Raw genomic sequence first — 144,179 nt, 5'->3', positions numbered from 1 at the left:
GTGACGGTGTTCTTACAACGTTACTAAACTCGACACATCCTTCTTCACCAGCTGATGGTCGCTTAGCTGGTCTAAAAATTCCACGCCTTCCTCTGTACACAGTGGTTCATTGCAGTCTTCACACAACCCCGCCACTGGGTTCTATATTGAGCCAGATAAATCCAATCGCCATCGTAGTTAACAGTTTACTTGTGTTCCATTTTAATATTATCATTCCATCTGCACATATGTCTACGAAGTGGTCACTTACATTCCGATTGTTCTAATAAAGTTGTTTATGAATTTATCATAGCTTGGCATGCATGCTACATGCCCCGCCCATCTGATTCTCCTTGATTCGATCGCCCTAGGCTATTTGGCAAACAGCTACAAATTCTGAGGTTCTTGTACGGTGTGCCGTACTCTTAGCCTCCTGTCAATACTGTTCTCCTCAGGCACACCCTCAGTCCGTTTCCTTCCCTTCGGAATAGTAACATACTTTGAAAACCACGGAAAACAAAATAAATTTAAACTCTTGTACTCTTTGTGAAGTTTTCATTTGAGACGAAAGATAACATATTCCGAACTGAATAGGCTAATCATATGTAAATGTATTTTTGAGTCATTTTTATGTTTAATTTCATATTCGTAATTTTACTATACACGTACGACAAATTCTCGGAAAATTCTTGTGTATTATAATAAAGTCTTCAACCTGTTATGTCATTTAGAAATATATTTAGCGACGTCTATACGGCGCCAGCCTGAAACCGCCTTTAGTGGTCAGTGTACGTGGCGGATTCACGTATCATCGAGTGACTCCAGTAAATTTTATTATTTAAATTGGCTTCAAAAATAACATTTCCTTCACACATATATTTGTTCATATGATATTTTATTTTGATTTATCTTATGCCTTTTTAATATTGTCAATAAACGATTTAGTTATTGTAGTAGTTATTATCTGTTTTAGTTCTGTTTATATGTGTTATATACGATATTGGTTAATTATGTTAATTTTTTTGTGTGAACGAAAACCTCCGTATGAGGACTGTTGAACAGGCAGTTCGATTTCAGTTTTTTTTTTTTTTTTTTTTAATTTTGTATTTTCAATAAACTTGAGAAAAACGTAAGTAATTTTTTGCGTAAACCAGCTATCAGAAAAAAATATATTAAATTTTCCTTATGAACTTTAAGTTTATAAAAAAGAAATATATTAATAATTATTTTTTTATATATCTTAATTGCGTCATGCTTGTGTTCTTCAATATAATCAATTTTATTCACCGTCTTTACACAAGCTTATATATTGTTAAAATCACATAAAATTATAACATTTCTTCATTTAATATTGTTACATTTTAAAATGACGACATGTTTCGATGTTCATTCCATCATCGTCAGGTCCATCAATTACAATTTAAAATCTGTTGCACCTGCTGCCCTGCGTATACTGATTTGTTCTACCCATTAGATTTTATTTGTTTAACCTTCAGGCTTCTTCCATTAAATTTGGAGGCTGCGTCTAGATGCCTTAAATCTGCAAAATCAATTTTTAATTTTCATATCGTGATTCTGGATACTGACATAGGAAATGGAATAATTTTAAAGAATTATTACGCAATATATCGTAATACAAGCAAAAGAAAAGTAATCACAAAATATTTAAAGTATTATAACATACCGGGTTGTGTGTGATGTGCGTGTCCGATATTACGGAATGGCAGATAGCAACTGAGTTGTGAGTATCGTGTGTGGCTATATATATTGGGTGAAAGTTGTTCAGGGGGTTGGGTCGATGGACTGTAGAATATTAAAGATCGGATTGTTTGTGTAGATGTTACTGTCGTTTAATGCAAGATTTTGTTTATGTGTTCTTTGTATATGATATTTTTCTATGGTGTCTCTATGTCGCTTGTTTTGTATTATTTTTATATATTTTTATAATATTTTTTTTTTATTTTTTTTATTTTTATAATGTCCAATGTTTGTTCTATTTTGTTGTATGTATACATTGGACATTATAAAAATAATACAAAACAAGCGACATAGAGACACCATAGAAAAATATCATATACAAAGAACACATAAACAAAATCTTGCATTAAACGACAGTAACATCTACACAAACAATCCGATCTTTAATATTCTACAGTCCATCGACCCAACCCCCTGAACAACTTTCACCCAATATATATAGCCACACACGATACTCACAACTCAGTTGCTATCTGCCATTCCGTAATATCGGACACGCACATCACACACAACCCGGTATGTTATAATACTTTAAATATTTTGTGATTACTTTTCTTTTGCTTGTATTACGATATATTGCGTAATAATTCTTTAAAATTATTCCATTTCCTATGTCAGTATCCAGAATCACGATATGAAAATTAAAAATTGATTTTGCAGATTTAAGGCATCTAGACGCAGCCTCCAAATTTAATGGAAGAAGCCTGAAGGTTAAACAAATAAAATCTAATGGGTAGAACAAATCAGTATACGCAGGGCAGCAGGTGCAACAGATTTTAAATTGTAATTGATGGACCTGACGATGATGGAATGAACATCGAAACATGTCGTCATTTTAAAATGTAACAATATTAAATGAAGAAATTTTATAATTTTATGTGATTTTAACAATATATAAGCTTGTGTAAAGACGGTGAATAAAATTGATTATATTAATAATTATATATAATAATTTTTATGTAGGGGTTCCCTGAGACATGAATATTATTTCAAGGGTTCCGCAAGGACAAAAAGGTTGAGAAACGCTGATGTAGAAGTTCGCCACATGTTCTGAGGACCGTTCTGCTTGTATGTCTTTATTACTGCGTTATAAAATTCGACCCAGTGAGAAGCTCGTTAGCCTTGTGATGGCCTCTTCTCTTGCCGATGGCTTTGATGAATCCGTCCACGCGAAATCTCGGACCATCCCTTCCACGTCCTTCCAATTCATCACGCACTTTCATCTCGTCGTTTCCAGCCAGTCACTAAAAAGACGCGATAGGCACGCGGAAGAATCTGTTTGGCTCCGACATCTTCCTTTTAAGAACCACTGCACAGGTGCAGAACGTTCCAGACTGAACACGTAGCCCGCAGTGCTGAGATTTCGGAATAACGACAATTTAAGTGATTTTTCGGCGGTGAATAAGGACAGGCCTTAAGCCACTGTTGCTCCAGACAGAAAATCCGTCTCTCGTTTTCCAGCAGAACAAACACGGTCCTCAGCGGCGACCGCCCAAGACGTTGTTCGCTGTGACAATGAGCAAAGCTCGCAGAAATTGCCTCCTGGCAGTCGGCAATGCAGCGCTCTGCTATACCCAGAACTGGTTGTAGCTAATGTTTTTCAACTACACAGCTTTGAGGAACTATTAAAAAAAAATTCCCCCCTCTCCTTAACCCGAAATTTAAGTGCAGGCCGTCCCCAGACACTGAACCCAGCTTCACAGTCTCATAACATCTTTTTAAGTTCAAGATCCGCTTTAATATTATCCTCTCATCAGTACGATGTAAAGTTGGAGTAAGCACTGAGCTTCAAGGCGTACATGACAGGTATTAAGTTTGTATTAAAAGCAGTACGTTGTAGTGTTTCGGGTATGGAATAACCTGCGTTCTTCAGGGTGGGGCCCAGTTCTGATATTTCCTCGTAATTTGTACATCCATCCATTTCGTACAGTGTTTTTTTTGTATTTTACTGGAATCACGAAACTGTATAAGATTTGATTAATGAAGTTTTACGTTGCAAATATTTTATAATAGGCCGTTGCATGAGTATCTCGTCGTTTCTGAAATACACAGTTAGGCCTACAAGCATTTTAAGGCAAAAATTAAGCCTCAGTCCCCATGAAAAGGCCGGAGAAAGCTGATCCAGGTTACTGCAACAGAATTCTTGAATATTTACGGATTTATTAACTACCCATCGCCCTGATGATGGAGGCAGCAAGGACCTCTGAAACGTCAGTGAACTTCTACCAGACTACATGCTATAATCATGAAGAGAGTTATCTTCGGATTTAAAGCAGTGAAAACCTCGAATTCTGTAATTTTGACTCAGAAATATTGTCTTACCAGATTTCAAGTGTTCCTGTCGTTACTAAAGTAAAGAATTTTGCAGACGGTGTGACGCCACGCCCACATCCCAGGTCCTAGACCCACGACGCTTGTAAACCGGCTTCATCACGGCCCAAGAGAGTATTATTTTTTATCTGTTAAAAAAGGTAATTCTGAATTTAGACAAATGTCAGAATGGACACAGTCCAAGAGCTGAGTCCTGTTGTCACTCTTTTGCGAAATAATGTCATCTGTGTTTCAATTTGGGGGATGTTTTGCTCATTGACGTAACTGTAACATTGTACTGGAAGTGAGATTTACAGAAGAGTAGTGGAATCTGAAAAAGTTCCTGTTATCTCAATCGAAAACTTAGACTTCTTGATTGTAATGATCGTTAATTAATTTTTACTTCATAATCTCAAATATTTTTCTGTGTGTGTGTGTGTGTGTGGCGAAGATGCTGGAGACCACGTGACGTAATTCTGCATTCAAAATATCCTGTTCATTTAATCGATCTTCACCCATTGTACTCCGTAAATAGACTTCACCGCTACGTAATGTCGCATATGATCTGTCCCTTATTCGTGACACGCGTGGAAGCGAGGAGGAATTCAGAAATATATTGACGGTTTCCAGGAACTAAGCAACCCTTGCCGATGGCAGAGTTCAGACTCCGGCAGACTGCGAGCTGCAAGTCGCTGCTTGTGCGCCGTTAAACACGTCTCTGACTACCGAAGTCTTCCCTGACTGTTCGTAAACGTTTGTACTCCGGTACTGAGCTGTTTCGCCGATGACATGAAAGATTTTTATTGGCAAGATTTAAGGACTGAGTTTCGCAGCTGCTCTGTTAATTTACGCCTGACAAATACAGAACATTTCTAGGTGACTGAATAAGACTCTGATAGCGAGGGGCGAAACTTACCCTCATAATCACGTCTTAATGTTCCTTCAGAAGATCTCATTTCCTAAGCGCAAACCGTGAAGTTATAGTTTTGTTCAATTTATCTGTTCGCGGGTTAATTTGCCTGCGACTCGGCGTGTCCTGCTTTCCGATTTGCGGTACTCTGTTCTCTTTCTTCAGTGGATTTTAAAATTTTCAGTCGCTTTTTCCAACGTTTTGTCCGCTTGAACTCCAAAAAATGACTCATTTTCTAAACCAAATTTTAACCACTGATTCCCTCTCCCGCCCTCAGCGCTGACGTAAATCCGCCACTGATTTCCCTCCGTCTAAACATTCGTTTGAATTGTATCGTGTGCCAGTAAATTGTGAAGCAGCTTTTAGCGTTGGACACCCCTCACCCTTTATCCCACGCACAGAAATGAATTTACCTGAGCAGTTGACCATCAATTCTGAAGCCAGGTCGAGAAGAATGCTCGTGGTACTCGAACTGAAAAGTGTTTTATTTTAAACTTGTTCTTTTTTGGATGGTAATAAAAATACAAAATGCCGTTGGCGTTTGTGCGAATTCAGAAAATCCTACGTAGCTTTATCTCTGAATATCTGTACGTTCATCTCTGTTCTGTCTCACCCGAGCGGAAGAATTTAATTATTGTATTTTTCTTTCTGCGTAAAATTCCTAGAACGTTGCAAGGATGTTCGTGAAATGGATCATTGTAAATCGTTGGATCCACAGTAGAGAGGCATAATTCGAAAAAAAATTACAGCCAAAGAAATGTTTCTGCTTATATTTCAAGCTATTAATACTTGTGATTTATCTATGACTAACACTTCAGACGTGTGTTTAAAATTCTGTAATTAGATATGTATGTGTGACTTAAAAATCGATAAATATGATTTGTGAAGATTCTCCAACAATTCTTGTAACTTTCCTGAAAACTTGTCTTTTAGGAATTAAACCCGTTTACCCTTGCACAAGACGAAACCAGTCCAACGATTTCTATAACCAGATTACAGTCCGCAGCTGACTGATTCCTCCTAGCATTTTCAAAATATAGTCTACTGCAGTGGTATTCAACCTGGGGTACGTGAATTTTAAAAAAAAATATTATTTTATGATAAACACTGAATAATCAGTAATGTAATTTATTTAATTTATTTTAGATGTAGATTATATACTATGCATAACTTGAAATATACACCAACAACTTTGGGGGTACAAATTTGAAGAGAAATTATATCTGGGGGTACGCGAACAAAAAAGGTTGAATACCACTGGTCTACTGCATGCGGTTTCATTCATAAGAGTTGGTCAGTTTCCAATTTTCTACCATGCGTCATGCAACACTCCTCATCGGAGGCGCTGACCGTACGCACCTCGACTCGCTCTTCCTTCAGGTCTACCTTGAGGGCGAGCTGTTCCCTCAGGACGACGTCCGGGTAGTGCGTCTTGTCGAACGTCGCCTCCAGCTGCTCCAACTGCTCCTCCGTGAAGATGGTTCGATGTCGTCGTTTCCTCTTAGGCGGTGGCGCCGAGTGGTGGTGATGGTGCAGGCCGTGGTGGTGGTGGTGATGTCCAGGGTTGCTCGACACCGCGACGCTCATGGACGCTGCCGCCGCGGCAGCAGCTGCGCTGACGGCAGCCGCCGCGTGACTCATGTAGCCGGCGGCCGGGTAGAAGTTGGGGTAGGCCACGGCTGCGACACAGTGGAACAAGCTCATCAGACGGCAAGGCTCCGTGGCTTCGAGACCAAGAGTTCCGCACTTACACGGCGCACTGTTGCAACGACATCCGAGACTCGTTTCATAGCTTCCAAATCACGTAATCGTGTCTTGTTTTTAGTTATTAATTATTAAGATAGTGTAATTGCGTCATATTGTGAATATTATAACAATTATTTATTTTAATCCGTCTTATCACAATATTTAAAATTTCTTATAATTAAGATACTAAAATATCATTGATGTTCCATATCGGTTGATCGATTTACATTTCGGAACATTTACACAACATGTTTCGGTTTTTATAAAACCATCATCAGGTGTAAAATATATCTAAGAGCTTAAAACTCAATTATGATTTCTGTAGTTTTTTTCTTTTGGTGATGTTTCATTACGTTTGTTTTTCCATTTTTGGGCGAAGGTGTTGTTTTTCATAAATGTTATTAGATGTACATATCGGCCTGTAAGTAAATGATTGAAAGAAACACTAAAGAATTTGAAAGAATTTATAAAAGAATTTAGAGAATAAAATGCAAAATATATAAATTATAGTTAGAAAGTATCAATAAAATAGAAATAAAAATAAAACATACCAAAGATGTAGGAGTGAGTGTCCCGATATGTCCATTTTCATACGCGTGACTTTTTTTTAAAGAAAATTAACTGGAAAATTTGGCTTTGACAAGTCCTAATAATAGTCGCGGTTCCCCTAACCCCAAGTTTCCCATAATTTTTTGGTCTTGCTAACCGCGGTGCTTTTCAAGAACGTAACCCCAGAGTTTGTCGAGGGATTTATTGATACACAAGACAAGACACAACTATACTGAACAGCACAGATTCCTTGTGATTCTGTACTGATTCATCTACATCTTAATTTGAGAGCAACTTTAATAAACACAAGTGAATAGTCGCTCAACTGTTCAAGATATTTCCTCTTATTTAAATCCATTAGTCCACTGAGTTTATCAGCTTCTTAAGAAGGACAGGGCTTCTAAGGATACCGAGAACACGTCCAGCGTTGTTCAGCTTTCAGCCAAAATTGTGCTGTATCTATTACTCGTCTCCTCCCGTGCGTGCTACATTCTCGGTCTGCCCTATGATTCTATATGTATTACACGCGATTTTCCCAAGGCCCGGTTACTTCTTCTCTCGCAGGTAGAAATATTATTTTAAGGACGCCGTTCTTGCCCATCCATTAATGCCAGTGACCTAGTTTCACACCCATGCAAAAACAGGTATAATTATGTATGTTAAAATATAAGTATGATAAAAGTTTGATTTTTGGAATGTTTCAATTTTTTTTTTGTATTTTTTTAAAGACGAAACATTCTGATCTGCTAAGTGGCCTATTGCTTATTTATTACACTTGAAAGTAAATCTAATCCCACTTCAAGTGCACACTTCATAAGACCTGAAATGTTTCCTTTACTTTGTAAATTTTTATCACGATTAAGAAGCATTTTTGGTCAGAGTCGTAGATATTAATACGACGTATATTTATTCTTATTGCAAATGTTGTACTGGGATATTTTAAAAAAATATATTTATTTCCGTGTGAGCTTTATGTAAATTGAGTATCGTATAAGTACAATGAAAAACAAAATTAAATTCTGTTTTTCAGCTTGAAGTCTAGATTTGCAGTACAAAGTTTTTTTTATCAAAATGCGTTCGTTAGTTTCAGAGATAATACCTGCGCTACAAATCGCGACATCCTCATCATGCGTTCTTTTAATGCGTTCGAACGTGCTTAAAATACTGTCGTATCGAACTGTAATCTGTAGAAATGCTTTTCGGTGACGGAGGGCTCAGACACAAAGCAGGAAGTCTGTTGTCGGCCTCACATTTGCACCCGGATGAACTTCGTGACATCATGAGACCGAACTTAATGCTCTTACAGACCCCGAGGTCTTGGACATTATTTTCTTCTGTTCGAGGCGCCTCGCCCCCAACCACCCTCTGCATAAAGCAAGGGGATTTGCATGAGTGTGTGTGTGTTATGAACGTCTGGATGTCGAGTACAGTCTCGTACATTCGCGCTTAACACAACTACATTCTTTCGTATCTTTTATCTAGGGATTTACGTGTGTGTCCACTGAAAAATTGACTTCGTAATAATAATTGAATGGCTTTCAACACAGAGTTTAGTTATACAAGTATGGGGCTTGTTCAAATGAAATCCGTTTGGGGATTGTTCTGGGCGAAGGAGTTGAGCCAGATAAAGTTGTCCCCCTCAGCGTCTAGGCAGGCACCCCACTGACGTACTAGTCGACAGATCTCGGCAAAGACCACCCTGTCTTTCTACTAGAAACACTGACTACTCGACAGCGGTCACGACGTCCTTGTCGTATCCGATTCTACGGCCGTTCAGCCCTCGTTGGCGTAGGCGTGGTGACAGGCTGTGTGACCTTCCACCTTCCAGCATGACCTGCCCTTGGAGGCGTCAGCTTTGTTCACACTATCACCGTGCACTGATCTTGATGACAAGATCCTTGAGTGACAGCATCAGCCATCCATTGATGCTGAAGCAGGCAGTCCTGTTTCGAAGGATTCTGCACTTGGAACGTCAGTTTGCTTAAATGTGTCTGTTTTGTGGTGAATCTCGTGGCAGTCTTCTGCTGAATGTCGTCTGGTTCCTTGGGGCCTTCAGCAATGCATACAGTTTAAAGCGACAGGTTGTACAAACTGAAGAAGATCAGGTTATGTAAAGTCGAATAAGTGAAATATTTTTTTTAAAAAAAAATCAATTTAAGTAAGTTATGTTAAATCAGGAAGAATGCGTTTCTGTGTGTCAGCACTGAAAATTTAAGCGAATCCTCAATCCTGTTTGTGTTTTGACCGTCACTGAAATACCACGACATATTTCCTTTCTCTCAAGTGGGCATTTGTCTGTCAGCGAGCCTCCGCCCGCGGAATCCGTCAGCTGAATAACAAAAGTAGACGCACACTTTACGTCGTGCTTAGTGCAGAGGATTAGAGAGCTTACCTGGGCATTTTACTTTTCCTTGTAAAAACACAACGTGGTAATTTTCTTTGTCGTTCTTGTCCAGCTTAAAGGATAAACAAAACTTCAAGTCGCCCCCACGTTTCGGGGCCTGCAATTGTGGCTTTCTGACTTCCCGGATCTAGAACGGGACTCGCATTGACTAACAGCTCACGTGACGTTTCAATGAACTGAGTTCTCTAGTAATAAGATTAATAATGCAGGGAGCTGTTCTTCAGCACTTAAGAGGCCTGTGCGTGACTGAGCCACTGTCACCGGTGAGGCATGGAAGCCTCGAAAATTCGGAAGTGCAAATGTGGCTCTCGGTCTTTGTTGGAGACCTCGAGAGTAATCGGTAACTTTAATTTAAAGACGAAGGATTTGAGGTTCTCACAGGGGTGAGTCCGAAGATGGCTGTCTTCTGGGTTATTGCACTGTGTAGTCTGGTAGAAGCTTACGAACGTTTCAGATGAGATCATCGCCCTGACGATGGAGGCAGCAAGGAAATCTGAAACGTTGGTAAACATCGACCAGACTACACAGCGCAACAACCCAGAAGACAGAAATCTTCATACTCTGATGACGGAGGCAGTATGACCTCCGAAACGTTGGTTAACATCGACCAGACTACACAGCGCAACAACCCAGAAGACAGAAATCTTCATACTCTGATGATGGAGGCAGTATGACCTCTGAAACGTTGGTTAACATCGACCAGACTACACGGCGCAACAACCCAGAAGACAGAAATCTTCATACTCTGATGACGGAGGCAGTATGACCTCCGAAACGTTGGCAAACATCGACCAGACTACACAGCGCAACAACCCAGAAGACAGAAATCTTCATACTCATCGCCCTGATGACGGAGGCAGTATGACCTCAGAAACGTTGGTTAACATCGACCAGACTACACGGCGCAACAACCCAGAAGACAGAAATCTTCATACTCTGATGATAGAGGCAGTATGGCCTCTGAAACGTTGGTTAACATCGACCACACTACACGGCGCAACAACCCAGAAGACAGAAATCTTCATACTCTGATGACTGAGGCAGTATGACCTCTGAAACGTCGGTAAACATCGACCAGACTACACGGCGCAACAACCCAGAAGACGGAAATCTTCATACTCTGATGACTGAGGCAGTATGGCCTCTGAAACGTTGGTTAACATCGACCAGACTACACGGCGCAACAACCCAGAAGACAGAAATCTTCATACTCTGATGACGGAGGCAGTATGACCTCTGAAACGTTGGTTAACATCGACCAGACTACACGGCGCAACAACCCAGAAGACAGAAATCTTCATACTCTGATGACGGAGGCAGTATGACCCCTGAAACGTTGGTTAACATCGACCAGACTACACGGCGCAACAACCCAGAAGACAGAAATCTTCATACTCTGATGACGGAGGCAGTATGACCTCTGAAACGTTGGTTAACATCGACCAGACTACACGGCGCAACAACCCAGAAGACAGAAATCTTCATACTCTGATGACGGAGGCAGTATGACCTCCGAAACGTTGGTAAACATCGACCAGACTACACGGCGCAACAACCCAGAAGACAGGAATCTTCATACTCTGATGACGGAGGCAGTATGACCTCCGAAACGTTGGTAAACATCGACCAGACTACACAGCGCAACAACCCAGAAGACAGAAATCTTCACAAGATAATAATATCACATTCAGCTTCGTGCAAACTTCTTTTATCAGGTCCTTGTTTCCTTCTGCGATTCAAATGGCGCAAGGTGTAGAAAGGTACGGAACAAATGTCTTTATCTTCATGGTACACTCTCTTTCGCAGCTGGCAGCTAGGATTGGCATAAACACTTCAGGGTTCCGCGACTGACGACAGAAACGAGGTTTCTGGATGACTTGGTCCGCGTAGTTTCAAGTGACGTATGTTCTTTAGGAAATGGCACGCCAAGACAAACAGCGGACCCTACTTTTAGTTGAAAATCGCTGAAGTTTAACGGTTTAGCAATTGAGCTTATAAATTATGAAGCTCCGGCCTGCAATCGTTTAATTTAACTTTTAAATTTTCAAAGTCCTCCAGAGTAGAAATAACTTACCGAAGGGTAAAATATATTCTCGAGAGATGAAAAAATTTTAAGAAATAATTCACATCTCGCAAGGCATGAGACGAGTTACGGCGATGAATTTTTAGGTGGAAAGTTTAAAGTTTCGTCAGGCCGGAAGGAGAATTTGAATGAGCTACAGTCGACACGGTGTTGGTTCGCTGTCGAATATTAAATTTCCTTCTGTAAAAATCGGCAATCCCACCCGCAGCTGCGGAAAAAATCGCATAACGCCGCGGCCCGAAGGAAATGTGAATAAATTTTTCCGCTCCCGTGCACCGCGGGTTGCAGCTCCGTGCCTGTGCAGGAGAAAGACTTGCTACAAGATTTTTTTTTTTTTAAATAAAACCCTCACATTTATAAGTCGTATTCCTTTGGGATCGAGGGATTTTCATGTTCTCACCCCTCCGAATCCATGTAAGCTGTTTCCAGATTTTTAATGCCTGCTGTCAGAGTCTTTGAAAAAAGCTGTTTGCGTTGTACAGTCAAAATCATACATAACAGAGCTACTTAAAACACTTTGATAAGGCTACTTACAGAATAAGGGCTGTTACACGAAATCTGCGCATTTCTCTCCTGAGCTTCATTTTTCTGATAAAGAAATCAGATGAGCAGCGAGGCGCGCTAGTCAATTATTATGCGAAAGTATTTTTCGCAATTGCTTGAACCCCCGCAGTACAAGGCAATTAGAGGAATTTAGGAAGAATAACATCGGAGTACGTACCAAGCGAATATCACAGGGAGAAGTGAGAGACATCTCGGGGTGAGAAAGAACATTACTTTGTTTTAAGGCTCCCAGGTTTTGCCCGCTCGTCCTTCTTACAACCGATAACGTAGTACCCTACGTTAAGGAGTAGGCTCAGACAGATGGCGGATTTTTCATTTTGACAGGCAATTTGGAAAGAGAAATAATTTGGTTATTACGTAAGAAATAGCCAATTTTGATGTAGCCTATTAACATCGCGAGGGGTCGGTGCTTGAGAAGCGAGCGGCACTTGGCTTATCTCTTAACATATTACGCTGTGCGTGCCTCAAAGAAAACACGCCTCATCACCGTTACAAATTTGAGTGCAGAAATGTAATGGTCTTCAGGAAATTTCTAACTTTTCCTCTGACAACCGAACGGAACTTAGAAGTAGACCACGTGACCGACATGAGGATGCGTGACTGTACAAGCTGTTGGTGGTACAGCGTGAGGAAAACCATGACCGAGGTTTGAATGCACATTAAAATTGTTGCCGCCTAAGACAATTTTCTGATTATTTTTTCAGTAATTCTGATAATTTTGTTTTAAAATTTCAATGTGTAATTTTTGATTATGCAGTGTAATGTACAGGCCGTGTGGAATTTTATAATTTTTTCTTTCTTAAACTTCATTTACACTAGTTTCGAGTCGCTTCAATGCAAGAAATGTGCGAGCATGATTTTAACTCCACTTATCACTCACTTCGTGAACGTTTCAGTATCTGATGTGTAGCCTTTTCCAAATTTGTTGCAGTCTGCGACAGAGAACTTAAATTTTCGTGGCTATCAGCCGTCAGTATTTAGCAACTTCAGTCTTTGCGAGTCGTAAAATGTCTTGCAATTTTGCAACAGAAGAAACATCGTCCCTGACGAGTCCATTTGCCACAGAACAAAAGATTTCAAGGTTTTTGTTTTCTTTTGTGCAATGCATAACTGCATCGAACCTGGTTCTTCGACGTGTAACTACTGGAGCCGGAGAGATTGATGTGTCTGGAGATTTGCATTTAAATGACCCTGTTCCAACTGGCGATTTCACAAAGATTTTCTTCGGGTACGCTCGTTTTTCAAAACCCTGATAACAACTTTCAATGGTTATTTTGGTCATGGACACCCACATATTTTCTGAAGTCTGAAGTTTCCTGGACGATGGAGCGTTATAATCCGTAAAAGTATTATTTTCTACTTGTCCATCGTCTATATTTCAATAAAATCACATTTAGGAAGCTGAATCTTTTTTCCATCTTCAGGTAAAGCAGGAGATCCAACAGATAGGGTTTTAAGTCATTTCGCTTTTACCTGAAGATGGAAGAAGGCCCAGCTTCCGAAACACTATATTTTAGAACTAACATTTTTTCCGATACAAACGATGACTGTAAAACACATTATTACCAATGATCCCATTATTTCTCGCTTATTCTAAAATATAGAATTTTGTGTTGAATTGTGCGTCGCACCTGCTCGCTTTATCTTACAATTTAGAAGGAAGCTCCTAACTTCCAGACCTATTTTAAAAATCGGTATATACGAGGACACAAATACACTGCATACGTCTGTCCCAAAATCAGAAAATTTTAGGAGGTCCTGAAGAGGAACTTGTATCAGAAAACTCGTTACTGCCTACTTGGGCGATCTCTTAAGCAGACAACGACTGCCATTTCTTTGCTTCGACTTTTAGGCTGTGAAACTTGAGACCCCCGCTGTGCGCCAACAGATTTTCCACACGCCTGACAAAAGATAACTTTCGCATTAGAAGTGAACACATCCTTCAGATAATTAACGCGCTGACGTAAGCGGGGACTGGCATTAGATTTCAAACCTAATCTCAATCAGACGATTTCCCACAGTTCAGTCAGGGAACCTCAGTGCTGCCAACAAACTTCGCGAAGACCTCTAGCTGCTAATGCTTGTCGCTCAATAATTGCTGGAAATTGCAACGGGGGATCCCTGATCCAAAATAACAAAGGGTATCGCAGACTGCGCAAACGGACGACGAAACAAACATGTATTCAGTCTCTAAGACGTATCTTATTCAATTAATTCCGTTTAGGTCTATGTGTATTTATCGGTACATAAAAATGTCATAATTCGGTCTCTTAGCGACGTAAAACTCAACACGTAAGCAACAATTTCAGTAACTTGAACGTCACATTTATATTCGAGAGCAGTAAGGATTTCTTTAACCGAGAAGTCCTTTTCCTAGTCATTGCCTTATTCACAAATCCTTGGTACTGGACTCTGTCTTCAGCCAGATGAATTGTTCTCACTTTTAAGTAGAACTTGGTTTTTATAACACTCATTTTAAAACTGTTCTTTAGTCTATGATTACATATACCAAGTGGTCATTTTCCTAAAATGTATTTTATGGTGCAGATAGAAGTTTGTATAAACCCAAAGCAATTGTAAATTAGATGTCAGACGCACGTCCTCGGGACCACAAGTAACCTTCAATAGCTTAAACGGGGGTGGAACCTTCCTCAGCCCTAATTACGACTAATAGATCTCATGCAATTACTATAGGCTACAGATTTCCCAATTGACATCTGTGCCCTTTTATTTCGTAAGGAAGGAAATCTACGTGTATTTGGCATGCAGTTTCAACTGTCGAACCAGCTGACCGATTTTAATGAAACTTGGTACGGACGTTATGCTAGTAAACGTCACTCCAGCCTTTGCGTGTTTAATATCTGACGTCCAGTAATAGAAACATGGTAGAAACGCGATCATCGCTTAGATCTGGATCTCGAAATTATGAATGGCAAAAGATATGCAACCTTTGCAACACAAACTATAAACGTCATGTCTGTAGTCTGACAAAAATAAGTAAGACGTCTGAAATTTTGGATGCAGGTAGACCGTGAACATGTGCATGAAATGCTGTTCTTTAGGAGAACACTTAAGCTTACTTAAAGGCTTAAAAGTTTGGAAATGTCGAGGTTTTCTTCGATAGACAATCTGTACGTGACTTGAGAGGGGTTCGATCTTGTGACCATCAGCGCACTAGCTCAGAACGTAACTCGTGGACTAAATTACTTTCTAAATTTGGAAGACAACATTTTAACACCACATAACTATGAAAGAAGACTTCGTGGGTTGTTTAACAGCTACTGGGAGTCGCTCTGAAGAAGGTTACAAAATGGAGCACGAAACACACTGCAAAGTGGGCCTAGGCTACAGATATAGTTGACATCATCCACATTATCAGTTGTGTAGGAAGTAGCCCTGTGTTTTTGGGGGTGTAGCCTTTTAGAAAGGGATAATTTAATATTCGTTTATTTATACTATAAAGTTTGTAATTCTTTATATCGATTTGTTCCTTTCGTTATTATTTTATTCCAATTGACATGCAATTTAATTTAATTCGAGTCAATAACTCTTGTGTTTCGTCCTTGCGTCAGTAGCATTTGTGAGATCAAAGCAAAGCGTGGCGTAGCAGGACCTGAACACGCGCTAGTCAGAGGGTCATTGGTCGATGGCGATGACATCTTCTGCTGCAGACGAGGTGTGGCCTACGCGTTTCCTTGTATTTCATTGCACTTGAAATGCAATATTCCTTTGTCAAAATTTTATTATATTATATATTTGTCACTAAGGAGACGCTACATTTTAGAAACTTTATATTTTTTTTTACAAAGACCACTGGGGTCGATTTTCATTACTCTGCCGAGGATTTAGACCAATGAAGCACTTCGCGGCATAAGATGGCTGTCTTCTGGGTTGTAGCGTTGTGTAGTCTGGTAGAAGTTTGCCGACGTTTCAGAGGGCCTTGCTGCTTCCATCATGAGGATCATCTTCCTGATGATGGAGACAGCAAAGATCTCTGAAACGTCGGCAAACTTCTACCAGAGTACACGACGCTACATCTTCGGACTCACCGCCGTGAAACAGTCTCAGGGCAGAAACGGAGAGGCCCTAAGGGATTGTAAGGGATCTGAACATCGAAATAATTTGAAGCAAGTATGGGATTTGACATAATAATATCAACAAATGTCGAATTTCTACAGTGTTTTGTGTGGAACCATTTGATTAAAGTAACATATTCATCGTCAGAATTATTTCTAGGTGTCTAATTCAACGTCGTCGATCTGATACATCTAGAACTTTATTAGCCAGCGTTTGGATAAAGGATGTTTCCTTTTATCGTGTCTCTCTCTGTAGTCATGGTTACGGACCACAGCTTATATTCAGTTTTCTGCTGAAATTTCGTCATCTATCTTCACGAAGTCGGTAGCACGTTATGTCTTAAATAATGTTGTGATTCGAGGGGCCGCTTCTCTTACGAGCAATCACCAATGATAGAGCAAAGTCACTTTCTTCGTAATAACACTGGAGTCTTTCGTGGTCTGCTGTTATCTGCTGGTCGAGAGGTACGACGTCGATTTGGTTTTGAAGGTAGCGACATCTGGGGTCAGAAATTTTAATTGTAAAGCCAAATTAATGTTCTTTTCAAACTTCAAGCTGTGGAACAGTCAGAGCTGTTGGAAAATATGAACTCGAAATAATTTTTACTGCCAAATCGTCACGTTTATGTAGCAGTTTGTACAGGAAATGAGCGTCGGACACGCGCATCGGGGAGTCGAAGCCTGGCGTTCTGGAGCCGAAGGCCTTGAAGGACCTACAGTCCTTGTTATCCCTAGGGACAGACATGCAATGCTCTTCTCGCTTATTTCACACTGATAGTTGTAGTTTTTCTCATGCATTAGATCCGACTTGAGATATTCTTAATCTTATCCTAGAAAATGGAACAGAGATTCATGAGATGATAATGTTGCGTCATATTGTGATGAATTATAATTGTTTAATTTTAACCGTCTAATCACAATAAAATATTTTATTAAATATTAAAATATTATTACTACAATTAACATTTAACATTTAAAATATTTAAAATATGTTAAAATGATAATATTTTAAATATTAAATGTTAATTGTAATAATAATATTTTAATATTTAATAAAATATTTTATTGTGATTAGACGGTTAAAATTAAACAATTGGAACAGAGATGTTTGTTTGTCTCCAATGTAAATTGGAGTTTCTATCATTTTTCTGTCAATCTGTTGAAGACTTAAGCCATTAAAACCAAAAAGGCAATTCTCAGTTTAAATCTTTCGCGTATATTCAGTTTCCTTGCTTATTAATAGCTGGATTTTTGAAACACGAAGTAATTAAGACATTTTCAATGTTGTAAGACAGTCGTTATCAATTGGAGATTATGCCTAAGGGGTCCGCGAATTGAGTAGATCCTACACTTTTATTATTTATGGTGTATTTATGCAAGTTTTAAGTGTTTCGTAATATTTCTTTTGTTTCCACGTTACAATAAAGAATGTAACAAAGACAACTATACTATATACCTACAGTTTATTCGATTTCTGTTCAACTTAACCAGAATTTTTGGGATAATTTTGGGGACGTGTCCGCGGTACCAAAGATGCTGCGAAAAGTTGCTGAAAGGGATTAGAAATACCGGAAGTTGGAGATTAAATTCGGGGAATCTCTGCTTTCATTCAGTTCTGTTCAGAATCTTTTTTTCCCGATGTGAAAATTTTAAAGTACACTAAATGTAATGTGATCTGTTATTTTTGTGAGTATGAAACTTGGTCATTTGCCACAAAGTAAGAACGTAGCATGAGGGATTTCGTGATATGTTGAGAATATTTGAAACTACGAGAGAGGAAGTTAAAAGGGACGGTAGAGATGCAGCGAACAGCTTCAAAATTTGCGATCCATCGCTCACGGACGGGACTGAAAAAGCTGAATAAACGTTAGAATTTTACGTTCATCGATATCTCTGATTTTCCGTTTTAAATTATGAAAGAATGCTCTTGTATACATATACAGGCCTTTAATTTTTATAATAAGTTACCTATTGTTTATGTTTCAGCGTTGTTATTCCAAAGTGTCCCACTGCTCCTTGTTAAAAACATATTCAGGCCTAGTGCGTATTCGGAAAGAAAAATTATGTACAAAATATTTTCTGCTTAAAATAAATAATTCTAGTGATGGTCATTTTGAGTTGTAACGTCACGTTTACTTGGTAGATACCAAAGTTTCTTAAGAACTTACTGCCTCCATCTTCAGGACCCTGAAAATGGAGGCAGTGTGTTCCGTTGAAGCATTGGTGTGTATCTAACTTCAAATTGATTCGGATTTACAGTCTAGAAGATAAACATGGACGTCTTCATCACCGTGAGAAACTGAGATCTCATCAAGGAAATCGGTTTGTAAGTGAAATAATACAAAATTAGATTAATTATTCGTTTTTTGTCCGTCTAATAACAATTATATTTAAAATTTGCAAATAAGATAATTAAAATATAATTTTATGTTCCACATCGAATAATCGATTTACATTTGGATGTGGAACATAAAATGATATTTTAATTATCTTATTTGTAAAATTTTAAATATGAATTGTGATTAGACGGAAAAAAAACCGAATAATTAATCTAATATTTGATTCACAATATGACGCAATTGTACTATCTTACAAAATTATAATTTGCAGTGCCCAACGTGAAATTCAGTGCGCCAATTGGCGTTTTATGTAGGCTGTACCCAACCCATCGTTTGTTTGTGTGTGTCATGGATGTGATTCTTCTGCATAAGAGTTTCTAATTGAGTAGGCCTATTGTTTAAATCCAGGTGTTCGTGCTAATTTGTGACCTGGTCAGTAGGCCCTACTGTTCTACGACGACAACTTAAGGCACTAAAAGACCGAGGTTTATGTACGACTACAGATTCTGGTGCCAAAGTATCGTCTAACTCGACTCATTTCATAAACTTAAATTAATAGGCCTAAATTCTGATATTCCGGGGACGTGGTCAACGTGATTAAATATCAATTTCGAAAACAAGATCCCACACGGACTTCGTTCTTTGAAAAGGATTCTGCATCGTCAGTATCAGGTCACCGCATTCAATATTTTGATTTGATCTATACATCAAGGCTGTGTTTTGTCACGTTTTGTCACGTTTTGTAACCAACTAGGCTATGTGACTCATCGGTGAAGTCACTTTATACGTAAACAAAACAACTGACTTTGTGGTGGTAACCATTCAGCCCAAAACGTTTGAATTAGGCCTACCCAGAGCAATCATTCGTCGTTGTAGTGTTCAGACCACAACATGAGTACGGACTATTGGAGCGGCCCTGTTGAAATTGTTAGTTAACACTGGGACCGCCCGAGTCTAATTCCAAAGAAAGTGTCTGAATACACGAGTAGAACCAGGAATCATATCAAATCGGCTGGAAGAAGGTTAGAAACCCCTCAGAACTATCTGAGGGGTTCCTAACCTGTGTTATGTTGCGGAAGGGACTTGCAAACTACGGTCCGCGGGCTGGAAGCAGCCCCTGCAATGGCCTTCTAATATAATAAATAACGAAGCTTTTTATTAAATTTTACTTGCTGTGTTTTGTAAAAAGTATATCGTGGTCGCCAGAGACGATGGTTGGAGGTCAACGGCGGGCCTGTTGCTAAGTTAGACTACTGGGCCCATGTCTTAATCCGAAAGAACCCGCTATAATTCGAGACAGCGCCGATTAGAGTTTAGGGCAGCCTACGACATATGAACCTAATACAAGCATAATTCTGTGTATTACGAATTTACTCGGTCAGGACGACTTTGCAGCAATTTAGAAGCCATGGATTTTCTTCCGGGGACCTCCGACCCGCGGTCTCTTAGAACCAGCGCAATTTGGTCCCCGATTAAAGCAGTTGCCTGTTCCTGGTTTAGAGATTTGTTGCAATTTAAAATGGCGATTTAATTCGTACATGTCTGGACAGTGAAATATTTGTCCTTTCAGTGTCTCATTAATTAAGGGACGCTCGGATGAGTATTTCTGAAAGTGACTGTACACATTTCGTTAATAAATCATTGTTTATCGAGAAATGTAATTATGTTCACTTTCAAAGTGTAAATTAAAGTAGTGTGTTAGTGTTTTAGCTAAAATTCTGCACTGATCTTAGTGGCAGCGTTTTGGGTATCGGATTGCAACACTCGGACGTTGTTGCCGAAACGGCGTGTACGGGCGTCTCTTAGTTACCTGGCTTTAGGGATTTCTTTGTTTCCGAAACGACTATAAACAGATCACCGACACTTCGCGTAATCACAGGTACATTCCCTGCTCATAGTTTCAATTTGCAGAAAACCGATTATCGATAATAGACGCGGCCTGCGATGAATATCGTTGACGGGATTCAGCTCGTCGAAGAGAGCGTGGCTCTTGGCGACAGGCAAAATGCACCTCGAGTCATTTAGCAGAATGTGCCAAATGCCCTACTATTAAAATAATCAACTGAAGGAGTACGAGTGGCGTAGGGCGGGCATGGAGGAAATTACGAATGGTTGAAAGGGAGGGAACCGCTCACACGACACATGTATAGTGGGATGATAATATTAAAATGGAGGAAAAGAGACTTGGACCGTCAGCTACTGTGAACCTAACCTAACCCACCTCAAGATTCCACAAAATCTGGGGAGTTTTTCAAATAACTAAGCAACTGTTAGCAAAGAGTCGGTGGTTGAGTTTGGCCTACGTCGGGCGACGCAAAATAGCCTAATGTTGATTGGTTTAAAGTCTATTCATCTGCGTAGGTTCTAATGACTATCAAATACGGAGCAGTGAATTATTTTCATTTTCCAATCGCTTGAGCTCTGTACTATCTATTATGTATTTGTGACTAGATAATTACGCGCCGTTATTAGAACACACAGAAGAAGGAGTCGATTCTCTGACTCGGAGTCGGAATTGATTTTGTTCCCTCGAAATTATTTCGTCTGTATTAAAATGTGGGTAAACAAAATGTCATAATTATTGTGTAATTATATACAAATTTTGTTCGTTCACAGAGTTCAGTTAGCTTACTAGAGCGAATTTATTTCCGTAAGTAACTTCTTCTCAGGTGGACTTTTCTCTCTTGTCTAGGCCTATTTTGAGTAAAAAATGTAAATATGTCAAGGTGGTCCAATTTTTTTTACAGAACTTTGTTTTAAGTTACGTTTCATTGCCGAAACTTCAGTCTGTCCGATGCGATTTAGTAAAAAAAGAATTTTAAAACATTAACGCGGACCCCAGTTGTTCTGGTTACAGGAGGGACAGAGGTCAATCTGCCCCGCTCGCAGTGAAAAGCAGATTTCTCCCGTCAGTTGCTCACAAAATTTAAGCTTTTTTATGGACTAATAATTGTTCGTTCCGGAGCCCGGAAAATTAAATTGTCGATGACAATTTCAATTTGAAATTAATACGCGTAAAGTCTCGTAGGATAATCGTTATTATGCCCGTTATTTTCAAGTGTTTTGTGGCCAACACAGACTTAGTGATGTCTTCTTATTGATCACGGTTGAGAGCTTTGCCTTTTTGATAAAGATATCGGCGAGTAATTCGACTCTATGAGCTTATTCCACTGGATTTGAAGCGTAAATTAGTTCTGAAAGCATGAAAATCTGTATAAAAGTCTATTTGAATCGGAAGACGTTGTTAAGGATGTCCCTTTCCTCGTGATAGCAATAAACTAATTCCGTAATAACAGGCCTAAGTTTTTAGAACGTGCCTCATTTCCATCGTACTGAGAACGGTATATTAATATTCCTACAGAAAAAGTAAATTTGGCTAGGAGAGACGGTTTTCGAAATTTCTAAAATTCGAATCACGAAGCCTGACCGTACTTGTAACTCACGCACAGTGCTGGCTAATGAGAATAGTTTTAAATACGAAATTTTGGTAATGAAAACATCTGAGTCCGTCTACTGAGAGCAGCCTACGTTCGGTTGCACTACGTCTCTACGTCCATGAAGTAAGTGACTCGTAATATGTTCCAGCGACGGGCTCTTGTGAAAACGGTCATGAACATTCGACGCCCCTTAGAAATTAAGGTTAATTATTCTACATGACCAGCCGAGCGACCGTCGTCCGCTTACCGAGGAAGTCGGCGGAAGTCGCGCCGAAACCGGATGCAGCCGCCGCGGCGAGGTGGCCGAGGTGAAGTGGATGGTGCAACACCGCGGGTGGAGACAGTAGGTGCTGCTGGAGCGACTGCTGATGCGACGGCCGGGGAGCCAGGATGCTGTCGATCGTGAAGAGGGAGGTCGAGGACGCAGGGCTGGACGACGTCGACGACGCCGACGTCCTGGAAGCGGACGACGTTGCGGGCAGTTGGTGGTGATGCTTCATTGCGGCAGGCAGGGGCTCCGTGTGCTCCGGGCTGTAGCAGGCGCCTAGAAGCATTCTGTCCGTCGGCGGCAGAAACGCGGTATCACGGTGCCCGCTTCAGGACGGGCTCGGCGTGGAACCTCCTCGTCATTCGCGCGGGTGTCACTAGGTTTTGCTAAAATGGTCACATTCTTAAGCGTGCGGGAAATACAGTGCCACTTATCTGAAGTTAACGTTGGCACATTAATCTTGGCTTAAAACTATAAAGAGATACTTGCGACGTACGAAGAACGCGCCGTTCACGCCCCGGAGCAGTTCCTTAAATCACTATAAGATACCACCCCGCACGACAATAACTCACATAACCTGTAATTCACAGGAGTCACGGATATTTATCGACTGCTTAAAAAAATACACGAAACAATTCAGGCCCTACCCTGATTCAGCTTTGCGATTTCCGGCGTTCATTTTACCTCCAAGGCGCGTTGTAATCACAATTATTTTTTAAAAAAAAAAATTTGCAAGAAATTCCGCGTGAAATTTCTTCTGTCTTTGCAAAAACAATGCCTCTGTTGCACTGTTAATCAGTCGCAAGTGTCTTCTGTCCCGGCAACTGGTGGTAATGCAGTGTCTACGTATCGCAGCGTGGTGTCAGCCAGTGCCTATTGGCTACCACCCCTCCCCCTCCCATTCTAGTTCTACCCCCTCTACGCTCACAGCGCGCGCATTTCATGACAGAATACAGTTTGGGCGGGACATCGCCCGACCCCATGGACCTCAGAGCGAGTTAACTCTCCCCCTTTCGCCTTCAGAATGTGATCACTTCACGACGTGTTGGTATGACAGAATAAGATGAATCGGGCTTATTAGCTTTCCGATCGGAATGAACTCTCACGAGGAATTAGCATCTGGGGGCCTCAACGTCTAGGTGCCACGCCCCACTCTTCGTGATTTAACTCAGGCACTTGGGCTTCATCTCTGCTGATCGCTTGTAATTTTCTTTCCGTTTCAAATTACAGGCGTCGTCTCGTCTTGCAACAAAAAAGAACAATTACCCCCTTGAAGAAGGAGGCTAGAAATTCCTCCAGAAGCTCGGCGTCATAACAGAAAATTGCCTAAATTTCTACAGGCCTGATTTCTAGCGTAACTAAGTCAAGGTCAACATGACAGGCTCGCATTCGCGAGGTCTTCGATTCAAATCTCGGTCCTCGAATCGGCATTTTGACTTCAGTCCCTCCAGACAAATTCCGGGTCCTAAATGACGTCACTTCGTTTTGTGTTATTAGACTTTTCAATGATTATCCTATCACACAAAACCATATAGCCTAATGAAAGTACTCACAAGGTAATTAAATAAATAGATTATATCAATTATTTATTTTAATCCGTCTGATCACAATATAATTTTATTTAAAATTTCTTATAATTAAGATAATAAAATATCATTCATGTTCCTTATCTTAAAAAGTAGAGTTACTAAGAAAGAAATTAAAGTTTTCAGTCGTTCGAATCGAAAATATGCCTATTGTTTACAATTGCATCGAGATTTTCTGTCAGCGTATATTTAAATATCGAAATATAAAAACAGAAAATAATCTCGTCTTCATCAGCATTTGCGATACCAGAAAAATTACACTAAGTTAGGTTTAAGAACTGTTCGGATTTTCGACACACCAGAACCGGAGCTGAGAGCCGTATCCCTGCTCCGCGATTAAAGAATTCATTACTTTTCGTTGGGGAGACAATCACAAATGAACCCACGGGGATGAAGACAGACCCCATCAGGGCGTCATGGTAGAACTCCTGACTTCTAAAACCTATCCTGGAGGTATCCGGTTCGAATCTCGTGCAGAGAAAGTGTCGTCCTCCTAAATCCTTGACCATTCACTATTAATGATCACATTTCTATGCTGCTGGACGCTGACCTCTGCACTTGAAACAGCATCGTCAAACACACGTGCATATTAATGTCTGGATGGCCGGCTAGACTCTGCTTTGAGGCTTTCGTGGTGTTTCTCAGTACCTCCAGGTAAATGCTGCGATAGTATCTTAAATTAGACCAATTCATTATTCATTAACCAGGTAGTCAGACGTACTAAACGTGAGTGTAGCTGTTTCTGTAATCCGGGAGGTTCAAACGCCCTCTTCAAATAACAGCCTCCAGGGTTCGTTTGCATTTCGTAGTCTTTTTTTGTACTAACAACATATAGGGAAGGCTTTTTTCAAATTTCTTTTTAATCTGCAGACGTTAAATGTCCCTGGAGCGGCAGTCGAATTGGTTTCGAAAGCGGAAAGCCGCCGCGGTATTTTACGAAAGCTCGGTTCCACTCTCTCTCTGTCTCTCTCCATTATTTTCCTTTAAAGCAAACTCTTGGCGAGTAACTGGATGAGGGAGAAGTCGGCGCTCTGAGGTTTGTCTTTCGAATAATGAAGCCGGTGAACACACACGCGGTGGGCAATCCCCTCCCTCGACCCCCTCACCCCCCAGCCCTGTTTTATTCTCTTTATTTACCCCCATGAACTAGAATTTGTCCAATTGCCAGGCGCGTCCGAGTTCAAGGGTTGCAAATCTCGCCTGTTGCTTCTCTGAGTTCCTTTCGATGGACAAGTGAGATTTAAGGTTCTGACGCGCGATGATTCTCGAAACTGTTCAACCTTCGTTAAACTCGACAATTAAACTTCACAAATTCCACGCAATTCTATTCATTCGTAATCATCTTGGATTATTCCATATAAAGTCCAACTACATCAGTCTTCGTGTGGATTATTCCTTCTTGGGGGTCTCATCTAGTCAAGAAATTCCACGCCTCTCACAAAGGTCTACCATCGATCTCTGTCCTGAAACAGATAAATCCAACCCACATCCTGTTAATCCTATTTATATCTAAAATCTATGCCTGTTTTACTCCGAATACTTATCAAAGTTCGCTTATTTATTTATTTAGTGTTCTGTCTGACGACAGGTCCATATGAACAGGATCCTTCGATCCTCTTCTCGGACTGGGACCTGTTCATATACGTTCTTGGCAGATGATCCAGAAGTGGTTTGCCATTGCCTTCTTCTGTGTGTGAATGGAGTAATTGTTGGGATGCCACGGAGGAAAACTCCGTGTTGCCTAGACCACGGCCTTGCCCAACACAAGTTATAAATTCGGGCACCGCCGGGAATCGAACCCGAGACCCCAGGATTACAAGGCCAGCGTTATAACCGCTAGACCACCTCATCTTATTATTATTTAGTGTTCTGTCTGACGTACGTACACTAATTTAGCTCAAAAATGAAATAAGTCACACAGAACCTTCACTAAATTATTTTTACTTACGTTTATTTTAGCTGGTTAAGAATTTCACTTCCCCCTTTTAAAATGTAAAAATTTCATCACCGTGTTCACAAAAGCCTTGAAATTGAAGAGTTTGTGCTAAATTATTAATCTGTCTCGATTCTACAAATCTTAGTAATATTTGTCTTAGCACAAATTTTAATATTATCCTTCGACCTATACACTGCAGAATCTTAACAAATTCGTCCGCTCTACTAAGAATTTGTATATAAAAATTATGGCGAGGTTTTAATTGCCGTCTTGCGTTCTGTACGTGTTGCCCATCGCATCCTGATGGTTCAATCAGCTAATGACCCCCGTATTTTTGTATGTAATTTTCCGTTATGACGCCGAAATGAAGATAAACGATACAGTTATCCTGCCATTAAGGCCGATGTGTGGTTTGGCTGGTCCACAGTCACCCCGTTTATAAAAGTACAAGAGAATTTCCATATGAATGGTTGGCTCTCATTCGCATTATATTGGGGGGGGGGGCTCGCGAGGGAGAGAGAGGGCAGAGAGACTGCCCCTCCAATGATCCTCCCTCTGGGACTGTTGAAGATCCACTAACCAATAAACGAGATTTGAATTCTAGCTCACAGTTCTATTGGCTTAGAGGCGTGGCGTAACATCAGCTGGATGTTTCATACTTACGCGACCTGTGGATACAGCAACCCATCCTGCAAGCACGCCACTTGGGTCACATAACACGGCAGGGGACAGTGTCACTGCAGCTCCAGCGCTGTTCTTCTCTCTTTCCGTGTAAATGTGGTCTTGGCGTCGTCTTGTAGGTGATTACACGTGTTACGGAGGGACGTTTTAACACCGCGTTCAGTGTAGAAATGCCCCTTAGAGGCGATGCTTTCCTCCGAAGAGTCTGTAATCACAGCGACACAAATCTGAAGATCTCAATTTACGTTTTGACAGGAGCTGAAACGTGACATCTCATAGGTCGACTCATCACTGAGTGAATTTGTTTTTGCAGAAATCTGAGTTGGACCAACACAGTGTTCAGTTAGCTAAGAGGTTACGCCCTAGGACTAAATTGTGTACATCAGAAGTAATTATTTTCAATTAAACTGTTACGTCGTTAGACACAGAAGCCTAATTGTATTGATAGCGTGGGGTTAATTTGGGCAATGACCTAGTTTTTCGTACTTTTTAATGTGAATAAGATATTTCATTGGCTACGTAGCTACTTCTATTAATATTATTCTCTGTTATCTAGACTCTAGTCTTCATAGACGACTGTTGTGGGATGTAGCCACAATGTACAGATGATTTGAAGCTGTCTCGGCTAAGTAACTCAAATTATCTCGGTTGATAGGCCGATCCAGATGGTTAAACGATGAAACCGACGTTTCAGGGACCATCTCTGTCCCCATCATCAGGGTTCAGAAAATTTTATTAAGTCCTTCTACAGAATTCGATACATTGCAAAAAGCACGGATGTCATAATGAATTTATAATGAAACATTTCTCCATTCATCTGACTTAAGTTCTGCAACCATTCCAACTTCCTTGTACCTAAAAATTCTGAACATTCTTCGTCAAAGCGTGGTTAACGTTGCTTTGACTCATAATGACAGAGACTCTGATATCATCCATGACAGGCCATTTTCCAAAGCTCCGTCGATGTCCACATTATCATCAAAGTCTCCCGAACTTCTAACATTTTTCAAGATTTTGACTGGGTCAAAATATCTGCTTCTGGGTTGTTGCTCCGTTTAGTCTGGTAGGAATTTATCGTAGTTTCTGCCCTGCGATCGCCCTGATGATGGAGGCAGCAAGGACCTCTGAAACGTTGGTAAACTTCTACCAGGTTACACGGCTCAGCAACCCAGAAGACAGCAATCTTCAGACTCACGGCCGCGAAAAGCTCAAATCCTACATTTTTGTGCGTGTCTCAGCGAGAACCTGAAATTACACCAAATTTTGTCGATGTTCGCAATAACGCTGGTGCTGATATCTGGTGGCAGTCTTTGGAAATATAGGCCTATGCATGTCAGCCATTTTGCTTAATATCGGACTTGTTCCCCATTACTTTGAAGCCCCTTTAAACTTCTAAAAATCCTTCAGGATCCCAGTTCATCTAAAGCAGTGATATTCAACTTGGGGTACGCGAAAACATCTTAAGGGGTACGCGAAATTTAAAAAAATATATTATTTTATGATAAACACTGAATAATCAGTAATGTAATTTATTTAATTTATTTTAGATGTAGATTATATACTATGTATAACTCGAATTATACACCAACAACTTTGGGGGTACAAAGTTGAAGAGAAATTATATCTGGGGGTACGCGAAGACATCTTAGGGGGTACGTGAAATTTAAAAAAAAAATTATTTTATGATAAACACTGAATAATCAGTAATGTCATTTATTTAATTTATTATAGATGTAGATTATATACTACGTATAACTTGAATTATACACCAACAACTTTGGGGGTACAAAGTTGAAGAGAAATTATATCTGGGGGTACGCGAAGACATCTTAGGGGGTACGTGAAATTTAAAAAAAAAATTATTTTATGATAAACACTGAATAATCAGTAATGTAATTTATTTAATTTATTTTAGATGTAGATTATATACTACGTATAACTTGAATTATACACCAACAACTTTGGGGATGCAAAGTTGAAGAGAAATTATATCTGGGGGTACGCGAAGACATCTTAGGGGGTACGTGAAATTTAAAAAAAAAATTATTTTATGATAAACACTGAATAATCAGTAATGTAATTTATTTAATTTATTTTAGATGTAGATTATATACTACGTATAACTTGAATTATACACCAACAACTTTGGGGATGCAAAGTTGAAGAGAAATTATATCTGGGGGTACGCGAAGACATCTTAGGGGGTACGTGAAATTTAAAAAAAAAATTATTTTATGATAAACACTGAATAATCAGTAATGTAATTTATTTAATTTATTTTAGATGTAGATTATATACTACGTATAACTTGAATTATACACCAACAACTTTGGGGATGCAAAGTTGAAGAGAAATTATATCTGGGGGTACGCGAACAAAAAAGGTTGGATACCACTGGTCTAACGTACAGTAGCTCCCCCATGTGGATAGCCGCTTTTGTCGTCATGGCTACGTTAAGATTGTAAGTCTGATCAGCATAACGTGACGGAATTAGGCGATGCATAATTATTCTAATCCAGGTTTGTTTGCCGAGTCGTTGGATTATGTCTCAGGTAGAGAGATACATACCATTACAATAGTCAGAGGCCCCACTGACCTGCGTTTGTTTGTCGTACTGACACGCCTTGCGCACTTTATATCCGTTTTCTTAGAAAACATTCCGCATTCGACGGGGCCGGTCGTGAAGGGAAGCCTCCCCTCTCCTCTTCCACACAATGGCACAACAATTATTCCGCTCCTCCGTACTTACCCTATTCTCGAGAGAGTCTACACACACTGCCTAATCACACCGCGTCACAGCAGTTTACTTTTGTGTAGGCTATGAAAGTATTTTCGACCTGAACGTCATCCTAGACCCTTACATACGAGGTGCGATCGGAAAGTTTCCATACTGCGCGTATAAAAACCCGTACACTTATCTCAGGTATTAAATTCATCCATCACCCTCGAAGTAGTGCCCCTGGGAGTGAACACAACGATCCCAGCGCCGCTGCCAAGCCTGGAAGCATCCCTGGAAATCTTTCTTTGTCAGCCTGTCAAGCACCATCTGCGATTCTGCCTGAATCTCTTGCCAAAGACTCGCCAAAACGGCTACGGAAACCTATGAAATGCTAAAGCAAGCATTTGGGGAGTCCGCAAACTTTTGTGTGGCATTCACGTTTTAAAAATGGCCGAACCTCTGTCGATGATGACGAGCGTTCTGGACGACCATCTTCGAGCACAACGCCCGAAAATGTTACGAAGATCGACGTCGTACCATCAACGACTTGTGCGACATTGTTGGGATAGGCTATGGGACCTGTCAGCTGATTCTAAAGGAAGAACTCCACATGCGACGCATCCTGTCTGAGGACCAGAAGCAGAATCGACTTCTCGTTTGTCAGGAGCTCAAAGATCTTGCAAGAACCGACCCCAACTTCCTTTCTAAGCTCCGTGTGACTTCTTCCTCTTCCCAAAGATGAAAATTCAGCTAAAGGGAAGGAGATTTGAGACGATAGAAGAGATTCAGGCAGAATCGCAGATGGTGCTTGACAGGCTGACAAAGAAAGATTTTCAGGGATGCTTCCAGGCTTGGCAGCGGCGCTGGGATCGTTGTGTTCACTCCCAGGGGAACTACTTCGAGGGTGATGGATGAATTTAATACCTGAGATAAGTGTACGGGTTTTTATAGGCGCAGTCTGGAAACCTTTCGATCGCACCTCGTATGTTCCAACTTAAGCCTGGTATTTAATTATGAAAACTACGTCAGTACGTAACAAGTTTGTGGGTCATCGCAGTCCGTCCGTAATAACATCTTTATGAAATCGGTTTTATTTAATCCTTATATTTAGGACTAATTTGTCTTTCTAGCTTCATATTTCGACAGCGTTCAGAAAATGGGAGTTTGGGTTCACGTTTATGTGATTAGGCAGTGTATTCGAGTGTGGACAGGCGGGCGGTGTATGACCACGCTTGTTTACTGAGGACTACCACCAATTGAGGTCAACAGACTGTTAAGACATCACTTAGCAGCTAACAAAAGCGTAATTTTGGCGTTCCGAACCGAAGCTCGATCTGTTTTCTGAACGCGGCCGCTGCTAGGCAATTGTTTAGCCTGGAACAGATACACATCGCTGTCTAGTAGTCAATATTCCTGCTCTGTACTCGGGATCTCCTGGGTTCTGTTCGAAGTCAAGTGACCGGGTGTCCTGACAAATATTTCGTGGTTTCCTCAGGTGGATGCTTCGATGTAAGGAACAGAGTCCTTGTTCAGAACCTATCATCATCGGTCACGAAATTCCTCGCATTTTATACAGCCCCAAAGGATCAGCTCCGTTTTTAATGAATTACGATAATTCAATCCACACACCCAAACAATATTTCCCAAAGACCCATTTTAATATTGTCCTCTCATCTACGCTTAAAGTTTTCTTGGTACCGTCAGCTGACTCAAAACTCTAATTTTCTGCGCCAGTTGCTCAGCTGAACGCAACTTATCGTTTGTTCTTTGTAGCGTGAAGTTTCTGAAATGCATTGCACTCGACTCATGAATAGGTCGGTATATTGTTCGAGTGTGTCGTTCAAGTGACATTTAGTAATGACCGACCAGCAATCCGAGACGCGTCATTGTTAGTTCACGTGTTAGCCGTCAGATCACATTGACGACAGTCAACACAGCAAAGTGTCCTGGAATGAACTGTGGTTCAAGAATTGAACACACATTTTATCCACTTTTCCATAACGAAATATGGGCTGGCTGTATCATGTTCAAGTGTCCTTCTGTGTGACTTCCCCTCCTAATAACTTCCGTTACCTAGGAGCTGCCCAGCCTGTGTAATTTTATATTTCCTGTCAGTTATAATATTATCACAATAGTCGTGCTAACTTCTGAGGTGTGAGGGCGCTGAGAGCTATTCTAAGGTCTTGAAATTTTGCGTGGTACCTTCATTGTTCTTCGTAGATATCGATCTTTTGTTAAGAATTTTCGAGTAAGAACAGGGTCTGGACGCTGTGTCCAACTAACAGATAGTCACATTGCCGATTGAGCTATCGAACCTTGGCGTTGTTTTTTTGTATTTAAGTAACTAGCCACTGTAGGATAGTATCTGATTGATTCTCATGTTTGACCTATTTAACGACGTCGTTTAAACTGCGCGAGTTTTAAGTGTTAGTACCCGGACCGAAAGCGTACTGCTTCGTGAGGTTAGGTTAGGTTAGGTTTCCACGTCAGTGTTGGCAGCCAGCACGACTCGGCTTTTCTGAATTTTCCATAGTTTTGCTGAGTCTGTCATGGCGAATACCGAGACAGTAGGTAGGCTGAGGGAATGTCCTTCCAAATCCTTGCCTACTCAAGATTTATGATCGCATTTCCATCTCATAAAAACCTGTGCAATTTAAACACCGTCGTTAAAGTAACTTGATAATAGTTCGGTCCAACACATATCTTGCAGTTGATTTAAAGTCATTAAATACCGTCTTCAACGCTGATAGTGCGTGTTTGTTGGAAACGTTTTTAGTGAACACGTACGAGTGTAATTGACTTCGAGAGTTAGCAGTTCGATATTTTCAGAGAGGGCACAACACTCGAATGACGAGAAAGGTCGATATCCCATGTTACGAGACCTATCCCATGTCTGCAAGTTTTCTTTTAATAACCTCTTTTAAGCTAATAAAAATGTATTATTATTATTATTACATATATTCACCATTTTACAAGGTATTTTTTACTTATATATTAAATGTTGTCCGTCTAATCACAATAATTCTTTTTAAATATTAAAATATTACAATAAACATGAAAAATGATGGTCTAATGTAAATCGAATATTTCGATAAAGAACATCATTTAATATTTTAAATATTTTAAATGTTAATTATTGTAATATTATATTGTAATTATTATATCATAATATGACGCAACTTTACCATCTAAGGTATTTACTTCTATGTACCTGAGACAAACCCTGCCCCTGAGTGCAGCAGCTATTTCTGACAAACATTTTGTTTTCTAACACGTGTTACATATTATTATTATTATTATTACCACTACGACTGTTGTAGTGTTCATTTTCGTCATCCACTGACAGAATCAAACAGACATTGTACTTTGTCTGTGCAGTGGCTCGTGAGTGCATTTCTCTGGCTGCGTCTTCAGCACCTGTTCAAACCTCTTGTCATTTACATAAGCGACGAGAGATTCTAGGTTTAATTAATCGTGGCTATGAGCCCGCAGGTTCTAAGAAGATTAACAACTGCTAGTAGAGCTTCTGAAATCGATACGCGACCTATCGAATCTAAAGTGGAAAGGTGTCCTCTGTAATTGAGGATGGCGTTGTTTGTTATCAGACCCCCCCTCCCCTCCCCCCCCCCCCAGCTTTTAATTATGATCCACTATATAGACAACTTCCAAGGTACAGTCGTCACAATCATACATACAACCAATCTGAGTGTACTTATTACGTTCATTCACGGATCTTCTGCGTTTAAAAAACATGATATCCCGTCGACATGCGTTCCTGAGACACCCGGTTTGTATCTCAACCAGATGTCATCTACTTTGACAAACTTCTCGTGGTTTTCCTCATTCAATTCAGAATAATGCCAGGATATTGAGCCAAATATTTATACGACGGCCAGGTTGAGGGATACTACGTCTCTAAAGCAATCAAATTCTTTTATTTTAATAAATGCCTACGTTGACGACATGACATTCGTAGCACGATCGGTAGATGCGCTGATGATGATGAAATGTTCCGAAAAGTAGGACTCTACTTTTAACGTCCGATTTTGAAGATCGTGGACACTCTGATGTTTTATTTCTGAGTCGAACTGAGAGACATAAATCTTACGAGCGACCACTGTATTTCAAAAACGGTGAAGTTCTTGTGACATCTTGTTAAAATTTTTTTAGGAATATTCATTATCTACAGGCAGAATTCATACTACGACCACAAAACGAGAAAGAATCCCGTGTATTCACGTGATCAAACGCGATGTCCCCGCGCAGAATCGTATTTCCAATTACCATCGAATCTCGTCTTCAACAAGTTCCCAGACATGGATCTAGGAGCTTAAATAATTTTCTTAGGCACAAAGTTGTGGTGGGGGGGGGGGGGGGGCATTCTAAGTTTTCTCGAGATAATGTTTGCTACATACGCCTGTCTTGCTTACACAAACTGAGACTTTTATTTGTGGGGTTTCTCGCCTCAGATTCGGTTTCTGCCCGCTAATGGGCAGTGAGTCTGTGTTTCTGGACGCCCTAGCTGATGGCAGACTGAAACACGAGGCAGTCTCTAACTCACGAGTGGGCGTCTCTTCCTTTCCGATCCAGTTCTAATTTCCCTCCTCAAAATAAAATTACTTTCGCCTTTTATCTTTACAGGCAAACATTAAGGCTTTGACCGGGATGTTCTATTGTTAAATCTTATGTGGTACCGCCTGATTCGACTTCTAATGGTTAAGTGAAGTGTTTTCTTCGCGGTACGGTCTGGATTCGTAAATATTATGAAGACGAGCTTCGGCTTCAAAGGGTTAACCAGTTGATTTTCGTAATGGTGAGGTGTAGTGTTTTCTTCGCGGTACGGTCTGGATTCGTAAATATTATGAAGACGAGCTTCGGCTTCAAAGGGTTAACCAGCTGATTTTCGTAATGGTGAGGTGAAGTGTTTTCTTCGCGGTACGGTCTGGATTCGTAAATATTATGAAGACGAGCTTCGGCTTCAAATGGTTAACCAGCTGATTTTCGTAATGGTGAGGTGAAGTGTTTTCTTCGCGGTACGGTCTGGATTCGTAAATATTATGAAGACGAGCTTCGGCTTCAAAGGGTTAATGATGACGCTCTGTAAGAATCTCTGTTTAATTAAGAGCGTCTGCTTGCAGAACTTGGATTTTGTCCTTTCAAAATTGGAACGTTCTGGCCGATTTGAAAGGGTACTGACGATGGTGTGTTACAGTTGAAATAACTTAAAAACACGGACGATGGACACAGTCTAAGAGTTTAGTGATCCCAATTGAAACATTCAGTCTACCCTCTCCTGAGATCTCTAGCACTAATTAGTGCAGTGCTCGTGTGAGTTCTTTCTCAGGAACTCTCAGTTTTTACAGACACGAGATACGGAAATTTTGAACACTAGAATCTATTACAAACTGAGAAGTTTTGAAAATGCGTCAGTCCGTACACGACAGAGGAAATTAGTTGCTTCGTGTGTCTGAAAGTTTTACTTAACAGTCTGGTCGTCAGGACAGGATTTTTCGCCTTAATTTTCCTGGAATGTGATTCCTACGGAACGGAAGCTACGTTATAAATCCATTAAAAGTTTCACTAAAGAAAAACTTCTCGCTCGATGTTTCGTATTGCGTAAACAAAATGTGGCCTTGGAAGGATTAGACAAGGTCACAGTCTGTTGACACGCAAATCTCGAATTTTCCTAGAACGACTGAGGAAAACTTGTCAGGAATTTTCGATTATATTTATTAACGATGTCTTGTCCGGACACTTCTCGTTCTCGAGTCACACATTTCCCGAATTTGTGGGCTGGCGTCACGAAATGGACGTGGCCGATTTCAATACACATGCCAGGAATCTGAGCTGTAACCGTTTCAAGCCCCTTAGTTCAGAGAGCCAGCCGCTGTGTGGCGCGGCGTACTATAAAAAAACTCCCTCTCCACTGACGCGCACGACAATAGCCGTGGGTGATGGAGCTTTTAGCGGCTGTTTCAAGTGGGGGGTGGGGGGTGGGAAAGCGGAAACCACTTCATCCCTGCAGTAATTGTTGTATCAGAATACCCGCCCCTACATAATCGTGACTCTAATTTACAATTTAATTAGTTCTAATTTGATAATGGCTACTAGATGATGACGTGTTTAAACGGAAATCGAAAAAAAATCAACACGGTTAGTTCAATTTCAAGGAGAGAGAGAGAGAGAGAGAGAGAGAGAGAGAGAGAGAGAGAGAGAAAAGAAAAAAAGAAATCGATTCTTAAAAATAATTAACCTTCAATTATGGAAGGTGATAACTCTTTTAAGATTTCAACAAATTAAAATCGTTGATTAATTTTTGAAATCTTCTTACGACGTTTCATTACACATGTGTTTATTTAACGACGTTGTCAGCAGCTCAGACCACTGCTCCGTAAATCTTTCCATCAGCCAAGTTTGTCATACACACGTGACACCACACCACAAAATTTCGCCTCTCGAAAAGGCTGGCACGAAACTATACATGGCGCCATATATACGAGTTAACACGGTCGTAGCACTGAGACACGAGCCAAGAAATCCTGTCTTATAAATCTTCAAGACTAAAATAGACAAAACTATGCCTGTTCTTGCTGTATTGTACGGGTGTAAAACTTGGTCTTTCTCATTTGGAGAAACGTTTTTGAGCACGGGATGCTGGAGAGGATATTTGAGCTATGGAGAGAATCTGAGGAAAACTGCGTAGCGGGAGCTTAATAATTTGTATTCTACGCCAGGTATTATCAGGAAGGATGAGATCGGCGAGCCATGTAGCATGTGTGAGGAATCCATGCAGTTTAATAAAGATCTTAAGTTAGTAGAGCAATTACATGATCTAGGTGTGGATGGGGAATGATATTAAAGCGGATTTAAAGAAATGAGGTGGGAGAATCTCATGAGATAACAGTCGTGGACCCTTTTGAATACGGTAATGAACCTTTGGCTTCCATAAAAGGCGATGAGTTTAATTGTGGTTGGTATAGACGTAATTTACGTAATTTATTTTCATCTTTACATGAAGCTCAAACTGAAATGTTCCCATCTCTAAAGAAAACGTACACGAAGACGTTTAACACAAACAAAACGTAACATTCGTAGCTCCAGGTAGGTTAGTTAGTTAGTTAGTTAGTTAGTTAGTTAGTTAGTTAGTTAGTTAGTTAGTTAGTTAGTTTGTTAGTTAGTTAGTTAGTTAGTTAGTTAGTTAGTTAGTTTGTTTGTTTGTTAGTTTGTTAGTTTGTTAGTTTGTTAGTTTGTTAGTTTGTTTGTTTGTTTGTTAGTTTGTTTGTTAGTTTGTTTGTTTGTTAGTTAGTTAGTTACTTAGTTAGTTAGTTAGTTATTTTGTTTGTTTCTTTGTTTCTTTGTTTCTTTGTTTCTTTGTTAGTTAGTTAGTTAGTTAGTTAGTTAGGTAGTTAGTTAGTTAGTTAGTTAGTTAGTTAGTTAGTTATGTTTGTCATACTGTAAGGTACATGAAACATTTCGCACGTTCGCGCCATCTTGTGGAAACCTGATGATTTCATGACCCTTTGCGTCACCTCATAAGCTTGAGTGTCCGCCATGTTGGTATTAACTTGCTATAAAATTAGAAGTATAATATTAAGGTGGCGCCAAATTTTCTGAAAATCTGCCGATTAGTGTAGGTGTTTTGGATTGGTTATCCTAGCCTAGTTTGTGTCCGCATTAGAGGAACATCAGTACCGGAGAAGTAATTCGCAAAGAACGCGGTTTGAAGACACGTGCGAACTCCGCTGAAACACACATTGTTTCAGTCGCTGAAGATCTGCCGGCTTTGTCTAGAAGTGCTTATGGTGAACGCAAACACACGAGCAGTGCCGATGATGCGGTCATCTGGCACTTCCGATGATTTTCCCAGGCTTCACTTCCAGACTGAACATCCATATATCACATGCGCACTTAACTTGAAGTCTGCTGCTCCAGATTGCCTGAGGAGGAGCGCTAAATGTTACTCTTTTCTTTTTATTTCAATCTAACCCCGTGTTGTAATCAATTTTAACCTATTATCCGTCCGTAGAACCAAAAAAATCTCTTATGGGAACAACGTGTCAGCGTTTTAAACAACCGGAAGATTTTCACGAAATTTGGCTGAGATTCATTTCCCTGTCTAGCGCGGCATCGGATCATTAAAATTTCGTGCATTCACCTGTTCATACCGGCTGGTTGAAGCCACTTTATATCTCACTATTTTAAAACACACACTTTCTCATTTCTAGTTCTTAGCCATTGTCGACAACAACAATTTTGAATTTACAAAAAGGAAACAAAGACAACTTTTCACAAATTAATAATGCACTTAACCAAATATTTTATTCATCCATAATAATGTATGTAACGCCACGGCAACAAAGTTTTCCTCCGTGGCATCCCAACAATTACTCCATTCACACACAGAAGAAGGCAATGGCAAACCACTTCTGGATCATCTGCCAAGAACGTATATGAACAGGTCCCAGTCCGAGAAAAGGATGGAAGGATCCTGTTCATATGGACCTGTCGTCAGACAGAACACTAAATAATAATAAGATGAGGTGGTCTAGCGGTTAGAACGCTGGCCTTGTAATCCTGGGGTCTCGGGTTCGATTCCCGGCGGTGCCCGAATTTATAACTTGTGTTGGGCAAGGCCGTGGTCTAGGCAACACGGAGTTTTCCTCTGTGGCATTCACACACAGAAGAAGGCAATGGCAAACCACTTCTGGATCATCTGCCAAGAACGTATATGAACAGGTCCCAGTCCGAGAAGAGAAAAGGATGGAAGGATCCTGTTCATATGGACCTGACCTGTCGTCAGACAGAACACTAAATAATAATAAGATGAGGTGGTCTAGCGGTTAGAACGCTGGCCTTGTAATCCTGGGGTCTCGGGTTCGATTCCCGGCGGTGCCCGAATTTATAACTTGTGTTGGGCAAGGCCGTGGTCTAGGCAACACGGAGTTTTCCTCCGTGGCATCCCAACAATTACTCCATTCACACACAGAAGAAGGCAATGGCAAACCACTTCTGGATCATCTGCCAAGAACGTATATGAACAGGTCCCAGTCCGAGAAAAGAAAAGGATGGAAGGATCCTGTTCATATGGACCTGTCGTCAGACAGAACACTAAATAAAATAAAATAAGTAAATAAAATAATATATGATTACGAAGTCAGTCCATGGATTAAGGGGACAGAAAACACGTGATCTCAGACACTGTGGAAATAGAAATGTACCTGTATGAAGTCAAATCCTATGCGTCCAGTTGGATTCAGTGGATTCAACGAATTAATAGAACAAGACTCATTCATGACAATGGATTCAACCAGTTCCATCCACGAAGAAACATCAGAACGTATTACGTAAAAATCCAACTTAAATGTAGGTTTCTCTGGCATTATTAACACAGCTATTTAAAACGTGTTAGAGCATTCTGGTCTTAACACGCGTCTACCAGAAGGAAGAATCCATGTTGCCTGCGACTGCAGCGCCTCTTAAGTATATCGGCTCTAATCGCTGCGTCTTTAAGCTCATGACATGGAAATGTCATCTAGGACTTGGCGCCACTTCGTGAGCGAAATCCACTAACCAAACACGGGAAAGAGCCGAGTGGTATCATGGATTAGGTTGGATTTTTCACCCATCCCAAAAGCACTAGATTGCTCGGTCTTCGGGGGTTTGTGTCCTTCACAAGATTTGGATTAACTTTCTTTTGATTCGACAGTGTACTTCCATCTGAAAGAAACCGATGTTTTGTTAAGGGAGTGCAAGCCACGTGAATTATTAAATCAACAGATATGCGATGGAAATATTTCAACTCCGTTAAATACACGCTTACTTTCTACCCTAATCGATTTTCTTATCGTTGCGATGGGGCGAGGCTACGTCTATGCTCATTGTCCGTCCCCCAGATGATACACGAGAGGAAATAGGGCAGAGGTTGAATGATGCAGACTGGGGCAAACCGAAGGCCTCGGAAAAGAAATCATTCCCACTTCGCTCACCATAAATTCCACGTAACCTGACCTGGGAAAAAACCCAGACCTTTGGGGCAAACCGCCTGAGCTATTTCACGGCCATAGCCTGATCGATTAATCGATGTTCAACGTTTAAGACGTAAGGAAGTAACGTTTAAGCTGAGAGAGTTCACTCAAAGTAGTGACTAGCTATGGGGGTGAGCGACCGGGGTTCTATTTCCGGAAGGTGCAGGGATTCATTTCCACATCCAGATCGACTATGAGGCCCACTCTTCGGGAATAAAATGAAGGACCTATGAGCTAAATAGTCTAAGACTGCCTGCAGTTAAATAGTTTTATTATTGATATTGTTCGCTACAAACAAGATTAAACATTCAAACCATATTAATACCACGATGAAACCAAGTTTCTACCACGTTGACAGCACCTTAAAACCACGTTCAAAGCTCGATGAAATGACGTTGAATCCACATTTGAAACAGAACCTAACCTCACATACCAACCCGACGTCTAACCTAACCTAACCTAACCTCACATAACAACCCGACGTCTAACCTAACCTAACTTAACACAACTTAATCTAACTTAATACAATCTAACCAAGCCTAATCCAGGCTAAAGGAACACGCTGAAACAATTTTGGAATCGTGTTCAGACCACGTTCAAGCCACGATGGAACTTCCTTAAGACCGCTTTGGCACAAAACAACATAATACAACCTCATCTATTCTAACCTACCATAAACCAACCTAACCTAACCCGTTGAAACCAAGTTCGAACGGTATCCAAAAGATAAAATCACGTTGAAACCACAAAAGAACGTAACTTGGCCCAAAATAGTTTGACTTAACGTGACCTAACACAACCTAATCCAAAAGAAGCCAAGTCTTTGAAACTATACGTTAAATAAATGTTCAAACTGCGCTCAGATTATTCTGAAACAACGTTTAATAATTCGCTTCAATCGCCTTGGACGTAGAGTGCATTATGTACGAACGGCCTTCAACTTCTCGGTAATTATTTTACAGATTACTAATCTTCTTGAAATTACTTGGGTGAATTTCGGTAAGATGAGCAGGTTACTGTAGCGGTAACGATCTAGACTTGTGTTCAGGAAGAACTCGGTTCGAATACCAGTTCGTCTACTGACTGTCTACCTTCAGACAAGCCACGATCATCTCCTTTTAAATCCTTACAGCATTCGTGAACATTTTCCCCTTATCATTCGACCTGTTATCTCAACAGCACAAAAATCGTCTTTAAGTAGCTGTTTGTGGTGAAGAATTGTGTTTTATTTGAGGTAGGAACTGAATGTTTAAATATTATTTATACGTGAGCTTTGCGGTTTACAGCGATAACAGCTGCTTACAGCACGCACAGCGGTAGTTTATGGAACAAACTGCTTCAGCAGTCAATGACGTATTTCGTCTGCATCTTGTATTTGCGTTTTCTGATTTGCAGAACAAACACGAAATACGAAATAAATTTATCTAAATAGCTTTTAAAATTTAAGTTCTTATTTCAAAGAAAACTACAACGCGTCTCCATCCCAAAGATCAATAGGTTAATGCTGTTTAAGTGAATATTTGAGATTTCCATATAAATACTTAAAAGTAAATTGAAAACAATGTTTGTTAACGGTCGTAAGAGAATCCGCTAGATGGGTCTCCCTGCTGCCTGAAAGATCGATAAGCGATGATGCATGTGGTTGGTATCGTGGTCGAAAGACTACGGTTGGTATTACCTGTATCTGTGGTTGCGGAGCGTTGATCTTGCTCTGTTACTAAGCAAGATGGCGGAAGCAATGCGGCAGACTGTGGCTAAAATGTTAACAGGAATAGAAAGGTAGTTTATTAATTCAAAAATATATAATTAATGTTGTGCACGTTTCGTATGATGCACAATTTATTTAATATGAATTATGCAATTCGCACTTTCTTTATCAGCAGGCGCAATTACGACCATATGTTTATAATTTGTTGTAGTATTACTTTATTAAATTTACGTTTCATGATACAAATTAATTTCATTTCAGATATAATCCAGATAATCTGCAGACTTTGGAGAGCTATGTGGAATACCAATCCAGGGAAAATACTTACGATCTTGAAGCTAACCTGGCAGTATTGAAATTGTATCAATTCAATCCTCTGCGGTACAATAGCAATATCACATGTCAGATTTTGTTAAAAGCACTCACAAATTTCCCCCATACAGACTTTGTGTTGTGTAAATGTCTTCTGAGCGAAAAACACGTAAGTTAACATTCATATAGTGTGTACCATAACAAAGTTCAAATTATGAAATGTCAGTTTCTGAATTGTTATTCTCAGCTTGCAGATCCTCAGATTGGTCATATAATGTACCTGGCAGATATTCTAGAGAGCTGTGACTTTCAGCAGTTTTGGACCCGGGTTCATTCAATGCCTGAACTGTGTTCTCAGATAACTGGTTTTCATGACTCCATCCGCAAGTTTGTGTGTCATGTTGTTGGTATCACATTTCAAACAGTGGACAGGATTGTATTGGCCAAGCTTCTTGGCGGTGTGGATGGTAAGAGAGAACAAATTTTGACTACTTAATGCAGCCAATGATTTCTGTTTGTTAACCTGTAATATTCATGTAGTGCAGCTTAAGTTTGATCCACTTGGCTGTTACATTAACTTACTACTAAACTAAACTGTTAAACTCTGGAGCTGAAATGTGGCCAGCAGCGTTGTAATACGGGGATTCAAATCCCCCATTCCTGTGCAATGAAGTAAAGCCTCTGTCCACCCACTCTGTTGTATCCCCTTAATTAATACATAGATAGTCACGTGAGTTACCAAATGGGAGCAAATTCTGGGGTGTAGACATGCAGTGACAGTAGTTATTACATTGAGTACAATTTGTTAAAGAAACATGCAGTGGGCTATTAAAAGTCTCTGACATTAATATTATAAGCCTTAATGTCAGGAGAATGGAAGAAAATCAATTGCAGTTGGTACAGACAATAAAAGTGATCTATTGAAGTTCTAGTCAAGATCCACTAGTTATCAGAAAAAGTGAAATGAGTCTTAAGCACCTTAAATCTGTACGCCTCTTTCCTTCAGAGAAATAGATAAAGCCCTTTGTTATTTAATATTAACTCACAGTCTATTGTTATTGCCCAGTATGGATCACAATGTCAAATATTATTTCATGATGCATGTAGGGATTAAGGATTGGAATGTTGGGAGTCAAATTCTTGTGTTTTTACAGATCAGACACTGAAACACTGGGTTAAAAAGTATGGTTGGAGAGAAGAAGACAATGGTATGGTATTCATTGCAAATCAAGACGAAAATATAAAGACAAAGAATATCACAGAAAAGATTGATTTTGAAAATGCTGCTGCAATAATGGCAGCATCACATTGAACTTTTGTCATTCGTGACTCCCGTTATTGTAATTTTACGTGAAACAGCAAATAAAAAAATTGATATAGAATTTGTATTTAATCTAATAAAATAAACTCCTAATAGATAATGTTAGACTACTTTATTCCCTATGTTACCTTTAATTGTAATATGTCACTTCCCACACATTACCATAACTGAATAGCAAGTGATTAGTTGGCACAGATCAGCAAATACATTTACTGTGTAAGAAGAGAACACCTCTGTTCATTTAAATGTATTTTTCCTTGTCTCCCATTTTACTGTGTTCATGTTGTTATTTTATTATATTTTGCTATAAGTTTACAATACTTAATGTAGAATGCTTTTATTATCGGATTATCACTGAACCTGCTGTTTGTGTGTGTGTATGTGTATATACTCATTTTATATTTGCAAGATATTTCTATTTTGAAAATGGCTTTCTTCTGGGTTGTTGCACTGTGTAGTCTGGTAGAACTTTACTGACATTTCATCATCGCATGTTGGAGGGAGCAAGGACCTCTGAAATGTTGGTAAACTTCTATCAGACTACATGCCCCAACAATCCAGAAGACAGCCATCTTCATCTTCAGGCTCACTGCCACAAAACCCTCAAATCCTAAATAGCATTTGAGCTACACATATTGGTAACCTGTGTTCACAGATTTCCTGTGTTGGCCGATACTGTCAGCTCCCTGCGGTGGTATGCCAGAACTACTGGTTCCCTGCTAAGAGGAATCAACTTTAGGATGGAGGCTGTGTACTGGAATAATTCAATTTAATGAACTCCACCTCCTTGAAGAGCACATATTATAAGTCACCTTTGTCCACAGGTTTGCTAGAACCACTAGCTCCCTGCTAATAAGGATCAACTTTCAGATGGAGGCAGTTGCAGAGATCTGTATTTGGATTTTGCCATTTACCTATCCGTTACGAAATTTAAACAATTTCCGGAAGTGAGTTAAACACTAACGTGTCCCACACCTACACAGTGCATTCTTCCTGAACGTTATTTTCGCTACGATCGTTTACCGTCGAGCTTCGGCCACCTTCACCGACAGACGTGGCAGGTCGGAGCCCGACCGTGCAGTCGTCGCTTCTCGGTCAAACGGGAAGAGATCCACCTGTATTTTTGAAATAACGAACCTGTTTCGACATTGGTAGACTCCTTGGACGGGTAATGGGCCCCGACACAAAACATATACCTATCAAAAAAGCACAACATACACATAAACCGCACATTCATGTCTTTTCCGATCAACGATACCAGTATTCAAGCGATCAAGGTCCACATCTTCTACCGCGCGATCACCGTTGTCACTTAATTTTGAATTTAAAAGTCAAATATTCTTTATCAACCCTACATAATAACAACAAAACATCTGGTTAAATGAACGGGTCGCTAAAGTGGCCTGCAGATAAATCTATTCCCGTAACAGTTTTGCCATTTTCTATCGGCCGTATGCAACCTCTACCGACAGAGATACAATTTAGTTGAATTATATGCTTGTAGCACATTTCTCTGATGGTAAGATGTTACTACAAACGTTGCAATTGTCGTATGAAGTCATTCCCCCCTACACTAAAAACTCTTCCTCCTACGTAAATTATCTTTGGTTTCTACCTTTTGTTTTTATCTCTTTGGGATGGCGCCACTTGAAGACAGTATAAATATGGCCGCGAGTGGTTGTGTTTTGTTGCCTGTTTTAAAGTTGAACGAAGTCGTCGTTACTTGAAGTGGTACAGTGTAATTGGACACATAAAATATAAAGTTTTTGGAATGAAAATTTAATTTTAAATATAAGTTTTTGTTATAAAATACTGATAAATACAACTGCTCAAGATGGATCAAATGCTTCCAAGTCCAGGATTTAGTATACCTAGTATAGGAACACCTCTTCATCAACCAGAGGAAGATCAACAAATTCTTCCTCATGCTCAACAGCAGCAACAACAAACTGTGCCACCACCTACATCATTACAACAGATGCCTGTTTTGTCAACACCACAGAAAACAATGCATACTTATGCCCCTTCAGGATTTACGCCACAGAGTTTAATGCAGCCTCAGACACCAGTAAGCTAATATAGTACTGATTTTGTAGTCTTATGACATCCTATTCCGCAGTTGCTGAGGATTATATAGATCTTAAGGAAGTAAAGTTAACATAGAAGGAAGGTTCTTGGCCACACTTGCCATTTTCTGAACTTCAACAAAATTCCACTTTTTCAAGGAGCTGAATACACCTCAACTGACTGTGAGGGTCTTATGATGTTGTATCCTGTGTATTTATGCACAAAATCATTTATTTGTTCTGTCACACAGACACCTTGTCTGTCTGTTATAAATAAATTTCCTTGAATGTTTTGGTTTAAATTGGCCATCATCTAATGGTTAACACACACAGTACAAAAATAATTGCATATTGAACTGAATATTTTATCTATTTTAATATATGAGGTTAGTATCCTCCCAACATTTTTAACAATATTAAAAGAAACTTTACGTATGTAAACACTTTTTATAATTATAATTAATGATTTTTACAATTATTAAAATTCTAAAACCTTTTTTTGTTTTCCTATGATCCTTCATAGTTATCAGAAATTTATTTATTTTGTTTCAGTTTTATTGATGTTTAATATAAACATTTTTTATATGTTATGTCATGACCATTTTTATTGTAACAGAATTATTTCTGCTCATCTTTATATTTATTGATTTCCTCGACAAAGTTATATATCCAGTCCAGATCAGAAACTGTGTACTTGCCTTCTGTTGATATTGTGATATAATCAATGATTATACAGTGGGTTCACAAGACAAGATGGATACATTTCATTCTGTTACATCATTAATGCCTGATGCTCCACAGATTACAGTCCTGGATGTCTGCGTACACCCTCAGGGGCTCACATATTGAGCACAGGAAGTGACATTCCCGAAACTCCTAAGCTACCCAGTGTCTGGTGGTATATCCGGTCTACCCAGCCGGGGATATAAATTCAGGGGACTGGTCCTCCAGGTTGGGGGTTGAGTGACAGGCTGACAACCTATCCCTATAAAAGAAACAATGTTAGGAAACCGCAAAATAAAAAAAAGGAAGCCAATACTTGATCTGGGTTGTAGTGTACTTGATGATTATCTGTGTATAAATGTTCTCTTCTGTATTGCAGTACACTGTTCTAAGCTCTTGGTCTGGTTCTCTGTTTTCCTAACTTCACACACAAAAAAATGTAGTTTGTTTATATCCCTTTTTATATTGTGTTGTGTTTTTTGTTATTTTTGTACTTTGTACTGGAGAATTTATTATTTCATAGTATCTGCATATAATGACCTTTCTTTTAGTCCAATCAATACAGTTAGTTAACACAGAAATTAAGGTTCATTAATGAATTAAAAATATGTGTAAAGAAGGGTTCGTGGCCTGATTTAAGGTACTATTGCAACATTTGTCTAAAGGAACTGAAAAAATACAATGATTTGATCCAGGAGCCTCCTGAATACGAATCATGAATGCTAGTACAGATTTTTATGAAACCTGTTACACAACACTTTTATGAATATTGTGATCAATCAGTTTAATTCATTTTAAGTGCCCAATTGAGTCCTTTGACAGGTTTTCACGAAACTTCATGTGGCACTGTAGTCATGCGTGAGTTTATGTTTCATATAGTTCTTTACTTTCTTTTCAGTATTACAGTTTTTTAGTTTCATTTACTTTAATTTTTAAGGCTCACATTACTTTTGCACTTATCTCACTAATTAATAGCCTGTTTTTACATGTTATATCTTGCAGTATGTGCATAAAACTCTTATGTTTTAAGAATCTGGCTTATATCATAACATCTGTTATGTGAACACAATTTAAATACCTGCTTGAATTCCTGCTGTCATCGTGTCATGTAGGTCATGCCCACTTGCTGTATAGAGTTGCAATGCATGTAACTACAGGGGACTGGCTACCCTGCTGGTGGGGGGTTCCTTGGTTTTTCTCAGTCCCTCCTGGCAAAGTCTGGGATAGTTTCTTAAACTAGGTGATGACCACATCTTACCACATCCTTTCCAAATTTATTATTTACCGTCATCCTCTCCTTCGATGCTAAATGGTCTGAGCTACTGGAAAAGCATTGTTAAATTATAAATAAACTATAGGAGCAGTTCAAATTTGACCTGATATTTTTATTTTGTATTGTAAATAATTATGTGGATCAGGAAGGAGGAGATGGGAGGATAACATTAAGATTGACCTTAGGGAGGTGGGCTGTGAGGATGAGAAATGGATGGCGTTGGCTCAAGATTGTGGCCGGTAGTGGGCTGTTATGTTGTCGACGTTGAACCTGTGGGTTCTGCTAGCAGGGAGTTAGAGTCATTTTCCAAGTAATTCTATGGGATGTGATGATTGTGCACATGAAGGAGGAGAGTACCTCAATAAAAATGCCTAATATGGAATGAGTAAGATTGTGTATTGACATGCTATGATCAGAATTCTGGGTCCAATTTGAAACATGTCAGGGGTACATTTCGTGTTGCGTGATGGAAGGACAATATTAACGTATCTAATCTAGTGGCCAAAATTCAGTTGTAGTTGTATGTTATAATAGAAACTAAGTACATAGCTATCCAGTGGATGATGTGAAACAATCAACCTACAGAGATTGGAATTGCTGTTTATGCATATTATTTCGAAAATTGTTCTTATTTTACACACAATCTTTCCTAATATGCTGGTTGGTTGCAGATTGTTGTTACAGGCTGTACAGTATCTTATTGTTGATACATACTGCTTTTATGTTTTAGCAAAACTTAATGTCTCCAATGATAACTCCAAACCAAATGTCAACACCATCCAATATGGGACCAGCGACACCGGGCCCAATGACACCCATGACACCTTCGTCAGCCGATCCTGGCATTGTTCCACAGCTTCAGTAAGTTCTGGGCCAAATCCTTGATGTATCTCAGCTGTGCCAGCTTCCGTAGAGTGATATGTGAGAATTGGCAGGCCTGTACAAATTTATTATAATTTCAGTAACCACCTCTAAAAATTACAGGTTGAAGTTTGGTTCTTCCAAGCAGTGACCATGGCCCTCCATTTTGACACAGACCAGAGAACCCCTAGGTATCTTTCATTTTATAGCTGTTATTAATTATCATATATTATGAATGTATATTCCTGTTAACCAAAAGAAATATAGTGAAAGTGTGGAATCAAATATCAAACTCAGGGCAGTTTTCAGGAAGGAAAGTAACTAACCCTGTCACACTTCTGAAAGATTAATACTGCAGAGTTTTCTTCTGCTGGAGATTCATATTTACTCCTAAACTATAAATTTGAAGAAGAAAAAAAGTCTGATTCTTTATAAAAAGCTTCAGACCTAGTACCATATTTCATCTGCTTTAAGTTTTTTTTATTCTTTTTGTACTTAAGAATGAAAATTAATTGTAAGACATTATTCTTAAGCTGTATCAGCCATAGATGCCTGGTCATTTAATTCAAAAAATGAATTTAATGAGAATGAAGAAAGATACATTTTGTGTGTGTGTGTATGGACATTTTGTTCACCTCTTGCACTGGCGAAGGTCCATCATAAAGAAACAGATCTGTACTACTAATGGTGTCGGGACTCGTTAATTTTGTTGAAAGCAAAGATATTCTCTTGGGCACTCTTCATGGATGAAACAGAGTCTGACAAACAACCACAATAACAGTGGCACAGATTTTACATTTCAGTGCCATGCACGTCACCCATGTTGAGTGGGAGTGTTACCATGTAAAGCATTGCATAGCAAATATTTCTTTCAGAGGTGCAATCCTTAGTCCCAGCTTTTATATAGAATATTTATTTCTGCTGTAACACAATAGTTGCAGTTTTGAAAATCCTGTGCTATAAAGAAATTATATTATAAACATACTTTATTTAATATAAATAAATTGCTTAAGTGCTTTTTGCTACACCATGTCTGAAGAGTGCTTTGTACCGAGTTGTGATGTGCTCATTTATATCAGAAACATATTCACATTAGGAAAAGTGTTCCATACTTCCATTGCATTATATCCAAATTAAATGATGACAGTGTGTTATAATAGAACTGACTGTTGGCAGATGCAATATGTTTGTTTTAGGAACATCGTTTCAACTGTTAACTTGGGCTGTAAACTGGATCTGAAAAAGATTGCTCTTCATGCTCGTAATGCCGAATACAATCCCAAACGTTTCGCTGCTGTCATCATGAGGATACGTGAACCTCGGACCACGGCACTCATATTCAGTTCCGGGAAAATGGTGTGCACAGGGGCTAAAAGTGAAGAAGATTCGCGACTTGCCGCAAGGAAATACGCTCGAATTATTCAGAAACTTGGGTTTCCGGTTAGTTAGAATTGAACTTTAGATAGAAGATTAATATACAAATGTAATTACCCAGATGCAGTTTTTCTTAAATATATTATTATGGACTTGAAAATGTGTTACGTTGAAGTGTATATGTTGTGGCTTAAGGTCCCATGTATTCTTTGGCCATCCAGACTTTAAATGGGAGCAGCCATTGGGTGGGTTAGGGTAATAATGAAGGTGTGGTCAGCAAGGAAGACCTACAGGTTGACCTTAATTGGCTGTGCATCATTGCTTATGTGTGCAGTTGAGCAGGTTGTGTATTGCATTAGTATCATTAAACTCCCTCAGAGTTAAAATGTGGCCAGCAGCCCTATAATGCATGCTTTGAAATCTCCGTATGATAAAGATTAACGTCGGTTCTGAACCACTGCAAGTCGCCTGGTGTACCTTACAGTCACAAAATATGTGTTATACAGAAGTAGATATTTATGCTAGATATGATATTTGGCATCAGATTATGAAATGGTTATAGTATGCTTATATTTTGGTAGTCTTGCGTTAAGGCTGTTTTTGAGATAGAGTGGATGCCAAATCCTGAATTGGGTTTGTTGGAGTTTTTATTATGTGTTATTTGCACAAATGTATAAAATGAGTGAGTGATGGGGAGCTCAGATCTGTCCATCTGCTTTTCTGATCTCCAGTTTTACTAATTCAGTTTTTATCGACTTTAGTATTGGTGGTCTACACTGAAAGTTGTTGGTCAGAATTTATTTTACTTTGTGTTCTTGCATTATAACCGCTGCTTTATAATAACTACAAATTGAACATTTATGAGTTTCTCGCAAACAGCTCACGGGACAAAATACTGATACCTGGCAATAAAATATGAACTTTATTAATATCTATAAATTTTATTTGGAATTTATTAAATGTGGTTAATATTTAATGAAGTAATGAATGTCCAAAAAGTTACATACCTTAGTCCATGTTGATAACTATTGCATGGTTGTGCTGTGTCGTATGTTTTGTGATTTGGATGGTGAAGACGTTCTGATACATTCAGTAAATCATCCTCCTGTGTAAGTGATGCATTCATCTGTTGTAGAAGTTCAAAGAGAAATTCAGTGTTAGAGATGACCCAGAAGTTGTAGACCAAATACTTCTGAGGGCATATGCGCTGCAGTGTTGGAGGAAGCCTTTGGGGCTCATTCCTCTTTTAATAAACAGTTGCTCTAGAATATTACCTGAACATGTTGGGTAATGAGTTTGTGCATGAAATCCGCATAACAGGAAGAGAGGTACGGTGCCCCACAACCTATCAAACACTAGACCGAGAGAAGAGAACCAGGGGAACGGGGACCTTGGTCTCCAGATCTCATTCCAATGGCTGGACTTATTTTTTTTGTGGATGTCTTCAAAGATATGACTGTACTCGGAAAAGATTGATGTACATGCTAGCGTCGACGTCTGTCTGCTCTGATCAACATTGGAGAACATGCATTATTATAACCAGACATGTTTTGAATGTATTGAACAGATCTTACGGTATCCTATGATGATAAATGACGTTTAGGACGCTGTACAATGAAAAATTATCTCTGATACTGTGAAGTGTTATGCCTGTAGTGTGATAGGATTTGCGTCTGCGGCGAATTAAAGACGGAGTCAGTGAGGTATGCAAAATAGCAGAGAACACAGTTGGAAACTACGTGTACTCGACCAGAGTATATTTTTACACCCTCGCTCTTTCTGGATTTTCAGGATTTATACTTTATTTATACTGAAGTACAATTATTACTTGTGTTGTTAAATGTTTCCATCCTGTGGTTACACAACTGTAAAACATAGTACTTACATGTGTTATCTTTTTCTCCTAGGCAAAATTCCTCGACTTCAAAATCCAGAATATGGTTGGAAGTTGTGATGTGAAGTTTCCTATTCGACTGGAAGGTCTTGTTCTTACGCATGGACAGTTTAGCAGGTACAGAGATGCTGCATTCTTTATTGTTGTTGTTTGTGTGCACAGTTAAATGAACCATACAGATGGGCCTATGTTCAAACCTCAGGTGGCTTGAATTTATAATGGCTGCCAGCAAAGCAGCGGCGAATACGTAAAAAAAAGCCGATTCTTGATCTCATCTCCTTGGAGTAATGAAATATAAAGTGTACTTTCAAGCCATGCGGCTGAACGCAAAACAATTGTTGCAACGTACTGTTGTGAGCAAAGCACAGACTCACAGTTACTACACATCCGTTGTTTATTCACACTGTTCGTAAGATGTCTACTTGAATTTGAACACAGGACTTGTTTCTGTGAGTAGTTATGATAATAGGCACTTTTGCGTCATTCAACACACAGGAATGGAGCCACCTGACCTGCTTGAAACTTTATGCATCGCACAAAACTTTATGGCATCCATAATTTAGCCCTTATGGATTATATTAATTTTCTTTTATATTTTTATCTTGTAAATTCTTTGCCATAAAGACAGACAACTGCGATATATTTGTATGAAGAGTGTTAGGTAATTGTTATTATTATAGAAATGTGTTCTAAGAATCTTTTCATAACAAGGGTGTCATTGCAAAATCCTTTTAATGCAGATGTAAAAATGTCTACTAATTTTTATGTGACAAACCTGCCATGTATTATTGTATATTCATTATACAAGATTTCAGTTAAGGAAGAAAATTTATGGCACCAGGTATAAAGCGATTGCTCTGCTGGTTGACCTCCTGATTCTGTACGCAAGTTAGTTTTAGGGAGGTAGCAAGTCACGTGGTCCACATCTGTGTTTTTCTTAGTCTTCATTTCTTTTTTGTTTCATCTGTTTTAGGGTTTTAGCGGTGAAATGCGCTGATGAAACAGCGTACTACCTTCCATAACTTTTTTGATCTACATAGATTGGATTTTATTGACTCATTTGGATGTTCTGAAGCTTCCTTTTCTTATGACATGATATTTAGAAACAAGTAGTGCAATTAAAATTCAACTACTTTTTTTCAGCTATGAACCAGAACTGTTTCCCGGTTTAATATATCGGATGGTTAAGCCAAGAATTGTGTTGTTGATATTTGTATCAGGAAAAGTTGTGCTAACAGGTATGTTGCATAATTATTTTATTATTTGTCTATTCACAATAATTATATCCTGCACAGCCTTGCAGTTTTACTTCGAGTTAATCGGTACATAACAGTCGACGAAATATAGGAAATATTACCGTCAACAGAGCCTTCATTTTATTTTAATTATATTCGTGTTTTTGCCTTACATTGTCATCACCAGATGCAGCCCTTAGTAGTGAATGGCCTTGTAACTCAGCTACAGCATACGTTGTTTTGTTAACCAGAGTCAAAGTGCCTGTGCACAAATACGCGTCCACCATCTACAACACACTGCCAGCTCCAGGCAAATCCAAATTCCCGAGTACTCAAGCCTGACAATTGATAGAAACATGAAACTATTGGGAGGTGTCCACATTTTGATCACCAAACCATTATTCCATAAATAATACAAAAACCAACAGCAATCTACTAGCTACTGTGCTAATACAACGTAAAGTAAAGTTTGTCCCGCTACGTGCCGTACAGGCGCTTGGGGTGAGTGGAGGTATAGCTCCCCTCTTTCTTGACCCCGGCACGGTCAGCATCACGCCCCGGCCGGGTTAACCCCCGGGAAAGGACCCCGGTACCCACTGTAGAAGAGACTGGGTTGGCCCCAGAGCCGGTCTGGACGCAGAGGCTAGAGGAAAAATCCTCCGCCCCTGTCGGCGATCGAACCCCGGTCATCCAGCCCGTAGCTAGTCGCTATACTGACTGAGCTATCCCGGCTCATGTGCTAATACGACACATGCCGTAAACTACAGATCTAGTATAAAAAGTGCAACCTTTTTGTCCCGTTCACAATCAAGGCACTTTCACTTACTTTTCTGTAAAGATCTGTTGTCATTCGTTTCAGACTCCCAAAGATTTGGTTCTGAAGGATATTTTTACATCGCGTTCTGTGAATAATTTTAGTTTTTGTGACGGATGCATATTTGTAAAGTTGTTCTTGAATTCAGTTTGATTGATACTGTGTAGAGTGTTTTGGATTCTGCATTTACAGATATTGTGTATGTGTTTGTGTATTTAATCTTATAATTTGTGTCTGCCATTTTACGTTCACACGGATTGCAAGAACTGTTGTGCTCGAGTGTGCGAAGGTAAATGCTGAAATAGAGTGTATCAAGGGCCTTTGCTGTTACTGATGCTTTGTAAATAGTCATTAGTAAAATGTGACATCAGAGTTGATGATACTTTATCTTATGCAACCAGGGGGGCTATGAAATACTTTGCTCAGGTCTGTAATACATAAAGGTTTTAGTTGCATTTTGAATATAAGTAATGTGTAAATGCAATGCACTGCTAGAATCAGCTTATTCACATGTAATTTTTCTTTGTAAGTTGGCATTTTTATGCATACATATTAACGTTTTACATTTCAATTTCAGGAGCCAAAGTAAGACAAGAAATTTATGAAGCTTTTGATAATATATACCCAATCTTGAAGAGCTTCAAGAAGCAGTGAGTTCTGCCGTTTTATTCGTGTTTTGTATCTTGCTAGAAAACCGTTATATAAAAGACAGTTTGTGCTGAAACCACAGAGATATTCATTATTATTGGTTATTTCAAAATTTGTAAAGATTGATTTCTTCTGGAATGCATTACAACTGGCTGATGTTTCCTATTCACTTTAGTGAGACCACAGGAGAAGAGTTTTCCTACTGACAATTCAAATATAGTAATATGCATAAAATACGAGGTGCGATCAGAAAGTTTCCAGACTGTGTCAGTAGAGGGCGAACCGGATGTAGTACGAGCTTCTGCCGTTGGTGGGTGCGGCCTACATTCATAGTGAATCAGTGTGCCAGCCGGCATCATCGAATTAGCATTTGTTTCTTAGTTACGGGCGTTTTGGTAGTGCATTACACCGACCCTCCTGCGATTTCGGAATGGCGGATTTTCATGAACAAATCAAATTTTGCCAAAGACTCGCCAAAACGGCTACGGAAACCTATGAAATGCTAAAGCAAGCATTTGGGGAGTCCGCAATGGGTCGTGCACAAACTTTTGTGTGGCATTCACGTTTTAAAAATGGCCGAACCTCTGTCGATGATGACGAGCGTTCTGGACGACCATCTTCGAGCACAACGCCCGAAAATGTTACGAAGATCGACGTCGTACCATCAACGACTTGTGCAACATTGTTGGGATAGGCTATGGGACCTGTCAGCTGATTCTAAAGGAAGAACTCCACATGCGACGCATCATGACAACGCGCCAGCGCACACCGCCCTCAAAGTTCGGCAGTTTTTGGCCTCAAACACCATGGCCGTCATCCCGCACCCTCCTTATTCGCCGTGTGACTTCTTCCTCTTCCCAAAGATGAAAATTCAGCTAAAGGGAAGGAGATTTGAGACGATAGAAGAGATTCAGGCAGAATCGCAGATGGTGCTTGACAGGCTGACAAAGAAAGATTTCCAGAGATGCTTCCAGGCTTGGCAGCGGCGCTGCGATCGTTGTGTTCACTCCCAGGGGAACTACTTTGAGGGAGATGGATGAATTTAATACCTGAGATAAGTGTACGGGTTTTTATAGGCGCAGTCTGGAAACTTTCCGATCGCACCTCGTAAGATCAGTCAGTTATTTTAGTTATCGTCATCATCACTAATATACAGGATATTTTAGTAAGAAGTTTACAAAATGAGAGTGTGAATTCTATGGCTTAACACTGAAATAAAATGTTCCTGTATACGAGGAGGGCAGCATGCTTCCGAATGGCATACGGCCCTTTGAATATAAAATGTGGACAACAGTGGCAATCAAGTATTATGCGTATCAAATTATTGGACATAACAAAAGATATTTGAACTAATTTTCATGACATTCTACACAAGCATTGAACTCGATGTACGTAATACTGGCTGCGTATATAAATATCAGACATGTTCCTGACCTGCTGACAGGCATTTTGTGATCTTCTGCAGAATTCTAATTTATAAAATTAAATGAGAATGGCGTCTGAGACTGTGGTGGCCGTGAAATTAGACCACTGCGTGTTTTCCGCCATTGTGAGTACATTAAAATTTGGGAAGTTCCATGATTCTGATGTGCAGTGGTGCTCCATCACGCTGTGTTCATGTGTTTTGCCATAAATGGTCTAATGAAGAACAATACTGCTAACTCCTGTTATAAAAGTAGTAACTACTGATTGTCATTCATCTGTGCTGATGTGGGCGAGTGAGATGGTCACTGATAATTCCAGTTCACAAAAAGAAAACTAGATTATTGGCGCATTTATTCGGAAGGAAAGTACAAACCCGCTCGCTCAGTTCAGTATTGCTGGGTTCTAAGTATACAATTGATATTTGCACAGAATTTGCGTTGCAGGCTAGAGTGACACATGATCAGCTGTATAAGGTGTAAGCTGCAATGTACAGGTGATAGTTAAGCATGAATAAAATAAATACTAAGTATCTAACACTTTATAGAAATATAATGTTGGCATGCCTCAATAAAACTTACACACAGACATTACACAATTTGAAAAAAAAAATATTGTTTTTGTACTACAAGAGAACAGTTCTTATAACTATTACTACAGGTTTCTACAATATTGAGCAATTATCATCTTCGTGGTAAAACATTTTGAATGACAGAATAAAAAAACTAGTACCACTTAAGATGATACAACTTCAAATGAATTACCAATAATTCGATGAAGGAATGCATATCATCAAGTTATGAATAAACCACTGTAAAACCTAGACAAAAATTATTCGTAAAATGTGAACCAAATCTTTATTACAGAAGAATAATTCTTAAAATCACTGTCAGAAGGATATAAAAGCAAGTTTAAATAGTGAAGCCATTTAGAATGGGATCATAAAAAATATAAAAATTGAGCTGATACTGCTTCAAAGCAAGTGCAAGCAAGTATATGGTGCACTGCAATAAAGATACCTTTATGGTCTTAAAACCTCGCACACTGTGCATTGTACTGATATATAAAATCATGCACACAAACAAAACTGTTTACAAGATTTTATATACCTTTATGGGTGTAAATATCTCAATTTAAATTTTTGTATCTTAATTTACGTAAGCAACCTTGCCTGAATATAAGTCGCACTATAACAGCCCTGACTTGAAACACAGTCATTGAAAATAATGCGTAAACAATTACCAAGGAACGATGAAAAATGTGAAAACTGCAGCCCCGCTACGATTTCTTGATTTAATCTGGAGGATGAGCATAATGGCCTTTGTGATGGGCCTGTTCTCCTAGTGCCGTGCACATGCATTATATTATGAAGACACGGCACAAATTGATACATATGCAAGGATAAAATTCTGAACATACTCAAAAATAACACGCACTTCAATTTAAATTGACCTTATTTATAACACTGTGACAAATTGTGTATAATGCTTATTTAATGAGCTCAAACACTGGACAAATTTCACCATAATTTGACATGGGTAAATCTCCTTTAGCAAAAATATGGAACTTGTCTATACTTGGAGAGTCACATGAACAAAATATTAAAACATTCTTCAGAACTGTCAAATTGTCAGAGTCCGTGGGTTAGACCAGGACATTATATTTAATTATGAACTACAACACATCTGAAATTCTGGATGATGTGCAGCCCTTGGTTGGAGATTTAATTTCTTTGGTAACTTATACAGTTATTTAATGCTTCAGATTGATGTAACATATTTATGAGACGTACTGATGGAGTTAGCTTTCCAGTCTGTGGTTTTGATTCAGGGAAACTAATCATGCAAAAAAAAAATTAAGAAACATTTGAATTAAAAGATCTGTAACGAAATCATACTGACAAATGAAAGTTGCTGTTTCAGAACCTTAACGATATTTCTGAAGTGCCTTCACCTTTGGGCTGCTAACAGGGGACTTCCTAATGGGACTATGATCAACATTTTCCTTGCCCCTTGTGCTGGACTGATTGTGCTGCTGAAGAACAGTCTTGCGAACCGAAGTAGACCGCGGCTCGTCTTTCAGCTTATCAATGAGTCTCTTCTGGGTCCGCACCTGACTATCCAGTTTATCATTTTCCTAAGCAGAAAATTCACACTTGTCAGCAGATTCTAAAATGTACCTCAAACACCTGTGCTTAACAAGTATAGAGACTGCATGGTGGTTTAAAGCAGTGGATTTCAACCTTTTTGTTTGCGTACCCCCAGATATAATTTCTCTTCAACTTTGTACCCCCAAAGTTGTTGGTGTATAATTCAAGTTATACTTAGTATATAATCTACATCTAAAATAAATTAAATAAATTACATTACTGATTATTCAGTGTTTATCATAAAATAATTTTTTTTTTTAAATTTCATGTACCCCCTAAGATGTCTTCGCGTACCCCAGGTTGAATACCACTGGTTTAAAGCATTCACTTGGGAAAGATGGATAAAAATTAGGCACACCTTACACAGTATTTTTGTTTGTTCCCACTAATATAAGATACTTCAGTGTTCACATCACTTTAAACAGTGTTCAGTGTTATGTCCAAATAATGTAAATATCCTCTAGTGTAGTATACAATGCTGTCATTGCTACTAAATAGCTTGTGCAAACATGAAAAATCTTTGTTTACAGTATCTCATCACACAATGCATGCAGCCTCAATTTTGTCATGAAATTGAAAGCATAATTCCCTGTATAATTCACAAATGCCATCATCACAATTGAATGACCAAAAAAAAAACATTCTTCGCCAGAGTCTGAAAGGAAAAGTAGCAAATATAAACCCTGAAACAAACAATACCTGAAAATTAAAGTATACAAAACAATAATATTGCCTGTTGTTTTGTATGGGTGCGAAACATGGTCTCTCACTCAGAGGGAGGAACACAGATTGCAGGTGTTTGAGGAGGATATTTGGGCCTAAGAGGGAAGACGATGGGGCATGGAGAAAACTGCATAATGACGAACCTCCCCCAGTATTGTCAGGGTGATTAAGTCGAGAAGAATGAGATGGGTGGGGCATGTAGCGCGCATGGATGGGACAAGAGGTGTGCACCGGGTACTGGTTGGGAAGCCTGAGGGAAAGAGACCGCTGGGGAGACCTAGACGTAGATGGGAGGATAATCTCAGGCGGGATCTATGGTTGATAGAAGTCGAAGGAGACTGGATTTTGTTGGCCCAGGACAGGGTCCGGTGGAGGGCTTTGGTTAATTCGGTGATGAACCTTCGGGTTCGGTAAGCCATCTAGTTAGTTAGTTAGAAACAAACAGTAAGACATTGTACTTGACAGTAATCATTCTGTTGTTGCTATACACCTTATGATCTGTAGACATACAACACGCATGACCATTGAATTAATAAACACGTGATAAATTTTAATTTTGGAGGGACGAGAAGACAAAGGGGATGCTGTCTTTTGTTCCGAATTAGCCCCATAGTTTTTCACAGAAACTTCATTTTGAATATGGCAAGTAAACAAATATATTTTCCATGACACCAGTTTCATAAATCATCAAATATAGCATGTACTGAAGTATTTGAGCGTGAAACATGCAATTGAATTATTTACAATACATGTCAGAAATAGTTATGAAGCATTGTTACGGTCAGCATAAGTTTCGAGTCCAGCGTACAAAAGCTTAGTTACGAAGGCTTGCCAAGGTGAGAGAATAAAATGGAGTCCTAGGTATCTCAACACACATGAATGAATCATTGTTGTGCTGTCTTAAAACACCAAGGAAGGAGCAGACAGCATAATGACAAGGACAAGCGATTACACTTTGTGACCATTTTACAAACACCTTTTTCACATAATGGCTACATGTTGGCCATGCAAGAAACTATATATACAATTATAGCAATGCAACATGATCCCACCTTCTTCAATTCATTTATCTCATCCTTCAGTTTGATCATATGTTTTATCTTCTGCTTGTGGTTCTGATGTCCAAGAATCTCTGCATAACGGAGACCCAGCTCTCTCATTTCACTCTCTGCAACTTCCTTTTGTAGTTCTAACGCCTGCCGTTCAGCATCAAATGCTTCCAGCTGCTCTCTGAATGGACCGATGAGCAGCTCCATTTCCTTGTAGCATTTTTCCCAATCTTTTGCTTTATTGAGTAAACTGAAAGATAAACTAATTTCATGTTCAATGCTGCTAATTAGTTTAAACCTTTGCCTCACCACATGAATTTAATGACACCTGGTGCTACCAGACAATTCAATTTGCATACTCTTTATATATTACACTAGTGAAAAAGGTGTGTTGAAATTTAATGAAGAATGATTTTCAAAGCTTCATCCCTCACATACCATGTCTTTCTACCTTTTCCTTCATCACTTCTGTACCTTTATTGACATCCATCTTCTCCTATATTCCTTTCACATCCCTTTCAACTTAAAACAGCAATAAAAATATTAGCAATGTTGAATAATGTCACTTAAGATTAAAATTCTAAATGCTGACTAATGGTAGCATCACTTGCATAACAGAACATTTTGGCATTCAGCTCCATTACTGAGAATGTCTAGACCTCTAAGCGCAACCTAACATACGTAAAAGCGAACATCAAACAGATTTTCATATATTAAGCACAGAATGGAACATTTAATTTTACTCAGGCTCACAAAAAGTTAAACTGCAAAAAAAAAAAAACAAGTTCGGTGATGTATAATGGACATTTTACAGTTTACGTAGGATTTAAGGTTCTCTGTGGTTTCTCACTGTGTGGTTTATTAAAGCAGTGAAGTGTTTTAACTAACGCCAGAGTAAGGAAAGATTCTGTAAAAAGAAATTATTTTCTGGACCCCCCACCAATTTACTACGTTATGTAAATATGTCCCACTTTAACAAATACAACTGTAAAGGAATTATACTTTAAAGCAATAAAATTCTATCCCAGTATGAAAAAACTCAGTATAACAAAATTTGTAAAAATAAAATTATTAAAAAATATGATGCACACTTAAATAAATCCACCGTGGTATAGGCGAGATGAGGAGAAAGATAATTTAGTTGAGTAAATGTATGTTCATTACAGATAACTGCAAGAATAAACACAATGGTGACAGTCACGGCCACGGTATATTGTGGGAGAAATCCCATGGATAAAACCCTAAGATAAAAACCCATTCCGCTCCTCAACTGCAAACCAAGAGCGTCAGGTAAGCAATGCATTTCATCCTGATGAAGAGGAATAGCCTCATTTAAGGCGCGTTTATAATGGCCGATCGCATGACTTTAGCCGCACGACAACAATTGGAAATTGAACCCATGTTTTGACGCGATCAATCGGCGAGCGTTTGGAATAAACTTAAGCTGCCATTTCCTTAAGCATCAACATGACAGTTATCTAATGAATCTCTACCCCATTATGTGCTGCTTTTCATGTACACGTTTGTGCCAGACATGAAAACAGATGGAATTGCACATCGAGTTTAATAAATCAGATTTCATAAAAAAATAATAATTACCTCTGATAATCTTTTTCCTTCTCTGCTAGTTTCAACATCAATTCTGAATCCAGTTCTGCTTGCAGAGATGTTTTGAGTTCCTTTAATTGTGAGCATAATTCTTCGATTTTCTGATTATGATCTGCAATCTTCTCCTCTTTCTTTGTATTCTCAGAAACCAATTCTGTAATCCTGTCTGTAGCGCTTTTGATTTCACACTTTTTTCTACAAATATCAATGTTTTTCTGGTCTATGTCAAATTCTTTTGTTTTTATATCAGTCATCTGTGTCTGAATTATATGCATCAATTCTGATTTGTAATGTTCAAAGTTTTCCTTCAATACTGACAAAAGATCGGAACTTGACTCTGAGTTAAAATTCATGAGTGTTGTAGGTTCTTCAATCTCACCATGTAACTTCAAAATCTTCTCTCTTTCAGCCATAAGTTCCGAGGTAAGATTACAGATTGCTTTATCTTGATTTGCCTTCGCAGTAGCAAGTCCTGCAATATGATCAGATGCCTTTTGTGAGAAATCCTTCTGATATTCTAATTCTGCAGTCAGTGCCTGGACCTGATGCTGATAGATAGCATTCGAAGCTTCCAGAGTTGCTATTTGCTGTGTTGCTATCTTCGCACAATCCCGTTGATGATCTAGCTTCTCGGTAAGAGCCTCTATTTCACGCTCATGTACGGTATTTGTTTCTTCTATGGCAGACAATGTTTCAGTTAGTTCAAATATTCTTGCAGATAATTTCTTGGTTTTATGTCGGTATTCTAAAATCTCCTCTTCTTTTGCAGCGATGTTTTTATCTGCCTTTTCTTTAAAATCCTCTAACTTGCAGAGAAGATCTTTGTGGGTATTTTCTATCTGCTTAACAGTATCTGTTTCAAGTTGACTCATGCTCTGTCTGCTGTCTTCCAGTTTCTGAGTCAGTATGTTCACTTGTTCCTCAAGAGCCGCCTTCTGAGCCTGAACTTGATGAGTGGCATTTGTTAATTGTTCCACATCATGTTCACTCTCCAGCAGCCTCATCTGGAGAGCTTCCAGGGAGGCCTGGATGTTACTTATTCCTATTTTTAACTTCTTGCATTGTTTTTTTGTCACTTCATGTTCATTTCGAGCTTGATTTAAATCTGCTTCGTAAGATTCCCTGGCAGTGTTAAGTTCTGTAACAAGAGTATCAATTTTGTCTTGCATATCAACAACTGTCAATTGGTTCTCCATATTTGAGATTCTCAATTCATCGCGATGGTGTGTCATATGTCGCAACTCCTCCTCCGCTTGCATCGCCTTCTGCGCGTATACGTTCATTTGAAGCTCCGCGTCTTTCAGTTTCACGTCGACTCTTGTCCTACAGTCATTTATCTTCTCTGCAGTTTCCACTTCAAACTCTCTCATCCTCTTCTCTGCAGCAATTTGCACTTCTTCCAGTTTTTCTTCTGCCTCCTTCACAGACCCTTCCATTATATTCTTTATTCTGCCAAGTTCTCTCCCCTTATCATTCACCTGTTCCCAAACCTTACATAACTCATCTTCATGTTTACGATTAATTTCATCCAATTCAAGCTTATAAGATTCTGTCATAAGACTCTTCTCCAGGCAAGATTCCCCAAACTCTCTTTCCAATGCACAATATTTATTAGTCAGGTCTACCATTTTTATTTCTGTCTCTTTCCCTCTTTGTTTCAACTCTCTCACCTCTTCATCATGTTTATCATATATGTCATTGATTTCAAGCCTATGAACCTCTCTCAGAAACTCCTTTTCCAATGAAGATTTCTTAAACTCAGCTTCCAATTTATTATATTTATCAGTTACAGATTCTATTCTCTTTTCTGCTTCTTTTTCTTTCTCCATCAACTCATTCAGTTCTCTCTCATATTTATGACATATATCATCCATTTCAAGCCTGTGAGCCTCTGTCACAAGCTTCTGTTCCATGCAAGATTTCTCAACTTCAGCTTCCAATGCAAGATACTTATCATTCAAAGCTGAGAGGGCCGACTGTTTGTCAGTAATGATGGTCTCCAGATTCTCCCGCACAAGAGAGCTATTCAACACGTTCTCTTCTAAGGCATGAATTTCTTGCATTCGCATCTCACGTTCCTCAGAAAGAAGCGTCTCCAACTTCTTGATAAGGGCTTTCATTTCCGTCATGTCAGACCCATACTTTTCTGTCATAGCAACCTCCTCAGTAACCATCTTCTCATTCTCAGATTTGCATTCTTCTAGCTCCAGTTCAGCAGATGACAATTCACTCTGAAGCATTAATATCATCTGCTGCTTCTGGTTTAGTCTGCTGTCAAGATCAGAATTTGTATTGCTCAAATTTGACAGCTCCTCTTTCAGCTTCTTGACTTGTTCTTCCAGTTCCTTCTTCTTCTCATCCTCTTCAGCCCTCACACCCACCATATCATCCACAAGCTTCTTACAGAGGGAATCCAACTCTTTGATATCCATTTCATATCTACATCTTGACTTCTCCTCATTATCTTTAACCTGATTAATTTTCAACAACAAATTCTGCTTTTCTTGTTCAGCACTTGCTAGTAAAGTCCTAGTCTTGCAAACTGTATCCTCCAACACTGAACACTTTTCCTGGACCTCAAGCAGATCAGAAGAAGTCTTTTCCAATTCTTTTCTCAGATCAGCCAATTCACCCATTTTATGTACCTCACCTGACTCATCTTTTTCTGCCTGCAACTGACTTAATGTATTTTCAAGATTTCTAATGCGTTCATAGAGCTCGTCAATGTGAACTTCATTATCGTGGATTGTTGCGTCTTTGTTGTCACGGTCTACAAGCAAAGCTTCGTATAAATCTGCATTTACTTCCTTCATTGGACCTCCGTTCTTCAGCGGCATTTCAAACTTCAGCTTCATTTTAGTCTGAGGAGCTGAACTCACTTGTTTTACTATTCTTCTAGGCAGCTGTGGCTACAAAAGAAATTATTCATTAGTAAAATTATAAACTTACATAAAAAGATATTATAGAAAGACCATACAAAGCCTGCACTAGATTTGGCATGGTCAATTAAAGATTTGTAGTGGCCTGGTGCTGCAGTAGCCATTTCAAAAACAATGACTGTTGTGGATGGACTGTTCTAATTACGTCTCAATCCTTACTACGAATAACTCTGTTCTCTTTAAGTTACATCTTGGTACCATGAGGAACTAGAGCATGGAAGTATTGGAGGAGCTGATTTTTCTTTTTAATGTATGTGTAGGAATCTGAAGACGGAGATAGAGTCCCATCTCCGAAACGTCGTTTTACGTTTTATATTTACTAGACGATGGATAATATCCAAGTAAATTTTTATTCAATTGACTCTTCACCATCGTCAAGAAGTTTTAGATTTGATATGTTTATTTACATTCAGCACACGCCTCTCTTCACTGCTCACTGAAGCTCACAAGACATCTGGTGACTACTGTGCATATCTACCTTGAAAATAGCAACTGCAGTGTTTGCCAGAACATTGGCTAACACCAAACCACAAAAACCTACAGACAAGTATCAATAGGAAATCAACTCGACTTCAGTGCAACTGTAGCACATACATCAGAACTGCTCTGCACTGGTTCAATCACAACTCAACTTTGACATAACCTACTCTTCAGTTGAGCAACTGAGAGTGCTTGTCACTTGGTGACTTCAGTTGATGGTTGCTTTTTTAGATGTGGACATTTTATCCTCTTATGTATAAAGACAACATACATTTTAATTTACTGATAAATTCAGCAAATGCTAGTTGATGCAATGCAAACTATCAGGAAACTTCAATTCAGCTGTGACGTATATTTCAGTTCAGTTGCCATTGATAGTTTCTCCAGTACGAATACACTGCATGAAAATATTCCCAGCGGTAAACATGCTAGCCATTTAGCCAAAGTTTTAGAGAGGCACATCATGCATACTACTATTAAACTTTAAAATGGCAACTTTAAACAAAGCTAAAAAGATATTTTTGTTAAAGTCTGGGGAGAAAAAGGAAAAATAATGCCCTGTAATCCAACATGTATAAATTATTTAAAAAATTATTATTGTAAACATTGTTTGTCCACTCTGCACGTTTACTGTGTAACATGGATTCAGACTAGTCTATACCTTCAACAACACATAGAATAACTTCACACCACCTAACGGCATTGCAAAGACAAGGTGTACGAACTGTAATACATATATGATCACATGCTAAACAAAACTTTTGATGTTAGAGACTTCTCCACCCAACATCAGCAGATCTGTGGCACAATCTCTCTTGAGATAAGATTTTTCAAAGGAGCCTTGGTTGCATGTTAGTTTATATTTTGTTTTAAAACTTCTCGCAGCATGCTTTGCAATCATCAAAACCAAAATTATTGAAGAAAATGTTTATTCTTCATGCAGTAATTTTTTTCATTCCAGGCAAGAGTGCTTTGTTAGGTGCTCATTAATGTTTAAAACTTATATACAGTACCGCAATGTATTTACTCCTACAACAGCAACTGTGGCCCTGAAAAATACTTTTAATTTTAATCACAATATTTTGGCTCGAATTCAAGAAATTAACAAACATTTGGCCAAGTTTACATCAGTGCACACAAATATTGACTTATATCCAAGACTGTAAAATTAGAAGCTCTTGAATATATATCAGAACACAGACATACTAGCTAGTCATTCACAACATTAACTTTTCCATTAACACTTTAACTGCTTGACAAATTCTGATGGCCAAAAACTGGGAGGCTTCCTGAAAATAATTGGGATCACAAAATTCTTGGACTATCGTCTGTGTTTCTAAAAAGAACACTGCGTTTTGGAAGCTGAATCTGCTTCCATCCTCAGGTTAAGAAAGGGGGTGAGGTCATAGAGTAAGTTAGGATGAAGCCAGGGTTTTGGAAATTAAAGGTAACAATGGGTTTAGAAAATACAAGGAATTGGCCCACTTGGAGTGTTTAAACAATCCCATCAGTCAACCCAGTTTGGAAACTTCTCTAATATGGATTTCTCTTATCACAAATAAGGTTAAGGTTTCAATTGTTGAAAAAATAAATAAATTCTGCTACTATCGTGTATCATAAAATGTAATCTTCAGATGTGACACGAACCGTCTTCAAAAGCAAAAATTTACACTCTTCCTCCCCACCCTCACACACAACTTCAGGTTTCATAGCAGTAGGTAATCTCTTGATCATTTGAATATTATCTCTACCATGTAGTTACAGTAGTTCCCTTCTCTAACACAACCAAGGCAAAGTAAGAGAAACATGTCTTCAAAAGTTGAAGGATTCACCACATCAAAAACTTTGGCAGAAGTTAACAGCCACTCTTAATAACACACTACAGTATATTCAAATCCAACGCTGCATTTGACGATGTTGTAGAAAATAATAAATATCAAGCAAAGATCTTACATTGTAAAAGATGAAACACGTAAACATTCTACGCCAAAAGAAATTCTACCAATTAAGGTAAATAATATTATCATGAATAGTCCTAAATTTGTAGCAAACTCATTCAGTACTTATTTTCTAACAATTGTAGAAAACTGAATACAAAGAGCCCAATGGAGGAAGAGGATATACACGATCAAAACAATTCCTAGAACCTTCCCAGATATAAATCTTTTGCCTACAATGGTAAATTAAATAAAAAATATAATTCATTCTCTTAAGTAAAAAAAACTCATGAGGTAATGATGAAATATCAACAAAATTTCCCAAAACTTATTCAGACTAGTGTTACTTTAAGTTGTCTGGTTCATTTCACCAAACCAATTTCAAAATGAATGATTTTCCACGAGACAGTAGTCCCAATGAAGATAAGAATTCCTGTCAAATTCTACTGCTTTGTGGCCACATGCAGATACAGATTTAATTGGAACTTAGACAATTTATCACCAATGAGTAATTTCAAATAGAGAAAGTAAAATCAGCCTAGGGCATATTGGTTCATATAAGGAATAAACCCCTTTAGCAGACAATCATGTGAATGAGTAAGCAATGTTAAAAATTTGTTTCAACAGTTACTCAGTTTGTACTAGCAGGTGTCAGAGGTCAGAGCAACATATTTCATTTGAATATGTAAAAGAAAATGTCTGAAATGTTTTCGGCTGATCAAAACACATCAGTAGCAAAATGTTCAAAGCCCAGCATATGGGTTGCTTGTAAGATAGACGTTAATGGGAATTAGAATTCACATCAAAGAGATAAGATCTCTAATCTCGTACACAGATTTCTACCTGAATTTCAAGGTTTGACACCAGCCATTAATCTAACAGTTTTCTTCTATAAAACTTAAATCTTTCTGCTGTTAGAAGGATTACAACCAAAAAATATTCCATACTTCATTATGAAGTGAAAATACTATAAATATTTATGTTCTAAGTATTCATAATCATATTCATAGCATGTTCCACATCCTTGGCTTGTACTAGGAAGAATCTATGGAAAATAAATAAATTCTAATTTATTATATTTAAAGCATTTCACTTTCACAAACTAGGCCTGTAGCATAAATTTACCTGCAGTAAGTTTCAACTTTTAGGTTCATAATAACAACAACAGCAACAGAAGACACTTTTAATAACAGACGTGTGTAGTTAACACTTACAGTGCGAAACACAGGTAAGCAGTTGCCATTTGCTGACTTGCCACTACTGCTGGTCAAAGACATGTTTGCAGGGCTCTCAGCCGAGCTGGTGCTCACCGAGGGGTATTTCGGTTCTACAAATCTCTCACTCTTTTCAATGACTGCCCCCTTTACCTTGGCCTCAAACTTCGGATCATACCTTCCTGGTGGAGGTGCACAACCTGCAAGTAGAATGAATAGAACAGAATTTATTTACATTCCATAGACCCTTCATAGACTTAAGCCAAGTATGTAGAATAAAATATAATAAATCAATACAATATACTAAATACATAGTTTTGATAGATATATCTGATATAAAACAATATTATATTAAAGTAATTACATCAAGGAATCATCACCAATATTATGTGTACTTATAATAACTGAGAATTACTGTTTAATTCTGACTTGCGTCGTTTCTTAAACAATAGATCCATACCTCTTCAGTGGTGACACTTTAAAATATATGAAAGTACATTAAGCATGCAGTGAAATTCTAAAGGGCAGAAACATAGACTTTGAAATTTTAACCCAGCTAATTAAGGGCACATACAGTGACAACATTAAATCTGTTTTATTATAATTCTATGTAATTTATATATTTTTCTCTCAACTCTGCAGTTAATTTGTTCTTAAATTCATCTGACATTCTGCCTTTCAGAAACAGAACCAAATTAAAAAATTAAATTCCTTCATTAACAAAAACATAACTCACTTGTTGCATCATTAAATCGTTGAATTTTAGCACGAGGGAACGACATTATTGCTTACTTCACTACCGTCTTTCACTAATATCTTCAGTAGACAACACACTAGCGTAAACTAATTCAATAACCGTCAGCTTCAGTTAGGGGGGGTTTAAATTTAAAAATACTAGCAAAAGACTTTGACCAATAACACTTTCGTTGCGCTCCTACAACCAATAAAAAGTTACATCAATTTGAGAGTTCACGATTGGATAAGATCCTACTAGTTGCCAATATGGTAGCAATCAGGTGTTACTGTGTGAGTTACACGTAAACAGTTAAATTGTTTTCGGAAAATGAAGTTTGTACTGTGGTGCTGTGTTATATTAACAGCTCTTTGTATCATAGAAACTATAAACGGCCAGCAACGAAAGAAAGATGTAAGAATAATGTTATATCACTTTCAATTTTTTCCGTAACTGAAACCATAACCACACAATATTTATTTCAGATAATTAACAAATCTAATTTACAGAGGAATGCCAATGCACAAAAAAAGAGTAACTGTGTTATATTGAATATTAAACAAGTATTTTGTGGATTCACACACACTTTTATTGTGTTTGAGCATGGTTATTATAATCTGCTTCCTTTAATTAGGGACTTACACTTAGTGAGAGGGTTCAGCAGTTAACCGAGATGAACGTTAAGCGCAGCGTCCTACGCTTCAACGGCAACAAGTTCCGGGATTTTGTCAAAACAAACCCACGTAATTATTCTGTCGTAGTTATGTTTACAGCAATGGCTCCACAACGCCAGTGTACAATTTGCAGGTGAGTTACTATTACATATGAAAGCAGTTGTGTTAAACAGTTTCTTACTGACATACCTTTAAGGGAATTCGTTATTTGTCTTTTATTTGTTGTTGAATTTGAGGTTAGCATACACACCACTTAAACCATCCTAATCTGTCACTGTATTTGGGTGTTATGTTGCCTTAATATAAACAGTGTAGAATTTAAATACATTCTATTTTATAATCAACAATACTTTTATCATGTTTTAAAGTTGTTAAACTTGTTCATCATATTATTATTGCAGTGTTTCAGTATTTAATAATAATGCACACATGCAGTTTGTCACAAGCAGTTTTCATCATATATTACAACTGAATATTGTATTGTGACAACATTTTACTTTATTACATATGTTTCACTTTTCATAACTACACTACCTTCCACCCCTTCCTTTTCTCACCGTTCCATTGGCCATTCTCTGCCAAATAATGCCTCACATACCCTTCCTGACTTACTTCATCTTGAAGATGAAGGCATTATGTTCCTCTGAAATGTTTGTAACCACCTACAAGACCACACAGCATCATAACTCATAAGAGCATAACTGACAGCTTCACCATCATGAGGAACTCAGATTACAATTAACACCAGCACAACCAGTGTAAAAGGCTTTCTGTACAATATAATTTTACCATTTCATTTCTTTCAGACATGCTAATGATGAATTCCAGATTGTCGCTACTTCATTCTATTATGCTAAATTGTATCCAACCAAAATTTTCTTTGCTGTGGTTGATTTTGATGAAGGACCAGACGTTTTCCAAATGGTGAGTTGTCATACAAGAGTAACTGTTTTCCACAAAACTAAAAACTTTGTTGTTTAAATCCACTCTGATTTTTCAGGTAGATATTTTTGTAATTATCGCAATAAGTGATATAAGTACACCTGTTATTAAATGTTTAAATAATTTATGGTGAACATTTTTACAGGAGGGGAAAAAAACTTTGCTCATATTTCTTTTAAGAGCCAGGTGTAAAGGGCAATAGAGAATGACTGAGTAGTGTTCCTTATAAAACAAGTTTTTGTTTCACGTATTTCAGCTTCGAGTAAATACAGCTCCAGTTTTCATGCATTTCCCACCCAAAGGCAAACCAAAGCAAGGTGATACGTTGGACATGCAGAGAATTGGTTTTTCAGCTGAAGCCATTGCCAAGTGGATTGCTGAGAGAACTGATGTGCAGGTAGTACAATATCAACACTCAGTCTGAATCCTTTTATACTCATATTTCTTCCTAAACAGCTTACCCTCCCAAGTCAATTTAATGAGTATTGTTAAAACAAAACTGGAAAGATGTGGTCTGTCCCAAAGTACACAGAACTTCCACATGTGATCTTCTTTGCGCTGTTGTAATTTAAATGCTCACAGCTGCTCCAAATAGCTTTGAAAAAGCATTTAAGAGACGAAACATTTATTATCACAGCTAGACAAACAAGTTTCAGTTTAAACTTTACAAATTAATGAAATGCAATTGCATGAGCTAGCATGCTGAACTTATACAGATGGTCATACAATCGAATCCCAACGTAGGTAATTCTTTTATTGCTTGCAATTTTAAATATGTTAGATTATTGTCATTGTTATGATTATTTCTGTGATTACTATTAGGGCTATTTATTTTCTTCTTGGGATGCAAGATTGAAACTTCATACACAAACTGTATGTATGTTTATGATCTATCCCCATACCAAATTTCAAACACCTATATCAGTGGTACATTAATCACCCATACTGTTATTACAATTAAATTTATAACTTGTGTTGGGCAAGGCCGTGGTCTAGGCAACACGGAGTTTTCCTCCGGGGGCTTCCCCGGTTTCTCCGTGGCATCCCATTCACACACAGAAGAAGGCAATGGCAAACCACTTCTGGATCATCTGCCAAGAACGTATATGAACAGGTCCCAGTCCGAGAAAAGGATGGAAGGATCCTGTTCATATGGACCTGTCGTCAGACAGAACACTAAATAAATATAAAAAAAACTTTTATCAAAATAATAACAACTAGATATAGATTTTATGCTGCCACCATGTTACTGGGTGTGTCAGTATAGTGACTGGCTATGGACTGGACAACCGGGGTTCGATCCCCGACCGGGGCAGAGGATTTATCCTCTAGCCTCTGTGTCCAGACTGTCTCTGGGGCCCACCCAGCCTCCTATCCAATGGGTACCAAGATTCTTTCCTGGGGGTTAAGTGCGGCTGGGGCATAATGCTGACCACTCACCCTCATCTAGTGCCGAGGTCAAGAATGAGTAGGAGCTATACCACCTCTCCTCCCAAGTGCCTACATGGCGTATAGTGGGACAGTTTTTTTTTATTATTATTCTTCTTTACTTTACCATTTTATTGGTGTATATTGTACATAAGATTTGCCTTGATGTTGCTTGTTTTTCGAAGATGTTTCCATACATCATTTGAGGACGCTATATTATGTGACACTAGTGTTGCTCCTACCTGAGAGATTTGTGCATCGACTATGTTGGCATTAAGACTTGTAGTAAATTAATAAGTGTGAATACGGGGTAGCCTTCATTGGTATAATGTCCATACCAGAAGATGAACCATACAACAGGTGAGATGTCCATCATGGCCAAGACTGTTTTTGCATGACCTGTTGATATTGAAAATATTAATAGATCAGTTTAACTTTTTAAAGTCAAATCTTGTCTAAGTAATATTTAAAAGTTCCGCTCATGCCAAAAAAGAACGTCTCCATTATCAAGTTTTTGGTTTTGCTGATAAGGGCTTAATTGCATTTTACTCTGTGAATAGTACAAAGCAAATAAAAACATTCCCTGAGCAAAATGCAATTATTTATTATTAGAGCAGATGGTACATAGTTACCACTGGGCAAATTCATATTTCTGGTTTTCACTATCAAGTAGACTACTTTGTTTTTATGCAACATTCTTTGTGAAGTGGCATTCAGTGTAGTTCTCAAAAAAATTATCTCTGACTGTAACCCTGAATCTTATATAACCTCGAAACAATTCATTTTGCAGATTCGAGTGTTCCGTCCACCTAATTATTCTGGTGCTATGGCTATATTCGTGTTATTTATTGTGGTGGCTGGATTCCTCTACCTCCGAAGGAACAACCTTGATTTCCTCTACAATAAGAATTGCTGGGGTATTGGTGCTGTGGTAAATATACTTTCTTTACAAACAGATGTCATTTTCCCTTTGTTGATGTCATATTTCTTAAATTGACTTGAGCCTGGAGAAGAATATGGGAATTTTTTGACAAGCTGAACATATTATTACCTTCTCAAGGATAACGCTGCCCTATGTAGTTAATTCATTCTTGTTAGGACAGTATTTTGGTGTACCTAGGCAACTGGGAAAGAATTTATAGGGCACTGGGACTTTATCTTATCCGCCATGCCTTCATCCCTTTTTAATTTACAATGGCTGTTATAAAATTGATATTGGCCAAAGCACACATCTTGTCACTCAAATGAGTACACTTCTGCTTTGCTTTCTTGTTCACAGTTCTTTTGCTTTGCCATGGTGTCTGGTCAGATGTGGAACCACATTAGAGGCCCTCCATTTTTCCATAAGACATCATCAGGTGCTACTGCATTCATTCATGGATCATCACAAGGACAATTTGTTGTAGAAACATACATTGTTATGTTGCTGAGTATCCTTTAACACCAGCTGTTTGTTCAGTATGAAACAAATTGGGTTCTGTTAGCTTCATATACATTCGTCTCCTAAGATAGATCTTTTTCGTCCTCATGTCATAAAGATGTTACTGTTTAAACAAAGACTGTATTTAAAATAAGAAGGATTATACACAATAGGTAAATAGAGAATACTGTTCAGAGTTGAAGTGCCTGGAGGTGAAAGAATCAGAAATTACATTAACTTCAACATGTCTGTTACAATCTCATGCCATGGCTGCATTTAATGTCTCCATAATCATTAAGGGCTGCCACGGTGGTCTAGCGGTTAAAACGCTGGCCTTGTAATCCTGGGGTCTCGGGTTCGATTCCCGGCAGTGCCCGAATTTATAACTTGTGTTGGGCAAGGCCGTGGTCTAGGCAACACGGAGTTTTCCTCCGTGGAATCCCAACAATTACTCCATTCACACACAGAAGAAGGCAATGGCAAACCACTTCTGGATCATCTGCCAAGAACGTATATGAACAGGTCCCAGTCCGAGAAAAGGATGGAAGGATCCTGTTCATATGGACCTGTCGTCAGACAGAACACTAAATAAAATAATCATTAAGGAAATTACTTTCTGCTAGAGGACAGTGCATTTCTTAAGATGTCAACAGTATGTGATATGGATCTTGCATGTACACATTATTAAATGATGCTTACCTTCATACTGTTGATTTTATTGCGGAGTTATGTACATAATATTTGATTTTCTTAACCACCAATCAGATGCTGCTATAGTTCTTGGGATGATTCTTATGACAGAAGCAGCATCACACAAAGCAGATATGAGGAAACGAAGGATATTGTCCATTGTGGGGTTGGTACTAGTAGCTACCTTCTTTAGTGTTATTTTATCCATATTTCGATCCAAGGCTCATGGATACCCATACAGGTTAGTTGCACATTTAATAAATTTCTTCCACTTGTGATCATTTAAATATTAAGGTCATGCATTTTGTGTACAATATGGAAATAATAAAATTGGCCTTTTATAGTGCAACATGTATACAGAATGCAAGAATACAGGACCCCTAAAATGACACGGCCAGGGAAAATACAAATACAACTTCTGAAATATAGAACAGGTTTCAAAGCACTCATACAGTTTATCTGGAAGATTATGAAGACCTTCCAGAAAAGTAACATTAACAACAACGGAGTTCATTATCAGCAAAAAATATCTAAAAGATATAGTTGTAGGTATAAAAGACTAGGCAAGAGATGATATTCAGTGCAGTTCAGCAAAAATTGTTCTGTTGTTTGCTAATATCACATGATTTGTGTAATGACCGTGCAGCCATCTTGAACATAACAGAATAGATGCGGTACCATACCAGATATAACAGCAAACTGCACACAACATATAAAGGGCAGAATTACACGAGTTACAAATTCATGAGTCATTTGATAGTATTTTTAATAAATTTCTGCTACTTAAAATAACAATGGAATAGTGTACTTCAGACTTCAGTTGAAGTACACATATTTTCCAGATGAACTTTTTTCAGAGATCGTTTGCCGTAATGTTCATTTTCTGCAGATAAAATGTTATAGTTTCAAAACTAATCACATTACATATACATTGCATATGACTGAAGAGGTATTTTTCCTTGTGTTTCATGAAATATTCACATCAGAAAAATATTTAAAAGATTAAAATATGTTTCCAGCTCTTTAATGGGGCGTGGAGAAAACTGCACAATGACGAGCTTAAAAATCTGTACTGCTCCCCCAGTATTTTGAGGGTGATTAAGTCGAGAAGAATGAGATGGGCTGGGCATGTAGCGCGCATGGATGGGACAAGAGGTGTGCACTGGGTACTGGTTGGGAAACCTGAAGGGAAGAGACCGCTGGGGAGACCTAGACGTAGATGAGAGGATAATCTCAGGCGGGATCTATGGGAGATAGGAGTTGAAGGAAACTGGATTTTGTTGGCCCAGGACAGGGTCCGGTGGAGGGCTTTGGTTAATTCGGTGATGAACCTTCGGGTTCGGTAAGCCATCTAGTTAGTTAGTTAGTTAGTTTCCAGCTCTTTATGGTGTCTGTATTTTATGTAACGTGCCCATTTTTACGCAGTATCTACATTTAAGAAAAGCGATGCAAATGTATCTGAGCTTTCTTCAGAAAGTGTTATATTAACTGGAAATGAACCAAAATAAACTTCACCACACAGCTTCTAGGCGTAGAAAGGCACAGATAGTGATCATCTTTACAATCTGCAGCACATGTGGAACATGTTTAACTGTATGCTTTATTTAACTCAAGTGTAACAAGCATCCATTACCATCATATAGTTATCGATTTCATTCACTGAAATAGGAAAATGCAATTTTTGTTGGTCTACATGGTGCTGCCACCTAGTTTGAAGCATTTGAAGATTTACGTAAGATTATGTTACATTTGAGAAAAAGAATTCAACCTTTTTTTCAAATGTTTGTCTTAAAATTGTATTATTTTGGTATCCTGGCTAGAATATCCACAGTGAAATGGTTGAAACTACTTATCTTTTACCTTTCTTTGTTTCAGCTTCCTGTTCAAATGAAGACTAGTAGAGTTAGAAGAGAAAACTTCTATAGCAGCAATGTTTCTTGCTCATAAAGGATTCGTAAAAGGTTATAGAGCGACGTACTTTCACATACCCACTTCCAGTGTTTTCTCATTTCTGATGTCACAAACTCAGCGTACTTCTAAGACCCGCAAATAAACCATTTATTTTGTTGCACTTGTCGAGACTTTTTCTTGAAATAAATGCCATGTTATGATTTGTATAATTTTCTTTCATTGACAGATAATAAAGCACGTGTGAAACTTTCATAAGTAAAAAACTTGTTTTTTTAAAAAATACATGAAATATCTCTCTGAATTAATTAATCTTTAATGCTTATGCCAATAAATAAATACCTGCCTATTTGATATAAAACATTTATATATGACAAACAATAACAAACTTAATTCAGATATTATTGAATTACTGTACTTTACAAAACATAGGGTATGACAGCTTTTCTTGTTGCTGGGTAATCCTTAAATTTGGATTTATACCACCAATGGGTTAACAGAGCTGTTTCAACCTGGAAAACAGAAAGAAATATTTCAGACAATAACGGGTGTTCATAACACTGACAAGCCAGTTCAGGAGGTAATTCTGTCATATTCTCAGGTCTACATCAAATGGTTCTCAGGTTGTACGTGGCTGTCACATCTCTCTTCAGTAAATAATACTATGACAGTAGAGTCCCAATCATCCAACCTTTAGTTATCCGACATTCTGCGAGTCGCAGGGTGAGTGAATTCTGTCAAGACACATTTGCTTATGTTTAATGACAAAGGAAGGCTACGCTACAGATGTACTACTATTCAGGCACTGGCATGGCCAAACACGATCCGGCAAAACAAAATATAAAAGTAATTTATGATCATGTAAGACTTGAGGTTCTCACAGCGGTGAGTATGAAGATTTCCGTCTTCTGGGTTGTTGCGCTGTGTAGTCTGGTCGATATTAACCAACGTTTCGGAGGTCATACTGCCTCCATTATCAGGGCGATCGCCCTGATGACGGAGGCAAAGTTACAACTTTTGCAAAACATTTTGTGATTGAAAGATGGTCGGCTTCTGGGTTGTTGCACCACATAGTATTATGATAGTATGTAAATGTTATGGAGAACATACTGTCTCCATATTCACGGCTGAGGTGGAAAGTGTTAAGTGAATTGTTTATAAAGGGTTAGAAGGATCAGGCTAGTCAAACAGAGCCATGATATGAAGAGGGGAAATAAATATGTGTCTGAGCCAACAGGAAAGAGTCATTTCAGGAACTACTTCTTTTCTTTTAGTGGCTCTACAGTTCTTGAAGGACCTTGGCTGCCTCACACATGGGAGGTTTCTTAGTCTATTTATATTTAAACAATGGTATGACTCCATGGACCAGCAATCAGCCATTGCAAGGACTCTTACCTATACAGGACAACATAACACAGAAAAACATGGACAAAGATCCATACCTTGAGTGAGATTTGAACCGATAAACCCAGTGTCTGAGTGATAAAGGCCCACGCCGCACACTGTGCAACCACTGTGACAGGCAATCGGGCAGTACAGAGAATGAAAAAGTGGCCAGAACGGTAGTCAGGATCAAAAGGAAGCCTTGCTCTTGCAATGAATTCTCCCACATTCTTTCAGGACATGAATAAGGAGCGTCTACGACCTGGTCAGTGAACCAAGCTTAGACTGTTCAATAGCAATGTGAAGTCAGTTCTCCTCTATAGCTGTGAAACATGGAAGGTTACAAAAGCTATTGTTAACCAGTTACAAGTCTTTATCAACCGGTGTTTGCGGCAAATTATAAATGTGAGGTGGCCGGATATAATATCAAATGATGTCTTGTGGGAGACAACAAATCAACCACCGATTGACGAGCAAATTAAGGAAAGAAAGTGGAGGTGGATTGGCCACACATTGCGCAAGCAACCTGGAGCAGTTGAAAAGACAGCACTGGACTGGAATCCGCAGGGAACACGGAGATGGGGCCGTCCGAGGAAGACATGGAAGAGAACGGTGGAAGAAGAGGCTATGGAAGCTGGTAAAACTTGGAGTGAAGTGAAATGCTTGGCTGTCAACAGAACTAGATGGAAGGTCTTCACTGCTGCCCTATGCTCCACCAGGAGTAACAGGAAATAACTAACTAACTAACTAATGACCTGGTCAGTGAGAATCCTCCTCTCTGCTGACGTCTGGACAAAACTACATCTCTGTCATTTCCCTCGTGATCCTGTTAATGCATCTGGATGTTATCGAGACTTCAGTAAACTGACATAAATATTGTTGATAATACATCAGAATCAGTTAGGTCTGCAGTATCAATTCCCAATTTCAAATGTTTTGACTTTTTCAATCGCCATCATGCTTCCTCAAACCAGTATCAACTGTGTGACTTACCTGGTTACTTAGTACCCACAAGAACACAAAAGGCCATGTATTTGAACCCAAGAGTATAAATGTCAGGGCAAGGTACATCAGTATCTCTGCCAAGTTGTGGGGTGATGAAACCAATTCAAACCAGTCTCCATGTGGAACTCGATGCTCAAGTGTCACTATCGAACCCTTTCTGTCCTTCCGCAAATTAGCGAGCAACACAGCAGCTCTATTCTGATGGTACAAAGCCCACAGAAAAAGAAGAGTACCATAGATGTTACCCAGTGTAATTTCCTTTAATTGAAATATGGTAGGAAGGCCTGAAAATGCAACATATATCAAATTAACAATAACTGTGCATAATCTGATTACAAAAGAACCCTCACCATACTCCATTTCCAAGGTATAAACAGACCAATACTGATGAATCAGATAAAAACACAAATGGGACTGAATCCGCAATCCACACTAAATTTTACATTTCAATATCAACATACCATATATACTCTATTATATATTTTTTCTATAAATATTACTTTTTAATTATTATGGTTCACATTTTAGACAAATTCCTCACACATGTTTATGATCACCCTGTGTCAAATGTCAAAAGTTCTGGAACAAGTACTTGTCTGCATTCTGTAACGCACACCGTCTCAGTTAAATGAACTTATTTAGAAAAAAATCTTTAATAATAGATCCATTTTAGGAAAAATCTAAATCTTGAAGCCCCTGGGCCCAAAACCAATCACAGTTTCAATAATACTGATCTCGATGTTATATCAACAATGTTTTCTGATGGCATTTCAAAATCTGTGTGCTATGTTTCATACTAAATATCAAAACTGTAAAAGAAAAAATAAGTTTAGTTTGGATGGTATGATTTGCAACTGAATGCGCACAGTTATAGATGTACATTACATATTCCAAAAAGAGTTTACGGAAAGATGTCCAAAATGAGCCGTGACTTCAGATGTCTTACAACCAATGAGCCACAGTTTAAATACTGATATCGTCTATAAATATTTTCCTATGGACATAATGTTAAAACTTGCCTTTGTTATCAATGAATCCTGGTGATTCTGCCACAATAGCCATTACAGATCCAATGTAATGAACAAAACCCACAATATAGTGAATCACGTTCATTTTGGTGTCTGAATAAACACACACAAACCATGTCTCATAAAATCTATGCCACGCCTGCACAGTTAGAAGTGACAAGGCAAGAAGACTGGACACAGGACTAACTATAAAGCAGTAAACAGAAAAAGCTCTTATGTAGTTCACAGTTCAGTGTTCAGAAAAAGAACCAAGTAAACATTTACCCAGCTAGTAACTTAATTGACAAAGAACACATTTGGAAAATATGTGTGCACTGCATTGGACTACTCTTCTCCACTCATCTAATGAGATTAAATCATACATATCGAATAGTCAGGCCTTTGATAAGCTTTCAGACAATAAATACTGATCAGAACTGTTAGGCATTTGTCAAATTTCCCCACAGTAACACGGCAGGCACTTCCCTAGTTATACACAATCAGTACAGTATAATTCACATTGATTTAAGAAACATGATTTTTGTAATTATGGATAGTGCTGTTAACCTAGTTAATTAATCTCACTGCATCTATTAAGAGAGTACACTACTCAGCAACCAGTTAATCATACCTGTTACTTGATTACTACATGTTTACAGTTTATAGAAAAGACTAAGACGGTAAAAAGTCTTACCATGAGCCCTTCGGTTACTTGATGCAAGTAAATCTAATAATATTACCAACCAGTGTGGCAGTTCCCAGGAAAGGAAATATATCCCACACATCAGTACTAAGAATAAAGTAGTAAATACAGAAGCAAATACGTAGAAGTGCCGAAACCAACTGAAAAAAGAAAAGGACACAAAATAAGTTCTTCAAATATGTCTTGGCCACATGTCTTTATTATTTTGTATTCAGCTTGAACTACAAATACTTATGTAATAAAGTGTACATTCTTAAAACTATATAAAGAGACATCATTTGAAGCAGTAGTACATAAAGTAAACCAACCCAAAACACATTTAAAAAACTTAATTAAAACACCCATTTAAATCAAGTATAACAACAAATGGAAACAACATTTTTGTTAGACTACCTTACTGTAAAGGAGCCAGGGTAGCTCAGTCAGTAAAGTGACTGACTACAGACTGGATAACTGGGGTTCAATCCCCAACAGGAGCTCTTTTTTTCCTCTAGCCTCTGCGTTCAGACCGGCTCTGGTGCCCACTCAGCCTCGTATCTAATGGGTACCAGGGTACTTTCGTGGGGGTAAAGAGTGGCCATGGTGTGACACTGACCACTCACCCCAATCTAGTGCCAATGTTAAGTATGAGTAGAAACTGTACCTCCCCTCACCCCAAGCACCTACGTCATATAGCGGGATAGCTTTACTTAATTATACCTTACAGCAGAAGAATATCTGGTAACTTACAACTCACCTAATGTTAATACAGAAGCCTATTGTTAAATGGAGTAAATACCGTAACTGACTCAGGAGTGTCAGTGGTGTTGAACATTATAATTCTGTAATGGTAGTTTCTAGCTGGGAAACTATCAGCGACAGAAGTAAACCCCTGCACAATGTAATTACATGTCTACATACTTAATAATTATTCAATGTTAAACTTATTACCTTTTAGGAACTTCAACAATCAGCTGTGATGGTGAACCTCGGTAAGCAAATTTTCCAAACCTAAAAGTTTGTACAAAAAAGACCGGCAGATGCTTCTCTACATTATTAATTAAACAACCCATCACAACTATAGATATTGTTAAGAGGGACAGTACTATCTTCAAAAAATTAAACTCCATATTCAAGTGCGTTCTGCTGCGCTTTCTCTTCTGAACTGAATGTCTACATTATAAAAAGGCAGATTCACATGAGCAACCACCTTTCTAACTTTCTTCTTCGCAACTAAACTGATATAAGGTGAAATCAAATTCTCCGCTCCTCCAGCTTCTTTTCAGACACGTGGTAGTTACGTTACTGTTTGTCCTGCAAACACATACTATCATTCATGTGTTATCCCTATTACAGAAATGCTCCACACCTACACTCTGCAAATATACAAACAATTGTTCTTAATACTCACGAACGAATACATAGCTCTTACTCGATACTTATGACTTAACAATTACTGCTAAAATCCCCCTTCCAAGACACCGCGCTGTTCAAAAAAATATGTCCTTCACGCATTTCCACTTCAAGGAATGGGACAATTGCCCAAGGCAACTCATCCTTAAGATTCCTGTCTTCTGGGTTGTTGTGCTGTATAGTCTGGTTGATGTTAGCCAACGTTTCAGAGGTCATACTGCCTCCGTCATCCTTATTAGTCCATTTTATAGTTCATTCGAGTAGCGAGTGACAAACCGATTGGCTTTGGACACACGCTCCACATCTTTTAGCTACAAAGAGTAACATAATTGCTATTTCACTCCTTGAAAAAAACAAGAACAGTCGCATGAAATGACACCATATTACATTCAAGGTTAGGAATCGTAATAGGACTATCGATACCATTAACCTACACTTCCGTACAGGGCCATTTAACTTCTCTGGCATGTTCTTGGCGTGATTTCCTTTCCTCCGGAAGTGACATTTTGCTATACCTGATTAGTATTCTAACAGCATTATGTAATATGTACATATATATAACTTCATGTGAAGACCAAACATGCAGTGACAAAATGTCACATTTAAATCAAATTGCGCAACAAATTATCACTCCTAGCATTACAAGTCCGCCATATTAGTCTCTTTGACAATGCAATTGAAAAATACACGCAAAATTGTGATGACAAGTTAGAGGAGAATAATTAAGCTGCGAAATGGGTTTTGAAGTTTGTGTATTAGTACTAGTAATCACAAGAAGTGGTAAATGTGAAAGCAAAACAAAAGTTTTCACTGGTGCCTAATTGCTAAACCATGAAAGTGTATGGAGGGAATGGAGGTATAGCTCCACTCATTCACAAATGTTACACTAGATTTTGCGGTCAACTTCACTCTCCCCTTTACCGCGAGAAAAGAACACCCAGTACCAATTGTTTGTTTACGCCCAAGAGGCGATGTAGCGACGAGAAAAAACAAACTCAGCCAGAAATCAAACTCTGGTTGTCAAACTCGTTGGCTCCTAAGAACTGATAAGACCGACATTAATTCATGTGAATGCTTTTGGAAGTGAATGTGTGAAAAATGTAATGTAATGTAAATGCTGAAGGCTGGTTTAGAGTAGAGTAGAGTTTATTTACATTCCATAGATCCTTCTTAGGACTCAACCAAAGGATGTAGAACATGTCATTTCGTACAATATACATACACTTCAGAACTTACAACACAAGTACAAGAACGTATTTCACATATCAATGTACATAAATTTCAGATTCTGCAATACAAGTATGAAAAATAATTTTACAAATTAATATACATAAACCTCAGAATTTTAAATATAAATACAAAACTTGCTTTACATATATGTAGATTATGGATATAAAGCTTAAACGTTTTCAGCAGAGATGAAATCATCTACAGAATAGAAGGAGTGAGTAAAGAGGTAATCTTTCAATGCAGGCTTGAATACCTTTATATCATAATTTAGACTTTTAATTGTTGGTGGAAGATTATTAAACAACTTGATACCTGTATAGTACACTCCTTTCTGATATTTAGTAAAGTTAGCATTTGGCACATATAGATCATGTTTACGTCTTGTATTTAAATTATGTACATCTGTATTTATTCTAAATTTATCCATGTTTTCCACCACAAATGATAGCAAGCAGAGTATAAATTCACTTGCAAGTGGAAGTATATTAAATTTACGAAATAATTTTCTACAAGATACCCTGCTTTTGACACCGGCCATTATTCTAATTATTTTCTTTTGCATGTAAAAAAACTTTATTACTGTCTGTTGAATTTCCCCAAAAGATTAATCCATATGACAATACAAAGTGAAAGTAAAAAAAAGAAACTAGCTTTAAAGTATCTATTGTCATGAGTGGTACGACTGTTCTCATGGCAAAGCATGCAGAGCTTAATTTGGGAATAATATACTCAATGTGTTTCTTCCAATTTAAGGTACTGTCGACTTGTAAGCCAAGGAATTTGTTTGTTTCAACTTCCACAATTAATTTTTCTTCAAAACCTATATTTAATCTAGGATATGTCTTGTGCTTAGTAACAAATTTTATGAAGTTTTTTTTTTTTCAAAATTTAGTGCCAGTTTGTTAGCTCTATACCATTTGTTTATGTTGGCAAATACATCATTCATGATATTTTCAAGATAGATCAATTCTTGGTGTGCAATAATGATACTTGTATCATCAGCAAAAAGAATAGGTTTGGATATAGAGTTTATAGTTGCATTAGTAGCATTATGTGTATAACTTCCAACACTGCAATCTAGCGGCGATGTCTTAAATATCGTTGTTTACTACTGTATGGGCACCATGTCTATCCGTAACCTTGGTTGGGTCCGTGAACAGATGTGTTCATTTAGAAAGTCCGTGGTCGAAACCAGGTCTTGAATCTTGCTTGACGTATGATCAATGACATGTGTAGTGTGCAATGGTGTCGAGGGATCGTGGTTTTAAAGAATTTACTTTTTTTACTAGAAGTAGCGCAGTATTATTATAGTTATACGAACGTTTCAACAGCATAGAATCATTAATAATGGGGAAAGCAAAAAAAGGAAAAAAGGGCAGCAAGGAGGACGATATGTAAGTCGATTAGCGTACAATCTGGATATTTGTGTCTTGTGTTTATATCCTTGTCATATTTGACCCTTAGTAGGTGATATTTATGCAGTTGCTGCAAAGAATCTTGCGTTACGAATTAAAATTTCCAGATAAACTGCTTTTCTTGCTTTTAAATATATGTTGCTTGAATTGCTGTCTTTCAGAGAGGATGAAATTGGTGTGGATATTCAGAATGGGGTTGATGAGAATCTACAAAGCAAGGGAAAGGAGAAAAAGGGGAAATCGAAGTGAGTACCGAATAAAGTGCAACGAGATGTGTACGTTAAAATGTGGTGGTGCCATTACCATTTTTACAGTGGTCATATTGCAAGTTTCTGCTGTTGGCAAAAAAATACACATTCAGCTTAAAAGAATTTCTCTGTTTAAAGCCAAGGAAAAGATGAGATTTCACCTTAACCCAAAAATTGGAGTGAAGTGTAAATAAGCAGAATGATTTAATGTAGATTTGAAGACAACTCTTGGTAGTTGTTGTTTATGATATTCATGTCTCTGTTGTTGGCTTTAATGTATGTGTATTGTGGCCAAAAACTGTCATCATCATCATCATGCTTGAACATGAATTTGCATAAATGCAGATGAATGCTGCTTAGGATTACTTCCTCATAAATTTTAGGTGAAAATTATTACATTTTTTACCATGAATACATTTATACAAGGGTCTGTGATTGATATTTCCGTGTGTCAATTGTCTTGTGGGATTTTGGGCCTGCTGGTATTCTTATGGTCATAAATTTTTGCTGTGAATGTATCATCACTGCAAGGTGAAAGAAGTTCTGGCAGTATTCCATGGATGGCATTAAAGAGGATAATGCACCAGTATAACATGAGGTCATCATTCAAGGAGATCGCCATAGACATTGCAAGAACCTTCCTGGACTACTTTGCCAAGTGGCCAGAGATATAAGCCATCCCTAAGCAAGAATACTGATCAGTAGTGGTGAATGCCCTACTAGTACCAACTTCTTCTGCTGTTTTGGAATCTCAAGAGAGCTACACAGTAACCAGTGCCAGAGCTTTGAGTCTTGACTCGTGCTGCAGTGCCTGAGATTAAGTAAGACATAGACCCACATTCAGATGGCATGGAGGAACAAATTGTGGAGATGGTTGAGGAGCACCTGTGATGCCATGGAGGACTAGGACAAGAGGCTTTCCATGTTCCTGCTAATCTACAGAGCATCAGCCCATAACTTACAGGCATGATGCCTACCAGCATGGTGGTCAGGATCGAGTTAACACCTGCCATGCTACCTGTTGTTCAGGGCTGCCCCCAGTAATGTGCACTCTGTGACCACTTACATGGCAGAACTTGTGGACTGGCTGCATGACATCCGTCAGCATCTGAAGGAAGTCAGTGATTGGATGAAGGTCCACTATGACTGTCTGTCTGGCCAATTCTATGGAATTCCAGGAAGGAAATTAGGTCTGATAATTACCAGTTTTCTGATATGGTGAAACAAGTGGTTGAAAAATTTGGAAAAATTAATTTAGAACATCTAATTGATGGCTGGAGAGGTTAAGAAACAGGTATAGAATTGTTTTTACTGTTTTGTGTCTGTACAAGAAAACTTCAATTCATTAGTAACTGCCTGAATGAAGCAGAATTGTACCTACAATAAAAGGAAATTTTTATTCCTGTGGGTTCTGTTAGAGACATAATTAGTTTGCTGTTACAGAATTATTGTACTCTGTCTTGTAATTATTATTTTGTCTTGTTCAACTGTATTTTTAGCAATCTGTCATTGCTTTCACATGGTCAGACCTTTTGTTTTCATTTGATTGATTTTAATTTTATTCCGTATAAACCTATGTTAATTTGTAACTGCTCATTGTACACGTTTGTATCAATTAATCCAGTATCGTGTATCAACTTGATCAAGAGATTATTTACAACATAACTGCAGGTCACATTGAACGCTAAATAAGTTTATAGAATTGAAAATGAAGTAGCTGAATAACACTGAATTCATCTGTCCATAAATTGTAGATAGACATCAAAGATCTCATGACATTTGCTTCAAAGGCAGGTACTACCATGCTTTACAAAATGGAAAAAAAACTCTACTTTCTCTCCCTCTCCCACTCTCGCCCACGTGCTACCATTGGTCCACTCCCATACCTGCTCCCATTGGCTCGGGGCAGGCTACACCTTTCACTTCCCGGCCTATAAATCCAGCTCCTCACACCCTATTGGCATATTCATCGCCCTGATGACGGAGGCAGTATGACCTCTGAAACGTTGGTTAACATCGACCAGACTACACAGCGCAATAACCCAGAAGACGGATATCTTCATACTCACCGCTGTGAGAACCTCAAGTCTTACAAAGCTCTTGTTGTTATACTTTAAACATATATATATATATATATATATATATATATATATATATATATATATATATATATATATATAACAAAATGCCATGAGGTGTGTTCGTTGCCAGTATGAAATTGAAGCAGCTGGGTTAGGACTTTTTTGTTTTCTGTATTGGTGGCGCACGTGGCAGTTGTCATTTGGGATACCTTGTGCTGCCATTAGCGAACAGCAAATATGTTGAAACACTTTGTTATTGAAGTGCATTTGTATTTGATGAATGTCTCTTCCCATATCAATGAAATAATACATTTCAATTTTTGATTTTTTTTTAAAAAAAAACAACTAAGAAATTACTTGTTACATTTTGAATTTTCAGAAATAAGGACACTGACATTTCCAAAGCAGATGTAATAGAAGAAATTGATGATGAAGCATCAACAAAAAAGAAAAAAGGAAAAAAGGTGAAGAAAAAGAAAAAAGATTATGAAGAAGATGATACAGAATACTTAGCTAAAGAACTTGATGATGTAACAATAGAGGAGGGGAGAAAAGACAAGAAACAAAGCAAGGTGAGCGGCATATTTGTGTGTGTGAGTGCGCATGGGCATTGGCATGCAGGTATATGCGCACACGTGTACAGTGTGTGCACCTATTACAGTAGGGCCCCGCTTTTCGGCGCTCCGCTTTATGGCGATCCGCTAATACGGCGCTCAACAGCTGAGTCAGAGAAGTGTGTCCGGCGCCATTTTCTCGTCGCTGGTTGAGTCTGTTTACAGCTCCGCGTCTCCGTATTTCTGGCAATTTTTCAAAGTTATTACAAACTGTATATTTATGTAATATTTTTGTGTTACTACAGTGTAATTACAAAGGCGTCTAAATGTAGTAGCGATAAAAAGAGGAGTCGTAAGCCTCTTACTTTAAATGCCAAGTTAGAGATGATTAAACTTCGTGAACAAGGCATGTCTATGGCTTCCGAACCGTCACCAAAACGAATAGGATTCGTTGAAGAGTCACATGATGAAGATGCGCCATCTCCTTCATCCTTCCTACTATAAGCATATCAATTTTCAAATTTATATTCACCAATCACTATAAGCTGAGGACAATGTGTGTACTACTGATATTCATTTTAATTTCATATCGTTTTCTTAGGCCTAGCGGTATTGTGCACGTACTATATGATAGTGTAAACATCTTATTAGGCTTTGATATGCATTTGCAAGTGAAATAAGGCAAAGATCCGCTTTTCGGCGATTTTCGCTTTACGGCGGGGGTCTGGTCCCTAACCCGCCGTATAAGCGGTGCCCTACTGTATTAAAGATTTAAATAATGGTTTCTGGGTTGTTGTGCTGAATGGTTTTCAGGGCTGAGGAGCTGCATATTCCTCCAAAATGTTAGTATACAACCAGAAAGTTGTACAGCAGTGTTGTCTCTATCCTCGTTTCTGAAGATGAAGTCAACGTTTTCTTCTGAAACATTTGTATACAACCAGAAAATGTTATTTAACATATTTCCCTGTGTACAGGAACTACTGGTGTATAAACTACAGTGGTTTAGGAACAAGAAATTAAGAAGTGCTATATTTTTCTTTTTTGTTTAGAAAACGTTTACTTATTTATTTAGTGGTAAATGTAAATAAATCTACTACACTGTAAAATGAAAATTTTAAGCGAACAATGTAAACATGAAAAAGAAAATAACTGTGTGTTAAGAAACCATAAATTTATTTCATCTTTCTCCTTCAGTTTGGTCATTTTCATTGTAATTGTCTTTACTTATTGATGAGATATCAAATTCATCAGACATGATGTCATCTATTAGTAGTGCCATTTGTCTTAAATGAGAACGTAGATTTCTCTGTGTTGTTACACTTTGCGACAAATGTTTAACCACCACAGACCTGTGCAGTAGAAAGCCTCGTCTTTCCGAGTGTTAGAGTCAGCTTGATCTGTGAGGTGGCTTTCCACTTATTTTATTCCTAATGCGTCATTGACTTATATGGTTTGTTGATGGACATGTCCGTTCGTTGTAATTGGGAAGTGAGACTACCCTCCTGTAGTTACATACTGTTCAAATACAAAATACAAAAATGCATACAGAATTAATTTTCCTTGAACATTAATGGCATAACTAAGTAATAAATAGCAGTAAGCTACTTGGTGCTGAACGACGTAAGTCACAATTACAAAAAGTTTTATGAAAGATTAAAAATTCAGTTAAATGTGACTGCCCTCCGTGCACTTTCTGAAAGTAAGTACTTAATAGTAGTGTAATCGGAAGTTCTGAATGCAGTAACAGACTGCTGATGAACATTTTTTGTCTCCCGAGAAATTTGAGATTTCTGACACGTTGTTTCTGAAATTATCGATTGAATTGATATGCACGCAGCAGAGTTCATTTGTAGTATTATTGAAGCTTCAGTAATTGATATATATTGACAGCTACTGGGTACTGACAGTTTGGCGATGCCTGTTAAACATTTCTAACTACGCACTTTAATTTCATTACATATACACAGTTCAAAACTTCTTTTTTTGTATTGAGTTGAATTCTTTGAGGTTATGTTTACAAAGAAACTAAAGCCAGCTTTTACTATGTTGCATTTCACTCAAATTATTGACGTAAATACGTGTATATGGAAGGGTCATTCGGCAAAAAAGCGTAACGAAGATGTGTAAGATCCATATCAACTGTGTAAATATGGACAGAACCAACCAACCAAAAAGCTAACTGAGGGCAGAGGCCTGCTTAAGCGCAAGCATCGTCCCTACCTAGGTGAAACCATTCCTGCACACAAGGCGCATTGCTGGAAATGGTAAACGGTCTTAATATAAAAAAAACGGAAATTTTGCGAAATTTAACGACAGACAACAATGGTCAGCTTTTATATGAACTCCTGCGTGCATTGTTGTGTTACCTAGGAAACTAATTGTTGTGTCATCTGTTTACTCGGCATTGTTGTGTTACATTATTGCCGTCAACAATCCGCTTTCGTTATTGCGGAAAGAGCTGAGCTGTGAATCGCTTGTAGAAGAAGTGCGTCGTAGAGTGGATAATTTTGTGCTGTTAAAAACGTTTTAGAATGTCACAAGTACTTATCTTATATAATAATTATTACATTACAGAGACGTATTTACGTCAGATTCTCCGGAACCGTGGTTCCACTGTCAACTTTTTTGTTTTGTTCCCAAGCATATGAATTTCTACACATTTTGATTATGTATTGATCTATATTGCTCTTGCGTTTTAGAAAGCAGCCGAGAAATTTGATGCAGAATCTAGTGACGAAGAACCGAACTATACGTCGTTGCCGATGAACAAGAAGAAAACAGGATTTGCCGCTCTTTCTCTTGACAGTGGTAGTGATGTGGAAGAGAACAACATGTCAAAGTCATTCAAGGCTGAAAAATTACGTTCATCTGGTAAGGTGAAGGGGGGTTTTGCCGTTCTTGAAGTGGAGGGTGAAGGTTCTGATTCAGCAACAGAGGACAGGAGTAGGGAATCTGAAGAAGAAGAAGAAGAAGAAGAAAGCAGCAGAAATAGTAATAAAAAAATGAACAAAAAAGTAGCTCAGTCTGTAGATTTAGAAGACGGTGTTATTAAGAAGGAAGATAAAGGTGGAAAGAAAGGAAAGAAACAGAGAAAGAAACAACAGGATGATGATGATGAAGAAGACATTGAAAAGATGCTAGCTGAATTAGAAATTGAATACTCTGGCGGAGTTAAGAAGGATGTGGTACAAGAGGAACCTCCAAAGGATGAGGACGTCAGCGAAGAAAGTGGTAAGAAAGACAAAAAAAAGAAACGAAAGGCGGATATGGAGAAGAGAGAAGCAGCGTCAGAAGAGAATCGGGAAACCCCGAAAGAAATTATAGATGGTGAAGAGATTGAAGGAACAGTAAAGACTGCAGCACAAAAGAAAAAAGAAAAGAAGGAGAGGGAAAAACAGAAGAAAATGGCACAAAAGAAGGTAATTAATTATAACTTCTGAATTTTGTCCGTAGCAGGCGGTGTGAATATTGGCATGGGATTTTGAATTCGTAGTTAGGAATAAACCATAACTCAGATGCTTCTAGTGGTTTTGTAACGACAACCGAATGATTAAAGTAACCTGTGGAAAGGTAGTCTGCCATTTTATATGAGATCCTGTATGTGTCGTGAAGGTTTGTTACAACTAATTCAGTTATAAAAATATCTCGATAACAGATGCTTATTATAGCTGATTATGATGTTTTATGTATAGAAATGTGCCCAGTTTAAAGAAAGACATTTGTGGGCAACACATATTGTGTTAATGATCCTATAACGGCTATGTTAAATGTGATTCTTTTGGCGTACGTGCATTTGGTTTACCGAAATGATGACACTGAATTTTCTGGGTCACTTTCCTTGTGCATACTAATTCGCAATATTAATTTTTGGAAGTCAGTTGGGGGTGCACGGCTGAACGTTTTCCTAGAGCTCCAGGTTCTCTTGCGCTAAGCCTGCGTAAGAGAAACTACATTGTGAACTACACGGAGTATACAAAAATTAAAATAGTCCATGTCACCAGACCCTATTTTCTATATATATCTGTTTTATTCTCCTACCTGTGTGTCTGCTTCTGATATAACCACTGTCGTAATACTAAGATAAGAGCAGAGATCATGAAGTCCTTTGATACATATTTTTATTTTTCCTCCGCCTGTTCAGTGTGTATTTGGTTAAAATATTTTTTATTAAATCTTTGTTTTCAGATATTTGAAGTTGGTGTTTTTCCTTGAAGTAAAAGGTTTTGTTTCACAATCGTACCAAGCAAATGGGTAAAACAATTGAAAATGTAACAAAAACTTTACGTGATGTTAACAAATAAGCTTTTATCCTGTTAGGAAGCTGTGAAGAAGGTAGTGAAGGATGAAACCCAAAAACCAGAGACTGAAAGTCCTGTTTCTGTACAGACTGCATCACAAGACATTGAAGATAAAGAACCGGATACATCAGTGGTTCCTGAAGATGGAGATGATGGTAATGTTTGTGTTCTTAACAGATTTATGTCCTCCTCTGTACCCAGTTAAACATTATTCTACATTTTGTCTGATTTCTTCGCACCTAACACATATTCAGATTGGCTATGGTAATGTGATTGTTACTTCCGTTTATAGCTTTTCCATTTTGTTATCCTTCAATCATTCAGCGCTATATACTGTGAGCAACTGACAGCATTTTTAAACACGCTAAAATCTGTCGTAAGTCGGACACTTGCGGTTCCACGAAAATGTGTCAAACTGTATAATATTCGGTGAGAAGGTGATAGCAAAGATTGAATTGGAAAGGATATGGAAAAAAGTGGTCGTGGCCTTTGCCTGTAGCGCCTGAGGAAAAACACGAAAGAGCCCAGTCAGGATAACCAGTCTCTGGACTGAGATGTGAACCCGAGACCTCCCGAATACGAAGCAGAAGTGTTAACCACTCGATTGCAATGTTTCGTTTTATGATATAACATTGAATGTGTATGTGAATGCATATGCACACACATGTTTGTTTGTTTGTTTGTTTGTTTGTTTATCATAGACTGAAATACACATTAAAAGTCATCATAAACTTTTGTGTAATTATGTTAGAAGTTCAATGGAGTATTAAAGAATAATATTATGTATGATGAGAGAAAGTTTGTGTTGTAGGGTGCTGTAATATTTTAAGTGAATTGGAGGCACATATCACAGGTAGAAATCCTGTATAAAGTGTGACAGGTGTGAATATGATAAATAAGATCACAGACAGCTTAAATATACTTACATAGATCAGAACCAGTATAAAACACCTTCACATTAAACAGAATTGAAATTCAGACATGGCTGTCCACTGGGTTGTTGCGTCGTGTAGTCTGGTAGAAGTTTTCCGTTTCGGAGGTCCTTGCTGCCTCCGTTACGAGGACTATTGTTTGTTATTTGTTGCCCTGATGTTGGAGGCAGCAAGGACCTCAGAAATGCCATTGAACTTCAGCCAGATTACACGGCATGGGGTTAATATAAAGAAAATATATCCGCAGCTGAATATGTACCATTGTGAATCCTTCAGTAGTTGACACTTTAATGCATAAAAATTACAGATTTATTTGGGATGTAAAACAATGACTAGTGTTTCAAATAATGAACAACTTCGTGTGCTTTGTTGTGTTCTCAGTTGATGATGATGATGACGATGATAAGAAAAAAAAGAAGAAGAAAAAGAAGGGAGAAGAGGATAAAGGAAAGGACAAAGGAAAGGGACCAGGAAAGAAGAAAATTGCAGCGATGCAGGAAGCCTTGAAGAAGATGCGTGAAGAGGAGGAGAAATTAGCCCTTCAAGCAGCAGAACGAATTAGGAAGGAGGAGGAAGCAGAGAGAGCGCGAGAAGAACAGGTACTGAATTGCTACTGTATAATGTATATTATGAAATATGTGAGTGAGTAGAACAGGCCTTGTTTGTCAGTGAAATTGAACTTGAAGATTCTGTTGCCAGCAAATTGGTTAGTTGCTTCGTACTAGTCGCCACAGAAATTTATGTTGCGATTAATAATATCGTGGTGTTTTGATCCATTGATGTACTTCAATGGCTGGCTGCACAACATTCACTCTTGTGGATGATGATATGAACTTTGATGTGCGTGAAACGTCACTGGTTGAGATTTGTTTTCGTGACGGTGAAGGTGTCAGTTTTGGCCTTCTGGGCTGTTACCGTTTAATCTTGTAGGTGGTTATCAACATTTTGGAAGAATGTGTCACTTCCTTCTTCAGGGTAGAAGTGACCATCTAAACAGAAGAGCACGGTCATTATTACTGTCATTGAATGAATCTGGAACTGGTTTAGATGTTTGACAACAGATTCAATGTATGTGTCATGTGCAAAAGTGCAAAGAATGCATTTAGAAAATACTTGTATTCAGATTTGGTGCACGTATTTTCAGTCTCGTCTTCCACTCTCATGAAGCTTTGCGGAATGTGCGTTCAACACGCAAGAAACACTAGGTACTACCAAGATTTCTGTGTGTTCATGAATTCGTTTTATGTCTTTGATGGCTGTTATTGATTTTGATCCAACATATAGGTGCTCACACCATATAGAAGTTGTCTTGTTGCCGTACTTTGTATATCATGGGGCTAAAGTGAGGAAGTTTGGGAAGTAACTCGTTTATATTGGAATTTTGTCACAGGAAATGGTCAGTCAGAGCTTGGTATTTGAGGGGGGCATATCTCACCAATGTAAAAGGCTTCGCATTTGCATGTGATCTGAAAGCTCCTAGTGTCTGCAAAATTCCATGCAGAGCCATCTACATTGGTGAGACATTCTGCGTAGTAGAATACGCAGAGGAGCACCGGAGAGAAATGGCTTGCCATCTGGAATGGGTGGCTGTGGCAAAACTCTCAATAAACTAGAGGCACTGAATGCCGTTTAACAATAGGAATTTTTAGTTTGTCTTTGAAGTACCATTTGACTGCATTTATTCCCCACTTTTAGCGCCTGTTGGAGATTGAGCGCAAAGAAAGAAAGAAACTTAAAGAAAAAGAAAGAAAAGAGAGGCTGAAAGCAGAGGGTAAACTCCTGTCAGCGAAGCAGAAAGCTGACCGTGCCCGTGCTCAAGCAATGTTGGATGCTCTTAAAGCTCAGGGACTAGAAATGCCTAATGCAGGGGAGAAGAGAGCTCCCAGACCAGGCACGAGAGTACGGACTAAAGCAAAACAGCAGACTAGTCTTGAGCAAGGTGAGTTGTGTATAATGTATTTTGGGTTTTGGGTCCGTCCACAGTGTCTTTTGGAAATGTTCCAAAGTTACAGCAAATTTTGAAGTTGCCATCTTCACCATTCTTTTGGCTAGGCCCTGAAACCTGAGCTTAGGACTGGTCTTGAAATCCTAAGGACAGGGTAAGTTGCAGAGTTACCTCTAAGGAACCCGTAAAGTTTTGTAGTATTTTGGGTGAGAGTTGATTAAGTCATCAAGATGGATCTTAGGGATGTAGGCAGTGAGGATGGCAAATGGATGGAATTGGCTCAGGATCGTGGCTGGTGACGGACTTTGGCGTTGTCGGTGTTGAGCCTGCGGGTTCTGCTACCAAGGAGTTGGTTGATTAGTTAGTTGATTAAGTATACTTCTGTGCCTGACACAGCAGAACAGGAAAAATTAAAGTTATCGCTAAGGTTTCAAAATGTATGGTTTGTAAAGTACAAGTTGACAGTCAAGTATCTAGGTGTTTTTAAGTTTGATACTTATTTGACTTTGATTTGCGTGGTTCATTTTAACAGACCAGAAACACGAAGAGCAGAACGTAGAGGTTGAAATTGTGGATTCTGTTGCATCGGAAAAGAAGGAAGCAGGTGAAGTGAAGGACAGTTTGGATCAGGATGATGATGTGAAGGATACGTGGGATGCTGAGTCTTCGGGAGAAGACGAGGATGAAGGTGAGATTTAGCATAACTAATTTCACAGTCGCCTTAAAGTGGCCCCCCCCCCCCCCCCCCCTCCAACCTGGTGAATAAGATTTTCATAAAGTAAAATTTCAGATATTGTAATTGATACTTTCAAAATTGTGTGTGTTTACAAGATGTGGAAGCCCACAATGGAGCCTCTTATTGGGAAGGCTATCAGTGAGCTTAAGAAATTTGTGGTCTAAAACGTGCTTTGCGATTTTTGACCTCTCGTTTCTGCTAACCATTTCTTGTTGTGTATATGGCTGCATTTAAATAGCTTGTTTATTTTCTGTTATCCAGATCATTCTGATAAGTCAAAATTAGGTGCAAAAGTAAAAGGAACGAAACAAGAAGAAGATGACGATGATGAAGAAGACGATGATGAAGATGACAATGAAGAATCAGAATCAGAGGATGAATCTGATGAGAGCAGCAGTGAGGAGGATAGTGATAGTGAAGATGAACACAAAACAGATGCAGAAAGGCGAAAAGAGAGAGCAGTGGCTAGGATACAGGTGTGCTGATTTTATAATACGTTTCAGTAAGAATTGGTTTTAGGTAAAACCTAAAACCTGTTTTAATGTAACACCTACACTGAATCAGTTCTTTGGCAGATAATTTCTATTTTTCTTGGTGGATGAAAGTTGTAAAAGTGCAAATTATTTGGTTAGCTGCTCTCCCTCACCTCCCCAAGTTTAATGAAAATTTGTCTCTTGATTTGAAAGTTATTAGTGGGACAGGTGTGTGCGCAGGCATGTTGAAATCATAAACTTGCTCTTCCTTATGAATATTCAAGATACTTCTGTCAAGGTTTAGATGCTAGCTGTGTAATTAAAGGTGTTTGCATTACTAATTGAGATTTACAGACATTAGATCTGGTAAACGTGATCTCAGAGCATGTGGTGTTGCTTGCCGACTGACACATTTCCCACTGTGTAAGAACTTGCCCAAAAGGAGTTTCTTTACGATAGAGCATAAAGAACTCTAAAGAGGCAGCTTGTTAACTGCGGATCAAATATTTGCCCCATTTTTATAGATACTGCCTGATATCTAAGATTCTTTGCAATTTATATGTTTATTTCGAGGAAATGAACTGTTTTTTATGCAGTGGGAAATGCTGTATTTAAAGCTAGAACTGTGGCATGTCTCAGGCAGTTAGGCATTGATTTCTCGCCACAGAGGCCTACATCTGGTGGGGCAGTCCGTGTAAAATATGTGATGCTCAAGGTAGCACTGTGGCAGGTTCTTCGCTGAGTACTTTTACTTTCCCCCAATAACTTAAGTTTACCCGGTGCTCCATCTCGCACCATGTCCGAGGTGTGTGATAGGCTTCACCAGTTGGTACAGTATTATAACCTTGGTTCTTATTTGAGGTTTCAGTTATAACCAAGAACTTGAATTCATGATGAGCAGGCAGGTTCTTTACTATTTACTGCATTACAGTGACATGTAAAAATTAAATCCGTGGCGAAACAGCTCCAGAGAGCCAAAGCCGACTAACTTGACTGCTGGCCTCACGTTCACATGCCTAAGCAGAGGTGAACGATCATCCGACCAGATATAGGGTGACGTGTGGTCAGCACGACGAACCCCCAGCCATTGCTAGCTTTCATGACCGGATTACGCTACTCATTGTAGCTCCCCAATTTCCTCACGATGCTGGGTTGGCACCGGTCCCATACACCGGTCGAAAGCTCATGAGAAAATTTCTTCTCCCCCGAGACCCGAACCAGCGCGCATTCCGTATCAGCGGTCCGAAGCGTGATGCCTCAGGCCGCGCGGCTACGGCTCGGGACTTACAGTGACATGTATGTTTACAGAAACGGCGCGAGGAAGCAGAAGTGAACCGGTCAGTTGATGTATTACGAGCTGCTGTGGTTTGTGTTCTGGGTCATGTAGATACAGGTGAGAATCAATGAGTCAGTTATTCTTAATTTCTAAATGCGCAGTATGTAAGAGCTTACAATTACCATATTTGCTGCATAATTCACACGTTTATTCCATATGTTTTTAATTCGGCTCTGTTACACATGTTAATAAATGACTAATTTTTAGGACATTGTAATTTTTCATATTAAGTGTAGGTTCATTTAAGAAATTTAATTCTGCAACACATTTTGTTCATGTTAGCTACTTAAAATTTTAAGTGCATCAGTAAATTGACATACGCCACATCCGCTCTAATGGAAGAATTTTTACTTTGTACAAAATGTGTACTGACCAAGTTCCACTTCACGCATTGTCTTCGGTCAGTGTTAGAAGGTAACACACCTTGCAGTGTTTTTAGCTAAAAATTTGATGACTATTTATGTGTCAGGGCAGATTTCAAATTTTTGTTTATTATTCTGTACATCTTCAGTAATGTATTTTGTGCATCTGTGTTTGTCAGGTAAAACAAAGATCTTAGACAAGTTACGACGTACGAACGTTCAAGACGGTGAGGCTGGAGGTATTACACAGCAGATAGGAGCAACGAATGTACCGATCAGTGCAATAAAAGAGCAAACTAAATTTGTTAAAGGAGTAAGTATGTCGTATCAAACATGACATATTGAATGCTGTACCAGAGTTGTCCATACTAAAATGATCTCGTTAGAGAAAAGTTTTTATGTGTCTTTATGAAGTCAAATATCAATAAAATTGAATTCTTATGTTGAGAATTTTAATTTACAATTTTTTTTCATTTTCTGATATTTCAATTAATAGTTCAGTTTACAAAAAAAAAAGTATTGTGTTCTGTAGGAACATATTTGAAAAATTTAAATAAATTAACCTTTATCCATTTCTTGTAACTTGTATTTATATTTGGAAAAATGGGACTGTATTGTCCCACTACATCACGATTTTTTTTAAAAATGTCATATTTACAAAAACAGCACGTCGTGTGTCCAAAATGCTACTTTTGGCTTCTTACATTGTCACCTTATTTTTCTTTACTTTATTATCTAGGACGGCAAGCTAGGTTCATGCTCTCAAATTGTGTTTTTGTGCGCGTGTATATATCTTCATCTACAATTTGTGCGCAGTTTGCTGACGTAGAACTTCGGATACCCGGTTTACTTATCATCGATACTCCTGGACATGAGTCTTTCAGCAACCTACGTAACAGAGGTTCTTCTCTCTGTGATATTGCGATTCTCGTCGTGGACATTATGCATGGATTGGAACCGCAGACCATTGAATCTATAAATCTTCTCAAGAACAAGAAAACTCCTTTCATTGTGGCCTTAAATAAGATTGACAGGTACGTTGATTAATAAAATAGTTTTTAATTGTATGTATTGAAATCTTGAGAGTGGTAATGAAGAATCGGATTGCGAAAATTGGCACATCGCACAGTAAGCAAAGCGGTGGACAAGTGGCCCCAGTCGTCAGTGGGTGGAATTATACGAAATTGAAAATGAAAATTTGGCTTCTGGCTATCTTGTCCGTACCAAATTTGATTTATCCTTTGTGTATTTGCACAATGCATAAAAATATGCGTGATCATGTTGGAAAGAACGTTCTGGCTTATGTTACAATAGCACGATACTATAAGGAGGTTATTTTGTGCCGTTATCACCGCAGATATATGTGGTGTTACGTATTTGACAGTGCGTCGACCTTTATGAAACAATATTACTTTACTAAATTACTTTTATTGCCTTTCATTATAACAAAATCTTATTTTAATGAATATGAACTGTCTTTTTCTGTTCGTTATCGCCTTCGTTAGTAGTACAGGAAGACAGGAGCCGTGTTGAAAGTTTGTTATACTGAAACTGGAAATAAGCATCTGGTTTTGAATGTTACTTTGGTTATTGAATATAATTAAGTAAAATTCTTTTACAGGCTTTACGACTGGCAGACAATGAACAGGAAAGATATAAGAGATGTAATAAAGGCGCAGGCCGCTAATACACAATTAGAATTTGAGCACAGAACCAAGGAGGTTATCGTGCAGTTTGCAGAACAGGTTGGTATGAAGCTTGTTTTTTGTTGTCGTTAGGTTGTTTATCTGCTAAATATTGATTGTAAGATTACGAATGTGTAATTTCTATCGTGTCTTCACCTTGCGCCCTCTGTCGTTTTTGTCGATGAATGTACAGTAGCGTGAAAAACAAAATCTGTACTTACAATCACTTGTATGTTTGACTGATGCTGTCGCTGCCATCTGAATTTATCTTGTCATTGTGACAATATTTTTTTGTTTATTGACATCACGAAGCCTTTGTGCAGTACTTGTTTGCCGTCTTGCACGGAAATCACTTCGTGTAAGAAATGCGTCCGACGTTGACTTGCGTTGAAGATTTAGTTTCAGTCGTGATTTCTTGGCAGTTTCATTGGTGCCACATGACGGAACTGCCACCTCTTATTGAAATATGAAGAAAAGAAATAGAAAGATTTTTTTGGTGTGGCGAATGAAATGTGAAGAAATAATTTTTTGACGATCCGGTGTGATTGGCTTTGCAGAAATAGAGTTGTGTCTGTAATAATTGTACGTGAAGGTCAATGAAGTTTGCAAAAAAAAAAAGTTTTTAATAGGGTGGCGCTAAATAGTGGTGAATATTTAAGATCGTTGCTTTTAAGTGTGAATTTGGGTTAGAGACACGTCTCATCTTTGGCGCAGTTTTTGAGCATACATTTTGGAAAATATTTAGTCATAATTAAATGTAAGCGGACTCATGACGCGGGATGATATTTGAATTTTGCGAATTGCATTTAAACATCTGAGTCTGTTATTTTTCTGCAGGGGTTAAACGCTGCCGTCTTCTATGACAACCCTGACATCCGAAGCTACGTGTCCTTGGTGCCAACAAGCGCCATTACGGGTGAGGGAATCGGCAATCTCCTGGGACTCATCGTTGACAACTGCCAGAACATGCTTGCCAAGAGACTTATGTACTCTGATGAACTGCAGGTATCGTCTAGAGAAAGTTTTTGGCTGCTTAAATCTCGTCTTGCTCGGGGGACAAAGACCAAAGCGGTTGCCCAGAGGCACCTGCTGAATATCGACTGGGTTCGTCTGGCTCAGGATAGAGTCCGGCAGTAGTGTATAGTGCATACAGTAACAAACTTGTCAAGAATGATTTTTCTCCTTTTAGTTACTGATGTTCGTAGGTGCTTGAATTTTTTACGCAGTTTCAGGTGATTCATTGGTGTTTGTTGTATTATCTCCCCCCTCCCCGTAAGATGCTTTTCTACTTCATGTGGGTCGTCTTTGTAATTTAATTTGTTAAAGTGTTGTCCTGTACTTGCTGTTTGAAAGCGTATTCTTCTTTTCCCGCTTGTAATGTAGGCGACAGTTCTGGAAGTAAAAGCCATACCGGGTTTGGGAACGACAATTGACGCTATCCTGGTGAACGGAAGGCTTCGCGAAGGTGACGTCATGGTACTGGCAGGAACAGACGGGCCTATCGTGACGCAGATTCGTTCGTTGCTGATGCCACAGCCCATGAAAGAGCTTAGAGTAAAGGTAAGCGTGATCTTAAATGGTGCACCGTCAGATCGTAAGAACGAGCGCTTGGAAATGTCGTAAAACAAATCTGGGCGAAGTTGGTACTTTCATAATTATTCTTTTGTATATTTTGTTTTGTACTCGTCATTTTCTCTTCTTTTGTGATTTTTCAGAATGCGTATGTAGACTACAAGGAGATTAAAGCGGCGCAAGGAGTAAAAATTGCAGCGAAGGATTTGGAAAAAGCAATTGCAGGTGAGCTCGTTGCTTATATAGGACAGAGCGATAAACTGAAATTCTAAGCTGTCACAATTACGGTGATTACGAGCGTGCGAGGTCCTCTTACGATGTGGTGGGTGATGATTATCGTCTTCCGGGTTATATCACCGCTGAGTCTCGTAAGTTGTTACCGACATTCCTCGAAAACATAGCGTTGCATCCCGGAAGACTGCGGTCGATATGATTATTATCTGTCATGGCTGCGTGTAACAGACGCGCGTTGTAATTTGTTAATATCGAGTGGCAGCGTGTTCGGTTGGGAGGTCGGTTGCCAGTTTCGTTTATTTGCCGCCGTGTGAGATTATAATAAATACGATATTTTCTATGCGAGACGTTCAACGACACAGCGGACAGAATTACGCTGGAGCTCGATATTTACATTTATGTGGGGATTAATGAAAAATGTTGCGAAATGTTGACGTCGTAGACCCTAGTACTTACCTTCTTCGTGTTTTCCATTTGTTCCGATTCTCGGTATGTAATGTTGGGGAATCGTTTATGAACATATTTACAGCACTTAGTTTCCAGAAACTAAAAATATACGGTGCTATGACGCAAGTTAAATCATTGGTCAAAGATTTTGACTCCTCCCCCCCCCCCCCAGCATAACCAAAAAAAAAGTTAATTTCCCAAATTTGTGCCAAATGTGATGCACAGTCTTAATGCATCTCTTGCATTGTTTGGAAGACTCCATCATCAGGGTGATGAATGCCCTGGTGAAGGCGTTTGTAAATTTCTGCAACCCAGGCGAAAGCCGTCTTTTACAGTTCAGTGTCGTCATTTTGAAATACAAATGCTCGTCTGTTTAGGTCTGAATCTTCAGGTAGCTCAGAAAAGCGACGAGGTCGATATCTTGCGCGAAGAAGTTTCTCGGGACTTGCGATCTGCTCTCAGCAACATCAAACTGCAGGAGAGAGGCGTGTACGTGCAGGCTTCGACTCTCGGCTCGCTGGAGGCTCTGCTCGAGTTCCTGAGGACATCCAAAATCCCGGTGAGTACACATTTTATTCGTTTCCAACACGAACTTCTAAGAACATTATTGAGCTCGCACCAACGTGTTCTTTGTACGCGCACATCCTTTTTCTTCCTTTGTCAATACGTGACGCTAATGCGACTGATTTTGATTATGTGCGCTTGTATCTGCGTGTTCTGCCAGAAGTCTCTTGGAATTTTTGCTGTTACTGTACGCTGCTTATTCTTTGTAAAGTTGCCTTTTTTAAATCGTCGCACCTCCCAGTATAACTGCCTAGATTTCAAATGTCACCCTTTACACCCCCGACCTCGCTCTCTGAGGCGCTGTACGTACGTGGCTCGTTTCTTAACTAAGATTTGTTTGTTAGTGCAGAACTTGGTGTACGTTTACAGGCGAATATTCCAGGGTCTGTCGAAACGAACTGGCATCGTGTTGTATCAGACTTAATGGTACATTTATATTGCGACAGATGTTGGAAGATATGAGCCGGGATAGCTCAGTCAGTATAGTGACTAGCTACGGGCTGGACGACCGGGGTTCGATCCCCGACGGGGACAGAGGATTTTTCCTCTAGCCTCTGCGTCCAGACCGGCTCTGGGGCCCACCCAGCCTCCTCTACAATGGGTACCGGGGTCCTTTCCCGGGGGTAAAGCCGGCCGGGGCGTGATGCTGACCACTCACCCCCATCTAGTGCCGAGGTCAAGGAAGAGAGGAGCTATACCTCCACTCACCCCAAGCGCCTATATGGCGTATAGTGGGACAAACTTTATTTTAGATGTTGGCAGATGGCAGCTAGTAGGTGTGGCTTTCTCCAGCGAAATTCTCTTTAAAATTACATCGGGAATTTCTGCTCTAAAGTTTTTGTGACCACAGTTCGAGGGTCGAACTATACAGGGTGATTCAAAAGGTTATGGCCAAACTGAAGGAGCGTATAGAGGGACTCGGAGAGAACGACTTTCGAATAGGAATCCGTGTCCTCCGAAGTCATCCTGAGTCTGTCGAGGCCATCGAAGGTAGGGACGTCTGATATGGCTGAAATAATCGTACCCAGGGGCCTCTGTAGAATCTGACGTGATTCAAAATTAAGCTAGTAGGAGAATAGCAAAGTACGATTATTTCAGAGGTACGTTATCAGACGTCCCTACCTTCGATGGCCTCGACAGACTCAGGATGACTTCGGAGGACACGGATTCCTATTCGAAAGTCGTTCTCTCCGAGTCCCCTCCTTCAGTTTGGCCCTAACATTTTGAATCAGCCTGTATAGAGGATTGCCGTGTTGTGGTTTGACCTTCGCTGTATCCTCCGTGGAACAGGTAATCTGTCAAGAAATTCCACTCGACCTTTTACGAAAACTCAAAAGTTCACGAGAGCCTCCCTGGAGCCTGTCTTTAAGGATTTCAGTTTTTCACGTCGGTGAATCTGAAGACGGCCATCTTCTTGTCTTTAAATTGTTTGTTCAAGCCTGCACCATAAAAACTCTGTTATGTAATATCCATTTTAATATTATCATGCCATCTGCATCTCTTTTTGTCCAATTTTCTGTTTCCCAAGTCCCATTTACCTCCTTGATGTCTTCGTTCTACTAACATCTGGTGACAGGTACAGCGCTTGAATGCCGTTAAGATTTTATCCAAGTGACCAAGTGACTCCCATAGCAAGTTAAATTATAGTTTTTTTATATTTTAATCTTTAGATTTTTCAGTAGTTTTGGGGTGGATAAACTTAATTTTTAGTGGAGACAGTTTTGATTCGTCACATAATATAAATTCATAGGCGAATAATAATATTAAAGTTAGTTTAAACTCGCATTTCAGTAATTATTTTGGTGTAAGGGATGAATGGCATTAAAACGAGTAATTGATGGCTGAAGAGGGGAAGTGTCGGAGAATATCTCCCGAAACGAACGTGGCCGGCCAATGGCGCTAGTTGGACAGCCCTGTTAGTCACATTCCCTACATGTGGCCCCCAACCTGTCAACTGCTTGTTTGACTCATCCAACTTGCATCAATGAAGGACTTCCTTCTTAAACTAACCCTCCGATGCAGGATACAGCTCATTGCAAAGCTCAGTTCGTTGAATGAGCCCCCTCTCAAACTTTGTGAAGGAAACAGCACTCGGCCCGAGACGACTTTCGAAGTCGTTCCAAGAGCAGCGACTGCCTGCCTGCTTACTGTTAAGCCACGGTGGTCTAGCGGTTAGAACCCTGGCCTTGTAATCCTGGGGGTCTCGGGTTCGATTCCCGGCGGTGCCCGAATTTATAACTTGTGTTGGGCAAGGCCGTGGTCTAGGCAACACGGAGTTTTCCTCCGTGGCATCCCAACAATTACTCCATTCACACACACAGAAGAAGGCAATGGCAAACCACTTCTGGATCATCTGCCAAGAACGTATATGAACAGGTCCCAGTCCGAGAAAAGGATGGAAGGATCCTGTTCATATGGACCTGTCGTCAGACAGAACACTAAATAATAATACAGTCGATAATACCAACATAACGGACGAGCGAATAGAAATGCACCTACTTGTGCCGGGATTCGAACCCCCTGTACTCAGATGTCCTGGTTTTCCTTACACTAGTTCGTGGAAAAATGAGTGTTGAATTCTGTAGAGCAGGGTTGTCCTTGAGAAGCTTGTAGTCTCTCAACTAGCCTTTTGCGGTACCCGGAAGTTGGTAAGAGCGCGTCCTTAATCGGGCGCTCTCCTTGTTTATTGTCCTCACATTTTCGCCGAAGCCTCGCGAGTTCTCTCGTATCTTCGTGTTTTCCAGCCAAAATGTTTAAAGTCTTTCTCATATTGGTTCGATTTTCTCTCGCTGAGCGACCATCAGTTTTTCAAGAAACTCTCTGCTCTGTGGAGTTGGTTAAGGATTAAAGGGATGGATTGTGTGGATTTTCTCCGCCGTCTGTTACTGAGCACGGAACATGCTACACGATGTGGCGTAAGCCTCAAATGTTGGGTAATTTGCATCTCCTGAAATGTCGTCGGACTAATTTGAAATCATTCACATTGGCCCTTGGATTGGCAGTTGTGTCTGATGGTGGACACACCGGACGGGACGAGAATTCGTCTTAAGTTTACTTTCGAGCTCCGTCCGTGTTTGCGCGTCGTATTTCAGAGGGGCGACTGCTTACTTTGTACAGGGTGACGCGCGAAACGGACCGCGTTAACTCTGATGCTTTCCAAGGCAATGAGAGCCAAGTTTTTCCTTCATTGTTTCATGAACAAGTTGTTTTGTGCTGTTGTGAAGCTCTGTAGCTGATACAGCAACGTTAAACAAATGACTTTATGTTTTTTTACACAGATAAACATTATTTTATCGAGAATATGGCGCTGTAAAACACTGGGTTGTGTATTTAGACAAAGGCCAGTGGTTATCTCTGTGGAATTGGCTGTATATTCCCGACACGCTAAGTTTGTACTCTCGTAGTTATAAATTAATTCCATGGAAGATTTTAACATCGTCGTCGCTTGGGTTTTTTCAGATTGGGTCTAGTACTTTCAGGGTTTCCAGCCAAAATTTTGTACGTATTTCTCATGCCATGTATTTAATGTATGGTTTTTCATGGCTAAATTAATCTGCGCGCGTAACCCAAGTGTTGGATAGGGAGGTCACCCGGTCTCTGATGTCGGCTGTTGAACCCAGATTTCGAAACATCGTAATTTTATAATGTTATAATATTTAGGCGATCGACAAAGGCAAGATCGTCGGAATATTCTTATCAAATGAAACATGAGGGCGTAGGATACTTCGCCATACGTCTTTACGGCTTTGTAAGAAACGATGCTTCGCCCCTGGATTAGTTATCCACCACGAATAAAATCTTTAGATAACCTAAGTTTGCCTTTGAGTTTTATTTCAAACGCTCGGAAGGGAGAAAAGTCTCCCGCGCAATGTACATCGTGCCAGTAGATGATTTGAATATCAGCCGTTCTGAAAACATTGATCTGGGCTGTAGTCACGTTCAGAAATGCAGGAAGGCGGGCAAACCATGGAATAAGGCAGGATGAACATACGAAATTGAGACTAATGTTTTAAGGAAGGGTAATACCGATCTCATCTCATTATTTGGTTATTAAGATAATTATGGGACACGCTGTATATCGGTTCTTGAGTTGCAACGCACAGTAAGAACCATTGTATTTAGACCTACGTAGGCCGGACACGAAGTTTAATCAGAGTCCTTACCGCGGATTTGCGACTGGATTCGCAAGTGACAGAACTGGATCGGGAGGTTCTGGGAAGGACACCGAGCATAGCAGTCGAGTTGACAGGAATCCGGCTTCGTATATGGAAGTCGCGGGTTCAAATCTCAGCCCAGAGACCGGGCTGCCCTTATCAAGTTTCTATCTTGTTTTTCCTAGCTCATTGGGCGGGGTTTTGGAATATTATTACCTTTAATTAGTCCACAACCACTTTCCATTACCCACTCTCAGAAACTCGTGTAGTTCTTCAAAAAGCGTCCGATTTTTTTTACTGAAACTGTAATGTGTCTATAAGTTTTTGTAAGACTTCCGATATGAATTTTCATGAAAACCCGTTCAGACTTTGTGGAGTTTTCACGTGGGCAAACAGGCATACGGAACGAAGCTAACAGCACATTTTGAAACTTCCAGTCGTGAACGCTCCTGAACGTACAATTAAAGACGTTCGGCCTCTGTATTGAACACGTGAAAGTCTTATTAAGACGCAAAAATGTTTTTGTGCCTCTCCACGTAACTGCTTAGGATTCTGCGGGCTGACCTCAATTAATTTCATTTGCGAGATGAAATCTGGTGAAATTCTGCGTCTCGCTGACTTTCCCCCATTGAGGCACTGGAAACCCTGAGCGTCGCGTAATACGGATATCGTGAGGCCAGCCGGTGTGTGCCTTGTTAGCATTGGCAGTGATGTGCCGGATGTCGAGGCGATGTGACATCCGGCGAGTCTAAACCAGATATGTCTCGTCCCTATACCTGCTGATGACATTACTAGAATTAACAATATTGAGTCGTGCTGATATGTTCTCTTATACGGGCCGTCATGGCGTCGGAGTACCAAAGACTCTGCAATTTCTTGAGACCTCAAGCCTCTCCAACTTAAGACCTATGTTTGGTTGACTTTTGTGAAGTGCTGAAGGGAGATGCATGTTGAATTCCTTGAAACTATTTGCATCCTAAAATGTGGACTCTCAGTCTGAAAGCTTTCCGACGTCTAAGACTGATGAGTGCACCAACGAGGACATATTCTGACACGTTGCCTGCGAATATAGCTGTTGGAATTATAATGAATAATACATTTATGAGTCATTACATTTTAAAATACGTCTTAATCATCCGAATTCAACATTCGTTTTTAAAATGTTTTTGTGGGAAAATATGAACAAATTTGTCAGAATTTGTTTCACATATTTGGGACTAATAAGCCAACAACTCAGCAGACCACTGTTAATAAACGTTGTCGTATTGGTTGGGTTTTTTTATTTCAAACATGAGGGGGAAAAGACGTAATTAATTTTACATTTGGAAGGTCACTTGACGTGCCAAACCCAGTTTTGGATGAACTTGTGGCAATTTGGATAGAGACAGGTGTTCCAGATTTGCGTTTGGGAGAAAGTTTTTGGAGGGAAAGGTCTTTTAAAGGACCTACCACTTCGGTTTAAACAAGTTCCAAAAATTGGTACAGGGATATATTGAGTCCGCTTGGTTTCCAAAAATATTTTGTGTCAAGTTTGACGTGAATTCAGTCGACCAATTTGAATTTCCTAATGAATGAAATGTTAAAATTCAGCGCGGAGTGTTTCATTGGCACGTAAGACAAAATAAGATAAATATTTCTATCGAATGATATTTAAATGTCTCGCTTTCCAGAATCTCCCCGCAGGGCGTAAAAGTTGCTAATTGTACAACAGAGTCTTCTTAGTAATCCGGAAGAGAATTAATGGTGTCCTGTCACGGTTACTAGGGAATAACTTAACAATTTTAACAATTCCACAGCTCAAAATCTTGCAGCTCTGAAAGTAGTTTCATGATCTCCAGTAATTAATTTTCAGTTGCTCTTTATTCGTGTAACTGATATATTTTTCTTATCTGTTCCAGTATTCAAATATCCGTATTGGCCCGGTCGTGAAGAAGGACGTGATGAAGGCCTCTACCATGCTGGAACACGATAGTCAGTAAGTGAAACGCTCTGCGTCTTTAGAGATATTTTCTGATGACTGCGCCAGGGTGCAGCCTTCCCCACCGTTTCTGATCACTGCATTCCTACTGGACCGCGGTCTTCTGGGTTGTCGAGCCGCCCAGTCCGGTAGAAGTTTCCTGCCTCCGCCGTGGTCCTCACTGGATTTCATGTCTTTTGAGTCCGTGAAAATTTTGTCGCCGAGGTGTGGGTGGTTGTAATTAAATAACGTAGAAAATTAAAGACAAAATTTCTCGTGCCCTGGTATGGTTTGAGTACGTAGTCAAGACTTTAAATACGTTAGGTTATTTCATGTGAGGTGTCGTCTTCGTTGAGGTCGTGTGCACTCGGTACCGAGTTGTGGACTGCATGTGATCCGTGCTTTCCTATTCAATGGTCATGTTTCATGGGGAGACGGAGCAGATGCAGTCTGCCGTTGTGCACCAACTACGCATGGCATTACCAAATTGCAAGCTTAAAAGTCCACGGTAAAATCATAATTACTCGCTTGGTGCCCCTGACAGATCTCTACTCTCATCGTAAACACGTCTCGATATGGTACGGCGTTTGTGTCGAGCCTGGTAGCGCATCGCTATGTGGTGATCAAGACAATTTGTTGTTTCGCAGGTACGCTACGATCCTAGCATTCGACGTGAAGGTCGAGAGAGACGCGCAAGACCTGGCAGATACTCTGGGCGTGAAGATATTTCAGGCAGACATCATTTATCACCTGTTTGATAAATTCATGGCGTACCGGGAGGAACTGAGGCAGAGGAAACGAGAGGAGTTCAAGCATGTAGCGGTCTTCCCGTGCAAACTTAGGATTTTACCACATGTGAGGAATAACTTCTGTTTTGTCGTGTGTTTAGCGTTGTTCTGTCTTCAGAGTCACCGCTCTTAAAACCTGAAATCCTGGTACTTATTGTTTGTTAGTGATGAGGCCGTGTTTATTCGCAAAATATTTGACTGACAGCGTCGTTACGCATGTTTTAAGTGCGCTGAACAATGTCAGCACATTGTCCGTCTGCATGAATATCGTGCTCATGAAATTACGCTGTGGATTTTGATGAAATTTTGTATTGGAGGTTGACGATAGATGTCAGAAGAGTTAAACCCTAAATTACGTGGAAGTCAAAATTTCAAAATTTTTTTAGTATTCTCAAAAATTTGTCTTCACGTAACAGATTGATACGTGACGAGATACGTTACTCGTTAAAATAAATTACTTGTGTTTGAATTATTTTTGTTGTGAATATTTAATGGAATGCAGGTAAAAGTATTTTTTCTCCTTCATTGAAAGATGAAGGATTCCGAACTTGATTTTTGTTCTCTCATATTTTGTGTTGTCGTGTTGCTTGCAGTGCATCTTCAACACTCGTGACCCGATAGTTTTGGGAGTGATGATTGAGGCTGGAATTATTAAAGAAGGAACGCCAATTTGCATACCAAGCAAGGAGGTAAGTTACTCATCATCGTTTCTTTTTTCAATTTCTTGCGACGCTCCGGGGCTTGTCTTACGGCTGACATGAATCTGGTCGCTACGGCTGTCTGCTCAGCAAAACAATAATTCTGATGCCTGCGACGATATTCCGGGCTTCAAGTGAGGCAGAAACGACCGTCACAGTGAGTCGGGCGAATCGGCGTCATTACAGATGTAGGTGAACCGCGATTTACGCCGGGGACGCTTTCCTGGACGAACCGGTTTAAATTGAAAGTCTTTTTATAATGTGAATCAATGGGAAGTCGACGGCGCGCGTTCCCGGCACCCAAACATTGACGACTTAAGTTCCTCAAAAATTGACTTCGCCTCATCCGTGATAGCAATTTCAGTCAGGGGTGTGTTTTTTCGATTCACGTCATCCACCCACAGCGACAGTAATTTGTCCGTTCTTTCTAAAAGTTTACTTACTTACTCTCGTAGCCTGTTGCATTGACTGTTTTATTTTATATGAATTTTTCATTATGGTCGTCACAGTTGAAGGAGGCAACGACGGGTATCACCACCTTCTATTCTACAAATTACGTCCATCTCATCTTCTAACACAACTTTTTAGCAACACGTTCACTTCTCTTGGTGACTCTTCTACAATTTTTAAATATGAAACAGTGGTCGAACAACACAAACACGTTTAGCGCACAGTTTTCAGCAACAAGAAGCAAACTGAGCGCATTTTTCCTTACTCACTTATCGGCCTGAACGCGAGTGACTCACCGTGAAGAGTGACCAATGCTCATGTGACTATTTATAATTTTTATTCAAAATCAGCGATGTAAGAATTACGATTTAGTATAGGAATCAGTACGAGAAACATTGTGAAACGTTATAAATAATAGTAATTTTTTTTTTTCACTTTTTGACTTGCTGGTTTCAAAAGCTGCGCTAAACACCTCACATCTTTTACAGTGAAATATAGAGGATTTTTTTATTTTAATTCTTGGTACGTAATCCTGTGATAATAGTCGAGAGTGATAAGTGACGTTCATCAGATGAACTGAGGATTATTCTTTTCTTAATGTCGTGAAGTCTTCCAACTTAAGCTGGGGACATATCGCGTGTACCTTGAAGAAAGAGGCGGTATTTTCTCTGAAATGTTTAAACCACGTCCACTCTGAAGGCTGCGTATGTCACGACCCAGAAGATCACGATTCTCATTATCTCTGGATCTCAAAAGAAACTTCTTGTCTTCCGCCTGCTCTCACTGTGTCGTAAAGGCACGCATTTCAAATGTGAGTCCGTCCAGTCGATCAAGCCGCTGCGTCCAGATTTTCATTAATCGTGCTCATCATCATATTTCTTTTATCCCCGTGTGACTTTGACGGCGACTTCAGAATCGGTCCTCCTCAGCATTTTAATTTCAGGGGAGATAGTGTACCGATTTCCGCCACGGTGGTCTAGCGGTTAGAACGCTGGCCTCGTAATCCTGGGGTCTCGGGTTCGATTTTATAACTTGTGTTGGGCAAGGCCGTGGTCTAGGCAACACGGAGTTTTCCTCCGTGGCATCCCAACAATTACTCCATTCACACACAGAAGAAGGCAATGGCAAACCACTTCTGGATCATCTGCCAAGAACGTATATGAACAGGTCCCAGTCCGAGAAAAGGATGGAAGGATCCTGTTCATATGGACCTGTCGTCAGACAGAACACTAAATAATAATAAGATGAGGTGGTCTAGCGGTTAGAACGCTGGCCTTGTAACCTGGGGTCTCGGGTTCGATTCCCGGCGGTGCCCGAATTTATAACTTGTGTTGGGCAAGGCCGTGGTCTAGGCAACGCGGAGTTTTCCTCCGTGGCATCCCAACAATTACTCCATTCACACACAGAAGAAGGCAATGGCAAACCACTTCTGGATCATCTGCCAAGAACGTATATGAACAGGTCCCAGTCCGAGGGAACTTGTTCACCAGGGGTCAGCTCCGACCCGATGGTACAAAAGAAGGACCGATCTTCTGAGTCAACCTGTGTTTTATGTCCGCCTTCTGTTATTAATTTGTGTTTTTTGGACAAACTTTTTCTGTCTGCTACTGAGTGTCACCTGAACATGAACTACGAATAGTTTTTACGGGTAAAATTATTCGTCCTTATCTCAGTCAGGAATAAATTTGAAGGGAGTTTTATATTTTTATATTTTAAAGTGAATCCATTTTGGATCACTCCGAGCACGTCGGAGTTACTGCGAAATGTAAAACTGTTTTAGCTGTTGTTTTATATGGTTATGAAATTTGATTTCGTGCCCCAGACGAAGTACGCGCTAAGCGCTGAAGAGAATATTTTTACGTAGTGCGTCGAAGTTGATGCGGGTGGGATTGGTGGGTCGCGTAGCAGACATGAGAGAGATTAGAAGTACTTACAGAATTTTAGTCTGAGGACGTGAAATGATGAGTTCAGTTGAGAGACGCTGGACTACGGAGGAGTTTATTTAAAATTAATAAGGTAATTGTAAGGACGTGGACTTATTTGGCTCAGGATGTTGGAAGTGGCTCGGGGTGACGTTTTCTATCCCTAGTACTGAGCCCTGAGGTTGTAGGCTACCACAAAGATGGAATAGGAAGGGACTTTCTTATGCTCCCGTAATGAATGCACTGTCCAGGGAACGAGTAAAACCACGAAAATATGTATTTCACAGGGGAAGAAAGCTTTGCTGAGGTTCGAAGCGATGAACTCCCGAATGTGAGTCCGTGTCTTTTGATTGGAAACCTGGGAACAGATTTTTTTTTTTGTCTCTGGTCTGTGGGTGAATAGGATCGGGTTTTCCGGGACTGTGCAGTAAATCTTGTATAAAACGGAACCTGAAATAAACGGAAAACTTATTTTTGTTGTTGTAATAATTATATTGTTTTGAGAATTTCTCGCGTGAAAATTATCTTAAAATTACATCTGACGGCAAGGAGTGCAAGAATTTCACGGGAAATGTCGTGTGGAATTTCGTCACTGTCACAGATGGTAAAATACGAGACTTGTCAGTCGACAAAGTACAGGTGTGGGAGTGGTTTTTCATTAAATTTTACCCGATGAATGAAGAAATTATGACCATTTCAAAATCGGCGAGTCTGCCACTGAGTTGCTGGGATGATTTACGTAAGAGTTGAAGAATCTGAACCGAGTGGCGCAAGGATTTGTCATTGAAATTAGTCTGCTCGTCGCCTTTGGAGTGCGTCTTCGTGTTCTCGAAGCCAGACAGACGAGATCGGCAGGCCCTTTATAAAGCAGGTGTTGCCAACCTTATGCGTTTGTCTACATACAACAGACGAATTGCGATTTACAAATAGCAGTGTTTATCTTCTTGTTTGTTAGTTTAGAACGTATTATTTGGATGCTTGAATCCAGCCTGTAATTTAGCTGTTTCAATGTGCGTTACACCGTTGTTGATTAACGGTAGCTTTCAGTATTCGTTCTGTTATGGCGGCCTCGCGTAATGAGGGATAGGAATGCTTTGTCCTGACATAATTCCTCCCCACCCCCGACCCCAAAAAATACCCTACACACTGCAAGGACCAAGAAATATGTTTCTGAAGATGGCTGCCTTCTGGGCTGCAGCTCCGTGTGGTCTGACGGACGTTTACGGACGTTTCAGATGTAAAGACAGCCATCTTCAGTCTCGTGGAGTTGCATCGCGTGCTGGATAATGTGATCTTGCTCTGAGCGAGGTCTTAGTCAAGAAGACAAACCGGGGTTATCGCTTTCGCTAATCGGATTGGCGGTCACGGCTACTTCCGGTTGCCCGGATTCGCTACTTCAGGGATGGCCAAAATCTCTGTATGTCATTTTCATATGCATCTGTCTGACGCGATCTTTTAAGTCGAAATGAATGCTTGGAAGGTTAGCAACGGAATCGACGTTTAAAAGGAATCTTGATTCATCCGATAAGATTGTGTTTGTCCGTCGCTCGGATGTTGCGAAGTTTTTGAACCGACGCCAGGTATTCGGGTTAGGTTAGTCGACAGGTCGTTGGTTTTGCGACAGACGAACGCGACAACCTTGCAGCTTGAGCAGTTTCGTCGCCTTGTGTGCGTGCAGTGACTTGTCCTGATGAAAAAACTTCGTAGCCAAACTATGTGGAGCACAATAATTCATGAAGCTTTGTGGTTAAGAAATTTACCATATTTTTTTTAAACTTTCTTGTTAACAAATTCGACATTTATAGATAATGTCATTCCTTCAATCAGTGGCAGTGTTCGGAGTCAGAAATGTTAGGTGAGAAGATTTCTGTCTTCTGGGTTGTTGCGCTGTGTAGTCTGGTCGATGTTAACCAACGTTTCGGAGGTCATACTGCCTCCATCATCAGGGCGATTAGTATGAAGATTTCTGTCTTCTGGGTTGCGCTGCGTAGTCTGGTAGATGTTTACCGACGTTTCAGAGGTCATACTGCCTCCGTCATCAGAGTATGAAGATTTCTGTCTTCTGGGTTGTTGCGCTGTGTAGTCTGGTCGATGTTAACCGACGTTTCAGAGGTCATACTGCCTCCGTCATCAGAGTATGAAGATTTCTGTCTTCTGGGTTGTTGCGCTGTGTAGTCTGGTCGATGTTTACCAACGTTTCAGAGGTCATACTGCCTCCGTCATCAGAGTATGAAGATTTCTGTCTTCTGGGTTGTTGCGCTGTGTAGTCTGGTAGATGTTTACCGACGTTTCAGAGGTCATACTGCCTCCGTCATCAGAGTATGAAGATTTGTCTTCTGGGTTGTTGCGCCGTGTAGTCTGGTCGATGTTAACCGACGTTTCAGAGGTCATACTGCCTCCGTCATCTTCAGAGTACCTCAAATCCTGCAAATGTTGGGGTCGTTTAAAATTACAAGTCAGTGTTTTGGACCTCGAGGTCATAACATTTACTTTGATCAAGTGATTCTAGATGGTGCTGTAAGGTTGGTAGGAAGAAGTTTGTTTGTTTGTTTGTTTGGAAAAGGGAGTTCTGTTCGTTGGCTCGGGAGTATTGGTCTAGTTCTGACTGGTGTCGTCGAGTTGAATAGCAGCTCGTTGTCTAAAATCCCCACACAGTCCGTGCTCTGTTCTGATATCAGGGCGTCACTTCCGGTTGAAGCTCTGTCCGTGTGTGTAATCATTGTCTTCCTATTAATGCGTCTATGACACACAGTTTGCACTGATACTTCAAAGGGTTGAAAGTGCGTACGTAGTTTACAAGCTACGTTTCAGAGCTGACGTCGATGCGTGTGTGAGAATGTATGCTAAGTTCTGCCCGCGTCTCAGAAGCTCTAATCCATATATCGATGTCGTCAACAACAGAAATGTAGAGGCTGTTCGCTCTTACAGAACAACTCTTAAGCAAGTATAAAATATAAAACGTAAAACGACGTTTCGGAGATGGGACTCTATCTCCGTCTTGAGGTGCCAACTCAGTTGGACCCACTAGAGAGAGCTAATCCCTATCTCCGAAACGTTTTACGTTTTATATTTTATACTAGACGATGGATAATGTCCAAGAAAATTTTTATTCAAATGAATCATCACCATCGTCAAGAACTTTTAGATTTGATAAACTCTTAAGCAAGGCTTCACTAATCATAGGAATGCTGGAGAGAGTGTCAGTAATTGATTCAGAATATTACATCAATAAAGGAATTTTATGACATATTTAGGTGACTTTGAGGGGGGGGGGGGGTCTTCCAAACGTTTAAACCAATTTACATTCCGCGAAAAACATATCTTCGCATATTTACGTCCAAATATTAACAGTGTTCACAAATTTAAAACAGTACATTCAAACAAAATACTGTTCGTTCCCGTGGGATATCTTTTTTTTTTGGGGGGGGGGGCGGCATTCTGTATGTAGGCGTGTACATAGAAATTTTATTGGCATTTGTCATATTATCTACAAATTATACTTCAAAGTTAAATTGGGTCCTTTAATATGGATGTTGTTACGTAAATGACACTGTAATACTCTTAGCGTATTATGCAAGTATCATACGATATTATAAAAATTTATCAACGTCTGTATGGGAACTAAAAATTGTACGCAGAAGTTAATTTCTATTTTTAAAAAGTGGTTCTTAAAACATTTCATGTATGTCTGTTTTACTGACTTTGGTAGCTTTTACTAACGAACGACCGTGTCTAATCTAATCTCCTTTTTCCCCCCCTTGGAACGTACATGAAAGCAATCGTTCAAGATGGTTTCATAGCGTAACCTCCAAACCTTTACCGAGACAAGGAATGCGTGCAGAATTCTGGTTGAGAAATCTTTTTGGGATGTTTCGGAAGACCCAGAATATAGTGGAAGGATGACATCAAGAAGTGGATGGGGGGTGGATCGTGTCCAGAGAGATGGTGATGAAACTTAGATCTCCGGTGTTAGGTAATGATAGAGTTGGATCGATAATCGGAACAATCGATACATCGGAATTCGGAGCGCGGTTGATGTCAGTTTCGTAACGAGAGATTCTCATTCCGCTTTGCAAGTTACGGGTCACCTCCGTTATCGTACGCCTATCAATGTATTTACGGCCAGCTGAAGATAACGCGATCTCGTCGCTGCATGGCATGATTGTTTCTGGAGGGCTTCAATCGCGGTCTAGTGCGGCATTGAGAGGGAACTGATTTGCTGAACAAGTTCTGGGAATTCGTCGTAATGGTCCGTAGCCATGTTTATGAACAGGCTAACAGAACTTTGAGTAATTACACAATTTCGTCATCTCTTCTGTCCACAGTTTCCGTTACTATGGAGTCACATTATCTGAGTAATATCAGATAAACCGTTGAAGTTTTACGCTGCAAAGAGAAAACAGAAGTTTCGTTAGACGTTTGTTATGTTCATGGTCCAGAAATGAGTAAAGATAGACCCTTTGAAGCCGGAGATCGTCTGAATATTATTTATGAATTCAGTCCGTACCGCGAAGAAAACACTACACCTCACCATTACGAAAATCAGCTGGTTATCCCTTTGAAGCCGGAGATCGTCTGAATATTATTTATGAATAAAGTCCGTACCGCGAAGAAAACACTACACCTCACCATTACGAAAATCAGCTGGTTAACCCTTTGAAGCCGGAGATCGTCTGAATATTATTTATGAATAAAGTCCGTACCGCGAAGAAAACACTACACCTCACCATTACGAAAATCAGCTGGTTAACCCTTTGAAGCCGGAGATCGTCTGAATATTATTTATGAATTCAGTCCGTACCGCGAAGAAAACACTACACCTCACCATTACGAAAATCAGCTGGTTAACCATTTGAAGCCGGAGATCGTCTGAATATTATTTATGAATAAAGTCCGTACCGCGAAGAAAACACTACACCTCACCATTACGAAAATCAGCTGGTTAATGAAAAGACGGCTAATAAGCGCGAAGGTTTACGTTTTATATTTACTAGACGATGGATAATATCCAAGAAAATTTTTATTCAATTAAGCGCGAAGTAATTGCTTCAGGTATGCAGCAGTGTTCTGTAGGATATTTTATCTTTTCGTGTAGTATTTAAATAGGCAAAGAAGCAAAGATTACTTTACGCAGAAATTCTACCTTTACCTGTGGGTATAAAAGTTTGTCTCTCACACGAAGTAAGAACACTGATGGCGACCGAAAACTGAGTGCTGGTTGAGAAAGCTTGAAACTTTCAGAGGGGTTTCGACGTGAGATTGGGGTAGTGGTTCATAATAAGCGCTCTTCGTTAGACGTCATTAGGGCGATTAAAATATAAACCTTGAAAGGAGCATGCACTTCGAAGACCTAGGCATATATGGTAAGGCGAGGTGTAAAGTGGATTCTGGAAAAAAAGAAAAAGAATTGGCCCCGTGTGTAGTCACTCACGCACTCCCTTTAATCACGCGAAACGGGTGGCAGAACACTGTTTCTTCATTGTGCTTGCTTGAAGGGGGCAGCCATCTTTACGCTGCTCTGCTGACGTCACGTAGCCCGCGTTGCCACATCTACCGCGCACAGTACATGCCTCCAAACCTTGCTTATGACTTAACTGTGCCCACAGCTGCACGCGGTACGTTGTCATTTCGATTTTGATTTTCGCTTTTAATGTTTTTTTTTATTTGTTTCTCCGTCTTAGGAATGAATAGGTATTACGTTCAATACATTGTCCTGTGTTTTCACGTCGTATGGGATGTGTTGTTTTGTGAAACTTACTATAAATTTCTGCATGACTATAGTTTTTGCCCAAGACAGCCTCATTAACCCTTTGAAGCCGAAGATCGTCTGAATATTATTTATGAATTCAGTCCGTACCGCGAAGAAAACACTACACCTCACCATTACGAAAATCAGCTGGTTAACCCTTTGAAGCCGAAGCTCGTCTTCATAATATTTACGAATCCAGACCGTACCGCGAAGAAAACACTTCACTTAACCATTAGAAGTCGAATCAGGCGGTACCACATAAGATTTAACAAAAGAACATCCCGGTCAAAGCCTTAATTACGTTCTGTGATGTATATAAACAGTTTCTTGATAATAATTTAGCGATAACTGATTTGCGGTCCCCGCCATCAACTCTTTATGGTCTGAGAATGTTTTCGTGGGTAGGGGTTGGTGAAACGCTGGTCCCCGAATAATCAGTGCAGTCGAGTAGAGTTTTATTTAGTCCATTAAACAAGTGACAGTCGTGATGCGTTTGCACGTGTGTCTGGTATTTTCTGAAATAGTCTCCGGATCTCTCCCGTGTACACACACGCCGTTGGTTTGGTAAGCCGCCGCTGAGGACAGCGCCCACAAAGCAAATAAACAGTTAAAGTACGTTGTTTCTTGGCAAGTATAATTCGTACATAACGAGTGTAGCGCGCACCTGTGTCAACATCTCAGTCAAACAAGGAGCTCGATTCATTTCGTCCACCGTCTCTGATCTTCGCCGAAACAATGATCGTAGTACATACGCGCATGCGCGTATCCACGCTCAGACCCACTCGGTCCCTAGTTCTCGGTTCTGTTCTGTGACAGGGGTGAGCATTACCGTTTTTTTTTCTAGCCCATTTTCGCTTCGTGAACATGGCGGATTTTCACGAAATTTGGTAGGAACGTGTCGATATCATAACAAATTTTATTTTCGTACAGTCGGTAATAAGATTTCACACGCGCAAATTTCTGTGGTGCGGACGACACTAGCGAATGTTCGTAACTTGGACGAAATATGTAACATGTTTATAGATGCAGGTAATGAATTGTACACCAGTGGTTAGTTAACCGGTGGGCCGCGAGCTTCTTTCAAACTCGCCGTGGGGTTTTCAGAAGAAGACATTGTATAAAATTTAATATTCAAATTAAACAATCAGACAATTCTGGTAGATGTCCACCAACGTTTCAGAGGTCCTTGCTGCCTGCCCTGAAGATGGAGGCAGCAAGGGCGAACTTCTAGCAGACTACACAGCGCAACAACCAAATTAACGAGCTCCCAGTTCCAGTTTCCTGCCTTATCCTTTCCAATTCAGTATTCTCCGTTCATCTGGTCATTGAACGATAATCTTAGGAGGTGATATAGCGTCATTAAATGAACGAGGATTACGAAATATTTGTCAAAGTATCAGACGTTTTTCTTCCAAAAATTAAGTAACGTTCTTATCAGTATTTGGATTTATTTACGAGGTTTTCGCCTGTTTTGACGTCTAAGTCATCGCCTTTGCCGAATTTGAGTCGAGCCCAGCGAAAAACTTACGTTACACCGACAGAATCTGGCCGTAAATTTCCAGTGCCTTCTAACTTTTCGAAAAGCCGACTTGAGTGAAGGCGTAGCCGAGTTAAAAATTTAAACGATTTGAATAAGGATCCCCTTGTTTTAACCAGTATAAAGTGGGAATGCGCGGAGCAAATATTTACCTTTGAGTACTTCACTGAATGTTTTGTTCAGACATCTACGACGAACTACCCATATTGTTACTTGGGAAGAATTGCGTATATCAAGTCGAGTTTAAAACTGTGCATCATTTCGATCCGAATTGTATCATGACATTTCGTCGTGTTTACTTTATGTATTACACGATTTAGTTTTAATAACACTGTGCCAGCCACTTCGTTCTACGAGTACGTAGTTCTTTGACCTCAATTTACACCACAAAGTTGATCGAAGGCACATCGTACGTCCGTAGATATAAACCAATATTTGCCGTGATTTTGTACTTTCTGCTGTGTAAAAGGTACAACCAACCGTCAAATTTACCCAAGAAAACGCAAGATTACATCACACACACAGAAGAAGGCAATGGCAAACCACTTCTGGATCATCTGCCAAGAACGTATATGAACAGGTCCCAGTCCGAGAAAAGGATGGAAGGATCCTGTTCATATGGACCTGTCGTCAGACAGAACACTAAATAATAATAAGATGAGGTGGTCTAGCGGTTAGAACGCTGGCCTTGTAATCCTGGGGTCTCGGGTTCGAATTTATAATTTGTGTTGGGCAAGGCCGTGGTCTAGGCAACACGGAGTTTTCCTCCGGGGGCTTCCCCGGTTTCTCCGTGGCATCCCAACAATTACTCCATTCACACACAGAAGAAGGCAATGGCAAACCACTTCTGGATCATCTGCCAAGAACGTATATGAACAGGTCCCAGTCCGAGAAAAGGATGGAAGGATCCTGTTCATATGGACCTGTCGTCAGACAGAACACTAAATAATAATAAGATGAGGTGGTCTAGCGGTTAGAACGCTGGCCTTGTAATCCTGGGGTCTCGGGTTCGATTCCCGGCGGTGCCCGAATTTATAACTTGTGTTGTGCAAGGCCGTGGTCTAGGCAACACGGAGTTTTCCTCCGTGGCATCCCAACAATTACTCCATTCACACACAGAAGAAGGCAATGGCAAACCACTTCTGGATCATCTGCCGAGAACGTATATGAACAGGTCCCAGTCCGAGAAAAGGATGGAAGGATCCTGTTCATATGGACCTGTCGTCACACAGAACACTAAATAAAAAAATGACTTCTTCACTTTTGGCTTCAATTGTGCCTGGATAAACTCTCTGGAGGTAGCCGCTCGCTGTGTGTCCATCCATGTATGGTGAATTCTTTCTTGTCTCCAGATTGAATGGTCGAAGGTCACATCGTGGTCAAAGACGTAACAGCAGATCCGAGTCGAGTGAACAGAACTCGCAGCGTAGCAAGGCTGAGGATACGCGCGGTTCTGTGACCTTGAAATATGCAATTTTGTACCGGCTGGTACAGATGCATATGTAATCATAAAATGTTCTCTTTCCTTCCAGTTCGTGGACCTCGGGGTTGTGACGAGTATCGAGATTAACCACAAAGCCGTGGAGTCCGCGAGAAAAGGGCAGGAGGTGTCCATTAAAATCGAAGCCATCCCCGGAGAAACGCCCAAACTGTATAAGAGACACTTCGATGAGAATGACTTTCTTATCAGTAAGGTAAGAAAATTAAACTGTGTTCGCGCCGACGTGTCCTGGTTGGAACAGCCCCCGGGTCCCGTGAATGAGCGGGAAAATCCTACTTGAATATTAACCCTTTGAAACTGAAGCTCGTCTGAATATTATTTACGAATCCAGACCGTACCGCGAAGAAAACACTTCACCTCACCATTACGAAAATCAGCTGGTTAACCCTTTGAAACCGAAGCTCGTCTTCATAATATTTACGAATCCAGACCGTACCGCGAAGAAAACACTTCACTTAACCATTAGAAGTCGAATCAGGCGGTACCACATAAGATTTAACATCCCGGTCAGAGCCTTAATTGCCGTCAGAATTTAGGTTTACGTTAGTAGGTCCAGGAAGATGTTTCACTGGGTGAATACTCCAAAAAAATCAGGGACAGTGTCTTTTTGAAGTTTCTGCTCGAATATTTCTTGCGGGTCCCTGCCTTTGAAGTCAATCAGCACACTTACGAAACATTTCGCGCTAGTAATTTATATATTGTATTTTCGTTAAGGAAAAGTTGTGGATAGATTTTATGAACTCGTCGAATTCTGCGACAGGCCAACTCCATAGCAGGAGTCACTGGCTCTGTCAAAGGTCCTTTGTAGGGATGTAGGCCAGTGCACAGCCCACATGCCCGGAATTACAGGATATTTGATCGAGAAAGCAGTCAATCGATTGTAACACCTCACAGATGGTATGAAGTGGATGACGTCATGAGGGGCGCTGGAGGGAGACTGCCCCTCTGAAGATCAAAGAGGGCGGTACCATCCCTTAAAAAGGTCAAGTGGTGACGTCAGTCGGCCTGTCATGCATGTAGCGTGTGGGGGAGGAGAGACCCAGTGACCTAGATCCGTAAACTTTTGCCTTAGAGATCGGATTTCTCCATGCGTTGACCTCCGAATTCGCGTGGCCTGAGGCGTGATTTGAACTGCGTCTTCGGGTACTATAACACCGTCGGTTATTATTAACCCTTTGAAGTCGAAGATCGTCTGAATATTATTTATGAATTCAGTCCGTACCGCGAAGAAAACACTACACCTCACCATTACGAAAATCAGCTGGTTAACCCTTTGAAGCCGAAGATCGTCTGAATATTATTTATGAATTCAGTCCGTACCGCGAAGAAAACACTACACCTCACCATTACGAAAATCAGCTGGTTAATATGACTTAATACATGCGCCGGTTAGCTCAGTCTGTATATTGACTGGACGACCGGGGTTAGATTCCCCACGGGGCTGCATCCAGACCAGCTCTGGGTCCATTCCCAGGGGTTTGACGCCGACAACTCACCATAAAATCTTAAACTTTCATCATCTCCCTTTTTGATATCGTTTATTAAAGTAATTCGGGTCAGTAGCACTAGAAAGGGGCGTAGTTTGTACTGTTAACACGCACTGGAGAGGTATATCTGTCCGTCTGCGTGATTCATCTCCGAAATGAATGGATGGATTTCGACTAAATTCGGTCGACACTGAAAGTTTTTGATTCTTGTCGGTAATTCCCATTTTAATCATCGTTTGCGTGAGGCATGAATGTAATTTGGCGACTGTGGCCAGAACGGCTCAGGGTTCAGAATCCGGATTAGCTGATTAAGACCTCGTTCTTCATTTTGGTTCAAGTTTCGATGTGCCGAATAGGAAATATATTTGAGATGGTGAACGTAGGGGCGAAGGGCGATATAAATGTGGTTCCTCTGTCGCTTTTTACGTGATTACTCGCACAAATCGCTCGCTCGCATTGCCCTCTCGCGGGATTAAAAGAATAAAACAATTGAGGAGCGTTGAATTTTCTTTGAAGACGAAACGCCGGGCACCAGGCGAATTCGTACTTCGTCGTGATGTGGAAACTCTCCCCGTTAGGCGAGTAAAACCCAGACACTGGTCTGATTATCATCGAATTGGTTGAATCTTTGTGGAAAGAACGCGTTCTGTATTCCCTCATGCGGATTGTACACAGGCCACGCTTTGGGGCCTTCCTTGGCTGAAAGTGTGTCCATGGCGAACAGCTTCTTGTGTCATTCATATTAGAAGCCGTGCAGTCCAGGTCAGCCACGTGTATCCCGTGACGTCATCTGTACACGTGCCACCCCCTGTGACCTATTTCTCTGTTGAGGTCATTGCCCTGGTCACACGTGTACACCCTCCATTCAAGGCTCGATCTGGGTCATCCCTTGGCCTCTGCACGTGCCATTGAGGAATATCAACTGTGTCCCATTCACCCTTTGTCGTGTTTCTGGCTTCGTGTCAATTGCCCCTAAAATCCGAACCAATTGCCGACCTCGAAAATCGATGTCAACGCTCTCGTACACGTGTAGCCACAAATTTCATTCATCCCTTACGGTCTTATGACGTCAGCATCTTCACCCTCTCTTGGTTCCCCCTCACCAATGGCAGTGTCGTATCCAGGGCATCGCACCCTTACACGTGTAGAAATTTTCAGTGACGTCATAAAACCACCCCCTCGCTTTGTTTTTTGGGATGACGTACTCTGACACGTGTCTTCCGGGTTTCCAGGGTGCCCCATTCCGGTCCAGTCCTCGGAGATCCCCGTACCTCAGTTTACGTACTCGCGGTCTCTTGTGCTTGTCGCCTTTAGAACGTATTTCCCTCGTGTCCGCAGATGGCGCGTTCATGTTCCGTTCAGTTCTTCACATTTCAGTGATTGCATTCGTAATATCCGAGTGGAAAATCTCGCCGATAATTAATGTTTTCTTCGTTATCAGTGAGATGCTTCGAGTGTCTTTATGGCCGAAAGGTCTAATGAATTGTAAAGGACGTGGAAGGAGGCGGTCGTGACCTAATTTATGTTATCCTGGCACTTGTCTGGAGGGACTGAGGAAAACATGAAGCATTCTGTGTCGGGGGAATCTTGTCTTCTGACGTTTGCAGAGGAACTCTTCTCATTCATGTGACCCACTCTCTCTCTCTCTGCATCAGCGCTGTGTTCCTTCCCCTTCCACTTCCCCACCCCCTCTCCCCTTCAGCTGCTAGGGGTGGTTGTGCCGCGTTATTTCAAATGTACCCCCGAACAGTCCGATTCAACCTCAAACCGAAGTAGGTTTGTCGTGTCGCGTCGCCTGCTGGATGCTACACGCCGCGCTGCTTTCGAGGTACGTACGGACATATTTGCACATCGAAGTATCGATTTATGTTGTGTCTGTCTCGTTGGCAGAGTGGCTAACCTCTGACCCTTGGTACAGAAACTGTGTTGATTTCGGCCAAAATGTTATTTGTCGTACGGAGAGTGGCTCAGATGTTAGGTTAGCGAAAGAATTGTTTCGTAGTGTCATGAACGCACGAGGAAATGTTAAATACGCGCGAAATATTAGTCTGAAATCCTCAGTGGAAGAAAGTAGTTGGGAGGTGTGGAGTGGAGAACAGTTTAAAATGGATCGTAGGCTGTGGAATTGGACACTGGATTCTAATCCATCAGGACATGATGGCGGACTTCTATAGATCCGTAACAAACCTTCGGCTTGCATTAAAGCAGGGACATTTTTTTAACTATATGAGCATCTATTTCCGTAAGAGTGCAAGCTTCCATCTTCAGGGCGGTATTCCCCTCTGAAACATTAGCGTCCCTGGGCTGTCCCGCCGTGTATTTTGGCAGTATGCCATCGTTTCAGAGGACCAAACTGCCTCCATATTCAGGGTTGACGTGAGGTAGTCTGTATACAGTTTTTGGTTAGGACGACGATCTGACTGGGGGAGTGGCCTGTCGTATTTATTTCCTGAAATACGCAATCAGCGTTGTGTTTGGTGTCGCGGACAGGTGAAGGTCAGATGAGAAGACGTTTTGGTACCCGCACCGTCGGCCCCTGAGTTGTGACGTGCATGCCAATCTTGCCTAAGAACAGCCCCCACGCCTCAGCCCCGCGAAGAAGTCACGTGGGTTGAGATGTGCTGGTCGAGGCGACGAAACATGAGGCAGAACTCGGTAGGGGAAATCCTCGATGTGAACATTCAACACCTTTTCTCCTGGCGCCGAACTTAATAAACCTTTCCTTGTACCTTGGACGAACGAGAGAGATTTTTCATTCGAACAGGAATTAGGTAACGCTCAGTGAACCGTCTCCACGATTAAGTGCGGTACACACAATCATAGCCACGGTGGTCTAGCGGTTAGAACGCTGGCCTTGTAATCCTGGGGGTCTCGGGTTCGATTCCCGGCGGTGCCCGAATTTATAACTTGTGTTGGGCAAGGCCGTGGTCTAGGCAACACGGAGTTTTCCTCCGTGGCATCCCAACAATTACTCCATTCACACACAGAAGAAGGCAATGGCAAACCTCTTCTGGATCATCTGCCAAGAACGTATATGAACAGGTCCCAGTCCGAGAAAAGGTTGGAAGGATCCTGTTCATATGGACCTGTCGTCAGACAGAACACTAAATAAAATATAAATTCCAGTCTGTCACATTCTGCTATTTAATCCTTTATGTCAGTGGTAATTATGTAGACCTACCACCTGATTTTACTTTCATAAACTCGTCTTAAATAGTGGTAGATATTTTTTTTTCTTTAAAGGATTAAAATGGAAATGAGCTTTGTTTTGTGCACCGCACGTTTTGAAAAACTGCGGGGGTTTATATATTAAAAGAACCCAGAAATTGACGAGAGAAGTATTTAATACCCTAGTGAGTAGACTGCTGAATCGAACTTTCTAAGAAAGCACTTTGCATCTTTTGAAACAGTTAAAGATACTGGAAGCTTTTTCCTATGAAGCTACTGCCAAAGACGTTTTACAGACATTTCGCAAATCTGCGTGAATGTTTCCTGAACACGAACTATCCTCGTTGTCCGCACAAACGTATTTGTCACGTATCTAATTACTTTGGCAACGAAAATACAATTAAAACTGGACCGTCGTTTTTAAAAGAACGTGTAGCCCATTCGAGAAAATTGTGTTTCGATTTTTATGGGGAAATAGGGACTGGACTTTATTTAATTCGTTTTCCGTAAGTGCCAAACAATTATCCGTCAAGATTGACGCGAAATTGGAACCAATGAGAATTCATATCGTGGCTTTATCATCCTACGTCGTATCTGCGCAGTGTTTAACGAAGTCTGATTTGATTTGATGATTTCTTAATTCCTCGTGCCTTCAGGTACAACAACTCTAGTCCATTTTAAAGATTTGGCTGTCGTGAGTTTAGTGAAGTGGAGTTGTGCCCCTCTGGCTCTGGGGTACGGAAATATTGATTCTTGGCCGTCACGTGATACCACGTCTCTGCTCATTGAAACGCAGCCCACTCGAACGGGAAATGTTGTTACCTGAATTCTGTAGTCGTCTTTCAATGGTTCACTTCAGAAACCCCTCTCTTGAAGAAACAGAAGACATCAGTGGAATCGACTTTGAAATAAAATCCTTCTCTGAAAAGTCAAACTGAACTTCTACGAGGCGCTGTTATTTAACAGCAGATTTCATCTTGATTGTGCGTCGGTAGTCCTCGTGATTCGTTCTCAGTTCGTACTCCGTTGCAGAAAGCAATCGTTTGACGTCGTTCGTGGATGGGGACCTCTGTAGTCAAACCTCCCCTTTCCTTCGTGGTCTGCTGTGAAGCCATTTTTTTTTTCAAACTTTCAGGGTGACTGCGTTCACAGTTTGTGTCAATTCCCGCATTACGAAATTTCGCTTATACGAACGTTTGTAATGAAGCTTCCGCTCGTCATCCGAAATCTTCGTCCGCTCTGTAAAGCCCTTCCAAATTCCCACTCAACATAACCCTCATATCTGATGACCCCCCCCCCCCTAATAATATTTACTTCAGGCCCTACAGAACGCGGTTCGATTCCCTCCGGTGCCTTGAGATAGCTTAAACCAACAGAAAGGAAGGAAATTGAAATGTTTATTTCCCGTTTAATAGAATTTTGAGGTTCTATCTTCGGTGACCCTGAAGATGGCGGTCTTCTGGGTTGTGAGGTAGAAGTTTACCGACGTTTCAGAGGTTCTTGCTGCCTCCATCATCAGGGCGATGAGCATGACGCTCGCGAGGAATCCAATTGTTCGCAGACGTATTTCTATGCAAAGATATTTTTATACCACATTTAATGGTATATATAATATGTTTTCCGTTGCTTGTATATTTTGTTTCCGGCAATATAATGGGTTTTTTTTGTGTGTTTTTTTTGTTTGTTTTTTTGTTTTGTAATTTTTAGGTCGGTCGAGAACGTTACCCCCCAGTTATAACATTTTAATTCGATCCGTTTAATGGCTGACATTCGTATTCCCTTTTCCAGATGGATTTTCCAGTTGTGCGCTGTGGGAACTGCGACAAATACAGCCCTTCTGTACATTCTGCCCTGTCTGCGGTCCACCCATTTCCTCCTCGTTCATCATTCTGTCTATTTGTGTTCCGACGCGTTCACTACAAAATAAACTGGCATTTATTTCATAAACATAAATTATCAGCTACATAAAATAATATGAAATTAGCCGTAACAAAGATTATTCTGGATGTAAGCCGTCTTTAAACGTAATTTTAAACACGGGCGTGCGTCATTTGTTATAATCGGTACATAAAGCTGTATTACGTAGTTCATGTGCTGATAATAGATGGCAGTACAATAGGTGCAGAGCGCGTATTGTGTATTACCGTAAGAAAAACAGAGTGCATTTGTACGAAATTTGAGACTTTGCTGGTTGTTTCGTAGTAGTACGCCCTCATTCATTCATCTGCAAGGATGGTATTGATCCCGGTTTGGCGACGCTCGGCCTGCAGCGCTGGAAAACTCCGGTTCAATTTACATGTCAATTTTCCCTGTTTGTTTTAAGCAGATCTTAAATGTGATCTGCCTTCATACACTCCGAAAAATGTGGCAATCCTGCTTCGTACTTGGAAGGTCTAGGTTTCGAGACTAGGTCCTGAGGTAATTTGAAACAGGCCACAGATGTTTGAGCCTACGCGCGCCCTTAATCCATGTTGTGTGTTACACATTCGAGTTTTTGCGTAATAAACAAAGGAGTTCGTAATTCATCGCTAAGGAGGTGTTCAGTTTTTATGAAATCCTGCCGCGTTCTCGGTCTGGAGACAAGAATCAGCCCGTATCGTGTCGAAACAGGACCTGACGCGCTCATTTCTTAGGGACATATTTTGGGCTGTCTTATTTTTTAAGCAAATGTTGTCTCATGCCATGTCCACGTGTATTTATTTTTGAACCAAGTGACAGATTTTGATTAAACTTGGTATGAACATCGTGCCCCTGGAGACCATCCAGCCTTCGTGCACCTAATCATTTTGTCGTCAGTAGTACCAACATGATAGCTGTGCGAATCGCTGAGGTGATTGGACATCAGCGCTAAGTGGGAGTGAGGTTATGTAGTTTTGTGCGTGGTAATAGATACGCTAAATATTCAAATGGGCGTGGCTTTCTTACGAAATCTTTCTGCCTGAGTTCCGTTTGAGGATTAGAGGAGACTAAAATGTCTGGAGAGTGGGAGAACAGGTGATAAACAAAGATCCAATTACTGTTGTAGATGACAGCATAATATTAAAAAATATATAACGGGGGTGTGGACTCTGTGTTTGGTTTCTTGGTGTGTTTTTGTGGACACGTCTCGTGGGAAATCGAGCCCAGATCTCCTGTCCGCGGAGAGAAATAGGATCTAGTTGGTGATGGCTGATAATGGGTGGATCTGCGTTGCTAAGTGCCCGTAAGGTTCTGATTCGCGTGTCACACCTTGAATCGTGCGACGTAAAAACAAATGACAGCGAATTTCAGCGGAATTTGTGTTTGCGTCTGACGTCGTTAAATTGGCTTCGTGCCTCGCGAAGTTTCGCTCGCGTCTGAACACAGGAGAATGGTGGATGAGATTTGTGTGTTGCAATTCATTCATCTCGGGGCAGGGCCATTGAGTGTCCTGTATCGATCTGGCACGTGCTTCGCTCTCCATTCATACATGCGCGCCTGACCTTGAAACGGACTCTCTCTGCTTTACATGTTCGCACAAGCAACTGGATTCATCCAGCAACCAAGGTCATTCAGTGAGACTTAACCTATTTCTCCAACCTTCTTTTTTTTAAAAAAAAATTCTCTACGAGCGCTCGGGTTTTGCGGTGATGACGCCTCGTTTCTTCGACGTACGTAATTATCCCCGTCTTTAAATGAATTGACTGAGCAGCGACCGGGATCCTGATCTTCTCCCGACGTTTCGGTACCTGCCTTGGACTTCGACGTTGTGGTAAACATTATTCCGGTGTCATTTCTTCGAAATGAGAGCTTCGAAGAGTGCTGATTGTTCTGTAGCCTGAGACGTCTTCAAGCGACGACGGTTTACAAATTTTAACATTTCGTTTGTTTGTGTTTGGTTAGTACTGTTTTCCTGCCTACAACGGAACGGGAAATCCCGCGCTTTGGTTGGCAAACCTGTGACGATAGAAAAGAAGATTATTTTTGTAATTCGTTGTTTTTTAATGGAAAGTGTTTGCCAGAATCTATTGATGTGCGCGCAGAGGGCTTGTAGCGTGTTTCAAGGTCACAACAAAACTGTACAGCGGAGCCGAGGCGAGCGAAGACCGCTCAGGGAGAGTGCGCATGCCCGAAGGCCTTCAGTGACCTTGAAACATCCAATTTCATGACGGCTACTATAACTTTTAACATGGAGTTCGTAACGGGGGACGGATACTGGACAGCTATCATGTCTAGAGGGAGAACGGAGTTAATTTTGTTTACGAAATCTGAATTCTACAAGTAAAATTGAGGGGAGGGAATCTTGAATTTAGGGATGCGTTGACAGGAATGGGTTAAAAACTCGGTCTGTTAATTCAGTACATGATTTATTTTTTTATGGGAACGGCATTGAATGGGCTTGCAGCTAGGATAGTGAATGATGGATAGTAAGGACTTGGAAGGAGGTTATCGTGACCTATAAAAAGGCACTTATTACTTAGTTAGTAAGTACATATGGCGCATGCAGGATAATTGGCAAAGTCTATTTACATATACGAAACAAGTTGGTTCCTATCCGAATGTCTTGTGCGTGGTCTTCATTGAAAAGTCGATAGTTAATCGACTAGTCAACAAATTCCTTTGCTGTATTCGGAGAACTCCGCCCGTGACTCCTTTTCGATAGTAACTGATCTGAGTCGACGCTGTCCGTCTGTGTCTCAGAGAACCATTTTAATATTATCCTTTCTTCAGTACGTGTTCTTACCTTGTAACGAGACAGATGTCTTGACGGGTCGCAGAACCGTAAAACTTGAAAATGTGGGCCGAGTTCGTTGTCGTAGGCGCAAGTTATTTTCGTGGGTTCCCCCCCCCCCCCCACCCTCAGATGGTTGTTTGTATTTTTTTTTAATTTATACGTGTTTGATCTTATTGTGTTTGTACGAAAACATGATTTCCAGGAAGAGAGCTGCCTTTATGCAAGAATGCATTATCAGCTGACGTAAAACGTTATGTAATCAAACTGTGGAGATTGTGTTTGGAACTCTGGTTTAGCTCAGGCGGTTTGCACCAGTTTCGTGTTCACGGTTAGCTAGACCCAATCATTCTTACGTGCGTGTATACACGCGTGTTGCTAACTTACGACGGATTGAGGGTGTCTGAGGAAAGTTTGAGAAATAGGGGCTTTAAAGACTGTACTCTTTATTAAATATTATTAACGTTATCAAATAAAGTATGAGATAGACGGAGCATGTATCAGACATTAGTCAGAAAACTTCAGGGGATCGAACCCATTGGCTCATACAGGAATTGATGGAATTTTTATAATAAATGGTTTCAGAGGGTGTTGGTGATGTACAAGGTTCAGATGGACCACGATGGCGATGGTTTTTTTGTGACGACAGTAATTGTATGTGGGTCATGAATTGCGAAGGGTTTATCGAGAGGCGGTCATACCACGTTAAAAGTACTGTCTCCGGTTGTCTGTGGTGAAACTGAGGAATACCACGAAGATGTCCCGGTCTTGGTGGACTATATTTGAACCTTGGTTCTCGCAAATGCGAAGGAAGAGTTATTTCGAAATTTTGAGTAAGATTCCTGTCTCCTCCCCCCCACCTCCAAGAGGCAGCCTGCTGATTAGTAATTCGTAATTATGCCGCGGTCTTCCGTCGGCACAGACCTGAGCACTTTGTGAATTCGACGAGTGCAGTTAGGCTACCCCAGCCAGTGGACCTCATTCCCATTTGAAGGAGGACTTCCGCCGTGGCGGAATCGACTCGGTAACACAAAATTAGACGTGAAATTGGCGTCCAGGACAAAATTAGCCGGCGGCACACTTGGCAGAGTTTTCCGCTAGAAAACACGAGGTTAAGAGATTTGACCCTGACTTGGACGAAAGTTTCCACAGAGTGTACTGATACGTCTTTATATTTCAAATGAACCTCTCGGGTGTTTTGTGTTCCTCCCTGCTGCTTTATACTCGATTTGATATCTTGTCACACCGTTCAACAACATCCCTGTAACATCGATAATTAATTCCTTCATTAAATAAAGAATCATCAGTAAACCGCGTTGTATCATTTTAAATCATTGATATATTACGCGCATTAAAATTATTCATTGCGTGTCTAACCTTCTCGTATTGTTTGCGTAAAGTGAACGTGTAATGGGAAGGTCCGGCCGTCCCTTCGTGCTCAAGCTATACAACAGATTTAAATGTAATTTGTCATTTGTGTTTATCCACTCGTAAATTACACGGAGCAGAGTTCTGGAGAAGAGAGCAGGAAACAAATTTCACATCTTCAGCGGGACCGAGAGGTTCATTATTTTGCGGATAAAACATTATTATCCGCCTCCGCGCACGTTTCGTAATGTAATTCTTATTATTAAGGCCACAATATGACGATCGGACGTAGTATTACGCCTTCGAATCAGAATAAGAGTGTAAGTTGATGTGTGGAAACGCGGGCTACTACATTTCAACTCCATAATAACCTAAGACAACATACAGGGTGTTTCAGAAATGTTGGGTCGGACGTATACCACGTGTTGAGACGTTGAAAGAAGTTCCTGTGGATGCCGGTCGGCACACGACTTGTTCGTGAGTTGTGAGCAAATGTGTTTGTTGGTAACTTTACAAAAGTGGTCATAATAATTAATAGTTACAGCAGATGCTCAAAGTTATGGACATCCGGTGTGATCCGTGCCTCCGGGCAGCAGACGTTTTCAAACAAGCAAACGGTGGCCCTTACTCTGCTGACAGCTGTAGGTGACTACGGAGTTGGTTCAGACGTATTCGGTGTTACCACGAAGACAATCAAATTGAACGAATTTATCGATGAACAAGGGACTCGTATTCTTTTGTTCCCGAATCACAGGCGTCCTCTCAGAATCGAAATGTGGGGTTTCGACGAATGGATTTCAAATGCCGTGGATTGTCGTCCCGAGAGAAATTGTTCGAATTGTGACTTGACAGATGAGCGTTATTTTTTTCTGCCTGAAAGAGACCTCCAGCACCTGATCCGACGTGCGGAAACATGCATCGAGGGTCACCTTAAGCAGCCACCATAACTCTTAATTGTTATTATCATAAGTTCTGTAAAGTTATCAACAAACTCATTTTAACATCAGACGATGGACAAGGTCCGAAAACTTATCATCAACATTTTATGACGAATTGAATGACTTGGCTGTAAAACACGCGTGTTATTAGAGAACGGGGCCGATTCCATGGTCCCGCTGTCAATTTTAAAGTGATCTCTCTCCTTCCTAGGAAACATTCGTGCGATTTTCCAGTGTCACTGACGATTCTCGATAGAATATTCTTACCTGCGTCAGTTGGGTGTCAGGATTGAGGATTCCCCGAGGCCAAGCAGGTATTTCGCTTAGTTGGGGAGTTCCCACTGGATTTTGTTTCCCGATAGAAACTGTAGATTTTTTTTAAAAGCAAGATTTAAAACAGCAAATATCTGCAGTGGATCGTCATGAAGGAGAGTGGTTACTGGCGTCTTCGTGCGTCTTGGCTTCTGGAGAGAGGCGCGCGTCGAGTCCACGTGTGTTATACGCAGAGTGGTACTGATGATGTATACTTCTTGGATTACAGATCAGTCGACAGTCGATAGATGCCTGCAAGGATTACTTTCGAGACGACTTAGTGAAAACAGACTGGCAGCTCATGGTTGAACTGAAGAAGTTGTTCCAGATTTTGTAGCGCCAAATTCGAATAGGTACGTTTTAATTTTCAGAATCGCCACATATTTCAAGATTCACCGAAGACGTGATAATTAAAATTGCAGATTAAAGTGTAAAATGTATTGGAAAAAATATATATATATGCTTCCAGTGTTATTAAGTCAGGAAATAAAAGAGTTTGAACAGGGTTTGATCATAAGCTCTTTGTTTTGTCTCCTTCCCAAATTAAAAAGATTTTATTAATGTTATATTTGTCTGAATAACGTAATTTGATTAGATTTTTTTTTAATTGTGTGATTAAGAAATGCGTTTCACGTGTTTAAATTCGTAGATCCCTTGCACGTCTGAAGGCTTCGACTATCGCGCCTTCTGTGAACGAAACGGAAGTTGACTGAGCTCTAATTTATGTTTTTCTCAAGACGAGCAAACAGTGGTTACTGTAACATGTTTCGTCAGAATTGATATTAACGTGTAGCTTTGGCTTTCTGTAATGTGAATACGAGCAGAAAGCTGGATTTTGTATTGTTCCTGGTACGTGCTTTATTACGTAACTTACAATTTGTCTCATAATTAAGGTATCTTGTTCGCAACTTCATTTAATAAGCTTTCTTGAATTATTATTTGTATGTGTTAATTTGAATTTTGTGTTTATATTTTGTTGATGTCGTACGAATAATTAATTCCATGAGCAGAGTTCTTCTGAAGCTTAATACTCACTTAACTTAATCGATAAATTCCCTCACCTGTTAATGTCGCGAGATCCCATCCTGGAAAAGTCGACTCCAGTCAAAACCCTCACACGCGTTTACATTAAGGACCTTTTTAATATTATCTTTCCATCTGTTGAAATGTCTTCTACGTCTTCGTATGAAGCTACGATTTATGTATTCTTCTCCTGTCTCCTGTTTCGTCTTCTCCTCGGCGCCGATTCTTAATTGAATGTTACCAAGGATTTTCTGATTTTAAATCTTCGTGAATTTGGTTAGGTCGCGTAGTTTCAAAATACGTGAACTCCCTTCGATTTCTCTCGAAGCCTGATAAGGTGTTGGACCAACACACAGCTTCGTGTGCATTGGTGGTTAGCAGGATTCACGACCCAACAGTACATGGGTTCGATCAGGACCACGACATTTAACGCTCCTGCTGTGACCGCCTTTTGCGAGATGGTGAAAGTGGATGCCACGGAGAAACCGGGGAAAACCCCGGAGGAAAACTCCGTGTTGCCTAGACCACGGCCTTGCCCAACACAAGTTATAAATTCGGGCATCGAACCCGAGACCCCAGGATTACAAGGCCAGCGTTCTAACCGCTAGACCACCTCATCTTATTATTATTTAGTGTTCTGTCTGACGACAGGTCCATATGAACAGGATCTTTCCATCCTTTTCTCGGACTGGGACCTGTTCATATACGTTCTTGGCAGATGATCCAGAAGTGGTTTGCCATTGCCTTCTTCTGTGTGTGAATGGAGTAATTGTTGGGATGCCACGGAGGAAAACTCCGTGTTGCCTAGACCACGGCCTTGCCCAACACAAGTTATAAATTCGGGCACCGCCGGGAATCGAACCCGAGACCCCCAGGATTACAAGGCCAGCGTTCTAACCGCTAGACCACCTCATCTTATTATTATTTAGTGTTCTGTCTGACGACAGGTCCATATGAACAGGATCCTTCCATCCTTCTCTCGGACTGGGACCTGTTCATATACGTTCTTGGCAATGATCCAGAAGTGGTTTGCCATTGCCTTCTTCTGTGTGTGAATGGAGTAATTGTTGGGATGCCACGGAGGAAAACTCCGTGTTGCCTAGACCACGGCCTTGCCCAACACAAGTTATAAATTCGGGCACCGCCGCGAATCGAACCCGAGACCCCAGTCACATAAGCAACTTGGAAGGCGGATTCCTGAGGAGAAACAAGGGTTCATGAAATCCAAAATAAATATAAAATTAATAAGAGTGGTGATGACGTAATATCGTTACACTGCGTTGTCGTGATCAGTTCAGGCGATGGCGCGTTCTTAAATTGTGTTGTACACTTTCGGTCACGAAGTAGCACGTGCCCTTATAATGATGGACGTGAACTGTCGCTGTATCAGGTTAAAGTTTCATTTGTCATTTTTTTAATAAGTTAAGAAATGAGAAGCTGTGGAAATAACGGATTATGTTCATCTTTTGTTTCTTTCTAGGTTTTATAAGTTATTACGTTTATGGTATCAGAATGTCTCCCATAACAACTTTTGATTAAATTAATGGATTTGTATGGAGTTTGATATGAGCTTTGAGCTTTTAAAATGTCGAAACGTCAGAAAAATCGGTACGTGTACCGTCTGGACTTGGAGGTGAGACCTCAGCACCAGTCAAAGTTGATACCAGAAGTATGTTTTTAACAGTGGGTCTTCGGAAACCTAAGCTAACCTAACCTATCCTAAGCTAACCTAACCCAACCTAACCTAACTTAACCTAACCTAACCCAACCCAACCTAACCTAAGCTAACCGAACCTAACATAACCTAACCCAACCTAACACAACCTAACCTAACCTAACCTAACCCAACCCAACCTAACGTAACATAACCTAACCCAACCTAACCTAACCTAACTTTTGATTTTAGTAATAGTCGTAGGTAGTCTAGCTCTGTAGCACGACGTGTGGAATTTGATACAGATCTGACTTAGTTGCATTCTGTGCTAATGAAAGTTACGTAACAATAAATCGTCATTAAACGTTTGTAGTATAATAAGAAAGGAAAGTATATACACCTTACGTTTTTACCAGAATTTCCTGTACATTAATTATATTATAATAAAATATGTTATTACTGATAGAATTTGAATTATTGACTGCTAATAAAATAAAATCCTCAAGTTTATTAAAATTTTATTTTTACGCGTTATGTGCGTAATTTTTGATGCATTTGTAAATATTCGTGAATATTTTTGATATTACGCTTTGCAATTAGACTGTGAGATTTGACTTCTGAGGGGTCTTAGAAGAGTTTTATAGTTAGTTCTTTTTATACTAATTATAACAATTGGAAGGGAGCCTCCTTTCCTTTCAATAATAATACTCTGTGAATTTAAGGTTGTTGTCTTCTGGAGGTCCTTGCTGCATTCGTAACCAGGGTGATGATGAAGTCATTAAGCACCCTTGAAACTTTCTGTGCGACTACACGAAACAGCATCCTAGAAGTGTCATCTTCATGCTCGTCGCCCTGAGAACCTGAAATGTCAGTTTCCTCGCTGTAGTCCAGTTGTTCGAGCAGGACTTAGAAAAAATTAATGAAAACACAAGAGATCTTGTTTTGAATTGTATTGCATGAAATGAGAACTTTGATTTTTCTAATTTAATGCTCTGTTATCGTACCAGTTCTAAGCCTACGTTGAGCGATTTATAAAGCGATATTGAAGCCTTGTGTACTCTTTGTGTGTTTAATAACAGTTAACAGCAAATCTTCGATATTTTACTTTTCTGCAAATTTGAATATCGGCCAGCAGTGGATAGCTGGAGTGTGAATTTAATGTAGTCAGCAGGGTATCTTGGAGGGAATGACCACATTATACAGGTTTTACTGTGAAGTCAGTACAAGCTACAAGAATGCGGTTTCTGTCTTGTGAAAGATAAAGTCTGAAAATGTCATTTGTCGTATGCGCACTGCCATCCGCGCGTCCAAATGCGCATGCTCGAGACACAGCCGCAGTGGCGACATCGTGGAGGCCAGAAGGAAGTTGCTCTGACAATGGCATCCGATTACCAGAAGGTTGCGTGTTTGTGACGGATGACACAGAATGTCAGAATTCCTTTCGGTGAAACACGTCTTTCTCTTGAAATCATTTTGCTGCGGGTAGAACAGTTTGAAATCTACAGCGTAAACAAAGGTAAGAGCTCCGGCCTGACGTCAGACTCTCACCATGTGAAGTCGATTTGAAGAACGAGTCGAGAACTCAGCATCCCTCGATCCAACCTATCAAACAACGTCTAGAGGGAATGAATCTTAAGAGTTTGCTTTCTTATGTGACTGAATATGGACCAGGACGACGATTACCTGAATCACTTTGTTTCCCAAGGTCACTCACCAACGTCAACTGATGCTGTTGCAGGCTGCAAGGTAAAGTTGACCTCATTCGAAATGAAGTTACACATTTATGGACCATTTGACGCTAATTCCTGAGAAGAGATTAAGGAAACATCTGTGAATAAATTGTATTCCTGTCAGCACTAGATATTTTTTCTAGCCCTCTGTCCTTCTGGGAAGCCGATAATACTTCAGCTGGACAAAAATATTGCCCGCCTTTTGTGGAACCAAAATGTTCATCGCTGTGTTCACAAGAACACGCTACTGGTCCCTAACCTGAGCCACGTGACTCCAGTTCACGCATCGCTACAATAATATTATCTTTCTGTCTAAGCGTGCGTAGGGTTTCCTGAGTAACTTTTCTGCAGTTCTTCGTGTCTGCAATGAAGAGACGTTGCACGCGTGTGGACTCACGTCGGGAACAGCAAAGTTCAAATACGGAGCAGTTAAACCAACAGCCGTGTGCAAAGTCCATTTGGGCCCACCAGGAAATTAAATATTGTCGTGCAACAAACATCCGTCCTCGTGTATTTTCGAGGGTGAAAAGTGAATGTGCTTGGCGATCTTGTTACATTCTTCCAGGTGAATTTTGAAAAAAAGGCAGGTAGTTCTCATTTTGTGGACAGTCTGCATTTGTCTTCAAAAACTACTCTTGTAAAGTTGTTCAGATGCTTCAAAATAAATGGCGTAAAATTATCAAGAAGCTGCCTTATGCTGTGACCCCCGGAGAAACCGGGGAAACCCCGGAGGAAAACTCCGTGGTGCCTGGACCACGGCCTTGCCCAACACAAGTTATAAATTCGGGCATCGAACCCGAGACCCCAGGATTACAAGGCCAGCGTTCTAACCGCTAGACCACCTCATCTTATTATTATTTAGTGTTCTGTCTGACGACAGGTCCATATGAACAGGATCCTTCCATCCTTTTTTCTTCTCGGACTGGGACCTGTTCATATACGTTCTTGGCAGATGATCCAGAAGTGGTTTGCCATTGCCTTCTTCTGTGTGTGAATGGAGTAATTGTTGGGATGCCACGGAGGAAAACTCCGTGTTGCCTAGACCACGGCCTTGCCCAACACAAGTTATAAATTCGAACCCGAGACCCCAGGATTACAAGGCCAGCGTTCTAACCGCTAGACAGACTGGTTTCAGATTAAGCCGATAATAAACAACATTCTCACTGCCGAAGTCTTCACTGGCTGAAATTTGAGGATTTAACCCGGCCTGAGAGGACCATTTGGCCCGATCCAACCCGAACCCAAAGCAAAGTTCGTCTTAAAATACGTCACTCGTGCCCCTCCTATGCCCGACATTTTTAATTGAAAGCGAATGAAACCCGATATATTTTACAATAGTTAATTAATTGTGTTTCTGGGAAGGGTCGTTTTTCTAGTCCGACTCACGAGCGACTATGGATAACTTTCTCTTTGAAGAAAATGACCCGAGAAAACTCGAAATTATCGATATCATTTGAACCTGGCCCAGACGCGATTATGATTTGTGCCCCCCAGGCCCTAGGGCCGATGAACACTTCGTGTGTTCCTTTCGGCCTAGCAACTAGGGTGACCTTGACTCAATTGTCACGGGGGTGGGTCTCCTTCTGATCTAATTTTTATGTCGTAATTGAAATACGTAATTAGTTTTCGATTGCGTTTTAAATGGTGGTCTTTGTAATAAGTTTAAGGCCCGACGAGATTGATATTGACACGTGCTTACAAGACTTTGGCGACGAAGCGTCTTGAAAAATGTCTTCTTCGAAGACTGAGAAGGAAATTCAGGATAATATTAGAAAGATTGATACATAAATAGGTTTTGGGGGTGTGGAGTTCATTGACGCCCACGTCTTCCAGAGGTTTTGGAACTTCGGTTTGTATTATTGCACAAAGCGCTGGAAAGGAATAGGAAAAAGTGTCGTGGGAGGTTTTATCGCCTCGTGACGCCCACACACCGGCTGAAGCAACTACGTCCTGTGTCAGAGACAATGACGCCCGTTTAGTGCCATGGACGACCCCATTAAAAGAGCAGGGCCGGTGTTGCAGTAAACAGGAAGGGATCCTCACGCTATAAAATAGATGCCTTCATTAAAAGGTTCGCTAACCGATTACGTGGTTGAAAATTTTAATTTTTGTAATAGTTTATGAACTACAGACCCAAAAATTTCTGATGCCAGAATTCTTGGGTCTTCTACATTTCCGTCGCATTCTACTATCTCCTTCCTCTTATTCGTCTTCCTCCCCATTTTGGTTTCAAATTCGACTGCGAAACAGAGGAGCATGCATAATTAGTACCACAACCCGCCGACAGGTATCTCTGTTACAGATCCTATCCGGTGGTCCATACCCCGGGAGCAAAGCGACCTGGGCGTGGAGTTATAACTCTTACTTCTTCATACATCTGCATGGCGTGGTGCTTAGTTGAGCTCCAGGGACAAGTTTCGCTTGCGATGTTGAACTCTGACCTGCAGTGTTATTATTTATGTGCAATGTGTAACAATAGCCACGGTGGTCTAGCGGTTAGAACGCTGGCCTTGTAATCCTGGGGGTCTCGGGTTCGATTCCCGGCGGTGCCCGAATTTATAACTTGTGTTGGGCAAGGCCGTGGTCTAGGCAACACGGAGTTTTCCTTCGTGGCATCCCAACAATTACTCCATTCACACACAGAAGAAGGCAATGGCAAACCACTTCTGGATCTTCTGCCAAGAACGTATATGAACAGGTCCCAGTCCGAGAAAAGGATGGAAGGATCCTGTTCATATGGACCTGTCGTCAGACAGAACACTAAATAATAATAAGATGAGGTGGTCTGGCGGTTAGAACGCTGGCCTTGTAATCCTGGGGTCTCGGGTTCGATTGCCGGCGGTGCCCGAATTTATAACTTGTGTTGGGCAAGGCCGTGGTCTAGGCAACACGGAGTTTTCCTCCGTGGCATCCCAACAATTACTCCATTCACACACAGAAGAAGGCAATGGCAAACCACTTCTGGATCATCTGCCAAGAACGTATATGAATAATATGTCATTGACGGTTTTAAATTTGTGCATTCGTTGGCCAAAATACTTGAAATAGCTGGATAAGTTTTCCCAATTATTCTTCCGCGATTTTCCAACCATTCGACTCTGAGGTTGCCATTTGCATTGACGTGCGTAGTTAAACCCATAAGACTGTATGCACCACTTGATTTAATAATCATGGGTTTCGTATGATTATCAGTGTAAACAGCGATTATTTCCTTAAACAGCGTTAACCAGTTGATCTTACTAATGGTGAGGCGTTGTGTTTTCTTCGCGGTCCGGCCTGAATTATTATTATTTAAGCAAGCTTCTGCTTTGAAGGACGGCATTTTAAAAAAAATTAAATCAATGCATGGGCCAGATTTTTCTGTAAGTGCTCTAAAAATGTGTGCTACTACGAATAGTGTCTTGTGGGCCAGGTCGATCTGAGTTTCTGCGAAATGTCTTCGTGATTGGTGTGTGAAAAGTTGAAGAACTTGGATCAAAAGAGGATTTTTAGCGGTGAATTCAGGTCATGTGACGGATTAAAAATATGAAAGAAAAATAGACGAACGAAAATGAATTAAAGATTATAGTTACAGTTAGTTTTAAAGTAGGAATCTGAGTGGGTACACGATTGTTTAAGTGGCAATTTGTTTAAAGTACATCTCCCTTTAAAATGTACTTTTTTTTCTTCAGAATCTACGATCAGAATTATTTGAATATTTTTACTAATGCTGTTGAAAAATTGATTGCCAACCTATGAATGTAAACGATTTTAAAATATTTTTAAAATAAATTTAATGTTTAATTTGTACAGAAAGAAAATTGTGTTTAAAAAGAAGTTTATTGAATGCGTGAAAGATGTTATTGGTTCAGATTAAAATGTATTTATATCAATGAGCACACAAGAAAACGTAATTCAGTTACAAAGGACACACGCTGAACAAAAATTTGCATCAAATATTTTAGTTACAGAGTTATTTAATTTGTTAAATTTTTCATAAAAATATGTGATATACTTGTTTGACGCTTAGTGTCCACAATATAGCGTATCAGCCAGAATAAATCACGTGTGTATTCTGGATATAATTTTTGTGTACAGAAGAGTGAAATTTACCAGCCCCAAATTAGCGTCTCTTTTCACAGAAATGTGTATAAAGATTTTGGTCTTCTGAGTTGATCTGCCGTGTAGTATTTTGGTGTGTGCCAACTTTGCAAATGAAAAATGGCACAAAATCTCAGTGGCCCTGATATCCACGGAGAAATGGTCCACGTTAATTCTGAATCGAGGCTGGAAGCCATGTTATTTGAGCGACAGGCGGGCTGCCTACCGGGCAGGAACTCTCCCCCGCCACTCCGCTGTTTCAGCTGAGCCGATAGAACAGCTTGGTGCTGTTACCTAGTGTCAGGACGTACCGATTACGAACTACGAGCCCAGCGTTTGGTTTTATTAGCATTTAGGTGCAATGTTTACGAAACATGAATCGCATTATGACTTCCTTCACTTAAGCTCCAACCTCGACTTGAGGCTCTCGTCCTACTTAAATGCAGAAGGCAAGGCCTTATCGTCGTGTCAGTGTGTAATCTGCTGGAGTACCACCCCTTATCGGCTGTCTTCGACTGATTATTCAACACACCGGCGTCTAGCGTCCATGTCTGGAAGCCAGAGGACGCCGTGTGCTGTAGTGGAAAATTGTCCCGACTACTCTCAGGCTTGGTATGAAGGTAGAGGCGTGGATGTATCCAGTACTCGTTAACTACTTGAAAGTACGAACTTCTGGGGTGCTCGCCACTAGAAACGCTTAACACAGGGGACTGAAACATTGCATGATGAGTGCACAAGCACTGACATGACGGAAAGCATGCAATTTTGCAGAAACCTCCCCAGAAATTCGGTCTCGCATTTATGTCTTCATAATTTGTTTCAACGTCTTAAATACGTACCTAAAATTGTTGTGTTATCCTTTCCATGCGAAAGGAATCTGGAATAAGATTATTTTTAGGATTTCATTGACAATAAATTTATATATTAACTTATGGCTTATTTAACAACGCTGTCAATTGCTCATATTATATAGCGTATAATTGTAGAGCGGTCATTACAGAGTACAATGAACCGGAAATGATATGGAAGAAACTAGTTCCAGCCTAATTTAAAGTAAAAATGCAGGCATTTGTCTAGAGTGTTTGAGGAAAAACCAGAAAATACAGTCAATCAGGTAGCTCATCTAAGAGCAGAGATTTGAACCCGGAAACTCCCGAATACGGAACAGGAATGCTAACCACTCGACGCTCAATGTTTAGTCGAAGCCGATGGAAGTGTCAGATGACACATTGAATGTGTATAATCTTGAGGTTATCCTCTCAGAAGTACTTGGTTCAAACCCTTGGGTATGATGTGTAGTAGCCCAACCAATGTCCCTTTCTACCCAATGGCATTTGTTGAGGTGTACAAATTGGGGAACTCCTCAAAATGCAGTTTCTCCGGCCTCCTGTCACTGCATCTCTCTTAGCCCCGTTCTTCCTCAGACACTCTCAGTCTGCGCTCTTCCCCTAAAATGGTTGTCCAAGTTTCACCCCCCCCGTACAAAAACACGAAAAGTCACACTTTATTTCCCTGAAGAGACGAATATTAAAACAAAACATTCTGTTAGCAGTCGTTCCCAGAATTTAGTCTGCTCTGAATTTCTCTGCGTGTATCTCTACAAAGTAAAATCAGGCTTCTGTATATTTGTTTTCGCCAAATAAATTCGCATCATCGGCATAAATATGGCTGCCTTGCGCCGTGCGATCTGGTGGTTCGTATCTTTGAATTTCGTTTCAACTGCTGTAATCCTGGTTTCTTGTTTTGGATTCACTGTTTATTATCATATAAACTTAGGTGTTTTTTTTTATAAAATTTTGATGGTTTGGAAATTGCGTCTATAAGACCGTTGCTATAAAATTCTAACTTCTACGTATATTTCCTGCTCCATATGATACGAGATTTATTCGTATTTTAGATATGAAATAATAAAAATTATCAACTTCTTAGATATTTTCTATTATTGTCTCATTCTTATGGATAGTGAGACAAATTTTTTTATGTTGAAATTGACATCCGACATTTTCTTCCTAATTTAATTCTGTCTATGATCAGATAACTGCAATTTATCTTCTTAATTTTGCATTTTTATCTCATCATTTGCAAAGAGAATTACATGCATGTTTAAATATTTATCTTATATTCGCATTATATTTCTCATTTGTACATATTAAACAAAGCTGGTGATAACTGATAATTATACGCGTTACACGGTTAAAGGTTCTGCTTTCCGGTTATTTTTATTTCAACTTAAATCATATATTGATTATCGCTCTCAGTGATTTAATTGATATCTATATGACATCCAAGTTCCCACGGCACTGAGTACAAAGATGGCTGTCTTTTGGGTTTTAGCACCGTGTAGTCTGGTAGAATTTTACCGACGTTTCAGAGGTACCTGCGGCCTCCATCATCAGGGCGATGGGATTCATCAAATACGTCTGAAATTCTGGTAAACTTCTACCAGACTACTCCGCGCTACAACCCAGAAGACAGCCATCTTCATACCTGATACATATTTGTCTCTTATTTTATTTAAAAGGCTTTAAGTCTGTTTTTCTCCAGCCTCTGCGTCCAGACCGGTTCTGGGGCCCACCCAGCCTCTGGGTACCGGGGTCCTTTCCCGGGGGCAAAGCACGGCTAACCACTCACTCCATCTAGTGCCGAGGTTAAGAATTAGTAGGAGCTATACTTCCTCTCCGCCCAAGCGCCGACATGGTGTGTGGTAGGACAGATTTACATTTTATGCAAAATTTAAGTTTCAATATAAAATTGTTTTCTCTCGTGTTTGCATTTCTTTGTTTGAACTAGCATTTATATTAATTTTTGAAGTGTTTTTATTGTATTTTCATTTTCCAATTTATGTTATTTTCTGTTAATCGTAAGTAATTTTAGATTTCTGTAGTGTGCGATATCTTAGACGCCTTTCAGTTCTAATGGCGTATTCTGTGATATTTTCCCAAGATCACGGACCACCTATGAATTCTGAGAAATTTTATTTGCATGTAGTGAAACGTCTCGCTGAGACTGTCTAATTAATCACGACTGTGAACAAAAATTTGGTTTATTTATTTAACAACACTTTTTAGCGTCGGATGAGAGGATGACAACGAGTGGCGTCATTTGAAGTACTGCCCCCGGGATTTACCTGGAAAGACATAGGAAAACCATGAAATCTCATCAAATCTAAAACTTCTTGACGATGGTGAAGAGTCAATTGTATAAAAATTTTCTTGGATATTATCCATCGTCTAGTAAAATATAAAACGTAAAACGACGTTTCGGAGATGGGACTCTATCTCAATCTTCAGGTTCCTACACAGTAGGGCCCACTAGATAGAGCTAATCCCATCTCCGAAACGTCGTTTTACGTTTTATATTTTACTAGACGATGGATAATATCCAAGAAAATTTTTATTCATGAAAACTCAGTCAAGATAGCCGGTCTATGGACCGAGATTTGAACCTGGGACCCCCCAGAATACGAATCAGGAGAGCTAATCACCCCACAGCGGATCGCATTGGGGTGTTTTGGTGTTAATTTAGGCTGAATAATAATAAAGATGGCGTGTGAAGTTTTCAGATGTCTCATGTTAACCGGCTTTAACAAACAAACCTGAATGTGTCAATGAAATATTTAAATTTTTAAATTTTTTGTGGGTGGACAACAGATTTCTTTTAACTATTAAAATATTACCCACTTTTAAACGTTCGCCTGAGAATTCTTTTGTCTTTAACTAACTTAAACAAAAACGGAAAGAATTAAAGTACGCTAATTATAATTTCTCCGGTGGTTTTGTACGCAGGATTGGATTCATCTGGCTCAGGAAAGCGTTCAGCAGGGCAGTGGAATTTTTCCCGTGAACTTGGTTCTTCATAGACTATGAACCCACGAATCAATGCATCGTAAACTTTGTAGTTGAACCGAGGAATGTATTAAATAAATCACTGCCAGATTTCACACTTACTTCTCCTGTCCAACAGTGACGATGCATGAGTGCGGAGATCAAACAGAATCTTACTGAATTCTGAATAAATAAATTATGGCCTGTCAGAATAAATTTTGCATCCCACGAATGTGTATAATTTATTGGCCAATTACAAGTGTATGTTAACTAGAAAAATACAATATATTCGTTTCATCGAGACATGCGATGAATAAACTAAAATATTTTAATCAGTATTACTGAAAACTTCTTGAAGAAATATTAATTTTAATGTTATTTATTTTTATATTTATTTATAGTTAATGTAACGACTCTCTTTAGTAACTCAGACTATATAGCGTCGAATGAGAGGCCGGTAATGAACTGGAAAGGATGTGGAAGGAGGTGGTCGTAGCTTGGAGGGACTAGGGAAAACCACGTCAGGATAGCCGGTCTCAGGGCCGATATTTGAACCCGGGACTTCCCGAAAACCACTCCACCATGACGTTCGGTAAATTGTAATCTGCCTCTCGTTTGTTTGGTAGCTGACA

At 39.9% G+C, this 144,179-nt stretch overlaps 7 protein-coding genes and 1 long non-coding RNA gene across 21 annotated transcripts in view; 5 read left to right on the top strand and 3 right to left on the bottom strand.

The window, feature by feature from the left end:
• LOC147873323 (uncharacterized) overlaps positions 1–6,424 on the top strand; it is an 84,321-nt gene extending 77,897 nt beyond the window's left edge. Inside the window, exon 3 of one of the 3 annotated variants that reach the window (XR_015535981.1) lies at positions 6,338–6,424. This is a non-coding gene — a long non-coding RNA (uncharacterized LOC147873323). Of the gene's footprint in view, positions 97–4,105; positions 4,393–6,337 lie in introns of those variants that run through there. The other 2 variants (XR_015535982.1, XR_015535983.1) reach the window with 2 other exon arrangements.
• Positions 1–6,598, bottom strand: part of LOC110834369 (goosecoid homeobox) — a 40,968-nt gene extending 34,370 nt beyond the window's left edge. The window contains exon 1 of the mRNA XM_087352038.1: positions 6,317–6,598. Coding sequence (XP_087208164.1) covers positions 6,317–6,598 — 282 coding nt within the window. The remainder of the gene's footprint in view (positions 1–6,316) is intronic.
• A 34,420-nt stretch (positions 6,599–41,018) lies between these two features.
• On the top strand, positions 41,019–42,811 carry eIF3k (eukaryotic translation initiation factor 3 subunit k). 2 transcript variants are annotated; one of them, XM_022073400.1, is made up of 4 exons: positions 41,019–41,149; positions 41,340–41,559; positions 41,749–41,857; positions 42,545–42,811. In XM_022073400.1, the coding sequence occupies exons 1-4, from the start codon at positions 41,097–41,099 to the stop codon at positions 42,700–42,702; spliced, it is 540 nt and encodes a 179-aa protein (XP_021929092.1). In that variant the 5' UTR covers positions 41,019–41,096; the 3' UTR covers positions 42,703–42,811. The 2 variants fall into 2 exon arrangements, with proteins under 2 accessions (XP_021929092.1, XP_021929091.1); XM_022073399.2 differs by having other exon boundaries at positions 41,638–41,857.
• A 555-nt stretch (positions 42,812–43,366) lies between these two features.
• Positions 43,367–65,583, top strand: LOC110834343 (TATA binding protein). Of its 2 annotated transcripts, XR_015535980.1 has the most exons (8): positions 43,367–44,779; positions 47,504–47,634; positions 48,831–49,074; positions 50,916–51,019; positions 52,046–52,140; positions 53,529–53,601; positions 60,109–60,232; positions 63,903–65,583. XR_015535980.1 is itself a non-coding variant. In XM_087352036.1 (6 exons), the coding sequence occupies exons 1-6, from the start codon at positions 44,546–44,548 to the stop codon at positions 53,603–53,605; spliced, it is 885 nt and encodes a 294-aa protein (XP_087208162.1). In that variant the 5' UTR covers positions 43,367–44,545; the 3' UTR covers positions 53,606–53,675. The 2 variants fall into 2 exon arrangements, 1 of the variants encoding a protein (XP_087208162.1); XM_087352036.1 differs by lacking the exons at positions 60,109–60,232; positions 63,903–65,583 and having other exon boundaries at positions 53,529–53,675.
• Positions 55,359–68,067, bottom strand: LOC110834370 (uncharacterized). Of its 2 annotated transcripts, XM_087352030.1 has the most exons (6): positions 67,857–68,067; positions 67,121–67,320; positions 64,983–65,018; positions 60,542–63,459; positions 58,946–59,192; positions 55,359–57,157 (listed from the first exon to the last, which is right to left on the bottom strand). In XM_087352030.1, the coding sequence occupies exons 1-6, from the start codon at positions 67,900–67,902 to the stop codon at positions 56,948–56,950; spliced, it is 3,657 nt and encodes a 1,218-aa protein (XP_087208156.1). In that variant the 5' UTR covers positions 67,903–68,067; the 3' UTR covers positions 55,359–56,947. The 2 variants fall into 2 exon arrangements, with proteins under 2 accessions (XP_087208156.1, XP_087208157.1); XM_087352031.1 differs by lacking the exon at positions 64,983–65,018 and having other exon boundaries at positions 67,857–68,066.
• A 25-nt stretch (positions 68,068–68,092) lies between these two features.
• Ostgamma (oligosaccharide transferase gamma subunit) lies at positions 68,093–75,127 on the top strand. Its single transcript, XM_022073463.2, has 8 exons — positions 68,093–68,267; positions 68,488–68,660; positions 69,334–69,451; positions 69,726–69,866; positions 71,688–71,828; positions 72,177–72,327; positions 73,083–73,248; positions 74,883–75,127. The coding sequence occupies exons 1-8, from the start codon at positions 68,184–68,186 to the stop codon at positions 74,896–74,898; spliced, it is 990 nt and encodes a 329-aa protein (XP_021929155.2). The 5' UTR covers positions 68,093–68,183; the 3' UTR covers positions 74,899–75,127.
• An 80-nt stretch (positions 75,128–75,207) lies between these two features.
• On the bottom strand, positions 75,208–81,065 carry LOC110834339 (polyprenal reductase). Of its 4 annotated transcripts, none has more exons than XM_022073393.2 (6): positions 80,829–81,065; positions 79,944–80,716; positions 79,005–79,153; positions 78,323–78,517; positions 77,292–77,587; positions 75,208–75,427 (listed from the first exon to the last, which is right to left on the bottom strand). In XM_022073393.2, exons 2-6 carry the CDS (start codon positions 80,120–80,122, stop codon positions 75,335–75,337), a joined length of 912 nt encoding a protein of 303 aa, XP_021929085.1. In that variant the 5' UTR covers positions 80,123–80,716; positions 80,829–81,065; the 3' UTR covers positions 75,208–75,334. The 4 variants fall into 4 exon arrangements, with proteins under 4 accessions (XP_021929085.1, XP_021929084.1, XP_021929089.1 ...); XM_022073392.2 differs by having other exon boundaries at positions 80,840–81,065; XM_022073397.2 differs by lacking the exon at positions 80,829–81,065 and having other exon boundaries at positions 79,944–80,306; positions 80,404–80,822.
• A 1,731-nt stretch (positions 81,066–82,796) lies between these two features.
• Positions 82,797–143,661, top strand: eIF5B (eukaryotic translation initiation factor 5B). 6 transcript variants are annotated; one of them, XR_002544563.2, is made up of 24 exons: positions 82,797–83,029; positions 83,212–83,295; positions 85,759–85,951; positions 88,633–89,352; positions 90,251–90,386; positions 91,545–91,762; positions 92,859–93,102; positions 93,641–93,796; positions 94,106–94,320; positions 95,626–95,710; positions 96,195–96,328; positions 96,832–97,049; positions 97,637–97,760; positions 98,538–98,705; positions 99,084–99,260; positions 99,416–99,497; positions 100,331–100,512; positions 106,570–106,646; positions 107,276–107,483; positions 108,010–108,105; positions 119,305–119,466; positions 131,466–131,589; positions 133,740–133,892; positions 134,636–135,774. XR_002544563.2 is itself a non-coding variant. In XM_087352028.1 (23 exons), the coding sequence occupies exons 1-22, from the start codon at positions 82,983–82,985 to the stop codon at positions 131,571–131,573; spliced, it is 3,834 nt and encodes a 1,277-aa protein (XP_087208154.1). In that variant the 5' UTR covers positions 82,797–82,982; the 3' UTR covers positions 131,574–131,589; positions 143,509–143,661. The 6 variants fall into 6 exon arrangements, 5 of the variants coding, with proteins under 5 accessions (XP_087208154.1, XP_021929117.2, XP_021929119.2 ...); XM_087352028.1 differs by lacking the exons at positions 133,740–133,892; positions 134,636–135,774 and adding an exon at positions 143,509–143,661; XM_022073425.2 differs by lacking the exon at positions 133,740–133,892.
• Positions 143,662–144,179: the final 518 nt, after the last annotated feature.

The sequence above is a fragment of the Zootermopsis nevadensis genome, unplaced genomic scaffold (assembly GCF_977971745.1).
Source record: "Zootermopsis nevadensis isolate Lab colony 2312 unplaced genomic scaffold, Znev_1.0 Znev_ptg000020l, whole genome shotgun sequence".
NCBI lineage: Eukaryota > Metazoa > Arthropoda > Insecta > Blattodea > Termopsidae > Zootermopsis > Zootermopsis nevadensis.
This window is presented reverse-complemented; position numbering and strand designations above follow the sequence as displayed.

Coding starts and splice junctions, on each gene's coding strand:
- eIF3k (XM_022073399.2), top strand. CDS start 41,097: ATGGCGGAAGCAATGCGGCAGACTGTGGCTAAAATGTTAACAGGAATA. Junction 41,150..41,339: donor ATGTTAACAGGAATAGAAAG/GTAGTTTATTAA, acceptor ATTTCATTTCAG/ATATAATCCAGATAATCTGC. Junction 41,560..41,637: donor GTCTTCTGAGCGAAAAACAC/GTAAGTTAACAT, acceptor TGTTATTCTCAG/CTTGCAGATCCTCAGATTGG.
- LOC110834343 (XM_087352036.1), top strand. CDS start 44,546: ATGGATCAAATGCTTCCAAGTCCAGGATTTAGTATACCTAGTATAGGA. Junction 44,780..47,503: donor TAATGCAGCCTCAGACACCA/GTAAGCTAATAT, acceptor TTTATGTTTTAG/CAAAACTTAATGTCTCCAAT. Junction 51,020..52,045: donor ACGCATGGACAGTTTAGCAG/GTACAGAGATGC, acceptor ACTTTTTTTCAG/CTATGAACCAGAACTGTTTC.
- LOC110834370 (XM_087352030.1), bottom strand. CDS start 67,902: ATGTCGTTCCCTCGTGCTAAAATTCAACGATTTAATGATGCAACAA. Junction 59,193..60,541: donor AAGGAAAAAGATTATCAGAG/GTAATTATTATT, acceptor TTTATCTTTCAG/TTTACTCAATAAAGCAAAAG. Junction 57,158..58,945: donor AGATAAATGAATTGAAGAAG/GTGGGATCATGT, acceptor TTTTCTGCTTAG/GAAAATGATAAACTGGATAG.
- Ostgamma (XM_022073463.2), top strand. CDS start 68,184: ATGAAGTTTGTACTGTGGTGCTGTGTTATATTAACAGCTCTTTGTATC. Junction 69,452..69,725: donor GACCAGACGTTTTCCAAATG/GTGAGTTGTCAT, acceptor CACGTATTTCAG/CTTCGAGTAAATACAGCTCC. Junction 72,328..73,082: donor ATACATTGTTATGTTGCTGA/GTATCCTTTAAC, acceptor ACCACCAATCAG/ATGCTGCTATAGTTCTTGGG.
- LOC110834339 (XM_022073393.2), bottom strand. CDS start 80,122: ATGGAGTTTAATTTTTTGAAGATAGTACTGTCCCTCTTAACAATATCT. Junction 79,154..79,943: donor ATTGTTGAAGTTCCTAAAAG/GTAATAAGTTTA, acceptor TTCTTTTTTCAG/TTGGTTTCGGCACTTCTACG. Junction 75,428..77,291: donor TGTGGGTACTAAGTAACCAG/GTAAGTCACACA, acceptor TCTGTTTTCCAG/GTTGAAACAGCTCTGTTAAC.
- eIF5B (XM_087352028.1), top strand. CDS start 82,983: ATGGGGAAAGCAAAAAAAGGAAAAAAGGGCAGCAAGGAGGACGATAT. Junction 93,103..93,640: donor GCAGACTAGTCTTGAGCAAG/GTGAGTTGTGTA, acceptor TCATTTTAACAG/ACCAGAAACACGAAGAGCAG. Junction 106,647..107,275: donor ATGCTGGAACACGATAGTCA/GTAAGTGAAACG, acceptor GTTGTTTCGCAG/GTACGCTACGATCCTAGCAT.